This window comes from Talpa occidentalis, unplaced genomic scaffold (genome assembly GCF_014898055.3).
Source record: "Talpa occidentalis isolate TD23 unplaced genomic scaffold, MPIMG_talOcc4v2.1 talOcc4.11, whole genome shotgun sequence".
Classification (NCBI taxonomy): Eukaryota; Metazoa; Chordata; class Mammalia; order Eulipotyphla; family Talpidae; genus Talpa; species Talpa occidentalis.
In genome coordinates, this window is record NW_023601104.1 from 101,893,640 (window position 1) to 102,020,759 (window position 127,120).

General features: G+C 71.7%; 7 protein-coding genes across 16 annotated transcripts; 2 read left to right on the top strand and 5 right to left on the bottom strand.

Moving 5' to 3' along the window:
- The first annotated feature begins 13,508 nt into the window (after window positions 1-13,508).
- Window positions 13,509-29,120, top strand: CEP170B (centrosomal protein 170B). 4 transcript variants are annotated; one of them, XM_054692831.1, is made up of 19 exons: window positions 13,509-13,529; window positions 14,716-14,878; window positions 15,355-15,472; window positions 19,087-19,176; window positions 19,661-19,739; window positions 19,985-20,043; window positions 20,962-21,100; window positions 21,393-21,497; window positions 21,574-22,041; window positions 22,161-22,876; window positions 23,097-23,267; window positions 23,559-23,649; window positions 23,760-25,439; window positions 26,320-26,560; window positions 26,798-26,957; window positions 27,465-27,553; window positions 27,688-27,781; window positions 27,869-27,920; window positions 28,036-29,120. In XM_054692831.1, the coding sequence occupies exons 3-19, from the start codon at window positions 15,368-15,370 to the stop codon at window positions 28,284-28,286; spliced, it is 4,590 nt and encodes a 1,529-aa protein (XP_054548806.1). In that variant the 5' UTR covers window positions 13,509-13,529; window positions 14,716-14,878; window positions 15,355-15,367; the 3' UTR covers window positions 28,287-29,120. The 4 variants fall into 4 exon arrangements, with proteins under 4 accessions (XP_054548806.1, XP_037359991.1, XP_054548805.1 ...); XM_037504094.2 differs by lacking the exon at window positions 13,509-13,529 and adding an exon at window positions 27,073-27,228 and having other exon boundaries at window positions 14,781-14,878; XM_054692830.1 differs by lacking the exon at window positions 13,509-13,529 and having other exon boundaries at window positions 14,781-14,878; window positions 26,900-26,957.
- Window positions 28,972-36,921, top strand: PLD4 (phospholipase D family member 4). The gene is made up of 11 exons (XM_037501866.1): window positions 28,972-29,134; window positions 29,624-29,818; window positions 33,108-33,246; window positions 33,772-33,955; window positions 34,089-34,209; window positions 34,511-34,638; window positions 34,941-35,141; window positions 35,555-35,694; window positions 35,976-36,141; window positions 36,220-36,316; window positions 36,719-36,921. Exons 1-11 carry the CDS (start codon window positions 28,972-28,974, stop codon window positions 36,919-36,921), a joined length of 1,737 nt encoding a protein of 578 aa, XP_037357763.1.
- A 2,340-nt stretch (window positions 36,922-39,261) lies between these two features.
- Window positions 39,262-63,662, bottom strand: AHNAK2 (AHNAK nucleoprotein 2). The gene is made up of 10 exons (XM_037501867.1): window positions 63,608-63,662; window positions 63,266-63,436; window positions 54,308-54,625; window positions 54,111-54,218; window positions 53,659-53,717; window positions 53,495-53,584; window positions 52,262-52,403; window positions 51,849-52,033; window positions 51,507-51,752; window positions 39,262-51,093 (listed from the first exon to the last, which is right to left on the bottom strand). The coding sequence occupies exons 1-10, from the start codon at window positions 63,660-63,662 to the stop codon at window positions 39,262-39,264; spliced, it is 13,206 nt and encodes a 4,401-aa protein (XP_037357764.1).
- Window positions 63,663-68,189: 4,527 nt separating this feature from the next.
- Window positions 68,190-74,031, bottom strand: CDCA4 (cell division cycle associated 4). 7 transcript variants are annotated; one of them, XM_054692833.1, is made up of 3 exons: window positions 73,899-74,031; window positions 69,794-69,877; window positions 68,190-69,288 (listed from the first exon to the last, which is right to left on the bottom strand). In XM_054692833.1, the coding sequence occupies exons 2-3, from the start codon at window positions 69,811-69,813 to the stop codon at window positions 68,640-68,642; spliced, it is 669 nt and encodes a 222-aa protein (XP_054548808.1). In that variant the 5' UTR covers window positions 69,814-69,877; window positions 73,899-74,031; the 3' UTR covers window positions 68,190-68,639. The 7 variants fall into 7 exon arrangements, with proteins under 7 accessions (XP_054548808.1, XP_037357933.1, XP_037357934.1 ...); XM_037502036.2 differs by lacking the exon at window positions 73,899-74,031 and adding an exon at window positions 73,271-73,295; XM_037502037.2 differs by lacking the exon at window positions 73,899-74,031 and adding an exon at window positions 71,396-71,418.
- Window positions 74,032-76,943: 2,912 nt separating this feature from the next.
- GPR132 (G protein-coupled receptor 132) lies at window positions 76,944-78,072 on the bottom strand. The gene has a single exon (XM_037501869.1). It carries the CDS (start codon window positions 77,988-77,990, stop codon window positions 76,944-76,946), a length of 1,047 nt encoding a protein of 348 aa, XP_037357766.1. The 5' UTR covers window positions 77,991-78,072.
- Window positions 78,073-97,924: 19,852 nt separating this feature from the next.
- On the bottom strand, window positions 97,925-115,114 carry JAG2 (jagged canonical Notch ligand 2). Its single transcript, XM_037501870.2, has 28 exons — window positions 115,051-115,114; window positions 114,403-114,527; window positions 113,689-113,885; window positions 111,516-111,894; window positions 106,962-107,019; window positions 106,467-106,718; window positions 106,289-106,349; window positions 104,348-104,478; window positions 104,158-104,277; window positions 103,961-104,074; window positions 103,711-103,824; window positions 103,483-103,596; window positions 103,368-103,414; window positions 103,125-103,298; window positions 102,643-102,793; window positions 102,424-102,564; window positions 102,234-102,347; window positions 102,040-102,153; window positions 101,677-101,790; window positions 101,470-101,586; window positions 101,093-101,120; window positions 100,935-101,020; window positions 100,576-100,689; window positions 100,363-100,478; window positions 99,837-100,085; window positions 99,364-99,495; window positions 98,719-98,875; window positions 97,925-98,644 (listed from the first exon to the last, which is right to left on the bottom strand). The coding sequence occupies exons 1-28, from the start codon at window positions 115,112-115,114 to the stop codon at window positions 98,169-98,171; spliced, it is 4,059 nt and encodes a 1,352-aa protein (XP_037357767.1). The 3' UTR covers window positions 97,925-98,168.
- A 935-nt stretch (window positions 115,115-116,049) lies between these two features.
- Window positions 116,050-121,468, bottom strand: NUDT14 (nudix hydrolase 14). Its single transcript, XM_037502040.2, has 5 exons — window positions 121,376-121,468; window positions 118,967-119,010; window positions 118,540-118,604; window positions 118,145-118,382; window positions 116,050-116,372 (listed from the first exon to the last, which is right to left on the bottom strand). The coding sequence occupies exons 1-5, from the start codon at window positions 121,454-121,456 to the stop codon at window positions 116,132-116,134; spliced, it is 669 nt and encodes a 222-aa protein (XP_037357937.1). The 5' UTR covers window positions 121,457-121,468; the 3' UTR covers window positions 116,050-116,131.
- Between the last annotated feature and the right edge of the window lie 5,652 nt (window positions 121,469-127,120).

Sequence of the window (127,120 nt, forward strand, 5' to 3'; positions counted from 1 at the left end):
GGACATCCCAAGGGTTCTCAGATGGACACCCTTGCAGGTGAGGCTGCAGCTGGACCTGGGGATGGGGGGGGGCAAGGGGTGCGGGTCTCCGCCCGCCAGCATCCGCCTTGGCCCCAGCACCTCCCTCCTAAAAGCCCAGGCGGTTCCTTGTCATGGTCATGGGGCCCGACCCCCCCCCACCTCCCTTGCTCTCCGTCCCCACGCGGCTCCACCCAGTCACCTGCTGCGGCACCTCCATCACCCCCATCACCCCCCACCCCCGCTCTCCCACCCCCCCCACCCCAGCTCCACCACCTGTGTCACCGGCTCCATCACCCCCAGCTCCTCCGCCCGCATCACCCCAGCTCCAGCTCCACCACCTTCACCCCCAGCTCCTCCACTGCCCCTCGTCCCCGCCAATGTCCATCTCCACCCCCATCTTCACCACCATGACCCTCACGGCAGGTTCCCCAGACACCGACCCCTGAATCTCATCTGTCCCGGGAGGACCGCCGTTTGCTGTCAGGTGAGGAGTGCGGGGGAGGGGTCCACTCCTCGGGGCTCCCCCCCGCCCCCGTTCCTGTCTGGCCAAGGGTGTCTCCTTGGTGCTGTGGCCCTTTGTCCTCCCCCCGCCCCCAGCAGGAGAAAAGGGTCTGTGCCCTCCGGCCATGCCCGCCCACCTGTCAGTCGGTGCCAGGGAGGACGCCTTGCTTTGCCACAGGGGAGGGGGCTACGGGCCCCACCCCACTTGCCCTGTCCCCCGGCCACTGCCTTTGCTCTGCAGGCAGGGATGGGGGCAGCGGCAGCAGGGGGCACAGGGCAGTGCTGCTGCGGCCATGCCCACCACTCTGCAGCTGCGCTGGGCGGAGGCGCTGGGATGCGGGCGGCCATGGCAGGGGGCCGCCAGAGTGAGGGGCACCAGGGCGGGGGGCAGTGAGTGGTACCAGGCTGAGGGGGTCACCAGGCAGAGGTTTTGGCAGCAGAGTGGGCACCTGCTGGGGGCGCGGGCTGCGGTGGGGCTGGGGTGACAGCATCAGTCCCCGGGAGCCCCTACCTCCTCGTCCTGCTCCTGCCTGGACTCCCACAGGGCGTGAGGGGGCAGCAGCCGAGGGGAGCCCACACAGCTGGAGAAGGCGGTCCCCCAAGGCGCAACATGGTGTCCAGGTCGCTGCAGGCTCCAGCCCGCCGGAGCGGTCAGTGGATCTGGGGGCCCAGGAGCCAGGTTGAGGCTCTGCGCGAGCGGGTGTCAAATCTGCAATGGGCCCCGAGGTGGCCTGCACCGAGACCGGGATGCATGGAGTGCGTGTGCGGCAGCAATGCGGTGGGGCTTACACCATGGAGGTCCAGCCCCAGGCTCTGGAGGCAGGAGCCCGGGGTTGAAGGGGACTCTCGACCACCCCCAAGGTGGCCTGCTGTCCCCTTGGGGCGTCCGGCGTGAGCTAGGCTGTCCTCGGGGACACCAGGCATGTCGGGGCCCCTTCCAACTTGACTTTGTGAAGGTCTGTTTCCAAAGGCAGCCGTGCTCCGGGTGCTGGGATGCTCCAGCCTGGATACGCTCTGCCTGGGGCGGTGGCCACGGCCACGCCTGCCCTGCTGGCCAGGGCCACGGTGGACCCGGCCCCCTGCCCGCCCCCCGCCTTCCTCAGCCAGCAGCCCCTCCCATGCCTGAGGTCCTCGGCCTCCTTTTCTGTCACAGCCCTTGGCCAGCACCCGGCACCCGGCAGGGGCTGCCCGCAGCCAGGGGTGAAGGGCGGGGCCCAGAGGGTCTGTCCAGCCAGTCTCGAGGGTGGGAGCACAGCCTGCAGCCCAGCAGAGCAGCCTGGCCGGCTGGCCCCGGCCCCGCAAATGAACATTCCGGGGGGGAAAAAAGATGTTTTTAAAGATGCCCGGAGGCGCAGGCGGGACTGCGGCATGTGAGGCGTGTCTTCGGCTGGCCGGCTGGGCTTGGTGGGGGCCGATCCCGAGGGAGGGGCCTTCACGGAGCGGGGACTTGGGAACCCAGTAGGGGCAGCGCCGCCACCGTCCTGCGAGGGTGGCCCAGCACCCACATGTGACTGGCAGCCCAACCGAGGCGAGCTGGTTCCCAGAGCACCTGCCCTCCCGGGGTCGCGTTCTGCCCTTGCCAGAGCCAGGCGCGCCAGCTTCCCATGCGAGGCGAGTGTGGCAGATGCAGGCGACCCACAACGGACACCAGAGCCATGGCGGCCTCCGGGGGACAGCGGGGGTGACTTTCGGAAACCTCGGGCGTGTGCACTGCATAGGCGTGGCCTGTGTCTAACTGGGCTAGGGTCTGTGCGCGCCCCATGCAAGTGGCCAGCAGGGCCCAGATGCTACAGGGGCGGCCGCTGGAACCAGCCCGGCTACTGTGCATTCAGAAATCTCATGTTTGAAACTCCACAGTAACAGGTCTAGGGCCTCCCAGGTGGCCCAGGGGTCAGCCTCAGGCGGTCACTGCTGCGGCCTGAGTTTGATCTCCAGCCAGGGAGCTGCCCTACAGGGAGCAGCAGGCCTCTCCTGTCTCCCCGCTGCTCCCCTCAGCAATGTGTTTCAGTGGATCCACCTGTTCTGCTCCCCACTCCCCATCTCTGGCCTGTACCCCAGTTCTTCTACAAGAGAAAAAATTAAATGTTTAGAGAAAGAAAACAGCAGCGTCTGGCAAAGAGAACCACTTTATGACCCCTCTGTGGGCGCAGTGGGGACACACCAGAGCAGGCCGCACTGGCCCACACCTGGCTCAGGGGTCCTTGCCGTCCAGAGCCCCACCCGGCCCCTGGAATCAGCCCGCAGTCCTCGGAACACGCGTCAGGTGACGAAGGTAACGGTGCAGCTCGCCACAGCGACACCCTGGATGGGCCAAGACGCCAGCCCCGGCCCCCGGCTGGCCCTGCACGGCCCATGGCTGCGAACCCACCCTGAGGGCAGGCACCAGGTATGGGGGCAGCCTCCCCCCTGGCCACAAGGGGACAGAGGACACGCCGGCCTGCGCACCTTTGGGTTTCTGGGAGGATATTAGAGAGTAGACAGCTGGCGTCTGGGCTGCTCCTGGGACAGGCCCTGGTGGCTGCCGGGTGGGGAAGGTTTCGAGTCCTCAGCTCATCTGCGTGACCGGCTCCTGTGGGCGGGCGGAGACCGAAGGCTGAGCCGCCTCCTTCACCGGTGTCCTCCACTTCCCTGCTCTTTCGCAGGGCGACCCCAGGACAGGCCCCCTCTGTGCTTCCCCCAAGTGTTGTTTTGACCTTTGCTCTGTCATTAAAGCTATATAGGACTTGAAGGCCCCTCAGGTGTGTTCCTGTGCCGCCCCCTGCCCCCAGCCCCTCCAGCCGGTTACTGTCAGTCCTGCCGACGCTCGCTTTCTGAACACAGCAGCGGCCTGTCTCCGCGCCGCCCAGGGCACACCAGGCGCTCACCCGCTGCTTCCCCGCAGTCCTCCCTGCAGCACCGCAAGGTCCGTGGCCTCTTCTTTCCCAGCAGTGCCCGCCCAAGCGCGGCTGTGCCACCGGGATCTATGGGCCCCTGGGTGGCCCCGGGGGCTGTTACGGGCTTGCCCGAGGCACCTCCTTGCTCGCTGGTGCCCATCTCCCCTAGCATGTCCTCCTGGCCTCACCAGGCTCAGACCCTGCCCAGCGTGTCTGTGCTGGCGGGTCCGTCTTCCCTGTGCTCAGGGCCCCTGGCGGCTCGGGGTGACTCGGCTCACAGCCCTCTCCTCCAGCATTGAGGAATTCCCCAGTATTTTCTTCTAGCATTTCTGTGGCGTCACTTCTTTTATGTTTATGTCTTAGATCCTTGTAGTTTTAACTGGCAGGTGGTCAAAGCTGGGCAAGGCCACCCTCCGGCTGGGCCAGCGCCCTCCGCCTGCCTGTGGCTGCCCGTCGCCCCGCGGCGCCACAGCTGTGCCTCGGGCCTGGGCACCGCCGGCCTCCGGCAGGGCCAGTCGCTGCCATTCCGCTTCCTTCTCACAGTTCAGGGTTTCTGTGACCCGCAAACACCGACTTTACTGACGCGGCCCCGCGCTACACGCAGCGCGACGCGCACCGCTTCCAGCCGGCTGCTGGGCGCGCTTCACCCGCAGCGTCGCCCGGCCGCCAGCGACTGCTCGGGAGGCCGCGGGCGGCGCCGGGCCGGGGGTCTGGGGTCTCACAGCCGGCGCGACGCCCCGGCCCGGCCCCGCGCCTCCCCGGCCGCCCTTCGCCCCGCCGGGCCTGCCCCCGGCGCCTCCTGCCGGCCCGACGGGGCTGCTGCACCGCCCGCCGCCACACCCCGCGCCCCGCGCCCCCTCCGCGGCCCCGCCCGCAGGCTCCGCGCCCGCGGCGCCGGGAACCCGGGGTCCGGCCCTCGCCTCGCCGACCCCAACCGGGGGGCGCCGGCGCCACGCGCATGCGCGCCCGCTCCTGCCGCCGCTCACACGTCACCGGGGCCGCGAGCGCGCCGCTCCTGGGCGTCCCCCGGAAACGGGAGTCGCGGGCCTCAGGTTCCGCGCGCCGCGCCCGCCCTGCCGCGCCTGCGCACTGGGCCGCGCGGGCGGCGGGTCCTCGGCGCCCGCACGTGCTCGGGCCGCGGGGCGGCCCTGGGATGGGGAGACCCCGCCGCGTCTCCGAACCCCGGGGTGCGCGCTCGGAGCCCGCGGTGCAGGCGCGTCCTCGCGGGGCGGGGTTCGTGGACCCCGGACACCCCTGCCCCGCGCCTCCGCGCCGTTCTGGAGGAGGCCGCGGCCCATCCCGCTCCGCCTTCCCGGGCGCCGCCGCGCTCCCGCCCGCCAGCCCGGCTGGAAGGAGCGGGGCTGGAGCAGTGCAGGGAGTGTCATCGTTGCTTGCAGCCCCGGCAGCTCTGGCGTGACGGGCGGGGCGGGGGTGGGGGTGGCGGCCGTGGTGGCGCTGGCTCCAGCGGGCTCAGCGCTGCCGACCTCCAGTTGCAGTAATTCTGGCCAAAGCAGTGGTTTGCACCCACTTATTATTTGTCTCTCATAATAAGAAACCTGGGACAGGCCGGCTCTCTGCTGTGCGGCCCAGTGGCCTGGGGCCTGGCCCGGAGCTCCTCCTGCTGATGCTCCAGGGCCCGGAGGGGAGGGGAGGGGAGAGCAGCGAGGGGCTGGGCCGGGACTCCAGGGGCGCGAGGTTGTGCCGAGTCGGGGGCTGGCTCAGAGATGGGCCAGCTGGCCTGGGAGGGGGTAGGGCCACAGGGTGGGGGAGTTTGAGCTCTGAGCCCCCAGCCTGGGACCCCAGGAGGAAGCTGTCACGTTTCTTTCATTTATTTATTTATTTTAAGATTTATTTATTCATGCATACAAGAACCGGGGTACAGACCAGAGGCGCGGGAGGGTGAGAGGACTCACCAGAGACAGAGTGGGGAGCACAACAGGCGGATCCGCTGAAACCCACTGCTGAGGGGAGCAGCAGGGAGACAGGAGGGTCGGCTGCGCCCTGTGGGTAGCTCCCTGGCCGGGGGTCACACTCAGGCCACAGTGGCTGCAATGGCTTCATAGCGCTGAGACTTAACCCCTGCGCCACCAGGGAGGCCCCTGTCACGTTTCTTTAGAAGAATTGACTGGAACATGTACTAAGACTCATGCTTCCATCTTTCACATGTTTTGTGGGGTGATGCAGGCTCAGCCTCAGCACACAGGCAGGGTTGACCTGTGCACACCTTGTAGACCCCCCTGTGGCACAGCTGTGTTTGCTGCCCCAGGCCCCACCTCTGACCGTTGCCCCGCCCCCCACTTGGCTTTGCCCACCACCGACCTTCATGGGAATGGACTCTCAGGCAGCAGGTGCCGCGGCCTGTGGACGTGGGGTGGACCCCACAAGTGCGCCCAGCGTCGTGAGTGCATTTCTCTACCTTCTGATTGTTTCGATGGCGTCTTCTGTCCTCCAGCTCCCTGGGCATAAGAACACCGGTCCTCAGCGCCCTGCAGGCTGTGTCTGAACCCCTGGCTGTGCTGTCGGCGAGGCTTCTGGTGGATAGCAGCCTGCAGCAGTGAAGCTTTGGGGGTCGTTCAAGGGCCAGTGTCCAGGCCCTGTCCTGTGCACAGGGCCTGTGTCGGCCCAGAGGTAGGGCTGTGGTGGCTTCGGGAAGCCAGGCTGGCCTGGTGATGCCAGGTGGTTTCCACCCTCTGCGTTTTGGGGGTAGAGCCCTCTGTTGTTCTAGCATGTTCTTTTGGTGGCAATAAGTATGTGTGGACTGTCTCTCCCTTTATATCCTCTTGCCGAAGCACAATATGCAGACCACAGGTCCCTGCTGGAAAGGGCACTGCTCATGAACAGTCCACATGCGTCCGATTCCGGTTCTCAAAACATTAGCAATCACGGTGTCCTTCTCACACCATGGGTTTGCCCTGTTAAAGTGTGCGGCTCAGTAGGTTGAGTATATTCAGGGAGTTGCAGAACTATCAACCCAGCATCACAGTCCAATTCCAGAATATTCCATCGCCTTGAAAGGACCCTAGGCTTCACTGCTCCCTTGCGCCAGCCCTGATGAGCTTTTGCTTCCTTGGCTTTGCCTCTTCTGGAATTTTCATGAAAATAAGCAAACACTGGCATCCAGCTGCCCCGCCCAGCAGCATGCTGCCAGCCCTGCACAGCCTGGGCCTGGCCTCACTCCTTTTCACAGCTGAGTAGTGCTCCACGCAGGGATGCACTCGGTCCACTCAGCCTCTGAGGGCACGTGTCTCTCTCTCAGGCGGCCTGTGGGGGGCTGTGCCAAGCTCCCACGCCCGTGGATGGCGCCCCTGTCCTAGGCCCTGTGTCTCCACCTGGAAGCAAGCCTCCAGGTCGCGTGGTCCTTCTGCGGTTAATCTGTGCAGGGGACGATAGGCTCTTGTGCCAAGCGCCCCCCCAGGGGGCCTGAGTGAGGCTCTTGTCCCCTGACCACAGAGCCGCTGAGCCATCTGGGCTGACTGGGCATCTGTCCTCGCGGGGCAGGGCCGGGCCTGTCGTGTGCGTGTTTGATTGGGTCCCTTGTCTTTTTATCGTCACCAGTTTGAAGAGTTGTGTGTCCCTGTGGTGACACACAGTTGTCTTTTCACCTTCTTGATAGTGTCTTTTGAAAATCACATTTTTTAATTTTTTGGAAGTGAAATTTTTCTTCTGCTTATGCTCTTGGTGTCATGGTTAAGGGAACATTCCTGATCAAGGCCACGGACTCTCCTGAGAGTTTCTTTATGGCTCTAGCTCCCCACGTGGGTCTTCGATGCATTTTGAGTTTGCTCTTGGACTTGACGTGACGGTGCAGCTTCATCCTCTTGCACAGAGGGCCCAGCGCCCCGGTGCCACTTGCCAGAAAGTGGCTTTTCCCCCTGACGGCCCTGGCCTGGGTAAGGGAGCACCACGAGGGCTTGTTCCTGGACGCGGCCCGCGCCCGTCCCCTGTCTCTCCTGCTCAGCCTTGGTCGCTGCCGCTTGTGTGAAGCTCAACGTCGTGCGAGGTCTCTGGCTGCGTCTCCCAGTCAAGGATTGTTTTCGTTATTTTGGTCCTGCACATTTCTTTTTTTTCCCCAAAGATTTATTTATTTATTTATTTATTTATTTATACAAGCACTGGGTACAGTCAGAAGCACGAGAGGGTGAGAGAATTCACCAGAGCCAGAGCGGGGAGCAGAGCAGGCAGAAGGACCGAAGGACACTGCTGAGGGGAGCAGCGGGCGGCAGGAGGGGTCTGCGCGCCATGTGGGACCCTCCTCCGGTGGCCGGGGAGCAGCCGGGGATGGAACCGGCGCTGCAGAGGCTGCGGGCAGCTTCGCAACCCAGTGCTCAACCGCTGCGCCACCGGGGAGGCCCTCTCCAGCGTTATTCTTTTCCAAGACTGTTTTGGGCATGTGGGGCCCCCCACAATGCCTTCTGCATCTGGGGACTGGCCTGTTTCTGTGGGGAAAGCCGCTGGAATTTTCTCGTAGGTCATGTTCGATGGTCTTGCTTTGGGGAGGATGACACCCTTGCAGGACTGAGTTTCCTCCCTGGGAACAGGGACCTCACCCCATTTGTCCCCTGCGTGACCGGCTGTAGTTCCAGAAGCAAGGCTTCCCGTGGGATCAGAGCTTGAGCTCCGACACGCACAGGCGGCGCGGTTCCTGCTCTCCCCTGGGTTGTTTCTGCCTCTGGTGCTTGGCCCTCCCACCCGCTTCACATGTGCTCACCTCCTCGCTCCAGCGCCCCTTTCCTGGAGCAGAGCCCCCACCAGGGCTGAGCTTTGGCTTGTCTGCTGCACGGTCTTGGCGCTCAAGGCAGCGCCCGGCCCGCAGCCCGGCCTGAGTGCCGCGCCCCAAGAACGGGGCTTGTCCGCGCGACGCCCACTCTGCGGCCAGCGAGCCTCCTCCTGCCCCTGCCGGCGCTAGAGTTCCCGCGACGGGCTGGACTTCGTGGCAGGAGCCCTGGTCGGGAGGGGATGTCCGTCTGGGCTCTTCGGTGCGTGCAGCTGACCTACGGCTTCCCGGCCACACGGGCGGCACCTCTCCCTTGCCCGCCCAGCCCCGGGCGTCCGCTGAGGCGGGGCCTGTCAGGGCCGCTCCCCCTCCCGAGGGTGCGGGGTGGCCAGCATCCGGCGCCACCTGGCCTGCCTGCTCATACCTGCCGTTGCCGCGGTGTCCAGCACCGCCTCATCCGCTCCCCCGTGCCTGCTCTGGCCTGGGCGCCCGCCCGGGCCGCCTGCTGCACAGCCTGCCCTCGGCCGTCCTTCCCTGGGGCCTGTCAGTGGCTGTTCCCTGCAGAGGCGTCTCCGCCCACCTCCTCACCGGCTTGGGGTGCCCAGCAGGGGGTACACAGCTGCTGTGGTCTCCAGGCTTCCGCTGCAGAGCCTCCCCAGCCCTCCGGCTGGGCCCTGCCGTTTGCGCTGCCCTCAGTGGCCGCGCTTCCCCCCCAGAAGCCCCGCGCAGCGGTGTCCGCCGTTGGAGTTCCTGCCCCATGCAGGGCCCTCTGTGTGCTTCCAAGGCCGGGGCCGCCGGGGGCAGCTGCCTCCTCTCTCCTTGCCTGCTCTGGGCCGTTCTCCCCGGGGGCTTGTTGGCCCTCGTGGCTTTCGCTCCCCACCCCCGCGACCGAGACCGTCCAGTTCCGTGGCTGGGCGCTCCTTGCTGGGCAGAGGAATGATTCGCTGTCCTCTTGACGACCCGCCAGGCCCCTCCGTCCATGCCATAGGGGGCGTCAGCCCTGACAGCTGGCGAGCCAGGCCATGGTCCTGGGGGGCGGGTCTCGTCCACCTGGCTCAGGGGTGGCGCCCCTGCCCCTGCCCCTGCCTGCCTGGCCCGACCAGAGCCCTGCTGGCCACCGCTCATGGGCCCTGCCCACCTGGGTGACAGCAGCCCTTGCGCCGGGTGACCCCTCAGTCGGTGACCAGTGTGAGCCCCGCTTTGTAGGCCTGGCCCCGCAGGGGTGTGTGGAGGAGCCCGGCCAGCCACTGCTGGGCCGCCGCCTGCCGTCAGAGGCCTCCCCCCGAGTGGCCGTGGGACGTGAGGCGGCGCATGGCCAGGCTGGGGTTCCGCCAGCAGGCACAGGGCCGCCCCCGCCCTGCCCCTCCTCCCTGGGAACCCCACTGAGCCCCGCCTCGCCCCTCCTGGCCTGGTCCTCAGTGGGGTCGCGGGCAGTCCAGAGACAGGCAGCGTCCGTGACTTTGGAGGCAGGGACCCCGCGCTCCAGCCCCACCACCACCCCCAGCGTCTCCCGCCATGGAGGCCCCCGGCCACACCGAGGTTGGGGAGAAGCGTGACAGGTGCCTGATCACAGCGTGAGTCCAGGGCCCGGCCAGGGGTGGCCAGTGAGGCCTCCTGAGGAAGGCTCGCGGAAGCTGGGAGAGAAGGCGGCAGTGGACGCGGGGCAGCTCAGGACCACTGTGCAGCTGGGCAGCACCGCGGGGCCAGGGGGCGGGGAGGCGGGGTGAGGCGCTGGGGCAGGTGGCCCTGCCAGCGTGGCTTGGGGTGCATCTGGGGCAGAGCTGGGCCCCAGCCCACTGCCCCTCTGGCTCCCTGGAGCTGCACTGGACCTCAGGAGGGGGCGGCGTCCCGGGGGCAGCGCCCACGCGGCAGGCTGTCAGGCCCTCTGCTCAGGCCCCGCACCCTCCCCCGGAGCCAGGACTCCCTGCTCCGGGGAGGGGCGCTGCGCGGGCCGAGGGGGCGCCTGGAGCCTCCAGGGGTCCCGCCAGGCGGGTGAGCGTCCCCAGCCCCAGCCCCGCGCGGAGGAGGCGCCGGCGGGGCGCGGGGCTCGGCCCGGCTCTCGGGCGCCGCCCAGCGGCGGGGGCGCGGCTGCTCGGCCCGGCCTGGGCTGCGGTCGGCAGCTCGAGGCCCGCTGGGCGTGGGGTTCGCCCCCAGTGGACGCTGGACGGGCTGAGCCCCGAGAGCGCCGCGGCGCCGCTGGGTGGACGGCGGGCGTGGCCGCCGGAGCCCGAGGGCCGTCTCCGGGGCCGCGGGCCGGTCTCGCCCTGGGGGCTGGACGCGCCGTCCTGGAGGCCGCGCCTGCCCGCCCGACGCGCCTGGGGTTTCCAACCCCGCTCCGGAGCCCAGCGCCTCCCCGAGGACCCCGGCGCTCCCCGCACCCGCCCGGGTTTACACTCGGCTTCGCCGGCTCTGGCCGCTCCTCGGCCGCCAAGGTGGCTTCTGTGCAAAATGCCCCAACCTGTAACTCGGTAAAAGGGGCAGAACCGCCTCCCCGGGGGCGCAGGGGGAGCCCAGCGCGGTGGGGCTGACCGCAGCCCCTGCAGCACCAGTCCCAGCCCAGGGAGCGGCCCTCCTGTCTCCCCACTGCTCCCCTCAGCCGTGGGTTTCAGTAGATCCGCCTTTTCTGCTCCCTGCTGTCTCTGGGGTGTCCTCTCACCCCCCAACTCTGGCCTGCACCCTAGTTTTTTTTTTAAATGTGGCAGAAGGGCCTCCCCGGTGGCGCAGCGGTTGAGCGCTGGGTTGCGAAGCTGCCCGCAGCCTCTGAGGCGCCGGTTCGATCCCCGGCTGCTCCCCGGCCACCGGAGGAGGGTCCCACATGGCGCGCAGACCTCTCCCGCCACCCGCTGCCCCCCTCAGCAGTGTACCTTGGTCCTTCTGCCTGCTCTGCTCCCCACTCTGGCTCTGGTGAATTCTCTCACCCTCCCGTGCTTCTGACTGTACCCAGTGCTTGTATAAATAAATAAATAAATCTTAAAAAAAAAAAAATGTGACAGAAGCTGGGCCGCCCCGCACTGTGGCTGCAGTGGCTCCTTGCGTCTGACCTGCTGTTCACCGCGTGAGGTCCAGGGTGGGCCTTGCCTCGCCCCTGTGTCTAGACAGCCCCCACATAGCCAGCAACTGCAGGTCAGTGACCGTTGGAGGCCTCAGACCGCCCCAGTGGGCCCTCCAGCACCTGCCCCCAGGGCGGCCTAGAGTGACCTCCTTAGGACCTTACCAGCTCGTCCTGCTTTTTTGAACTTTTTTTTAATTATTGTGGCAAAATGTAAGCCCCACCACAGTCACCCCGAGGCAGGCCGATGCGCATCGCACGCCCGTCTCCCCACCCAGACTCAGCCCCCGCTGCCCTGTCCCTGCCCCGCCTGCCTCCCCGGGCCTCATGTGGGGGCCCAGCCCCGCTGGCCTGGCGTGCAGCAGGGGTGCTCGCTGCCCTAGCCCTCCTGGATGGCCCCGTGGTGACCCGCCTTGCGTGGCAGGTGCCTGCCGTGTCCCTGCCTTGTGGCCACTGGGGCACCTGCTGGGAGCGGCTCACTGGCCCAGGGTGGCCTCACCTGAGCCCCGGAGGAGCCCCTGACCCCAGGCCCTTGTCCTCCCAGCCCGGCTGCTCCACTGGGCTGTCCTGCTCATCAGTGGGATAGCAGCCCCACGTGCCCCGCCGCGCTCCCGGTTAGCACCTCCCTGCAGGGACGGGGCTCGGCCACTGCTGGTCCCCTGCTGGCCCCCAGGCTCCCCTCCCTGTGGCTTCCCTCCCCCATGGGCCCGCTGTCTCTGGGCCTAGGAGGGCCTCTGCGGGGGTCAGTTTGGGCCCCTCTCCAGGTCTCCTGGCTCCCTCTGTCCTTCCCTAGGTCCCTCCATATGGAAGGACCACAGCCATGACAGCTGCTCCCCTAGCTCCACCTGCACCCCAGATTCCACAGGCAGCTCAGGGTCCTCGGGTCTCTCCACCTCTGTGCCCAGCTCACCTGTTCCCCAGACCAGCCAGCAGGGGTTCCAGGTGGACCTCTGGGCATGGCCTTGCCTCCCCGTCCCTTGCCTCGGAGGAAGTCAAGTCCGGGAGGAAGAGGCGCAGAGAAGAAAGACCTCATGGAGCGCCACCTGCCCAGGTGGGGGCCGGAGGTGGTGACGCCGGCAGGACGCTGAGTCTGAGGGTGGGGCTGCCCATCCAGGGAGGGCCGGGCGGGGCCTCGGTGAGCAGCCAGGTCTGCGCCAGGCCAGGAGGTTGCAGGGCAAATTCCCGACCTCTGGGCTGGAAGCCAGCGGCACCCGGAAGCCAGGGCCGGGGTGGGGCCGGGGCTTCCAGGCGCAGGTGCTGGCGGAACAGGCGCCGCCCAACCTGCATGCCCACCTCTCCCTCCCCGCCCCATCTCTCCCGGGCCAGGGCCTCAGGGTGGACACGGGCCTGGCCCGCCTCTTCTCCCCCCCAGGGAGCTCAGAAACCCCTCCCAGCCCCGGCGCAGCAGCCCTCCTCTGGCACCACCGCGGCGGGCGACCTCCGGCCAGGTCCAAACTCCTGGGTGAGCCGCGCAGGTCCCAGCCCCCGCCTGCCTCCCCCACCGCCCCCGACAGCCGGGGCTCCCGTCAGGGGCCTCGGCCCGGGCGTCGCCGTCCGACCCCCCGCGGAGCGCGCGTGGACGTGGGGGCTCGGCCCCGACCCCAGGGCCAGCCCAGCCGCCAGGGCTCGGCAGGCGGCGGCGCGAGGGCGGGGCGCGGGCCCGGGCCGTCCCGCCGTGGTCGCCCCGCGGCCCGGCCCCGCCGGCGCCGTCCTCACCCCACTCCCAGGGCGCCGTCCACTGCGGCGCGGGCCGGCCCCCCCCCCGGCGCTGATCCCCGCCCCGCCCCGCCCCGCCCGCCGCCCGGACACCCGCCGCCCCTCCGCGGCGCCCGCTCTGGGAACGGCCCGCGGCGCGGCCCGGGCCGGCGGGCACCTGGGACCCCGACTCCAGCCCGCGCCCGCCGGCCGGCCCGGAGGGCGGGAGGGCGGCTGGGACTCGGCCCCCCGGTCGCCCCCGCCCGCCCCGGGGCGCAGGGCGAGGCGCGGGCTGGGGGCGCGGCGGGGCCGCCGACCCCCGGGGCGGCCTGCACGGCCCGCGGGGCCCGGGGCGGGGCGGCCGGCCGCGGGGCCGGGGCGCGCACCTGGCGCCCTAACCTGGTTTCCGGCGCGGGCGGGCGGGGCGCGCGGGGCGGGCCGGGGGCGGGGCCGGGCGGGGCCGGGCGGGGGGCGGGCGGGGCCGGGCGGGGGGCGGGCGGGGCCGGCCGCAGACGTCAGGGACCCGCCGCGCGAGGCCGCCGGCGGCCGCTCTCCGTGCGCTCGGCCGGGGCTGCCGCGAGCGTGCGGGCCGCGCCGGGCTGGTCCTCGGCGGCGGCCCCGCCCAGCGCTCGCCGGCCGGGCGGGAGGGCCGGGCCGCGCGGGGATCGAGCCGCAGGTAAGGCCGCCGGCCCGCGCCGCGGCGCCCGGGGCTCCCCGCCCGCACCTGCGCGCCCGCGGCCCGGGGGGCAGCGCGGAGGCCGGGGCGGCGCGGCCGGCGGGGCCGCACAAAGGCGCGGGGGCGGCGCGCACCTGGCCGGGCCGGTCCCCCGCGGAGGCGGCCGGGGCTGCGCGGGGCCGGGGGCGCGGGGCCGGGGGGCGCCGGGCCGGGGGGCGCGGGGCCGGGGGGCGCGGGGCCGGGGGGCGCGTCTGCGCGGCCCGGCCAGGGGCATCGCGGCCCCCGCGCCCCGGCCGGCTGCGGCCCGGCCCGGCCCGCCCGGCAGCGCCGACCCGGGAGGAGGCGCCGCTCCCCGCCCGCCGGCCTCTGCCCGCGCGTCTCCCCAGCCCGCGCCGCCCCCCCGCCGGCCCCTCCGCGCGCCCCGGCCGCCGCCGCCCCCCGCCCCTGCCCCCCCAGCCGCGGGGCGCCGCGGGCGCCCCCCCCGCACCCCGCGGCGGCGCTCCTGGCGCGGCGGCCGAGGCCGCAAGTTCGGGCGTTCGTTCTCCTCCTTCCTCGCGACGCGCCGGCGGCGGCGGGAGCGGCGGGCCCGGGCCTGGGCCTGCTCCGGAGGCGGCCGGGCGGCGCCGCATCCAAGGGCTGCGGCCTCCCTGGGCGGGTCCGGCCCGCCGCGCTGGGCGCCGGGGACCCGGCGCGGGGTGGGCAGGCGCTCGGCCGGCCAGCGGGCCCTCCCCGGCTGCCTGCGCCGGCCTCCCGGGGTCCCTGCGGCCGCTGCAGGTCCAGCCCCTCCTGGCCTCCGGGGCCCGCGCCTCTGGCTGGACAGGGCAGCAGGGCAGGAGCCCTGGGCACGCGAGGGGCCTTCTGGCTGGGCCCTTGCTTGGGCCTGCAGTGGGCCCCGCCCACTGCCACTGGCGACTCTGGGCGCGGCGCGCCAGGCCTGGGGGCAGCCCCTCTCCCGGCAGGGTCCTCAAGCCTTCACCCCTCTGCCCCCCACACTGCCCCAGGCCCTCGCTCGCCGGGGCCCCCGGGCCCCCTCCCAGGGTGGGGCTGCGCTGGGCTGCCCTTGACTGTTTCGAAGCCCCTCGCGGTTTCTGGACACCCCCAGCATCTCGCTGGCCAGAGACTGCTGTCGTGGGTCCCCCCAGGACGCGCACCACCCCTCGCTCACTCCCGCCCTCTGCCCTCACAGGCCCTTCCTGCGGAATCTCCCGACCGCCTTGTGGACACTCCACTCCCGGGTCCTGGCCGCCGCCCGGGCTGCGGGGAGGTGGTCGCGCCCTGTGCGCCCGCGGCTGCAGCGCCCAGACCCCGGCCTCCCTCGGGACACGCCTCACCTGCCGTGCGCGGGTCAGGTGCGCTGGGTGGGGTCCGTTCTGCGTGGACACAGCTGGGCTCACAGTTCAGCATGCTGACCCGGGGCCTGGGCTCTGGGGGCCCCCACATGCTCCCCTGCCCATACCTGCTGCTCCTGGGGCCTCCTCCTCCTGACCACAGGGGCACTGGGACAGTGGCCGGCGGGCTGATGACTCGGCCCTTCTTGACTGCCCCGGCCTGGGCAGCCCTGAGTCACCGGTGGGAGGCGGCTGGTCCTCTGGTTCTGGGCGCATGCCCCTGGCATCACGGGGCCCCAGTGGGCCACGCCGTGTCCCACGTGCAGCTCTGGTCAGGGTACAGGGCCACATGTGGGGCCACCCCCACCGGTAGGAGAGAGAAGTGGGGTGTGGATGGAGAGGCTGACGGGGCCAGGCCACTGTGGCTGGGGAGGTCTGGGTGACAGGCGGGCGGGGTGGGGGGCGGCCCTGAGGCCCCTGACAACCCCACCCCTCAGGGCCAGTGCCAAGATGAGCGCCACCTCCTGGTTCCTGGTGAGCAGCAGTGGCACCCGCCACCGCCTCCCGCGAGAGCTCATCTTCGTGGGGCGTGATGAGTGTGAGCTCATGCTGCAGGTGAGTGTGCCGGGATGGGGAGTGCGGGCCTGAGTGTGCGGGTCTGAGTGCATGGGCCTGGCTATGTGGGCCTGGGCATGTGGGCCTGGGTGTGCGGGCCTGAGAGTGTGTGGGCCTGGGCATATGGGATTGGGTGTTTGGGCCTGGGCGTGTGTGGGCCTGGGTGTGCGGGCCTGGGCTTGCAGGCCTGGGCGTGTGCGGGCCTGGGTGTGCGGGCCTGAGAGTGTGTGGGCCTGGGCATATGGGATTGGTGTTTGGGCCTGGGCGTGTGTGGGCCTGGGCGTGCAGGCCTGGGCGTGTGCGGGCCTGGGTGTGTGGGCCTGGGCGTGCTGGCCTGAGAGCGTGAGGCCTGGCTGTGTGCGCTTGGGTATGCGGGCCTGAGAGTGTGTGAGCCTGAGCATATAGGCCTGGGTGTGCGGGCCTGGGGGTATGGATCTGGGCGTGCGGGCCTGGGCGTGTGTGGGCCTGGGTGTGCGGGCCTGAGAGTGTGCGAGTCTGGGCATGTGAGGGTCTGGGCATGTGGGCCTGGGTGTGTAGGCCTGAGAGTGTACGGGCCTAGGTGTGCAGGCCTGAGAGTATGTGGGCCTGGGTGTGCGGGCCCGGGCATGGGGGCCTGAGATTGTGTGGGCCTGGGTGTAGAGGCCTGGGCGTGCGGGCCTGGGCATGAGGGCCCAGGTGTGTGGGCCTGGGTGTGTGGGCGGGCCTGGCTGCAGCAGGTGCTGGCCTCTGCAGGCCCACGGTGGGCCCTTTGGAAGGTGCTGGAAGGAGACGCAGACCCACTGGGCCAGGTCTGCTCAACATGGTGGGCCTGGCTCAGCCCTGCTGCCACCCCTACCTGGGGCCCGCCTGGGGCTGCGGGAGTGCTGGGCTGGTATCAGCACCGCTCCTGGCCCCAGCGGGCGCCGTGTGCCCCCAGGAGCCTGTGCAGCCCTGCCCTTCAACCAGTGCAGCCAGGAGGGGTCTTCGAGGGGATGCTGCTTGATAGGAGTGGGGTGCAGGGCAGGGTGCTGCCCTGGCCAGCCCCTGGCCAGCCTCTGCTAGTTGCCCGGCCCTGGGGGAGGGGCTGGCAGGCCCAGGGCAGGCGGGGCTCTGAGTCCAGTCTCTGGACCTTGGGATGCTGGAGCCTGGGCTGGGCACTCCCACCCCTTGCTGGCTCTGGCCTAGGCGGGCCTGCCTGTCCAGCCCTGGCTGGCCTAGGCGCTCGACCCGTCTCCTTGGGGACCAAGGCCTGGAGGCGGGGCGGGTGTGGAGGAGTGTGAGGGAGCGTGGGAACACTGCCGCAGGTGCTGCAGCCCCGGGGCCGGTCCTGGCAGAGGGAGGGGTTGTCCAGCAGCTTTGGTGTGATCTGGGCAGGGCCGCAGCCTGGCCCACACAGCCCCATTCACTGGCTCAGCCTGCTTGGCACCCAGGACGCCGGGCTCAGGCCTCGAGTCCTGCCCCGGTAATCTGCAGGGCTCACTTGTACCCCCAGCTGTGTGGCCGCGTGTGTCTGGGGGTCCCTGCAGCCGCCCCAGAGGGTGACAGCTAGATTCACCTGCCCGCGCCCGACGTCCAGTGGCAGGCCTGGCACTGGGGCCCACTCGGCCATTCCGGCTGCAGCCCAGCTGTGCGCGCCGTGGCCTCCCAGATGACGCGGGCGAGCCCAGGCCCTGGGCTGGGGCCGCTGCGGGGCCAGCACAGCCAGGCAGGGCTTCGCCAAAGAGGAGTCGCACCACTGTGAGCCCGTGTCGTCTGTCTTGGGGTATGGACCACCAGGACCTGCTCCTGTGCTTGTCCCAGGCTGTGCCCGCCGGGGGCCAGGACAGCTGGCATTGGGGACTCGCGGGGCCACCTCAGTGACAGTGCTGGCCGGGAGCAGAGGGCTGGCCAGGGCAGCCCAGGGTCCAGCTGCCTGTGGGGGGCGCTATACACCAGTGTCTGGCTGGGAAGCCAGGGGTAGGCAGGGGCCGGCCAGGTGAGGGCCAGTGCTGGAGAGGGGTCAGCCTGAGGTCCAGCTGCTGGTGGGGAGAGGAAGGTGTGAAGGGCCAGGGTCCGGATGAGGCTGCCTCTCCCCCACCCCAGCCATGAGCCTCGGGGATTTCCCTGCGAGCGCGGGGTGGGCGGGAGGGAGAGGGGTGGCCTCAGGTTGGAGGCGCTGACTGGTTGAGGGGCGCTGGGAGGAAGGCCCCTGGGCTGTGGTGCTGAGGGTCGCGGGGACTGGCAGGCAGGATGGGGCGGCCCGCGGGTTTGGCCGGACTGGGCTGGAAGTGCCAGAGGAGGCCGGGGTATGCCCAGGGTGGTGGCTGGGGCTGGAAAGGGGCGGCTCGGCAAAGGTGCTTCTGTACCTGGAGGCCGCTGTCAACCCTGGGCTGCCCCCGGGGGTCTGGGGCCAGCTGGGAAGGGCAGAGACGCCCAAGTGTGCCCCTCTGACCCAAGGGCTTCTGCCGCTTTGGGCTGAGGCGGCGGCCAGGAGGAGCAGCGGGCTGGGCTGGAGCGTGGGTGGCCGACCGCAGGGCCACCGGAGGCAGCTCCTGGCGGAGGACAGCGGCGGACTGGGGGCCTGCTGAGTGCGGGCAGCCTGCTTGGGGCGAAGCAGGCGTCCAACGGAGGGAGGCAGTGCTGGCCAACGGGGCGCTGCAATGGGGTGCCCCGGACTGTGAGGCCGAGGGAAGCCTGGGGGTGGGGCGGTCAGGGTCAGACGCCCCTTGCTTGGGGCCACAGGTGAGGGCCCCGGGAGCCCCGGCCGGATCAGTGCAAGGGCTCCCCCGGCTCCAGCGGCAGGCGGCCGGGGCCCCACTGGCCTGGCGTCCTCTGGAAGACCCCGCATGGCGCAGGCCCGGCTCGGAGCCCTGCCTCCCCTCACTCTCCTCCGCCCCGGCCGGCCTCTGCAGCCTCCGGTGGGCACGGAGATGGCACTCAGGTGGCGGTCCCCGGGCAGCGTCGTGCCTCTGCCGAGCTGGGGCCCTGGGTGGGGAGAGCGGCCGCAGGGCCGGGAGGATCTGGGGGGTGTCCCGGGTGGGGCCCGGGGTGGGGGCAGACGCCTGTCTGTGGGCAGGCCCCGCGGCCATCCTCTTGCCTGTGCTCCGGGGCGGACCCAGCCAATGTGGGTGCCTCGGGGAGGCTGGCTCTGTCCCCGCCGTGTCCCCCAGCCCAGTGGCGGGAGGCTGGGCCCAGCTGACCTGTGAGGGGTCCTGGGGGGCTGCGGAGGGTCTGACATGTCCCAAGCGGAGGAGCCGTGTGCACAGTGTGTGTGCGAGGGCTCCTGCCTGTGTGCACACGTGTGTGAAGAGAGGTTGTGTGTGCTCCTGCAGCCGGGCTGGGGGCTCTGTAGGGGCAGCTTCTTCCTGACCTCCCATCCACCCTGTCTGCCCTTGGGGGGCGCCCATGCCTGCAGCAGGGCTGGGGGGTCGTGAGGGCAGGGGGCGCCAGTGAGGAACCCCCTCGGCGTCTTCCGCAGCCACAGGCCTGTCTTGGCAGTGGGGCCAGCTGGCCGGCCGGGCCTGGGAGGGCTTCCTGGGGTGCACACACAGGTGTGGGGGTGGGGCCAGCACTGGTGCCGACTGCGGTAGGGGCTTCTGCAGCGGGCCCTGTCCCGGCCGGCTGGGAGGGCCTCTGAGGCCTCTGTGTCTGCCCAGTCCCGCAGCGTGGACAAGCAGCACGCCGTCATCAACTACGACCAGGGCCGGGACGAGCACTGGGTGAAGGACCTGGGCAGCCTGAACGGGGTGAGTGTCCGCCCGCCCGCTGCAGCACAGCACCCCCAGCCAGGGCCCTCCTCGGTGTCGGGCCACCGTACCCCTCTCCCCACCCAGCCCCTCCGACCCGGAGACCCTTCCCTGCTGGGCCCCAGACCCCGTGCTGGACCGCGAGGGGATCCTGGGAAACCCCCTGCAGGGGCCCGCGGCTGCCCTCCGGGTCCCCAGGCTTGAGCCAGGCCCCGCGCCACTGGCCCCTGTTCTTGCCAGCGCCCCGGGACCCTGCCCCGCGCGCTCCACCTGCGCCGTGCCCAGGGTCCCGCCGGCCAGCTTGGGCCTGCAGGGCTGCTGAGGGCGCGGCCGGGTGCACTGCCGGGCCGGGCCTGGCCGCCAGGGGCGTGGGGCGTGGGGCCAGCGCGGGTGGGCGCGCCCTGCAGGGACGTGCTCGCCCTTCCCGCGAGGCCGGACACAGGAGGCCGCGGCCCGCGGGCTTCCTCCAGCACTTCCTCCGCAGACCTTCGTCAATGACGTGCGCATCCCCGACCAGAAGTACGTCACGCTGAAGCTCAATGACGTCATCCGCTTCGGCTACGATATCCTTCCGTCCCTGCCCTCCCCGGGCTGGCGGGTGGGCCCCTCGCTGTGGGGGCGCCTCGGGCTCCCCGCCTGAGCCTGGGGAGACAGGCCGGGCCCGGACGGCCGGGCAGCTGGGCCCGTCCTCCCTGCAGCGAGGGCAGAGCCGGGGCAGGCCCGAGCGAGCGCGCAGGCGCCCTGGTCCTGACCTGCTTGCGCGGGGCGCGTCCTTCCCGGGGCCGCCGCTTCTCCTTAACTCGGCCACATGCCAACATGTACGTGCTGGAGCGCGTGCAGCACCGCGTCCCTGAGGAGGCGCTACGGGTCAGTGCCCGCGCCCGCCCGCCCGCCTACGGCCTGCCCCGGGGAGGGGCCGCTGGCAACCCTGGCTGGAGGGCGCACCTTGGGCCCCAGAGAGGATGGTGACCAGGCCCCTTGCCGCCATCGGGCAGGCAGGGCATGGTGACAGCCTGGTGGGGGCCCTGGGGGCCCTGCCACCGGGGGGTGCCTCTCCCCGTGCTTGTCGGTGCGCGGGGCGGGGGGCAGCGGCCGGGGGTGCGCGTCCAGAGCCTGCCCTAGCACAGGGGGCGCGGGTGGCTGCCCGGAGACACAGGGCTGGGAGGGACAGGCCAGCCCCAGCCAGGCCCTGCCCACCTCAGCTCCAGCAGGTGGGCCACCCAGCTGGCCACACCCATGCATGCGCCCAACACTGCACGCACCCAAGGCTGCACACACTCCTGGCATGCATTTGTGCATGCACCAGCACATGTGTGTGCACACGCACACCTGTGCGCGACACAAAGGTATTTTTGTGTGTGCACAAAGGCAAGTGTGTGCACGAATTTACACGCATGTGCACACCCGTGTGACACGCAGACACGCATACACTACGCACACACCCATGTGCACATGTGTGCTCCCATCCATGCACACGCCTACACACGCACACCCATGACACCCACACACACCATGCCTGTACACATGTACCTACCTGCGTGCCCACACACATCCACATGTGCACACACCCGTGGGTGCGCTGCTCGGAGGGGCCTGGCTCCCCCTGCCCTCAACCCGTGCCCTGAACCCCTGCCTGGGGCGCCCCCCTCAGTGATTGGGGTCCCCTTCCTGGCTTCTGCCCCACACCAGCCCAGCTCCCTATAGGAAGCTTTGTGGCTGAAGGGAGGTGCAGAGGGGGCCGCGGGGGGCCCTCCCACCTGCCCCCCTCACCCCGGCCGCCCACAGCACGAGAAGTACACCAGCCAGCTGCAGGTGAGCGTCCAGGGCACGGCACCCACGCGCGGCGAGACCCCCCCAGAGCATGCCCCGTACTGCGAGTCCTCGAACCCCAGGCCCGAGCGAGGGGACCGCCGGCCCGCAGCAGGTAGCGCAGTGCCCCGAGGCTGGGGTCCGGCAGAAGGCACGCGTGTCCCTGGAGAGGGCTGCTGAGGGTGCAGCTCCCCAGCAAAGCACCCAGCAGCCAATCCTGGGGGTGGGGTTCTTGACACTCACCACGCCCTGTGGGCTTGATGGGGGGGCTGGGCGTGGTCACTGGCTGGGGCCCTGGGCGCCGCGTGGGGAAGCTGGGATGTTGTGCGGCCTCCCTGGGGTGCAGCGTCTCCGCGGCCCTCCCACCACGCTGGGCCACAGTGACCAGGGCGGGGTCTTCCGGGCAGAGACCACGGCCTACCGCACGCCCCTGTACGGGCAGCCCTCCTGGTGGGGCGAGGACGACGGCGGTACCCCACCCGAGGAGCAGCGCCCCGAGGACCTCTACCCAGGTGGGTGCTGGAGGTGGCCCTGGCAGAGGTGGGCGGGGAGGGGCACCACCCTGGCCTGAGGCGGTCTCTCCCACAGAGCGCCCCAAGGAGCTGGACCAGCTGGCTGGGGAGCTGGGCGGCCCCCGGACCCCCGCCGGGCCGCTGGGCTGCTCCTTCAGGCGGGAGCCCAGCTACTTCGAGATCCCCACAAAGGAGGCCCCGCCCAAGCCCCGGGCCCCCGAGGCGCCGGCACACGAGGCCCCCACCAAGGATGAGCCCCCCGGCGCGGGCGGGGGCCCCGTGGTGCAGAGCCACGCCTCCTTCACCATCGAGTTTGACGAGGGCAGCCCCGGCAAGGTGAAGATCAAGGACCACGTCACCAAGTTCTCCCTGCGCCCGCGGCGGCCCTGCCGGGAGGCCACACCCGGGGACGTGGTCTCAGCCGAGACCAAGGTGGCCGACTGGCTGGTGCAGAACGACCCGAGCCTGCTGTGCCGGGCCTGCCCCGGGGACGACCGGCACAGCACCAAGAGCGACCTGCCCACTCATAGCCGCACGCTGCGCGGTGAGTGCGCGGGGCTCCCGCTCAGCCTGGCGCGGGCAGCGCGTGCCCAGGCGCACCACGGCCGCTGGGACGCAGCGCGGACCCTGCGAGGCTGACGGCCGGGTCCCCTGCCTGCCCAGGTCACAAGCACCAGGACGGCACGCAGAGCGACTCGGAGGACCCCTTGGCCAAGGCGGCCGCGGCGGCGGGGGTGCCCGCGGACGGCGGCGGGGAGCAGGTCCGGCTTCAGCGGCAGCTCAAGCGGGACCCCCAGGAGCTGCTGCACAACCAGCAGGCCTTTGTCATCGAGTTCTTCGACGAGGACACGCCGCGCAAGAAGCGCTCCCAGTCCTTCACGCACACCCCGCCGGGGGACCCCAGGGCCGACAGGCGGCGCGCCCCCGGGCCGGCCGACAGGGACCGCCCAGGCGCACCAGCCCCCGCCCGGGCGGCGGGCAGCTCCGGGCCGCAGCGGGCCAGCTCCCTCAAGCGCGAGAAGACCGAGGAGCGTCTGGGCAGCACCTCGCCCGCCCCCCGCGCGGCCGCCCGCGCCTTCGGCAGCGTGGGGCGCCGCTCGCGCCTGGCCCAGGACTTCATGGCGCAGTGTCTGCGGGAGGGCTCCCCCGGGGCCCGGCCTGGCGCGGAGAAGGTGCCCCCGGTGCTGCCCGCCCCCCTGACGCCCCGTGGGGCCAGCCCCGTGGCTCCCTCGACCCCGCCGCCAGCCCCTGCGGACCCCCTGCTCAGCAAGGCTCCCCGGCAGGAGGAGGACGACAGCCTCAGCGACGCGGGCACCTACACCATCGAGACGGAGGCGCAGGACCCGGAGGTGGAGGAGGCCCGCCAGATGATCGACCAGGTGGGCGGCCCTGCGCTGGGTCCGGGCCTGGGGCCCGGGGGTGGGGCCTGTGCCCGGGGTGGGGCCTGTGCCAGGGGTGGGGCGTGTGCCAGCCGGGGAGGGCCTTGTGCCCGGGGTAGGGCCTGTGCTGGGGGTGAGGCCTGTGCTGGGGATGGGGCTTGTGTGGGGGTGCGGCCTGTTGCCAGCGTCAGAATCAAGGGCCTGCCCTGCCTCCCTACAGGTCTTTGGGGTCCTGGAGTCCCCTGAGCTCTCCAGGGCATCCTCAGCCACCTTCCGCCCAGTCATCGGCGGGGACAGAGATGAGACTGCTGATAGCACGGCCCAGCGGCTGGCCCTGCTGCAGGAGCTGGCCTCCCGGCCTGGGGGCATGGCGCCCCAGGGGGATCTCCAGGTGTGGAGCGGTGGGCCACCCTGGGGGCCCTTCTGTGTCCAGAGGCCTTGTCTGTGCAGGGCAGACCCCTTTGTGCCCTGGGCGGGCGGCTGCCTCGGGCAGGGAGGGCATGCTGTGGCCCTCCAGCCGAGCCCAGGCAGGTGTGGCCATGTGTCAGGCTGCTGGGGCCAGGGGCGGCGCCGGGGAGCACCCGCAGCCCAGAGGAGGCGGGTGGGGCCAGGCAGTGGCGGGTGTTGCCAGGTCCGCCCATCAGGTTCTGGCTGCAGACCGCTCCTGTCCTCCTCTCTGCAGGGCCTTCCGGGACCGGGCTCTCCTGGGGCTCAGAAGTGGGCGTCCCGCTGGGCCAGCCTGGCGGACAGCTACTCTGACCCTGGCCAGTCAGGTAAGCAGCGCCGTGCTGCATCGGGACCCAGCGGGCTGAGTGAGTTCGCGTGGCCTTCCTGGCGGAGGGCCTGCCAGCGGCCACACTGACCGGCAGTCCTTACTCCGTAGAGGACGGCACTGGACGCAGGGGCGCGGAACTGGATGGGGTCCTGCCGGTGCGCCAGCGGCGCCTGCTCCCCCCGCTCCCCAGCGAGAGAACTGACAGCCCTGCCGGCTCTGAGGCCTCCAGGAGGAGCGGGTTGGGGCCCCCAGAGCCGGTCAGCCAGCAGGCCGGCCACCCCGTGGGCCAGGAGGACCTGGAGCCCGACAGCCTCAGTGACGCCAGCGGCTCAGACGGCGGGCGAGGGCCCGAGCTGGGAGGGGGCCCGCAAGAGGAGCGACACAAGAGCCCCCAGCAGGGCCCTGCGTGGACCAGGGGCCAGCACTCCCCGAGGGGTTCTGGGGAGCCCGACCCCACCTCCTTCTTCATTGGAGAGCAGAACGGGGAAGCGGCCTGCGCTGTGAAGCCCACTGTGGCCCCAGGGGACGTGCAGGGCCCACCTGCTCGGGACAGCATCTACGTGAGCACCAGCGGGAGGATGGTCATCCAGCTTCGCACGGCTCGGTCCCCAGAGCCTGAGGCCCCGGCCCCACCCAGGGAGGCCCTGGCCTTCGTCCGGCAGGAGAGCTTCACCAAGGACCCCGGCAGCGGCCCCCCGGCTCCCGGCCAGCTCCCACACATTTCCAGCCACCCACTCCTACAGGACCTGGCTGCGGCCCGGGCAGCTCGCATGGACCTGCACTCCCAGGACACCCACCTGATCCTGAAAGACACAGAGACAGCCCTGGCGGCCCTGGAGGCCCGACTGCTCTCCAGGTCGGCGGGGGAGGCGGAGGGCGAGCTGGACAGCACCCTGCGGCGGCCAGAGGACTCTCTGTCTGGGGACTCCGATGTGGACACGGCCAGCACTGTCAGCCTGCTCAGCGGCAAGAATGGGCCCAGCCCCACAACCCCCCAGCCTGGGGGGCTGCTGAAGGACATGCGGTCAGCCCTACCCGCGGCGCCGTCCCCCGGGGGCACTGCCCCCAACTGCACCCAGGAGCGGCTCTCGGAGAAACAGCACTGCCCGCCGGACGCGGTCCGTGGGGAGCCTGGACGGCGCCCACCTGGGCGGCGTGGCCTTGGGCCCCGGGGTTCCCTAGACTGGCCTGACGAGGAACGTGGCAGTGGCCCGACCCACCCCTCGGGCTCAGACCTGGTCACCTCTGACCCCGAGGCCCCCGGGGCAGGGCGGCCAGGGCCTCGCCGAAAACCAGCGGCTCCACCGCCGTCTCCGGCCGCCCGGGAGGAACAGGGCCGCGGCTCTGCCAGCAGCCAGAAGGTGCAGCAGCTGCTGACCCGCTCCAACAGCCTGTCAACCCCCCGGCCCACGCGGGCGTCCCGGCTGAGGCGAGCCCGACTGGGGGACACCTCGGACACAGAGGCCGCGGATGGCGAGCGGGGGCCCCTGGCCCCTCCTGAGCCGGCAGGCCGGCCGGCCGCCGAGCAGACCAAGAAGCTCTCGCGCCTGGACATCCTGGCCATGCCCCGGAAGCGGGCCGGCTCCTTCACAGGGCCCAGCGACTCGGAGCCGCTGCCTGCACGCACTGGCTTCTCTGGCCGCAGCGTGGAGCTATGCTGCCCCGGCCGGAGGCCCAATGTAGCCGAGGCCCGGGCCACCGCCAGGAAGACCACCGGCACCACGGCCCCGGCCGCCCGCCAGCCCTTCAGCAGGGCCCGCCCGGGCAGTGCCCGGTACTCTTCCTCCAGTGAGTGCCGGGAGTGGGGCGGGGGGCTGCAGTTGCCTGTGTCAGCCAGGAGCCGGCTAGGGGCCTGCGGGGCCCCGTTCCCGAAGCGGGGGGCACTCTGTGGGGCCACTAGGCTCCCGGCTGTCCCGGCGAGGAGGCAGAAGCCCCACTGCCTCCAGGCCAGGCACAGACTCCATCTCTGGGGCCAGGGTGGCTGTGGGCACTGGGTGGCCGCCCCTCCTCCCTGGGTCCTGCTCTCTGGGCGGGGCCCAACCGCTGGCGGGTCAGGTCCAGGTCCAGCCGTCCACCATGGGGCTGGGGGCCTGGCCCTGTGCTGCTCCACGAGGGACTCGGGCCCTACAGTGGGGTCTGTGCCAGCCTCTGCAGGGTGGAAACCCTGTGCGGCCAAGCTCTGTGTCGCGCTGGAGCTGGCCTTTGCCCGGGGTGGCTGCCCTCCCCTGGGGCCAACCCATCATCCAAGTGAATTGGTTTGAGGTGTAGGGGCTGCTGGCCCAGCCTGAGCAGCTGCTCTTGCCAACCTCCCCAACCCTGCCTGCACCCCACTGGGCCCCCAGTGCCACAGGCTCCTCCTGCCTGCCGGTGCGGGGCCCCTGGGTGGATGGGGGCAAGGCTACTGGGCCCATTCACGCCGGTGCAGCCCCGGGAGGCTCTCTCTCTAGGGCAGCTGCTGGGCACCACTGGCCGCCGTGAAGGGGGGTGCCGGTGTCCATCCGAGGCGTGGACCCCTTGGACCCCAACCCTGGCTACCCCCCTCCCACATGTGCCCCAGCTGGGCACAAGGACACCTGAGGAGGGGCGTCCACTGCGTGTGGCCAGCCCCGGGGCCTGACCACTGGGCCCTGAGCGCTGCTGTTGTCCCCCCCGCCTTTCCGTGGCCCAGGTGCGCGTCGCCGGCAGCAGGGCTCCGACTGCACGTCCACCTCCGAGGAGGAGTACGGCTCCCGCCACGGCTCCCCCAAACACGGCCGTGCCCGGGCCTCAGCAGCCACGCAGACACCCCGCGTGGGCAGCTGCGGGCGGCCCTGTGCCCGTGGCCCTGGCCCCCGCGACACGGACGACGAGGAGGAGGCCGACCCCTACGGCTTCATCGTGCAGACAGCGGAGATCGCCGAGATTGCCCGGTGAGCACGGGCCGAGTCCCCTGGACCAGCCCAGCTTGGGGGCTCTTCGGGGGCTCCCGAAGGCGTGCTGGCTCAGAGGGCAGGCGGTGGGGGGCGGGGCGGGGCTGGCTGGGCAGTCTGGGCCAGGCCCCTGGGCTGCCCCTCGGGCGGCTGCCCTGGGGGCGTGGGGGAGGGGCGGCCAGCGGTGCTGCCCCCCACCCGGCGGGGCTTGGACTGCTTCCTCCCCGCGGGCGGCAGGCTGAGCCAGACGCTGGTGAAGGACGTGGCCATCCTGGCCCGGGAGATCCACGATGTGGCTGGAGACGGGGACTCACTGGGCTCCCCGCGGCCCTCCCGCAGCCCCTCCCTCAGCACCGTGCCCAGCACCCCCGCCTCGACCATCTCAGCCCGCGAGGAGGTGAGCGGGCCCGGACACGCGGGCGGGCGCGGGCGGCGGGCGGCGGGGTCCCGCCCGCGCTGCTCCCTGGGCGCGGGCGGCGGCCAGCAGGTGGACCAGCCCGCCCGCCCCACAGCTGGTGCAGCGCATCCCGGAGGCCAGCCTCAACTTCCAGAAGGTGCCGCCCGGCGCCCTGTGCTCGCGGGGCCTGGACCAGAACATGAACAGCAGCCAGGAGGACGGCGCGGCCCCCAGGACGCGGCCCGGAGCCGCGAGGAGGCAGGAGCCCGGGGCGCGGGGCGGGGCCTGGGGTGGGGCCTGGAGGCGTGGGGCGGGGCCCGGGGCGGGGCCTGGACACGGGCGGGGCTTGTTTTGGGGCGGGCGTTGGGGGCGGGGCTCACGCAGGGCGGGGCTCGGGTTGGGGCGGGGCTCGCACGGGGCGGGGCTCGGGTTGGGGCGGGGCTCGGGTTGGGGCGGGGCTTGCGCGGGGCGGGGCTGCGGCCCCTGCGCTGACGCCCGCCTCCCCAGGTGATCTTCGACAACCTGATGCTGAACCCCGTGTCCCAGCTGTCCCAGGCCATCCGCGAGAACACGGAGCACCTGGCGGAGAAGATGAAGTGAGTGGGCCGCGCAGCGGGCGGCGCGGGGGCCGATGGCCAGCCAGCCCGGCCGGCGAGCTCCGGCCTCAGCTCGCGCGGGCGTGGGGTCTGCCCGGCGCCCCTGACCGTCCTCTGGCCGCCCCGGCCGGCAGGGTCCTCTTCCAGAACTCGGGGCGGGCATGGGAGGACCTGGAGGCCAGGATCAACGCCGAGAACGAGGTGCCCATCCTGAAGACATCCAACAAGGTGGGCAGCGGCTCTGCGGGGGCGGGGGGGGGGGCGGGGACGGGGCCCCCCCGCGGTCCGCTCCACGCGCCCCTCCCGCCCCTCCAGGAGATCAGCTCCATCCTGAAGGAACTGAGGCGGGTGCAGAAGCAGCTGGAAGGTGGGTGCCACTGGGTGCGTGCCACCGGGCGGCAGGGCGAGCGGGGCTGGGGGGCTCAGCCCGTGACCAGCAGGGCCGGGGAAGGCCTCGGAGTCACTGGCCCCCTGCCCCCCAGTCATCAACGCCATCGTGGACCCCAGTGGGAACCTGGACCTGCTGACCGGAAACCAGGGCCGCCTGAGCTCAGCCCAGGCGGGGAAGGGCAGGCCCGCAGCCCAAAGCCCATCCTCGCCCGCCGTGGCCGACACCCTGCTGCCCACCCTGGCCCTCAGGGGCTATCCGCGGGCCAACTGCGGGTCCCCTGGTCTCCCGGACCCCGCCTTCCTCCCTGACTTCCTTCCAGACGCAGAGAGATTCCTGATCTAGGCGGCCCTGGCGGCTCCGCACACCCTCTGCTGCCACCCTCCCTCTGGCTCACCCCCCCAGACCCCGCGTGCCATGACCTGGGGCCACACCGCCACCCAGCCCCTCCTCAGCCCCCGCCAGCACCCACCAGGGTCCAGCCCCCACCCTGCCCCCAGTCCTGCTGGCCCAGCTCCTGCTGTGGCCATCCCCAAGGGCCCAGGGGTGGGCCTGCGCCCCGCCCCTCCATCTGCCCCCAGGGCCACCCCTTCCATCCCCCCCTTTCCATCTCTGTTATTTTTGTTGTTAGCTTTAAAGGAAAGAGTCGGTGCCATCACAGCCTCCCTGGGGGGCGCTCTGCCCGGAGGCCCCAGGCACTGGCCTGACCTGCCCCGTCAGCAGGTGGGCTGGGCCTGGGGTTGTTCAGTGCCAAACCCCCCCTAGACCCAGCGACCGGCCAAGAAGTGACCGTGTGGACATTGGGGCGGGACCTGCAGCCTCGCGCTCTGGGGTGTCCTGCGAGGCCCCCACTGAGCTTGGGGCACACTGGTCAGTAGCCCATTCCTGTGAAGCCTCGTGGGGTTGGGCAGGTGGCCCCGTCCCGGTCCTGGGTGGCCCCAGGGACTGGGAGGCGAGGGCTACGCCAAAGCGGCTGGAAAGCAGCTTCTGGAAGCTCCGGCCACGGTCTCTGCTGCTCTGTCCCGGCACCATGGCCTTGAGCCTGGGCAGCCACGGGAGGGGGGACAGTCCCAATTTCTCAGGATCCGTCTGTGGGGACCTACCAGGGGAGCTGAGCGGGGCCTCGCGGCCAAACGCAGGGGCCCAGAAGCCAAAGAGCTGGTTGGCCGTGGGCCGGGGGCCGCCTGTGGCGGGTGGGCGCTGCCCCTCCGGTCCAGCGCCCTGCGTCCCGCGGGGGCGGCGGTGTTTACATGGAGGCGCCGGGTGCAGGCTCGTGCCGTGTGCGCGTGGGGGTGGCGGTGCCGGCCCCGCCTGGGGCTCCCGCGTCACCCGCAGGCCTCACCACGTCTTTCAGAAAATGGTTATTTTATATGATTTATCATAGATTTGTTCTAATAAATCACTCTTCTATCACGTCGCAACCTGGCGCCTGGCGTGTCCTCTCTGCTCCGCCGGGCGAGAGCAGGGGCTGTGGGGACTCGCGGGAGCCCCGTCCATTAGACCCCGAAACTGGGCGTTGCAGGGCACAGGCGTGGCCGCCAGGGGGCAGCCGTGCAGACACGCCAGGGACAAACTTCCAGAAAGGACAAGGCAGACCTCGGCCCTCGGGAGCGGCCGTGGGAGCCAAGGCCCGCCGCCCGGCCTGCTGCCTCTCAGGGGCACGCCACCCCCGGCTGCCCCAGCTCTGCGCCACCCCTGCTCTGTCCCTGGGCCGGCCCGGGGAGAGGCGGCGGCTGCCCTGTGCGCCTCTGCCCAGCCCCCTGCCCCGAGTGGCAGGCATCAGACCCCGCAGTCCGGGAATCGCTCTGAACTGGGGGCCCCACCGGGCAGGGTGGCCCTCGCAGCCATGTCTCGTCTGGAGAGCTGGGGGCCCGGAGGTGAGGGGGGTCTGCTCCTGCCCCTCTTAGCTCTCTGTCAACCTAAAACTGCTCTGAAAGTGCAAAATCTTCACGACAATTTTAAATAAATTGTGAAGCTGCTTTCTGCTCCGAGAACAGAGGAGAGGACTGTGGACACTGGTCATGGTGGGGGGACCATGGCTTTTCCAGGGGGGCACTGTGTGGCTGGACCCCCAGCCCCCTGGCTGCACCTGAATTCAGGGCTGGGCTGAGACCCACGGTGGCCACAAGCCAGGAGAATAGGAGGGGCTTGTGGGTGGGAGGTGGCCACCGCCAAGTGCTCAGGAAGGGCCCCCCACCGCATTGGGAGTGCAAGCTGGCTGCATGGCGGGGCCTGCAGCGCCCTGAGGTGAGGGCCCGTGTGGGCTGCGTGTGGCCCGGGCTGAACAGGCCAAGGAGAGGGGCAGGGACAGACTAACAGAGCAACTGTCTGCATGCTGGTCATCCCTAAGAGCAGAGGTGGTCAGGACGAGCACCCCCAGACAGGGGAGGGCATCCAGGGTGATGAAGGGTTCTCGGGACACTCACCCCCACTCCCTTCCCAGGCCACCACACTGGCCCCAGGGCCCTCATCAGGCTCAGTGGGTGGACCCGGCTCACTGTGTGAGCCCTGACCCATGGCCCCTGAGGTCAGAACCCTGGACGGTGTCCTGGCAGGCCACAAGGGAAGTGAGGACCTGTTGTAGGAGTCCCAGTCTGGGGGCAGTAGGCCCCATATATGGGGGGTCCACTTGGAGTGAGGCAGAGCCCCTTTCAGGGAACTGGAGCTGTGCACCTGCAAACTTTAGTCCCTCCTGCGTCTTCAGGCCCACGAGGGCCTGCGTGTGAGTCCAGGATGAGGTCCCAGCACTTCCCACCCTCCCTGGCAGCTCGGAGCTGTCATAAGACTGAGTTCCCCAGCAGCGCACGTGCTGGTGGGGCCCCCAGGGTGTCTCTGGGATGCTCCTTGCTTGCAGCTAGGAACATGGAGGTGATGGCTGCGTGCCAGCAGCCACCTTGGGGCCACGAGGCTGCCAGTCAACTTGAGGAGTTGGGAGCTGAGCGCGGGCCAGACTGCCCCAGTGCCTCCCCCAGACTGCAACGTGGCAGAGTCTCCCTCAAACCCTGCTGGCGGGAGGCCTGGCACACACCAGCCTAACTCCACCACCTAGGCCTGCGGCGGGGGGGGTGGGGGGTAGGGGAGGGGGGAGGGAAGGAACTTCCTCTGGAAGTGAAAGTTGTCAGCCACACCCCTTGCTGGCCCCCCACCTCCAGATGTCTGTGGCTGGGAGGGTGGAGCTGGGGCAGAGAGGAGGTGGCCCGAGGGAAGGCGGCAGGCTGCAGGGTGGGCGCCCGCTGCCGGGGCCCATGAACCGAGGGCCAGTCCGTGGCTGGGTCAGGATGGGCACTAACACTGGATCCCCAGAGGTAAGTGCCAGGGAACCTGGGAGAGTGGAAGCCAGGAAAGTGGGGGTCCCTTTCCCGGGGCCGGGGACTGCAGCACCCCTCTACCCGAGGGCACCACCCCTGCAGCCGGAAGCTGCTCTGCTTCTTCCCAGCACTGGCAGCTGGGAGTTGGCACCTCTCGTCTCCCGGTGAGCTGACAGCAGCCCCTTGGCCCAGCCTGGGACTCCCCAGAGCAGGAGCGTGCCCCTCAGCCCTGGAGCTGGGGCTCCAGACTGTCGCTGCCTGGGTGTGGCCCTGGAGGGGCGTCCTGGCCAGGCAGCCCCCAGGCTCGGGTTGCAGGGGTGTGCAGGGTGAACAGGTGAGCGCCAGGGCTGGGCGCCCACCTGCTGCACAGTGTCCCACCTGTCCACCCAGACTTGTGGGGTGAGGTCCTTCCCAGGTGGTCAGCCCCCAAGGGTGCCCCAGGCCCTCCTGGCCCTGCCCAGGACTCCCCGCTGAGCAGCCTCCACGGCCCCTAGTGAGGGTCTGGGAGGTCCGTTCACTGTGGGCCTGAGCCTGGCCCAGGTCCCCTCCCGGGGTGGTGGGGAGGGGGCAGTCCCCGCCCAGGTGGGCTTTGAGGGGGCACGGGAGCTCTTCAACGGTCTGAGCTGGATCTGTGGGGGCGGGGGTCCTCCTTGAGACCCTGACCCCCTCTGTGGGGTGGGGTGGGGAGGTACCCTGACCCCCTCTGGGGGAACCCCCCAGCAGGGAGGGGGTGGCTCTGAGGGGGCACAGCCCCAGGCCCTGCTTCTGGGGCACCCCCCCCCCCATGCCGAGGCAGGCTGCAGTGCCAGGATGAGCACAGAGCGGCTCTGCATGGCGCGAGCAGAGCAGGGTAGAGGAGGTCCCGGGGCCCTCCGTGCCTTTCTCGGGTTTCGTCGCGCTTTTACACGCGGTGCAGCGAGCAGGCGCGCGGCGGCCGGGCGTGGGGGGGCGGGGAGGCCGGCAGGCCCCCCAGCCCCGGCAAGTCTTCACTCTGGGCTTCTCTGGCTTCCCTCTCCCCGTCTCTCCCCGTCTCTCCCCGTCTCTCTCCGCCTCTGCTTCTCTTGGCGACTGTCTCCACCCTGAGCGCGGCCCCCAAGGCGCGCAGCACAGCGCCCCGCAGCGTGACTCCTGCAGGTGCCCGCCGGGCGGGGCAGCCCTGTGGCCCATAGGACACCCCAGGGCTTCCACTTGGGAGTGAGCCCTGAGGATGTCTCCCCAGAGGCGGGGTCCCCTCCCCAGGAAGGGCCACCGAGCTGGGGAGCACCTGGCTCGTGCTGCACCCCGGGGCTGCCCAGCACCCCCACTCCCCGTGTGAGTGAGCCGCGGGCAGGCGGCAGGGCCAGCTCAGGCGGGGGCAGCTGTGCCAGGCGGAACCAGACCCAGGGGAGGAGGCGGGTGGGGCGGGCGCCTGCGGTGCGGCCGAAACAGGAACTGGGCCGGGAGAGCCACCTGCCCCTGATGGTGGAGGGGGCACACGAGCTCACACACACGCGTGCAAGACACCAGCACACGCGCACACCCAAGCGGGCACACACGCCTCCATAGGCACGTGCACGCGCGCTCGCCAGGGGCGCCGGGGTCAGGCTGCCCGCCCACCCGTGTCCAGGGCCGTCCTCGGCGCCACCCGCGGCCCACGCGTGGACAGAGCCGCAGGGCCGGGGCCGCAGCGCGGCAGCCTCGCGGGCCTGGTCAGAGTGGCCAGGACACCACCAGCTGGGAGGCCGGGGCTCCCCTGCCCGCACCCCTCCGTCTTGGGGGCCTGGGAGGACCGCCAGGCAGGCGTGGCCGCAGCAGCGCAGGGGCGGCCCGGGGCCCCGGCCCCCTCCCCTGAGCGCGGCCGGCCGGGGCCTCTGTCCAGCTGCAGGTGCTGAGGGCGCTGGCCGTGCTGTGGCTGGGCGCCCTGACTCTCACCTGCTTCCTGCGGCGAGCGCCCCTGCTCCCCCTGGGGGCCAGACGCGCCCTGACCTCAGCCCGCCGGGGAGCCCGGACGCCTGCAGGTGAGTGCCCCTGGCCGGCGGGGGTCCCTGGCCCGTCTGATGCTCGCTCCCCGCCCTGGGGTGGGGGCGGGGAGCCTGGGCGTGGGGCCCTCGACTCCCTTGCGGGGCTGGGCAGGAACGGAGCCGCCAGGTGCTCTTTGCCTGGAGCGCAGGCTGCCCCGGGGCCGGGATGGGGGGTGGGGGCGGGGGGGGCGGGAGCGGGGTGCCCGTCACAGCCCCTGCGCCCGGCTGTGGAACCCAGCAGGAGGCCGTACTTTGCCTCCGTCCGCCCTGGGACCCTAGCGCGGCCCAGGGGTGTCCAGCTCCCCCAGCCTGTTCCTGGTTGGCGCCACTGCAGACAGCCCCAGGGGCAGGGCGGGTGGGGCCTCCCCGGGCTTCAGCCAGGCCATCCGGCCCGCCTGGGGACCCGACCCTCCGCGTGTCCTCCTGGGCTCAGCCTGGGACCACATGAGCAGCGGCGCCCCATCCGCCCCCCGCCCCCAGAGGGGGTGGCTCGGGCTCTCACAGCGGCCACACCCCTTGCAGGCTGGTGCTCGTGGAAAGCACCCCCCAGGGCCTGCCGCCCATTGCCGGCCGCCCGGCCGCCCAGCCCCTGGCCCAGGCCTGGCTGCAGCTGCTGGACGCCGCCCAGGAGCACATCCATGTGGCCTCCTTCTACTGGTCCCTCACGGGGCGGGACGTCGGCGTCAACGACTCGTCCTCACAGCTGGTTCGGCCTGGGCCCCTGAGGCTGCCGCCCCCCACCCTGCCCTGGGCGCCGCTGCCCGACTGAACTGTGGGCGGGGGAGGGGGTTGGGGGCCCTCTGGGGCCCGCCCATCGCTCACGGCTGCCCCGGCCACAGGGAGAGGGACTCCTGCAGAGGCTGGAGCAGCTGCTGGCCAGGAACGTGTCTCTGGCCGTGGTCACCAGCAAGCCTGCGCTGGTCAGGGACTCCACGGACCTGCAGGTGCTGGCAGCCCAAGGTGGGTGCCCGCGGGCCAAGGCCCCTGCTCCCCCGGGACACCAAGGTGGCCTCTGTGCCATGAGCCCCCCGAAGGGGCAGACCGGGCTGCTTCCACGGGCGGAGCAGAGGGGCCTGGGGACAAGCCCGGCTGCCCTGACCTGCAGGGGAGGCCCAGGGAGCCCCCCCAGCAGCCAGCTGGTGGCACGCATTGGCAGTGGCCGCCTAGCAGGCAGTCACCATGCCGGCTCTCCCTGGCAGGTGGGTCTGGGGACCGCCCGTCTGGGGTCAGATGGGGCTCAGCCGGGCTCTGCCCTCCCCAGGGGCCCAGGTGCGGCAGGTGCCCATGAGGCAGCTCACAGGGGGCGTCCTGCACTCCAAGTTCTGGGTCGTGGATGGCCGGCATGTCTACGTGGGCAGCGCCAACATGGACTGGCGGTCCCTGACACAGGTGGGTCAGGCCTGCGCCCGAGGCCCCGCAGCTGTGGCACGCGGGCAGGCGCCGCCCCAGGAGGCCTGGAGAAGGCCGCACGCTGAGCTGCGGCTGGCCGCGCCGGGCCGTCCTGCTCCCGTGCGCGTTTCCACATTCTGAACGGCTCTTGGTGATAAGCCTGTTCTGAGCTTTGGGATGCGATGTTGGGGGAACAGGGGCCACCCGGGCACCCGATGCCCTGCCCCCGTCAGCCCCAGCAGGGTGACACTGCAGGCTGGCCGCCAGCGCCGGCCCTCGGTGCCCGCCGACCTGTCCCGCAGGTGAAGGAGCTGGGCGCCGTGCTGCACAACTGCAGCAGCCTGGCCCAGGACCTGGAGAAGACCTTCCAGACCTACTGGGCGCTGGGGGCGCCGCAGGCCCGGCTCCCCACACGCTGGCCTCAGAGCTTCTCCTCCCACATCAACCGCTCCCACCCGCTCCGGGGCCGCTTCGACGGGGTGCCCACCACTGCCTACTTCTCGGTAAGGGCGGGCGGCGCGGAGCGCGGCGCGCCGCAGGGCCTCCGGGAGCCGCCTCGGAGCCTGCAAGGGGCCAGCCCGGCTCTAGGACGAGCACCGGCCATCGCCTGCCCGGAGGCAGGCTGCCCGGGAGGCAGGGCTGTGCAGCACACTGGGTGGGTCAGGGCTCCCTCTGGCCCAGGAAGCCATCTCTGTGGGCAAAAGGCCCAGGCAGGCGGCCCCCGCGGCCCCCAGTGGCTGGCCAGGAGACCTGGCATCGAGCCAGGGGCGCTGGGCCGCACGAAGCCCAGAACTCTCCCTCAGGACACTGGCCACCCAGGCCAACGCTTAGCTCCCCTCCTTGGGTGGGTGCTCGGTGGGGTCTCTGGTCCAGCCCCCCAATGCGGCAGTGCGCCTCAGGGGCCTCTGCCCCACAGGCGTCGCCGCCCGCTCTCTGCCCCGGCGGCCGCACCCGCGACCTGGACGCTCTGCTGGCCGTGATGGGGCGCGCCCGGGAGTTCCTCTACGCCTCGGTCATGGAGTATTTCCCCACCTCACAATTCAGCCACCCCAGCAGGTGGGTCTGCACGGAGCAGAGGCCTGGGGGCTGCCGGGGCCTGGGGAGGGCCCTGGAGGCCTGGCGGTGGGGCCTGAGCCTGGGGTCCGGCCCCTGGTGGTGGGGCCTGGGAGGGGGTGGGGATGGGCGGGGCCTGGAGGATGCTGCCCCCTGGGGTCTTCAAGGGCGCTCGGGGGTCCTGGCACGCAGAGGCGGATCTGCCGGCGGGCGGCTCGCGGGCGACGCCCGTCTCCTCCCAGGACCTCTGCTCACCCCAAGGGCCCTGATCCGCTCTCCCCAAGGTACTGGCCGGTGCTGGACACCGCACTGCGGACAGCGGCCGTCAGCCGGGGCGTGCGCGTGCGTCTGCTGGTCAGCTGCTGGCTCCACACCGACCCCCGCATGTTCCCTTTCCTGCGGTCCCTGCAGGCCCTCAGCAACCCGGCCGCCGGCGTCTCGGTGGACGTGGTGAGGCCCGGCTCCCCGGCGCGGGCGGGGCCGTGGGCCGCGGGCCGCCCGCCTCACTGCCCGCTCTGTTTCCCAAAGAAAATCTTCATCGTGCCGGTGGGGAATCACTCCAGCATCCCGTTCAGCAGGGTGAACCACAGCAAGTTCCTGGTCACCGAGCAGACGGCCTACATAGGTGCGCGCCAGCCTCCTGGCGCCCTCCATCTGCTGCGGGGCCCAGGCGTGGGCACATAGGCCACAGACCCGCGGGAGGCAGCGTCCAGGCCTGGGCGCTGACAGGCACTGCTCCGTGGCCAGCGTGGACTGCTCAGAGCAGAGGGGTTGCTGGGGAGGGGCAGGGGCTCCCCCGGGCTCTGAGGCGCAGGCACCGGCCCAGCTGGCACTGGCCCCACAGGAGCAAGGGGGCCGGAGCTCGGGGCCGCCAGACCACTGAGTCAGGACACCTGCCCCAGGTGCCGCGGGGTGCACGGGGCGGGGGGGCACAACTGGGTGTGGCGAGGCCAAGGGACTGGCAGAGCTGCTGGGGGCCTTGGCGAGCCCCATGTCCCAGCACCTCCTTCCCACCCCCTTCCCACAGGCACCTCCAACTGGTCAGAAGAGTATTTCAGCAGCACCGCGGGCGTGGGCCTGGTGGTCAGCCAGGAGGCCTCCCACACCCCGCCAGGGGTGGCCACCGTGCAGGAGCAGCTGCGCCAGCTCTTCGAGAGGGACTGGAGCTCCCCCTACGCCGTGGGCCTGGACAGCCAAGCCCGGGGCCAGGACTGTGTCTGGCACGCCTGAGGGCCAACCTCCCCGGCTCGCGCTGGACACGACTCCCCACAGACCTCCCCGGCGCTGTTGAGCCCACCCGCCGCTGTCCCCGCGCCCAGGAGCCCAGCCCTTCTCAAGCCCCGCCTCCCGGAGCCTCCGGGCCTGCCCGCCCCGCCCCACAGGCCCCGTTCCCAGCCCCACAGCCCGCCCCGTCTACAGCCCCGCCCCTGGCCCCGCCCCAGCTACAGCCCCGCCCGTCTACAGCCCCGCCCCTGGCCCCACCCTGGCTACAGCCCCGCCCCCGCCCAGGATACCGCCCCGCCCAGTCCCGCCCCAGCTACAGCCCCGCCCCTGGCCCCGCCCCAGCTGCAGCCCCGCCCCTGGCCCGCCCCGGCTACAGCCCCGCCCCTGCCCCACCAGTCTACAGCTCCGCCCCTGGCCCCGCCCAGGATACAGCTCCGCCCGGCCCCGCCCAGGATACAGCCCCACCCCGGCCCCGCCCCGGCTACAGCCCCGCCCCGCCCCACCCCCGCTACAGCCCCGCCTCTGGCCCCGCCCCACCCACAGCCCGCCCCTTGTCCCACAGCCCCGCCCAGCCACAGCCCCGCCCCTGAGCCTGGCCCCGCCCCGCCCACAGCCCCGCCCTTGTCCCACCCCATAACCCCGCTCCCGGCCCCAAGGCCCCCCCAGCCCCACCCCGTCCTGAATGCGCTCTGCCTCCCAGTCTCGGGAGTCCTGCCGGCCTCTCCATGGGTCCCGCCCCTGCGAGGGCCCCAGGGCCAAGACCACCGAGCTCGCCACGAAGCCTGAGCCCAGGGAGCCTGACACCGGCAGGGACCGCCTCCCCAGCGGGCCTGCGTGTGCGGCTGGTCTCGCGGAGGCCGCCCCGGCCCTCAGCCCCCAGAGGTGCTCCACGCGCCCTGGTGTGGCCGCCTCCCCGCAGGGGCAGCTTCACAGGCCCTCTCGGAAGCAGCCCGGGGTGGGGTGGGGACCCCTGGATGCAGCCCCTGCCGTTCTTGAAGGACCTGTGACCCCTGCCACCAGGACGTCATGCCCTGTGACCCCCTCCCCGGGAGTGCGGACAAGCCGGCCTGGGCAGCTGGACGCGCGTGGGCACAGGTTATGCGGGCACCTGGCGGGCAGCCGGCCCCTGGCTGGCGGCCCTCCCCTGGCCAGTCTGAACAGCAGCCCCACAGGACGCTGAGTGAGGCCAGCTCAGCTGTGCCGGCCCCTGACCTGAGGCCCTGGGCGGTCATCAGCGTGCGGCTGCGATGACTGTTCCTGCGGACATAACTGGCGGCGGGGGAGGGGCTGGCCCGGCGCTGGGCGGCTCCCCGCAATGGGCCCCCCTCCAGCACCCTGTCCCCCGCCAGGCCCCCGACTCCACACCAGGCCCCTGGCCTGCCAGGGGAGGGCCATGCCCAAGCCTGCACCCCCTCACTTGCCAGCCAGCGACCCCACAGCTTCCCCTTTGCCGCCCCCACCGGGGAGCCCTCCAGAGAGCTCCAGAGCCCTAGTTTGGGCCCGTCCGTCCCACCAGACACACGAGGGCCATGCCGTGTGGGGAGGGCAGGTGAAGGGGAGGCGGGGGCGGTGGTGAGGGTGGTGGGCGCCTGGCGGTGCGGTGGGCCCTGTGTGTTGGCATCCTGTACTGAGTCCTGACCCAAGCTTACCTAATAAAGAAAAATCACAGGCCCTTTGCAGAGACACAGCCGGCGCCTGGCTGCCTCCTCCCAGGCCCCTCGCTCCCCGAGGGCGCGGGCAGTGGAGGTGCCTCTGTCCCCAGGAGAGAGCCCCTCGGAGCACAGGCACCCCCTGGGAGGCCCGTGGCCCCATCCACCACCCCGCCCGCAGCCGGGCAGGGGCCCATCACGGCCTGGGCCCTAACCGGCCTCGTGCCCTCTCCCGGGCCCGCGAGGAGCACAGGGCCCACGGGACAGGCCCCTCGAAGCCCCTGGGCCGGGAACAAAAGACGCGGCTCTGTGGGAGGTCATGTCCTTTATTGCCCATCGGGGACAGCCAAGCGGGTCGCAGGTGTGCCCCTGCAGCGGGCGTGCAGGCCGCAGAGGCGCTGCGGACACTGGCGCTCAGCGGGCGGGGGAGAGCCGGGAAGCCGTGAGTAGGCCGGAGGGCGGCCTGCGGGAGGGGCGGCACAGCTGAGCCTCATCTGTACCTGTGGCCACAGGCCCCCCAGAGATCCCCCCTCCATGAGGGCGCCCCGGCTCAGGGCAGGGGGAGCGGCCAGGGCGCCCCACCGGAGACCCGGCCTTGCAGCGGGGTGCTGGGGCTGTGCAGGGTGCAGGCGCGGGCAGCCCCGCCCTCATGGGCCTGCAGGCCTGGCCTTCCGGGCGCAGGGCCCCTCCAGCAGGATCAGCTCCGCTCTGGCTGCGGAGGCCACCACGGGCGCCCCACTCTCGCCCCCCCTCCCCCTCCTCCTCCTCGGGAGAAGCACTCTCGGGCGTCAAAGAAGGCGACCGTCTCCTCCGGGGGCTTGGCCCGGCCGCGTCCCCTGGGGCGCTCTTGCTCTTCCTGCTCGGCGTGGAGGAGAAGCCCAGCCTGGGAGCCTGAACCAGCTCCCCCGCTCCTGCCTTTCGGGTGGCCCCGGCGGTGCCTGTGCTGCAGGGCCCCCCGGCCAGCGCCCCGGAGGCGGCACCGGACTCCTCCGTAGAGCTGAAGCCCAAGCTGGGGAACCAGAGCCTGAGCAGGCCGGCAGGTCTCCCACTCGCCGCCAGCCCCCGCGGGGCCCGGCCCCCCCGGCCCCCCGGCCCCCACGCTGTCCCCCGCGGGGGTCGCCAGGACCTCGGCCGGCTCCTCCTCAGAGCAGCTGTCTGCGCCCGGCAGGCCGGGGCGGAACTCGGGCCTGGGCGGCGGGAGCGCCGGTTCCTCGGGGCCGCAGGCGATGACCTCCAAGGGCTCCCCCGGGTCCGGCCTGACCGCAGCGGGGCCGGAGGAGGCGTCCTGCACAGCCGCCCCGGGCCCCGCGTCGGGAGGGCCTACGCCCAGGCCAGCCCGCGGCGGGGGCTCCGGGATCTTCCCCTTGAGCAGGGAAAACCCGTAGGAAGGCGTCTGAAGCGGGGAGGCGGGGATCAGGGCCCCCCGCACCACGCAGGGGCCGGCGGCAGGGGGGCTGTGGTCCGGCGAGGGGAGCGCGGGGCTCCACCCCCAGGCAGCCCGGACCTGCGCTCTGACGGAGGACCCGGAGGACCCGGAGGCGTCGGAGGGCAGGTCCGGGTCCACAGGCTGCTGGGCGGGGAACCCCGCGCCTGCCTTCGGGGGGCTGGCACCCCGGCCCCCAGGGCTGTCCTGCCACAGGGTGACGTCCACATGGCCGTCCGGGCCCCTCGTGGGCCTCACCTCGGGGACGGAGACCACAGATCTGGGGCGGGGGGCGGGGCAGGTGAGCCCCGGTGCCCTCAGCTGGGGGAACGGGACCCCCTCCCCAGGCTCTCCCCGAGGGCCAGGGCTTCCTGCACAGCACGGGATGGGCGGCAGCTGCAGGATGGGGCCCTCGCCCTCGCCCGCCCTGACCTCAGCAGCGGACACCCCTGCAGGGGGGAGGCGCTCGGGCGGGCCGGTGCTGTCCGCGGGCCGCCGCAGGACGTCGGCGTAGGAGGCCTTCTCAGCAGCGGCCTCAGGCGCCGGCCGACGCCCCACAGCGCAGATGCCCTGGCTCCCGGCTGCGGCGCCGGCGGGGGCGTCCCCTGCTCTGGCTGCAACCTCTGCGGGCAGCGGCCCCTGAGCCTCTCCCTGGGCCCCGGACCCAGCAGGCCCCGTGGAGGACCCCCGGCGGAGGCCTGGCAGACGGAAGCTGGGCATTTGAAACCAGCTGTCCCGCGAGTCTGCCCGGCTCTCTTCCACCGGGACAGGCCTCTCTGGGCTGTCCATGGGGGTGGTCACAGCGTCTCCAGGCCAGCCACAGGGCAGCAGGGGGTCAGCGGAAGAGCGGCGCCCACCCACAGCCTTGGAGGCAGAGGACACTTCCCTGAGTCCAGTTGATGGGCGGGTCTGGAGCAAAGGAAGGTCTGGACCCGCAGCGCCTGAGCCACAGATATCAGGGGCGGGCAGGTCCTCCCCCGTTGGAGGGACGGCCTCTCTGGCAGTGCTGCCCACATCACCCAGCCCGCCTGCCCCTGTGGGCAGCCTCAAGCCAACCTGTACAGTCGGGAGGTCCACCTCAGCCAATGGCAGCTGAAAGCTAACATCCGGGGCCTTGACGTCTCCCTTAATGGACGTCAATGAGACGTCTGCCTGGCCCTGGGGCAGGGACGCGTCCATCTCGACCAAGGGCTTCGCGGACTTGCCTAGGCCTGACACCCCGAAGGAGGGCATCTTGAGCTTGGGCATTTTGAACTTGCTGTCTCTGGAGGTCACCTCCGTGTCTCCCAGGCCCAGGTCCCCTTCCAGCGAGACTCCTGGTGCCTGGATGTCCACCCTTGAGCTGGCCATAGACATGTCCATGTCAGGGCCACTGACTGTCACCTTGGAACACTCCAAGTCCACACTAGCGCCCTTGATGTCCAACTGGGGTGATTTGAAGTCCACCTTGGGCATCTTGAAGCTGTCTGTCTTCACCTTGGGGAGGTGGCCCTTGAGTCCACCCCGCGTTTTGGGCTGGGTGAAGTCGCCTTCAGGCACATGGCCTTCGGGCAGCTTCATGGCGACCTGGACAGTCGGGACATACACCTCGGCCGAGGAGAGCGAAATGCTGATGTCTCCCTGCATCGATGGCAACGAGACTTCTGCCTGGCCATGGGGCAGGGACGTGTCCACCTCGACTGAGGCTTTTCCGGTCTTACCCGGGCCCGAAACCCCGAAGGAGGGCATCTTGAACTTGGGCATTTTGAACTTGCTGTCTCTGGAGGTCACCTCCATGTCTCCCAGGCCCATGTCCCCCTCCAATGAGATTCCTGGTGCCTGGATGTCCACCTGTGAGCTGGCCATGGACACGTCCATGTTGGGGTAACTGACCGTCACTTTGGGACCCTCCAGGTCCACACTAGGGTCCTTGATGTCTAACTGACCTGCCTTGAAGTCCACCTTGGGCATCTTGAGGCTGCCTGTCTTCACCTCGGGGAGGTGACCCTTGAGTCCAGCGCCCATTTCAGGCTGGGTGACGTCTCCTTCGGGGACGTGGCCCTCAGGCAGCTTCACGGCGACCTGGACAGTCAGGACGTCCACCTTGGACGACGGCAGCTTAATGCTGAGGTCTGGGGCCTTGATGTCTCCCTTAAAGGATGGCAATGATATGTCTGCATGGCCCTGGGGCAGGGACGCGTCCACCTGAACCGAAGCCTTCCTGGACTTGCCCGAGGAGGACACGCCGAAGGAGGGCATCTTGAGCTTGGGCATTTTGAACTTGCTGTCTCTGGAGGTCACCTCCGCGTCTCCCAGGCCCACGTCTCCCTCCAGTGAGACTCCTGGGGCCTGGATGTCCACCTCTGTACTGGCCATAGACACGTCCACATCAGGACAACTGACCATCACCTTGGGACCCTCCAGGTCCACACTGGGGCCCTTGATGTCTGACTGAGGTACCTGAAAGTCCACCTTGGGCATCTTGAGGCTGCCTGTCTTCACCTTGGGGAGGTGACCCTTGAGTCCAGTGCCCATTTCGGGCTGGGCGAAGTCTCCTTCAGGCACCGGGCCCTCGGACAGCTTGCCGGCAACCTGGACAGTCGGGACGTCCACCTTGGCCGACGGCAGCTTTATGCTGACGTCTCCCTGCATCGATGGCAATGAGACGTCTGCCTGGCCAAGGGGGAGGGATGCGTCCACCTCGCCCGATGCTTTCCCAGTCTTGCCCGGGGCAGACACGCCGAAGGAGGGCATCTTGAACTTGGGCATTTTGAACTTGCTGTCTCTGGAGGTCCCCTCGGTGATTCCCAGGCCCACGTCCCCCTCCAGTGAGACTCCCGGTGCCTGGATGTCCACCTGTGAGCTGGCCACGGACATGTCCACCTCGGGGAAACTGACCATCACCTTGGGACCCTCCAGGTCCACACTCACGCCCTTGATGTCCAACTCGGGTGCCTTGAGGTCCACTTTGGGCATTTTGAGGCTGCTTGTCTTCACCTTGGGGAGGTGGCCCTTTAACCCTGCGCCCATTTCAGGCTGGGCAAAGTCTCCTTCGGGCACATGGCCCTCGGGTAGCTTCACGGCGACCTGGACAGTCGGGACATCCACCTCGGCCGAAGGCGGCTTAATGCTGAGGTCTGGGGCCTTGACATCTCCCTTAAAGGACAGCAATGATATGTCTGCCTGGACCTTGGGCAAGGATGTGTCTACCTCGACTGAGGCCTTCCCGGACTTGCCTGGGGTGGACACGCCGAAGGAGGGCATCTTGAACTTGGGCATTTTGAACTTGCTGTCTCTGGGGGTCACCTCCGCGTCTCCCAGGCCCACGTCCCCCTCCAGTGAGACTCCCGGTGCCTGGATGTCCACCTCTGTACTGGCCATGGACACGTCCACCTCAGGGCAACTGACCGTCACCTTGGGACCCTCCAGGTCCACACTGGGGCCCTTGATGTCTGACTGAGGTAACTGAAAGTCCACCTTGGGCATCTTGAGGCTGCCTGTCTTCACCTTGGGGAGGTGGCCTTTTAGCCCGGCACCCATTTCAGGCTGGGCGAAGTCTCCTTCGGGCACGTGGCCCTCGGGTAGCTTCACGGCGACCTGGACAGTCGGGACGTCCACCTCGGCTGAAGGCAGCTTAATGCTGAGGTCTGGGGCCTTGACGTCTCCCTTGAAGGAAGGCAATGATATGTCTGCCTGGACCTTGGGCAAGGATGTGTCCACCTCAACTGAGGCCTTCCCGGACTTGCCCGGGGTGGACACGCCGAAGGAGGGCATCTTGAACTTGGGCATTTTGAACTTGCTGTCTCTGGGGGTCACCTCTGCGTCTCCCAAGCCCACGTCCCCCTCCAGTGAGACTCCCGGTGCCTGGATGTCCACCTCTGAACTGGCCATGGACACGTCCACCTCGGGACAACTGACCGTCACCTTGGGACCCTCCAGGTCCACACTCGCGCCCTTGATGTCCAACTCGGGTGCCTTGAGGTCCACCTTGGGCATCTTGAGGCTGCCTGTCTTCACCTTGGGGAGGTGGCCCTTGAGTCCAGCGCCCATTTCCAGCTGGGAGAAGTCTCCTTCGGGCCCCTGGACCTCGGGTAGCTTAACATCCACCTGGACAGTTGGGTTGTCCATCTCAGCTTCAGGCAGCTTAATGCTGAGATCAGGGGCCTTGACTTCTCCCTTAATAGATGGCAACAAAACGTCTCTTTGCACCTTAGGCAGGGATGCGTCCACCTCGACCGAGGCCTTCCCGGACTTGCCCAGGCCTGACACGCCAAAGGAGGGCATCTTAAACTTGGGCATTTTGAACTTGCTGTCTCTGAGGGTCACCTCCGCATCTCCCAGGCCCACATCCCCCTCCAGCGAGACTCCCGGTGCCTGGATGTCCACCTGTGTGCTGGCCATGGATACGTCGGAGCAAATGACCGTCATCTTGGGACCCTCCAGATCCACACTGGGGCTCTTGACGTCCAACTGGGGTGCCCTGAGGTCCATCTTGGGCATCTTGAGGCTGCCTGTCTTCACCTTGGGGAGGTGGCCCTTGAGTCCGGTGCCCATTTCGGGCTGGGTGAAGTCTCCTTCAGGCACCGGGACCTCGGGCAGCTTCACATCGACCTGGACCGTCAAGATGTCCACTTCAGCCGAGGGCAGCTTATTGCTGATGTCTCCCTGCGTTGACGGCAACGAGACGTCTGCCTGGCCATGGGGCAGGGACGCATCCACCTTAACCAAGGCCTTCCTGGACTTGCCTGGGGCGGAAACGCTGAAGGAGGGCATCTTGAACTTGGGCATTTTGAACTTACTGTCTCTGGAGGTCACCTCCGTGTCTCCCAGGCCCAGGTCCCGCTCTAGCGAGACTCCCGGTGCCTGGATGTCCCCCTGTGAGCTGGCCATGGACACGTCCTCTTCGGGGCCACTGACTGTCACCTTGGGACCCTCCAGGTCCACACTGGGGCCGTTGATGTCTGACTGACCTGCTTTGAAGTCCACCTTGGGAATCTTGAGGCTGCCTGTCTTCACCTTCAGGAGGTGGCCCTTGAGTCCAGCGCCCATTTCAGGCTGGGTGAAGTCTCCTTCTGGCACCTGACCCTTTGGCTGCTTCGCATCGACCTGCACACTCAGGACGTCCATCTCGGCCGAAGGCAGCTTAATGCTGAAGTCTGGGGCTTTGACCTCTCCCTTAAGGGACGGCAACAATATGTCTGCATGGCCCTGGGGCAGGGACGCGTCCACCTCAACCGAGGCCTTCCCGGACTTGCCCGGGGTGGACACGCCAAATGAGGGCATCTTGAACTTGGGCATTTTGAACTTGCTGTCTCTGGAGGTCACCTCCGCGTCTCCCAGGCCCACGTCCGCCTCCAGTGAGACTCCAGGTGCCTGGATGTCCACCTGTGAGCTGGCCATGGACACGTCCACCTCGGGGCAACTGACTGTCACCTTGGGACCCTCCAGGTCCACACTTGCGCCCTTGATGTCCAACTCGGGTGCCTTGAGGTCCATCTTGGGCATCTTGAGGCTTCCTGTCTTCACCTTTGGCAGGTGGCCCTTGAGTCCAGCACCCATTACAGGCTGGGCAAAGTCTCCTTCAGGCACATGGCCTTCGGGTAGCTTCATGGTGACCTGGATCGTCGGGATATCAACCTCGGCCGAAGGCAGCTTAATGCTGAGGTCCTGGGCCTTCACGCCTTCCTGTATGGATGGCCAAGAGACGTCTGCCTGACCTTGGGGCAGGGACGCGTCCACCTCGATGGAGGCCTTACCAGTCTTGCCCGGGCCCGACAAGCTGAAGGAGGGCGTCTTGAGCTTGGGCATTTTGAACTTGCTGTCTCTGGACGTCACCTCCGCGTCTCCCAGGCCCACTTTCCCCTCCAGTGAGACACCCAGAGCCTGGGTGTCCACCTGTGTACTGGTCATGGGCACGTCCACCTCGGGGCAACTGACTGTCACCTTGGGTCTCTCCAGATCCACACTGAGGCCCTTGATGCCTGACTGAGGTACCTGAAAGTCCACCTTGGGCATCTTGAGGCTGCCTGTCTTTACCTTGGGGAGGTGGCCCTTGAGTCCAGTGCCCATTTCGGGCTGGGCGAAGTCTCCTTCAGGCACCGGGCCCTCGGACAGCTTGCCGGCGACCTGGACAGTCGCGACATCCACCTCGGCTGAGGGCAGCTTAATGCTGACGTCTCCCTGCATCGATGGCAACGAGACATTTCCCTGGCCGTGGGGCAGGGATGCATCCACCTTGACTGAGGCTTTCCCAGTCTTGCCCGGGGTGGACACCTCGAAGGAGGGCATCTTGAACTTGGGCATTGTGAACTTGCTGTCTCTGGAGGTCACCTCCGTGACTCCCAGGCCCAGGTCCCGCTCTAGCAAGACTCCCATTGCCTGGATGTCCTCCTGTGAGCTGGCCATGGACACGTCCACGTCAGGGCAACTGACCGTCACCTTGGGACCCTCCAGGTCCACACTCATGCCCTTGATGTCCAACTTGGGTGCCTTGAGGTCCACTTTGGGCATCTTGAGGCTACCTGTCTTCACCTTGGGGAGGTGGCCCTTTAGCCCTGCGTCCATTTCAGGCTGGGCAAAGTCTCCTTTGGGCACGTGGCCCTCGGGCAGCTTCACGGCGACCTGGACAGTCGGGACGTCCACCTCGGTCGAAGGCGGCTTAATGCTGAGGTCTGGGGCTTGGACATCTCCCTTAAAGGATGGCAACGATATGTCTGCCTGGAACTTAGGCAAGGATGTGTCCACCTTGACCGAGTCCTTCTCGAACATGCCCGGGGTGGACACCCCAAAGGAGGGCATCTTGAGCTTGGGCATTTTGAACTTGCTGTCTCTGGAGGTCACCTCTGCATCTACCAGTCCCACGTCCCCCTCCAGTGAGACTCCTGGTGCCTGGATGTCCACCTGTGAGCTGGCCACGGACACATCCACCTCGGGGAAACAGACCATCACCTTGGGACCCTCCAGGTCCACACTCACGCCCTTGATGTCCAACTTGGGTGCCTTGAGGTCCACTTTGGGCATCTTGAGGCTACCCGTCTTCACCTTGGGGAGGTGGCCCTTTAACTCTGCGCCCATTTCAGGCTGGGCAAAGTCTCCTTTGGGCACATGGCCCTCGGGCAGCTTCACGGCGACCTGGACAGTCGGGACATTCATCTCGGCCAAAGGCGGCTTAATGTTGAGGTCTGGGGCCTTGACATCTCCCTTAAAGGACGGCAATGATATGTCTGCCTGGACCTTGGGCAAGGATGTGTCCACCTCAACTGAGGCCTTCCCGGACTTGCCCGGGGTGGACACGCCAAAGGAGGGCATCTTGAACTTGGGCATTTTGAACTTGCTGTCTCTGGGGGTCACCTCCGCGTCTCCCAGGCCCACGTCCCCCTCCAGTGAGACTCCCGGTGCCTGGATGTCCACCAGTGAGCTGGCCAAGGACACGTCCACTTCGGGGCAACTGACTGTCACCTTGGGACCCTCCATGTCAACACTCGTGCCCTTGATGTCCAACTCCGGTGCCTTGAGGTCCACTTTGGGCATCTTGAGGCTGCCTGTCTTCACCTTGGGGAGGTGGCCCTTGAGTCCAGCGCCCATTTCAGGCTGGGCGACGTCTCCTTCGGGCACGTGGCCCTCGGGCAGCTTCACGGCGACCTGGACAGTCGGGACGTCCACCTTGTCCGAGGGCTGCTTAATGCTGAGATCTGGGGCCTTGATGTCTCCCTTAAAGGACGGCAACGATATGTCTGCCTGGTCCTTGGGCAGGGACACGTCCACCTCGACGGAGGCCTTACCAGTCTTTTCCGGGCCTGACACGCTGAAGGAAGGCATCTTGAACTTGGGCATTTTGAACTTGCTGTCTCTGGAGGTCACCTCCGCATCTACCAGTCCCATGTCCCCCTCCAGTGAGACTCCTGGTGCTTGGATGTCCACCTCTGAGCTGGCCACGGACACGTCCACCTCAGGGAAACTGACCATCACCTTGGGACTCTCCAGATCCACACTCGTGCCCTTGATGTCCAACTCGGGTGCCTTGAGGTCCACTTTGGGCATCTTGAGGCTGCTTGTCTTTACCTTGGGGAGGTGGCCCTTTAACCCTGCGCCCATTTCAGGCTGGGCAAAGTCTCCTTCGGGCACGTGGCCCTCGGGTAGCTTCACGGCGACCTGGACAGTCGGGACATCCACCTCGGCCAAAGGCGGCTTAATGCTGAGGTCTGGGGCCTTGACATCTCCCTTGAAGGAAGGCAATGATATGTCTGCCTGGACCTTGGGCAAGGATGTGTCCACCTCAACTGAGGCCTTCCCGGACTTGCCCGGGATGGACACGCCGAAGGAGGGCATCTTGAACCTGGGCATTTTGAACTTGCTGTCTCTGGGGGTCACCTCCGCGTCTCCCAGGCTCACGTCCCCCTCCAGTGAGACTCCCGGTGCCTGGATGTCCACCTGTGAGCTGGCCATGGACACGTCCTCCGTGGGGCAACTGATCATTACCTTGGGACTCTCCAGGTCCACACTCGCGCCCTTGATGTCCAACTCGGGTGCCTTGAGGTCCACCTTGGGCATCTTGAGGCTGCCTGTCTTCACCTTGGGGAGGTGGCCCTTTAGCCCTGTGCCCATTTCAGGCTGGGCAAAGTCTCCTTCGGGCACGTGGCCCTCGGGTAGCTTCACGGCGACCTGGACAGTCGGGACGTCCACCTCGGCTGAAGGCGGCTTAATGCTGAGGTCTGGGGCCCTGACGTCTCCCTTGAAGGAAGGCAATGATATGTCTGCCTGGACCTTGGGCAAGGATGTGTCCACCTCGACCGAGGCCTTCCCGGACTTGCCTGGGGTGGATACGCCAAAGGAGGGCATCTTGAACTTGGGCATTTTGAACTTGCTGTCTCTAGGGGTCACCTCCGCGTCTCCCAGGCCCACGTCCCCCTCCAGTGAGACTCCTGGTTCCTGGATGTCCACCTCTGAACTGGCCATGGACAAGTCCACCTCAGGGCAACTGACCGTCACCTTGGGACCCTCCAGGTCCACACTCGTGCCCTTGATGTCCAACTCAGGTGCCTTGAGGTCCACCTTGGGCATCTTGAGGCTGCCTGTCTTCACCTTGGGGAGGTGGCCCTCGAGTCCAGCGCCCATTTCCAGCTGGGAGAAGTCTCCTTCGGGCACCTGGCCCTTGGGTAACTTAACATCGACCTGGATAGTTTGGTTGTCCATCTTGGCTGAAGGCAGCTTAATGCTGAGGTCGGGGGCCTTGTTGCCTCCCTGCCACGAGATGTCTGCCTGGCCCTGGGGCAGGGACACGTCTACCTCGACCGAGGCCTTCCCGGACTTGCCCGGGGTGGACACGCCGAAGGAGGGCACCTTGAACTTGGGCATTTTGAACTTGCTGTCTCTGGAGGTCACCTCCATGTCTCCCAGGCCCAGGTCTCCCCGTAGCGAGACTCTCGGTGCCTGGATGTCCACCTGTGAGCTGGCCATGGACACGTCCATGTCAGGGCAACTGCTCATCACCTTGGGACTCTCCAGGTCCACACTGGCACCTTGGACGTCCAACTTGGGTGCCTTGAGGTCCACCTTGGCTATCTTGAGGCTGTCTGTCTTCACCTTGGGGAGGTGGCCCTTGAGTCCAGCGCCCATTTCAGGCTGAGTGAAGTCTCCTTTGGGCACGTAGCCCTCGGGCAGCTTCACGGTGACCTGCACAGTTGAGTCCTCCATCTCGGCCGAGGGCAGCTTAATGGTGAGGTCGGGGTTTGTGACGACTCCCTTTATGGACGGCAATGAGATGTCTGTCTGGACCTTGGGCAGGGACGTGTCCACCTCAACCGATGCTTTCCCAGTCTTGCCTGAGGCTGACATCCCGAAGGAGGGCATCTTGAACTTGGGCATTTTGAACTTGCTGTCTCTGGAGATCCCCTCCTTGTCTCCCAGGCCCACGTCCCCCTCCAGTGAGACTCCTGGTGCCTGGATGTCCACCTCTGTACTGGCCATGGACACGTCCACCTTGGGACAACTGACTGTCACCTTGGGACCCTCCAGGTCCACACTGGGGACCTTGATGTCCACCTGGGGCACCTTGAAGTCCACCTTGGGCATCTTGAGGCTGCCTGTCTTCACCTTGGGCAGGTGGCCCTTGTGTCCAGCACCCATTTCAGGCTGGGTGAAGTTTCCTTTGGGCACGTGGCCCTCGGGCTGCTTCATGGCTTCCTGGACAGTCGGGTCGTCCACCTTAGCTGAAAGCAGCTTAATATTGACGTCCGGGGCATTGATGCCTCCCTGCATGGGCGGCCACGAGACGTCTGCCTGGCCCTGGGGCAGGGATGCGTCCACCTCGACAGAGGCCTTCTCAGTCTTGCCGGGGGCCGACACGCCGAAGGAGGGCATCTTGAACTTAGGCATTTTGAACTTACTATCTCTGGAGGTCACCTCCGTGTCTCCCAGTCCCAGGTCCCCCTCCAGCAAGTTTCCCCGTGCCTGGATGTCCACCTGTGTCCTGGCCATGGACATGTCCACGTCGGGGCAACTGACCGTCATCTTGGGACCCTCTAGATCCATACTGGGACCCTTGACATCCAACTGGGGTGCCTTGAGCTCCACCTTCGGCATCTTGAGGCGGCCCGTCTTCACCTTGGGGAGGTGGCCCTTGAGTCCAGCGGTCATTTCAGCCTGGGCGAAGTCTCCTTCGGGCACGTGCCCCTCAGGCAGCTTCACAGCGACCTGGACAGTCGGGTCTTCCACCTCGGCCAATGGTGGCTGAATGCTGAGGTCCTGGGCGGTTTGTTTTTTGTGCCTGTGTTGGTGCCCATGCTCTGCCCGCTCACCGTGGCTGGACTTGTGCTCCTCCTCGGCTCCCTCCCTGGACTGCTGCTCTGTCCACACCCCAAAGGAGGGCATCTTCAGCCTGATGATGCTGACCTTGCTGTCTGTGGAAGCCTCGTCCGCCAGTCCCCGGACCACGTGCCCCCACTCCCTGGCGCCCACCTGTGCTGCGCCTTCACTCTGCGGCATCTTTCCCGCCGCCGGTGCTGCCCACCCTCCCTCAGCCTCTCCGGCCCCGTCTTTTGCCTCCTTGATCTTTGGTGCCTCTGACTGGGGCCGGTCGGGGTGTGAGCCCCGCATGTGCCCTGTGGCGTCCACCTGTGGGTGTGTGTCCTGCAGGGACAGCCGGGCTATCCCAGCCTCCAGCTCGCACACCCCCTCACTCGCGCTCACCCCCCCACACCCTAGGGCCTGGGCTCCCCCAGTTTTCCCGCCTGGCATGGGGTCCCCCTGGCCTGTCTCTCCTCTGTCTGTGCCGAGGCCGCCAGGTGCCACCTGCTGCTGTGGGCCTGGCAGGGCCGTGGCCCGGGGTGCCCCTGGGGTCTCGCCCTCACCCCAGCCTCCCGAGTCTATCCTGGGGTCCCCCCAGCCCTCATCCCAGAGCCCTGCGTCCTCCAGGAGCTGGGCGCGGGCCCCCTCCTCCCCGCCCCGGGCTGCCTTGCCTGCTGCCCCGCCGGGCGCATAGCTCCTCCCCATGCCCAGCCTGAGCCTCAGGCTCTGCAGCCGGCCCCCGGGGGCCTCCCCACCGGGAGCGGAGCCTCTGAGCAGGGGTGCGTGGGCGACAGCTCCTGGGCCTCCGAGGAGCTGCGTGAGCGCCGGGGCCCCAGCTGGCGACTGCCCTTCCCGGGCTGGAACTTCGGCCAGGAGAGCCGCTCCTTCTGGGGCTGCCGGCCCCTGGCCCGATCCGGGCGCCCCAGCAGTCTGTCCTGGTCTGAGTCTGCCTCCAGCGTCTTCGCGGGCGTGCCTGGGGGGCCGTCAGGGGCCACCTGGAGCTGCAACGCAAGGGCAGGGGTCGGTCCACCGCAGGGCGGCGAGAGGCCGCTGGGGGCGGCAGGGGTGCAGGGGCCTCCAGAGCCAGGGCCCCTCACCTGCTTCTTGGTGCCTGCTGGGCCCTGCTGGGTGCCTCTGGACAGCTGGGCCTCGTCCTGTCTGGCCGGAAGTTTCCGTCTAATCTGGAACTGGACCCTGTAGGGCTCCGAGTACTGCAGGATCTTGAGCGCATCTTCATATTTGATGTCGTCGAAGAATATGGTGGCGCTGAGCAGCTGGTCCCCTGGCGTGGAGGGACCCTGGTTTAGCCCCCAGGGGGAGCACGAGGAAAGGGCCCGGCTCCTAGAGCCACCCCCAGGACGTCGTGGGGGGCAGGGTCGCCCGGGGTCACGTGAGATATTTTTCATTTGTTCCCAGAGCCTCAAGGGTCACCCAGAGGTCGTGTGTGCCCAGACCCCTCCCGGCCTCCCTTCCCGGTGGGCCCAGGGCCCGGGACTGGGGTGTCTGGCACCTTCTCTCAGGTTGAAGAGCTTGGCTGCCGAGGACCCCTTCAACACGTGCTTGACGAAGACGCCCCGGCTCCCGCCGCCGGCCACGCTGTAGCCGCTGGCCCCCGCCTCCGCCTTGGTCTCCAGCGTCACCTCCGGGGCGTCCTGCGCGGCCGCAGAGCACGAGGCCGTGGCGGCAGAACGTCCCCCACAGAGGACAGTCCCGGCTGCCCACCGCCCGCCACGCGGAGCCACGGGTTCCCGGCCGTGTGCCGCTCGGGGACGAGCCAGCCGCAGGCAGCTCTGGGGGAGCTGCGCTTGGTGCCCCCCCGGGGTGACCCCTGCGCAACCAGGCCCCGTCCAGGACCAGCAGGCACGGGGAGCGGCCGGGGCAGGCCCGGCCCTCGTGCTGCTCCCCGCCCCGCCCCGCCCCAGTGTGGGCCCGGGGCAGCCGGCCAGACGCTGCGGAAATGCTGGGGCCGGGGCCTGGATCTGGCGGGGCCTCCAAGCGCCCGTCCTGCCACCACAGACCCGGCAGCCTGGGGCAGGGACCCTCTGGCAGGCGGCCGCGCCATCTAAAGGCTTCCGCGGCCTGAGCGGACGTGAGCGGCCAGCCCCACACAGCTGAGGAGCAGCTCCCCGCCCGGCCGGGCTCCTGGGCACAGGGTGGAGAGTGCGGTGGCCGGCCGGGCGGCCCTGCACTCTGGGCCCTGGCCCGGGGCCTGCGCGGGGCCCACTCTGCTGCCCGCGCTGCCCAAACCCACCTCTGGGCTGCTCATCCTGGGAAATGCCCGAGACGCCCCTGACTCCCGTCGCCACCAGGACCTCCGTCTCCCCGAGGAGGCTGGCCCGCCCGGCGCGTCGCCCTGCAGCCACGGACAGAGGGGTCACTCACCTGCCCCCGGCGCAGGGGACCCTGGGAGGCCCGGAGACCTCGGCTCAGGCCCGGGCACCGCCGGCCCCTGCTGTGCAGGCGGGAGCGGAGCCGCAGGGGAACGGCTCAGCCCTGCCCAGCACTGGCCGCTGCACAAGGCCAGGGCGCGGCGCCGGCGGGCGGGAGAGGGTAGCGGACAGCTGGGGAGCAGCAGGCCCCAGGGACCCCGTCTCTCGCGGGACCCGCCTGTCACGCGCACCCCCGCCACAGTGTTCCGGCCTGGCCGGCGGGGCCCCAAGGGGAGGGGTCGGCGAGGAGGCCGGTGGCCCGGCTGCAGGGGCTCCTCGCCCGGCCCCCCGCGGCCTCCATCGGGCGGGCTTACCGGGAGTCCAGAGCCGGCGCCCTCGGCCACGCACTCGTACACAGGAGAGGACCCCTGGGGCTGCGGCCGCACCAGCTCGCGCGCGGTCACCTGCCGGGAGGAGAGGACGGCGCTCAGCCCTCGGCCCTGCCCAGGCCTGGCCAGGAGGGCGGTCCCCCACTTACGGAGCGGTCCTCCTCCGCCTCCACGTCCGGCTCTTCCGGCTGCAGCTGCCGGCCAGTCCCTGCGGAGACAGGTGTCAGCAGAGCGCGGCGGGCAGCCGGGGCAGGGCCGCGGGGGGCTCCATCAGACGGACACCAGGGCGTGCGGAGTGTTGCGGGGACACAGGCGGCCGCACCCCGAGGCCAGCAGCCCTGGGTGGCCCCGAGGACCTGAGACGCCTGGCGCGCGACGGGAAATGACTCGCCCTGACCCTGACCCCGGCCCGGGCAGCCCTGGGCAGCTGCATCCCGCCCTCGCACAGGGGCACCGCGGCCGCTCCGGCTCGAGCCAGGCCCCGACGTCCCCGCCACGCCTGCCGCCTGGACTGGGCTGTGCGAACCCCCGACCTCAGCCGTCAGCTGTGGACCCGTGCGGGCCGCCCTGCGGCCACCCTGGCGGAGCGTGCGCCCCATACCGCCCGGGCGGCTCTGTCCCCGGTGGCTGTGCCCCAGGCCACCGGGCAGCCCTTTAAGGCCCCGGCTGGTGCCGTAAGGGGCGCAGCTGGGCCCCTGCCTGGGCCGGGCTGTTGGGGGAGGGGCCGAGGGGCAGAGAAGCCTTTAAAGGCGGAGCCGGGACCCCCGTCCGCGACAAGCGGTGCTTGACCGGGCCGACCTGCGGCCTCACCCCCCGTCCCCGCGTCCAGCCCGGCACCACGGCTGGGCAGCACCCCTTTCTCCACGCCGCCCCGGCCACCCAGGCTGGGATCCCCCGAGGCTTCTGGGGCAGGCTCGGCTCTGAGGAGCCGCGCTCCGCCGAGGGGAGCGGAGCCCGACACCACCCAAGCGCCCGCAGTGTCCACGCGTCCTTTGCTCCCCGAGGCCAGGAGCGTCCACTCGGGGAGCCCCGGGGCAAGGCCGGGAGGCGACGGAGGCGGTGAAGCCAACCGCTCACGTTCAGCATAAAGGGGCTTGACATTCCACAAAACCTTGGCTGGAAGAAGGGAGACGGGGCCTGCCTGGGGCTCAGGGGCAGGCTCGGCCCCGGGAGGCTGTTTGCAGCCGCTGCGGCCTGAGCTCCACCCCCGCCAGGGAGCTGCCCGCAGGCGCGGTCGACCCTCCCGTCCCCCGTGGCTCCCCCAGCAGCGGGCGTCATCAGTCCGCCTGTCCTGCTCCCCGCTCTGCCTCTGGTGGGTGCTCCCACCCCCGCACCTCCGGCCTGCACCCAGCCCTTGTGCGCATAAATAAATAAAATAAATCTTTGGGAAAAAAAAGGAAAAGGAAGAGAGCGGGGTTAGATCTGAAAGGAAAAGCAGGAAGGGTGGGCGCGCCCACTCAGGAGTCGGCGGTCACCGGGGAGAGAGGGCGGAGGGGACGGCCAGGGACGGACGCGGGACAGACGGCTGCCGGCGCAGAGCTGCGGGGACGCCCGAGGACGCCGCGTCACAGCCGACCAGCTGGCGCCAGAGGTCACGCTCGAGGCCCGGCCACCCAGAAAGGACGCCGGGCCCCAGCCGCTCCGGCCGCCAGCACGCGGGCGCCTTCCTCCCGCCCGGGCGCGGAGCTGAAGGCGGACGGGGAGGGCCGCTGCCCCGGGACCAGCGCGTCCACCTGGGAAGGGCGTCCAGCCACTCTCAGGACTTGTACCTTTTCCGAGGGAAAAAGTCCCGCGGCCACCCGACATCCAAAGGCTGCCAAACTGTGACTTGGATGGCTCCCAAGTCCCTGAGGAGCCCCGGAGGGGGCGCCCGTCGCCGCAGCGGGGAGCGGGGCCGAGCGGCTCTGGAGCTGGCGATGAAGCAGAGTCGCCAGCGCCCGGGGACGCAGCGGATCTCACAGCCTCCCCCGCCCCGGCAGCTGGGGCGCCGGCCCGGGCTGGCCATCGGGCCTGGCTTCCCTGGACGGGGAGGACAGCCCCTCGCTGCCCAGGCGGGCCGCCTCCGGCGAAGGCCAGTGCTCGCCGCCCGCTCTGGTGTCTGGCCCGGAGGAGCCGCGGGCAGGGCCGGGAGGGGCGGGTCCCGCTGCGGCGGGGTGGGGAGCCCGGGGGCCTGTCCGGGAGCCTGCCCTCACACCAGCCGGGGCAGCGCAGCTGAGCCCACTCTCCTGGGCCTCGGGTTCCCGCCCTGTTCTGCCCATTCCCTCGCTCCCCATCCCGAGCGAGTGCCCCGCGGTCACCCATGAGGAATCGGAGGCTGGAAGGAGGGTAAGTCCCGGGGGTGCCCCGCCCCCTGAGCAGAGGCCCAGCCAGGCAGGGAGGACCTGGACCAAAGCCACTGGGGCGAGAGAAGCCCAGGAAGAGGGTACAGGCTGGCCCTGGGGCAGCGCCCACGGGGGCACATGGGGGCTGCCTCCCTTGACCCGGGGGCGGGGCAGAGGGGGGCCCTGCGGGGCGCTCACGCTTCCCCCGAGTCGGGGTGGGCATCCTGAGAAACTCCACCAGCCCAGAGGCCCAGCACCCCCCACCCCCAGAACCAGCCTCCGCCCCTGAGTCACAAGGCACCGGGCGCTGCTCTGGCAGGGCTGGGCGTTCCCCGCACTGGGCGGAGGCCCCGCCAGACAGGCCTGGGGAGGGCCTGGACCACAGCCACTGGGACGAGGGACCCCGAGGAAGAGGGTACAGGCTGGACACAGCATTCTGGGAGGGCCCTGAGTTGAAGGTCCACCTGGTAGGGCAGGAACCCCCATATTTAAGAAACAGTACCCCAAATCTGTTCCAGGGCAGCCTTGTGGGTGTAAAGGGCTACACCCCAAATCTGTTCCAGGGAAGCCTCGTGGGTGTCAAGAACCAGGGAGGACAGGCTGACAACTGGGAGAGCAGACACACCCCAGGCTGGGAACTGAGGCGGGGCCCAGGCAGCCCGGGAGGCCAGCCCCAGCCTCAGGACCCCCGGGGCGGGCACCTGCAGGGCGGAGATGGGGGCAGGAGGGGGGCAGGCCGCGGCCTGGGCAGGCAGCTGGGTGCTGCCGGGTGGTAGCAGACCCATGTCTCTTGCACCCCTCACACAGATCGGGGCTGCGCAGATAGCAGGAGGGCCCTGGGGCAGGAGGTGAGGGTGCCGGCCCCCCGCCAGCCTCAGGCTGCACCATCCCGTGGGGGCCCTGAGGGTCCTGAGGGTCTCAGCTCGGCCCAAGTGCTGGGGAGGGGGCCATGGCCAGGCTGGCCAGTCCTCGGCGTGACAGTGCCGGTGGAGGGAAGCCACAGAGCCCACTCCACAGGGGGGCTGTCCCGCGCCCCCAGCCCTCCCCGCTTACACCAGAGCGCCCCACCCGGCGGTGCCGGTGGGAGGACCAGGAGAGGCTGGTACTGCGGGGGTGGCCTGGGCGGTGGCGGCCGGGGCCGAGGCGGGCAGAGGCCCCTGGTCCACACCGGTTGCGCCTACAGGACATGGACTATCCAGAGCGAGCGGGGACTGCGTGATCGAGGGGTGATGGCCCAGGGCAACCCCCACTCTCCCTGCCCACAGGGCCTGCGGCTGGCACCAAGGGGGCTCTGGGAGAGTCCAGAGGAGGCCCCGGGGCTGACTGTGCTTAAACAAGCTGGCTGTCGGGGCAGGTCAGCGAGGTCTGGAGGGCAGGAGGGCCTGTCCCAGGACTCGGCCGTGCCGGGGCTCCGCAGAGGGGCCTGAGGGGCCCGGCACTGCCTGCCAGGGGTGTGCTCCGGTGTCCGCGGGGCAAGGGTAGCACATGGGTCCCTCCCGCTCTAGCGCACGGCCTGGGAGGGGGCAGGAGCGGGTGCAGGCTGGCCCTGGGGCAGCGCCCACGGGGGCACACGGGGCGGCCTCGCCCCATCCTGGAACTTCACCGGTCTTGGGACTGGCAGACTCTCCAGAGCAACACCCGCAGCCAAGGGCCCAGCTCCCCAGGGGGCTCCGGGCGGCCCTCGCCTGCCCCTGCCCCGAGGCAGGGGACCTCCTGTCTGCCTGGGCCTGGGGCGGCGGCTCTGCCACCGGGGATTCCCATCACCCACCCTTCTCCTCGCCCCCCACAGTCCCCGGCACAAACAGCCCAGAAGCCTCTCAGAGTCTGGCGGGGCCCCCCAGCTCCTCAGCTGCTGCCAGGCCAGGCCTCCTGCCCATGAGTGAGCTCAGCCAGGCTCCTCCACTTCCCTCCCCTGCCCGCCAGCCCTGCCAGCCCGGCCCCTGGCCCAGACACTGGCTCATGCCTCTGCGCACCAGGCGACCGTACACAGCGGGCACAGTCAATGCCCGTGCAGGGAGTAGAGGGGCAGGGCAGAGCTGCAGGGGAGACTGGACTCTCCCGAGGGCGACTGGCCTCTGTGCTGGGAGGGCAGCAGGTGTGTCCCCTGGGCCCTGTGCACCCACCACGGGCCCAGCCTAGCCCACCCACCCGGCCTAGCCCTGGGCTGCAGCAGCCCCTGCGCCCGCCTGAGGCCCTGCGGTGGGCAGCCCTCCCAGCCGCACGCACCCCCACGGGGGGCCCTCCAGGCCGCGGGCTCTGGTCTCGAGGGTCTGCCTGGCCCGGGACTGCGATGGCGCTTGTGCCCTGGCCATGGTGGATGGCTCGGCAGGCCGGGCAGCGCGGGGTCCAGGAGATGCCTCCACTCTGTGCCCCATCTGCCCCTGCTGCCCACCCCAGCCCCACAGACCTGCTGGGAGGGGAGGTGGGCAGCCGCCAGGCTGGGCCAGCGGGGCTCTGGCGCGGTGGGCACAGGGCGGGCAGCCTGCTCACCCAGCTCTCCAGGCGATGTGATCCCCAGAGTGAAGAGCCCTCAGCTTAGCAGGGTGGGCGGGGCCCGGACCCCGCCCCCTCAGCTTCTTGGCACTGGGGACCCGGCCCCACCCCAAGTGCCCCAGGCAGGGCTGTGACAGGATGAGGGAGGAACCGTCCCTGGCTGACACTGTTCCCCGCCCGCCCCGCCCTGGGAAAGCACAGGTGGTCCACACCCCACAGGCCCTGCTGGGGTCCCTGCAGATATCCCAGGCACCCACCGGACACATCTGCTCCATCTGGGACCCCTGCGCCCCGGCAATGCGGCCCCTCAACACAGAGTCAGCTGCCCTGTGCAGCTGCCCACAGCATGAGGAGGCCCCAGGGCCAGGGCGGGCCGGCCAGGGGTTCAAAACCCCCAAGCCACCTGGTCCCAGAGCTCCGGCTGGCCACCTCTGCTGACCCTCACCCTGGACTGCCCCCCGCAGGACGGAGGGGGTGGACACAGCTCTGCAGGTGCGCAGGCCAGGGCAGGCCCTCTGGTGTGAGCCCAGCTAACTGCAGATCTCCCGCCCCACCCTGCACCCCACAGCTGATGGGGCGAGGCCCAGCTGGCTGTGGGCACCTGCACCCCACAAGCAGGCCTGAGCAGGCCCTGGGTGGGGGCAGGGAGGCCTGCCCTTTTTCCAGGGCGCGATGGGTGTCTGGGGGTCACTCCAGGTGGGGCCGGGGACTGTGGCCCAGTGGGGACTCCTGGGGCAGCCAAGGGCAGAAGGCACAGAAGGAGTCATGGGGGGCCGCCCCCATTCAAGAAGCCAGAAGTGGCCTAAGGTGGGGGCAGCAGGAGGATCCCAGTGGGTTGAGGCTCAGGGTGGGAGGCGGCCCCAGCACCCATACCCCTGCCTGCCCAGAGTAAGAGGCCAGAGGTCTTGGGGGACCACCAGTCCGGCAGGACCACCAGTCCAGGACGGGGGCATCACCTTGGCCCCGCTGCCCCCCAACCTGAGGAGGATGCTAGCGGGAGCAGGGCTGCCACACCCCACCCCTCCAGAGTTTGGGGGCCCCAGCTGACCACTCTGCTGAGTGCTGCCCTCCACCTGCCAGCTCCCTGGCGCCCTGGCCCTTGGTCGGCCCCACCTCTCCAGCCAGAGGAAGGGGCACAGCCAGACCCCGCCCCGCCGCCCCGCACTGCCCTGCTCCCCCCAGGGATGCTGCCCCACACCCTGCCCCCAGGCCTCTGGGACTCCGAGCCCCTACACTGGCTGCTGGGCCCACCCCAGCCGGACCCCGCTTTCTCCCACACTGCCCAGCCAGTGCCACAGCCATCCCGGGGGAGGGACACTCTGGTCCCTGCCCAAGGGGGTGCTGCAGGCAGGGGGAGGCCGGGCTGTGGCACTGGGGCCTGGGGGGTGCCCCTGAAGGGATCCAGTCCTCCAGGGGCAGCCTGACTCCCCTCAGGGAGGGGCTCCGGCCCCAAGTGCGCCCCCTCCCCGTGCCCAGCCCAGGCTGGGGGCCGAGGGCAGCAGGACTGTGGTAGCTGGGCCAGGGCCCTGCTGGGCACCTCCGTGGGCCCGGCCGGCCGCCAGTGACTGAGCTGCGAGGAGCGTTCCCAGGAGATGTGTCACCCGCGCCTCCCAAGCAGGCCTGGCGGGGACGGGCCGCCGCGGGGCCCACCGAGGGCCAGGGAGCAAGGGCATCCCGGGAGCCTGGAGCGTCCAGGGGCAGGAGGAACAGGGAGCCCCACCAGGGGTCCAGCCGCACGGCCGATCCCTCTCCTAGGTCCGCACCCAGCCCACAGCCGGCCAGCCCCACCTTGCTGGGCCTTGCTGCCCCCGGAGGACTGGAGAGCCCGCCCTGACCCTGCCTCCAGCCTGGCGCCCTGGTGTGATGTGCCTGCAGGAGTCCCCAAAACCTCTCTGGAGAGGGGCCGGGGCCTCCTACTCTCTCCCACCCTTGGGGCGAGCGCCTCCCCCAGTGGCCGTGGGGGGCGGGCAGAGAGCCCCTAGGCCCGCCCACACCAGACCCCCGGCCTCCTGGGCCCAGCTCCATCTTTCCATTTTAGAAAGTGCTTCTGATTATTAAATATTTATCCCGCCAGGGCGGGCCTTAGGCTCCTGGCTGCTCTGGCTTCCAAAAAAAGAAAAACAGCACCTGGAGAATCCGCGGGCGGCTCAGGGCAACCGCACCCCAAGGCGGTGGCCCTAACCTGGGGAGGGCAGCCTCGGGCACGCAGCTGAGGTGCCCTGCACCCCTCAGACCTCAGCCCCACCGCCGGCCTCGTCCCCTCTGGGGGGCTGCCCTAGCCCCTTAGGAGCCCCTCCCCATGCCCTTGGAACACAGCCCTCCTCCCACCTGGCCTCCGCCCCAGCCCCTCCCCCACGGCACCGCCACCCCACTAGCGCCTTCCTACACCCCAGGCACAGCGACACCCCATCCCACCCCAAGATGCCCCCACCCGACAAGCCCACCCCAGGCCCCTTGCTAAGCTGTGCGCAGGCCAGACCCCCCAGGTCTCTTGGCTGTACTCTTTTCCCCGCGGAGTGGCCCTTCCTCCAGGAAGCCCTCCCTGCCCGCCTGCTCCCTAGGTTTTGCCGATGACAGGAGTGACCTGAGTCTGCCCTGTCCCCGCTGAGTGGATGGTGGTGGCCCCCGCTCTGTGGATGCACGGCCTCCCACGTCTCGGGCCCGGGACAGACAGAGGGTGGACAGATACCCCACGTCCGGGTCGGCCTGCTCCTGCCCCCACCCTGGCAGAGGACCCAGCTGGGGAGAGCGTGGCTTCTCACTCCTGCAGTGGGGGACAGGGCCCCAGTAGCCGGTGTCCCCCAACGGCCGGGGGTCCTCCTGCCCGGTGCCCCACCCCTAGGCAAGCCAACCCAGGGTCCCCCTGAAATACCCAGTCTGAGAAGTCAGAGTGGGCCCCCATCCAGGGGCTTCCTGGAAGAGGAGTCCGGCAACCTGCCGGACTGAGGTGGAGACGCTGCACGGGCATCGCTGCCCAGCACAGCCCCACGAGCCCCAAGCCTGAGGGCCCAGCCACGGGCTTGGCACAGCCCCCCATGCACTCCGCCCGCCCCTGCCCGCCCGGGGCCGGTGGGGCAGGGCCCATCTGTCTAGCAGGAAAGGAAGCAGGATACTGGCCACGGCCTGCGAATCGGCCCCAGGAAAGCGCTTGGGGCACCAGGCCCAGGAGCCCGACTGCCCCTTGCATGCCGCGGGGCTGGGCCTGAGGAGCCGCCTGGGAGCCTGGGAGACCCCGGGCAGCACAGCGGCGGCTCCCAGGTCTGCTGTGTGCAGGCCCCGGCCGGGCGGCGCCCGACCGCAGGGCAGCTGTGCTCCTGCCGCCGGATGTCAGCCCGGTCCACGGCCCCATGCTGCCCCAAGCTCACAGAAGGGGCGCCACCCCGTCCCGTTGGGAAAGGGGCCTGGGCCCCCACTGAGGAGCCCCAAACTCCCTTCATGGTGTGCTCCACACCTGGGATCTCCCTGGATCTGGGGGGCATCGGGGAAGGGGTGGGGCGCTCTGGTCAAGCCGGGGGCTCGTAGCGGCGAAGGTGGAGTGCACCCCACAGCCCAACCGCGGGCCCGTGTGGCTCTGGGAAGGGATCTACTGTCTGCGGCTGGCCGGGTGGGGGGAGCTGCGGCCCGTCCAGCGAACCTGTTGGTCCAGCTTGGGGGGAGTGCTCGTCGAGCTCCCGTCCCTCGCTGGGTCGCGCCTGAGGCGTGGGGCCCGGTGCAGGGAGGCTGGTGGCGGGGGTCTGTTTCCAGACAGCTGTGGGGGGCGGGCTCCCTGCTGGGGCCACCGAGGGGCTGTCAGGAGGCTGGCGCCGGAGGATGGGTTTGGACTGGGTGGGGGTCTGCCCACCCCGGGTCTGCTCGGAGGGGACAGGCTGGAGAGCTAGGACCGGGCACTGGGGCGCCCCTGTCTGCCAGTGGGGTTTGGAGCCTGTGTCAGAACCCCAGAGGCTCTGATCCAGCAGGCCTCCCACGCAAGCCCAGGAGCCCTGGAGCCTGATTCCTGAGTGCAGCTGGTGGCCCCAGGGCTGGAAGCAGCCCCAGAAGTTGGGCGGGGGGGGGGGGGGTCGGGGTGGGGGTGGGCGTGGGCTCTGCAGGCAGGGTGAGAAGGCCCTGGGCCCTGCAGTTGGGGAGTCTGGGTGGGTGGCACTGAGCCAGGAAGGCGTCACTCATGGAGCTGGAGGCAGAGTAAGGCGCCCCAAGTCCTGCGGCCCCACTTTGGCCCTGTGGTGCGGCAGATGGGATGTGGGCTGGCCCCGGTGAGGAAGGGCTGGGCCCCCGACACGTGCGGCCACCATTCTCCCACCTGCTGCCCAGGGCAGGGCAGGGCGCCTGGGCTCCCAACTGGGTGAGGGCGGCCACTGGGCAGTGGGGCCTTCACACCACACCTTTGGCCTCGGTCTTGGCGCTGGATGGACAAACGGGCCACAGGAGGGCCTGGGGGCTCCTGCTGAGGCAGGGGCGTGCCCAGGCCTGGCCACTCAACCTGCTGCATCAGGGTGGCCCCTCACCATCGATCACTCCTCCCCAAGGAGTAGGGTCCAGCCGCGCCAATGCAGCAAGGCCCCGCCCCCTGCGGGCAGCTGGCCTGGTGTCCAGGGTGTGGCCAGGCTGCGGCATTACTGACCTGCTGCAAAGTCTGCCCCTCCCCACCCACCCTCCCCCAGGCTGAGACAGTCCCCAGGCTCACCGCAGGGAGGGGCGCCGGAGAGGGCCTGCTGCCACCTATGGTCAGAGCTGAGGGAGGGGCACTGATGCCCCTGGGGTCCCACCCACGGACAACACCCACCTTGCCCTCCTGGGCCTGAGGTCTGACCCCAGTCCAGTTCCTGATCAAGCCAGAGACCTGAGGTCCAGCCCCGCCCCAGCCAGCACCAAGCCAGAGGCCGGCCATGCCATGGGCTCAGCCCAGCCCAGCCGGGCAGTCTCCCGCCAAGGCCAATAGCCCTACCTCCTGGTCCAGTCAGCCACTGGCCCCCAAGCAGGTCGGAGGCCAGGCCATGCGGCAGGCCCCCAGGGTCCAGCCACACGTGCTGACCTCCCCGGTGGCCGCCTCCAGGGCCAAGACAAGCCCCGCGTCCCAAAGCAGGAGGCGGTGACAAGGGGGACGGGCGGGAGCGACCTGCGAGGCGGGGACAGGAGCGGGTGGCGGGGACAGGTGCAGGCGAGCGTGGGGAGGGAGGCGGGAGGGAGGCGGCAGACCCTCAGCAGCCGAGGCGCCCCGAGCGCGGCCCCGGCCCCCCGCGGCCCCCCGGCCCCCGAGGCGAGGGAGGGCTGCAGGCGGGGAGCGCACCGCTGCCGGGGGCTCCGGCCCAGGCGGGCAGCACCACGTGGAAACAGTCGCACATCGCGGCGGCCGCGTCGCGTCCCGGCGTCCCGGCCCGGCGGCCCCGCGGGCGCGCGCTCCCCCTCCGCTGCCGCCGGCGGCCGGGCTCGGACTGCGGGGCGTCCGCACCCCGACCCGCCGGGGCCCGCCCCGCCTCTGCGGTCGCCGCGCGGCGCTGCGGCCTCAGTCAGCCCATTGGCCGCGCCCGCAGGCCCCGCCCCGCCCCGCCCCGCAGGCCCCGCCCCGGTCACCCCGCCCCTCAGGCCCCTCCCCGCCCCTCAGGCCCCGCCCTGCCCCGGTCACCCCGCCCCGCCCCGCAGGCCCCGCCCCGCCCCGGTCACCCCGCTCCGCAGGCCCCGCCAGCCCCCAGGCCCCGCCCCGCCGGCCCCAGGCCCCGCCCCTCAGGCCCCGCCCCGGGCCAACCGCCCCGCCCCACAGGCCCCGCCGCGCCCCGCCGGCCTCGCCCCTGGTCACCCGCCCCGCCCCGCCCCTCCCCACCGGCCCCGGTCACCCCGCCCCGCAGGCCCCACCCCCGGTCACCCCGCCCCGCCGGCCCCGCCCCTGGTCACCCCGCCCCGCCCCGCCGGCCCCGCCCCCGCCTCACACCTCGGCGCGACCCCCAACCCCAGGCCCCAAGCTTGGCCTCGCCCCGTCCGTGCCTCCAGTTGGCCTTTCTGGGTCCAAAGAGCAGACTTTGGGCCCCCCAATAAGGGGCCTCCCGGGGTCCCCAGCTCGACCCGCGCGCCCGCCTCCACCTCCGCAGCGGGGCTGCGGGCACAGCCAGCGCGGCGCGCCGGGGAGACCCCGCTCTGCCGGGCTCCGGGCCCGCGGCCCGACTGGCGGGGAGCAAGGAAGGACCCGGGATGGCGGCGCGGACCCCGGGCGCCTGGCTGGGCGGGGTGGGGCCGCCGCGGGGAGACAGTGGCGCCCCAGGGAGCCAAGCCGGCGTGGACGCGGAGGCGCGGGGGGCCTGCTACCCGGAACCCCAAGACCCAGGGGCACGCGCGCCCGGGAGCGTCGTTCCCCGGGCTGCGGCACGCGCACACGCCACCACACACGGGCGCCCTGCCCGGCGGCCCGGCCCAGGCGCGCACGCACACTCGGGCACACGCGGACGCGGACGCGGACGCGGCGCCCCCGGGACCTGCAGGCGCCGCGCCCCCCCGCCCCCCCGCCCGCACAGCGGGGTGACGCAGCCTCCGGGAAGCGCAGGTCAGCCCGGCGCTCGCCACTGCCCGGAAGGGCCCCGCGCAGCAGCGGGCAGCCTGTGCTGGGGGCACCCCGGGGCGCGGCCGCCGCGCCCCCTCCCTGTGGGGGGCTCTGACACAGACCCAGCTGTGCCCCACCCCGCCGAGTGGGCGACCTTGGTGAGGCGGTGTAGACCCCCGGCGGCAAAGAGCCCGATTGCCCCCCCTCGCCCCCCCCACGCAGAGCGGCGGGGTCCAGGGGCGTGGGGAGGAGCAGGAGGGGTCCAGGGCAGGGGCTCTCCTGGCCGCCCCTGTGCAGGTGGGGTCCCTGGTGGCTAGGGCGGGGAGGCTGGGGGAATGCTTCCCGCCACCACCGCCCCTGGCCCTGCGGGGAGGTCTGGGTGGGCGGACGCTGTCCCACTGGGGTCTTGCGCCGTCCGCAGCAGCCCCCTGCCGCCCTGCCGGAGCCGATGGGGGCTGTCAGGGCAGTCGAGGACCCTGCCCACTGCCCCCACCTCCCGGAAGCCCCCCTGTAGATAGGGGTGAGCCTGAGTGTCTGATGTCTGTGGAGAGCTCTGCAGCTCACCCTGCAGTCGTAACTGGGGGGCTGGCCCCAGAGAGCCGGCTCCTGACTTCACCTCTGGGGCCAGCCGGCAGCCCTGCCTTCCAGCCTAATCCTTCCTGAGCCCAACCTGGCCCCCAGGCCCCGGGGGAGGGAGTGGAGGTGTCCAGGGGCTGGGGAGCCCATGCGCGCCTGCCCGTCTCTCTAGTGGAGTCCAGGTGGCACACACAGGCTGGGACGCCTCCCTGGATGGCCCTCAGCCCTGGCCCCTCCATACTCAGGGGTCTCAAGCTTGCTGGCAGTCTCCCTGAGCTGGAAGCTGGGTACTGGGGTTCAGGGTGCAGGCAGTAATGGGCCCAAAACTGCAGGCCCAGACCTCCCCTAGCCTTTCCAGCAAGTGGGGAAGCCCAGCCCCCAAGGATCAGGCTCCCTGCCAGAGGGCATGAAAAAGGGGGTCGCCATGGCTCCTCGGCTGCCACTGCCCTCCATCCCCTAGCCCTTTGCATGGAGATGGAGGGGGGGAGACCCCAGGACTACTCTCCCCCAGCAGAACCTGAGCCAGGCCCAGGGGCTGGTGCTCTCCCCAGAGAAGCAGAAGACCTGGGTGCCTCTTGGGGCCGGGGCCCTCCCTGCCACTCTTCAGACGTGTGGGGGTGCCAGGCTGCTCTGTGCAGGGTGGAGGCCAGGGGAGCAGCACCCAGCCCTGTATGGATGGGGCTGGGCACGGTGGCCCAAGAGGCGGCTGGGTAGGCAGCGGGCGCTGTCTCCTGACCACACTGGACCCAGCCCTCTGCAGCTCCTGGAGGGCTGTGGCTGGCGGCGCCACACACCCCGCTTCAACAGGGACTGGCCCCCCTGGTCAGTCTGCCCAGCAGGTGAACCTCCCTGTGTGCAGCCTGCCCTGCCCACCTGGAGGCCAGCCCTCGGCAGCTGCCCGTCCTGTCCAGCATGCCGCTGCTGGCCCTGGCTGCCCCCCACCCCCATGTGCCAGTCCCCGCAGCCCTGGGCAGGGGCGCCTGCCTCTGGGGGTTTCGGGAGATGCTTTCCTTACTTTGTCTGTGTCCAGAGACAACGCCATACCTGGCTCGTGGCCCCCCCTTAAGGACCCCCAAAACCACACCAGGCCGACAGCAGAAGCCGGGACCCTCTCCCCAGCTCAAGAGCCGTAACTGCAGCAGGATGGGCCAGTCCAGCACTCGGGCAGCGCAGCCCCTGGGGGGCCCAGGCGGCCTGCAGGTGGCGCCCTCGGCACAGAGGCCTGGCCCCGGTCCACACCCCAGCCCAGCCGGGCCAGGGGAGCCAGTTCCACCCAGCAACACACCTCACTTTGGCCTTGGGGCCTGGGCCTCACCCTCCTGCGCCCGTCTAGCTCCTGTGTGGGGGCTCCGCGGTGAGGTGGCATTGGGTCAGAGGGGCCATGCCAGGGCTCCCTGCATATCCCCATGCACGGCCCCGAACCCGGTGAGCACAGAGGCGCCCAGAGGGCTCCCAGGAGGCTGTGTCCCAGCTGGCCAGCTGGCCCAGGAACCACCCCTGGGCATTCCTAGAGCCCATCTTCCGGTCATGGTGGGGGCGACCGGTCTAGTGGCCGAGCAGCCCTTTCTGTCCCTTTGGCTGTCAGGGACACCTGGTGGCAGCAGGGCCTAACCTCAGACAGCCTCTCCCCCAAGGCCCCCCCAGGGAAGTGGGAGGCTCCCCACAGTCTGAGAAAGAAGGGGGTCCGCAGGCCCGGGGCTCCACGCTTGTCAGAAGGCACAGGACGCTGCACCCTGATGGGGGCCAGCACGTTTCCAGGTTGGCTCCAGGCCTGGAAGACTGCTGTGTGGAGCTTTGGGGCCCTCAGTGGGGTGCCCCTGCGAGGACCCTGGGGCTCCCTGCGGTCCTAAGGGCCCCTCAGAGCGGCCCAGGAGGTGGCAGCGGCTGAGAAGCCCCCTGGCTGGCAGAGCCCCAGTTCTGATCCGGGCTTCCCTACCCAGGCATGGGGAGGCCTGGAGACCATGTGGGCCCGGACGGGGGCTGCAAGGAAACCCCATCCTAACCCCCAGCAGGGGCCTGCAGGCAGCTGAGGGCTGGCGGCCCTGGGTGGGCGTCCACAGGCTCGGTGGCGGCGGCAGCCAGGCAGCCCGCCCAGCACACAGCACGGGCCCCACCAGAGCGCGGGCAGCAGAGGCCCAGTCAGGACTGAAAGCCACATCAAGAGAAACGTCCCGACGGGGGAGGGAAGGCAGGCGGGCCCACAGCCTCCCGGCCGGCCAGCAGAGCTCAGGCCGAGCAGACTGCACAAGAAGCTGAAATGCTGAAGCGGAGAACGGAGGGCAAGTCCAGCGTGTCTCTGGCCACTGGTCCAGCTCTGCTGCCCCCTCCAGGCAGGTCGGCTCACTGCCACTTCAGAAGCCCCAAGGCAGGAACCCCTACCGCTGCTCTGTTCCCCAGGGGCTCCCCAGGGGCGGGGCCGGCTATGGGCTGCCGGCAGCCGCAGAGGCCCCGGGGGGCTTCCTGGAGGGAGAGGCAGGACTCGGCAGCCGCTCAGAAGCCTCTGCCTCCGTCCAGACCCAGACCCTGGGGGTGCCTGTGGGGCCCGGTCTACCTGTGACGTGAGCACACCGGCCTGGGGGCCTGGGGCCGGACACCAGCCAGCAGCCGCAGTCCCCTCAGGAGCTCAGCTGAGACCCAGCCTTGTTCTGCCTGGGACTTCAGGCCCCCACCTGCCAAGGGGCCCCCAAATCAAGGTGGGCAGCCTGGCGCAGCATGTGCTTGGGGTGGGGAGCCCCGGGCGCCCGCCCCGACCCGCCTGGCAGAGCCTGTGCACCCCGGCTCCCATGGAGGCGGCCTGGGGTGCGTGAGCCACGTCCACGGGAGAGGTCCCCTCGGAGGGCAGTGTGGGGGCTGTGACGGAGACGAGGACCACACGCCCCGCCCTTCAGGGACAGTTTAACAAAGCGGGTGACGTCGTGCAAAGCGGGTGACGTCGTGGGTGCCCGGGGGAGGCCCCCCAGCGCACAGTGGCCCTCGGAGACCACGCCAGACCTGGAGCCAGAAGAGCCACAGGCCGAGCGGGCGCTGGCAGCCACCGTGGCGCAGACCGTCCGCGAGGACAGCTCAGACTCTAGAGACCCGAGTACAAAACATTTAAAAAATATCGCTGAGACATAGCAGGGCCCCAGCACACCAGCGTCCGACGTGGACCCGGGGACACGACGCGGGACACGCGGGTGCCAAGCCAGTGGGGCGCCCGGCGGGAGCTGGAGGCTCAGGCCCCCACCAGGACGCCAGCCACGTGCTCCAGCTCCCCCAGGTCCGGCTGGCAGCCGCAGCCGGGAGGCGAGGGGGTGACAGCGGCGAAGGCCTCCAGCCCTTCACCGAGCCCCGCGGTGCCGCCGGCCACCCCCGTCAGCACGGCGTCCAGGCCATAGTAGGCAGCGTCCACGTCTGAGAACAGCTCCCCCACTGAGCTGGGGCTTTTACTCCCCAGGGTTTCCAATATCTGGTCCAGCGACTTCTGGAAGCTTCCTCTGCTTTCTCGAGGGCTGTCCACCTCCTGGAGGCTGCTGGGCAGGTCCCTCGGAGCCAGGTCCTGCTCGTGGCCGGGTCCTTCCCGCCCCGGGCGACACAGGAGGTCTGTGGACAACAGGCGGTCGGGGAGCGCTCGACCGGTGCTGGGGGGAGCCCCCGGCCACCCCATGCCGTCGCGGGCCATCTCCTCCCGAATCTGCCGGACCGTGTTGGCGATGAGAACGGAGCGGCACAGACTCGGCTCCGCCAGCATGTGGCACAGCTGAAGCTTGACCAGAGACATGTCCAGGAGCGACTGCCGTTGCAGGCCATAGGCCAGGGCGCCTCCCGCCTCGCCCTCGCGGTCCCGGTACTTCCTCTTCAGCCCTCGTGCCAGCATCGCGTCGCTGGAACCCAGGAAGACGCCGTTAGTGCCCGGCCCGGCGGACACCCCCATGCCACCTCCCTCCGCCCACTGTTGGCTCGATGGGAGTAGCCGACAGCCAGGCGACGGAGGTCCCGCCGGGCCCCAGGCACTTGGCCCCCGTCGCCCCGCCAGGCTCAGCGCGGGTGATGGAGGGGAGGGACCAAGCCTAGCCTCACCCGCACCGGGCTGACCCCTGCCCCATACAGCCGGTCCCCACGGCATTCCCGGGGCACCTCCCATCCCAGCCGGGGCACCGTCCCACGTGCCAGCACAGCCTCAGTCCAGAGGCCTGCCAGGTGGCGGGCGCCCTCCGGCAAGGCCCGCAGGAGACCCCCGGGGGAGGGAGAGCACACGCGCCCGCCAGGGTCTCAGCCCCGGAGTGCTCTGCGCCTTCACGGCACCGTCTCCGCTTGTAAACAAACCCGAGGCCAGGGCAACCGAGCCGGGCACTGCGGGCCTCCTGGGGGCCCAGTCCCACTGCTCACCTTGCTCCAGCGGACGCCATGGCGGCACCACCGGGCGTGGGCAAGTCCACACAGACTGTGGTCCCGAAGTGGCCCTGAGGGCCGCTGAGCAGAGGGGGACACAGACCCATTAGGAGGCCTGGTCTGAGGCGGTGCCCTGCAGCCCGTGACCCCCAGCACAGGCCTAGCGGGGCCCCAGATGGGCTCTCAATAAGTTTTTGGGTCTTGGGGCCCTGCTGTCCACAGAGGACAGGGGTCCATCCCACACCCAGGCCGACCCTCTGATGCCTACTTGGCACAGCGCCAACTTGGGGGGCCAAGGCAGTGCAGGTACCGCCTGGTCCCAGCAGTCCCCGGTCTGGACAGTGGGACCAGCACAGACCCGGCACTGCCCAGACCTGACCACCACGTGAGACCACTGCCAAGCACCCCAGCACCTTGCCGGCGGCCACCCTGGGCCCGCTGCACCAGGCCCCAGTGAGTGGCCACGGCCAGCAGGCCCGAGCTGCAGCTGAGGGGCAGCCACTGCCCGCCCCCACTGCCCGAAGCAGGCTGCAGCCCACCCGGTCCCCAGACCAACCGCGCTGTCTAGAAAAAGGCCACGGCTGGCCGAGCTTTCTTCTCAACTTTGGTTGTAAAGGGAGGGAGGCTGAGCGCGGGAGCAGCCTCTGTAGGAAGGTGCAGGCCCCGTCCGCACACGCAGGGGTGCCTGGCTCCTGCGGGCTTGAAAGGGCCTTCCCTCTGCCCCGCCGTCCTGGCGCCATCCCGGGTGCACCGCCCTCCCGGTGCCTGGCGCCAGGAGAGGGAGGCAGGAGGCCTCTCCCGGGAAACTGTCCCACAGCACGCTTCCCTGCTGGTCCTATTGGGGACAGTCGGCTTCAGGAACGTCCAGCTCAGGGGTCCCTGGCAGCTTGTGTCTGCCACTCGCCCACACCTGCACCGGCCGGCTCCCCCTCTTGCCCACGCCTACCCTGATGTCAGCCTCCACTGGCCAGGGCGCTGGGCCAGACGGCACGCCAGCTTCGGTGCCCAGGTGGGCACCTGCTCCCCGCCAAGCCGACGGAGAAGCAGGCCACCGAGCGGGCAGGGAAGGCGCAGCGAGAGGGACTTCGCGCTCCTCAAAGCAATTCAAACCAGGACACAGGGACGGCGGCGCGCCCCATGGCTGGGGGCAGCTGCTGCGGCGCCGGGCGCCCCAAGCCAGGGCTGCAGGCGGTGTCCTGCCGGCGCCGGTCTTGCGAGGCGGCCCCGCGACCCCAGCGGCCCGGCAGCGCGCCCCGCGCGGCGAGGAGCAGAGGTGGGGAGGGCGACGCCCGCCCGGGCCCGGACAGCCGGGCGCGGGCGCGGGCGCGGGGGCGGGGGCGGGGGCCGGCCGGGGCTCCCCGCCGAGGGCCGCCCGGGGCGGCTGCGCGGACCTGTTCTAGCCACAGGCTCGGGAGACCCGACGCCCCGAGAAGCGGCCTCGCCACGCGGGGGGCGGCAGGAAGCGTTTCCCCGCGCGCGGGAGCGGCGGCGGGACCCCGGCCCGGGCCGCAGAGCGGGGGTCCCCCGGCCGCCCCCCCAGCCCGGCCCCCCGCCCCGGCCCGCGCCCACAACCCCCCGCCGGCCGCGGGCGCCGCTCACCTGGCCGCCGCCCCCGGGCCCACCTGGCCGCCCGCGCCGCCGCCGTGGGAGGGGCCGCGGGCGGGCGGGGCCTCCGGGCGCCCACAAAGGGTCTCCGGGCGCCGCCGCGGGTTGGCCGAGCGCGGGGGGCGGGGCCTCCGATTCAAACCGGGGGCGGGGCCTCTGCGCGGTTCCCGCGCCGCCGCGCGGGCCGTTGGAGACGCGCTCGCCCAGCTCCCAGGGCTCCCCGCGCGGCCCCAGCGCGCCTGCGCCAGCCGCCCGGAGCCGGGCCGTGGGCGGGGCCAGGCCGTGGGCGGGCCCGGGCCGAGTAGTGGGCGGGGCGGGGCCGTGGCGGGGCCGGGCCGCGGGCGGGGCGGGCGAGAGGTGAAGATGATCCGTTTTCATCGGAGAGTCTCAAAGAGCGTCCCGGCGCCGTTTCGCGCGCCTGCGGCCCGCGCACCCCGGCCGGGTGGGGACGGCCCGGCGCGCAGGGGCACGCGTGGCGGCGGCGGCCGCAGGGGCGGGCGGGGAGCCCGCGACGACCGCGGGGCTGGCGGGGGCGGGGCCGGCGGGGCGGGGCCGAGGGCCGGCGGGGGCGGGGCGGGGCCGGCGGGGCGGGGCGGGGGCGGGGCCGAGGGCCGCCCGCTGTCCGGGAGGGGAGGCCCGGGAAGGCCCGCGCCGAGCGCCAGGTCCCGGGCGGCGGCCCCCGGGCGGGCAGCGCCCAGCGAGGGCGGGAGAGCGCCGCCCGCGGACGGAGGCCGGCCAGGCCGCGGCGGGCGGGGCCGCCAGGGCGGCGGGGGGCGGGGCGGCCGTGGAGACCCGCCCGGCCGTCAGGGCTCCAGACGACCGCGCGGTCGGAGAGCCCCGGGCCGGGCCCGCGGAGAAGCCGCCGGAGAGGCGCCGACCCCGCGGTCCCCGGGCGCGGCCTCTGCGGCGCCTCCGGGCTCCCGCCACCCGCCAGCAGGCAGCGCCGGGCGAGCCGCGACCCGCCTACCCCGGGAGGGCGGGCGGGGAGACGAGGCTCGCGGGCTCCAGAGGGGCAGCAGCGACGTCCACGAGCGCAGCGGCCAGGCCGGCGCGGTCTCTCGCGGGCACCCGGCCTCCTCTGCGGGCCCACCCCTGCGCCGCGCCAGGGGGCTCCCTCGGCCCGGGGGGCGCGGAGGGGGCGTGGGGGGCTCGCCGAGCGGGGGCACCCGTCCTCTCGCCCACTGTCCGCGCCCACGTGCCCCCTGGCTTCCCCGGGGGACCCTCTGCCCCGCGGCCCAGCAACTGCTCCACCGGCGGGCCCCGCCGGCCCGCCCCTCCGCCTGCCTACCAGGGGCTGCGCCGGCCTCCCGTGCCCGAGCCGCCCCACAGCGGCCCACGGCCCCTGCCGCGCTGGACGCGGCTCGTCGGCGCTGCCCCGGGGGATGGCGAAGGCGGAACCCGAACGCGTCCCCCTGGGTCAGGCGCGAGGAGGCCGCGGCCTCGGGCCAGAGGCCGGGCAAGTGGACGGGCAGCGCGCGGAGGCGGCGCGCAGGCACAGCGGCAGCCGGGACCCCGGGGCTGCTCGCGCTCCGGAGGCCCGTGGGCGCGCGAGGCGGGCAAGGAGGCGGCACCCCGGCCAGCCTCGCAGGAGCCGGCCTGAGGGTGGCCGCTGGGGCCGGAGGCGGCGGGAGCCCTCGCTGCGCCGAGCAGACGCCACGCGGCCTCCGAGATCACGCTTTCCGCAGAAAAGTTCTACTTGGGGGGCAGGTTTCTGCTTCCCTACAGCGGCTCCCCAAGGCCAAGGTGCGCCCCCGCCGGTTTCCCTGGCGGCCCCTCTCCGGGGACGCGCGCTCCTGCCACGGCCCCTCCCAGGGCCGGCGCCCTCCAGAGGCTTTCACCCCCAGTTCGCAGAAAAGCCCCAGCACTAACCCCACACTGAGGGCTCCAGCTCGGGCTTAATCCCAGGGGGGCCTCCCGGGAGGCGCAGCGGGTTGCGGCAGCGTGTGGAGCGTCCGCAGCCTCTGCAGCGCGGGTTCGATCCCGGCCAGGGAGATGCCACAGGGCGCAGCAGTGGGTTTCAGTGGATCCGCCTGTTCTGCTCCCCACTCTGCCTCTGGGGAGAGGCACCCCCGCGGCTCCGGCCTGCACCCTGTTCTTGTATAAATAAATCTTAAAAAAAAAAAGAAAAAAAAAGAACTGCAGGGGCCACAGCTCGGTCCATCTGAAGCCCCAGATTGAGCAAGGTCACTGTGTACTGACCATGGGAGTCACCCCAAGAGGGAGTGAACGAAAGTTACTGCCGAACCCCAAAAGCAGCAGCACGGAGGACACGCCCAGGGACCCGCAGGCGCGCCGGGAAGGATCGGGTCGGGCAGGCGTCCCGGTCGGCGACGGCAGGCCTATGGGAAGGGCAGCGGAGCCCAGGCGGGCAGCGGAGGGCCAGGCAGGGGTGGTCAGCGCCCTGGGGTGGCGCCTGGGCTCGGGCCCGCCGTTCCACACCCCCCCGCCCCCGGGGAAGCTCGGTCACCCCGGCCCCTTCTTGCACTTCCAGACTCACCGCCACGGGCCGACCAGCTCTTTCCGGAGGCGCCGCCGGAGGCGCGCGGGCCCGCGGAAGGCGGGGAGCGGCCCCTCTTGGCTCCTGCTCTGACTTTCTGCGACGGGTTCGCAGCGGCGGGAGCAGGGGCGTTTTCACCCTTGGTTGTGGCAGTTGCGCCTCAGAGTCCTTTTATATAACAGTGCACTTCCGGGATTGTGGAAGGGACCAATCAGGGGCTGTGGGCTGATGGGCAACTGGTCCAATCAGCCCCAGGATTGAAAAATGGTCCAATCAGGCTTGTGAGCGGGACACCCTGCGAGCGGATATAAGCCAGACCAGGCGGGCGTTGAGGCAGATGCCGCCCGCCGAGAAAAGCCGCGCGCGGCGTCCAGCCGCGCCCCGGGGGAGGGGAGGCGCCGGGGGACTTGGCCACAGCCCCGGCCGGGGTCTCTGGCGTTGCCTGAGAGGAGCCCAGCCGGGCCTGGCGCCCCGAAGAGCTGCTGCTGGTGCCGCCCAGCGACCCCCGGGAGCTGCGGCCACTGGGTGTCCAGACGCCGCCCCTGGGGACCAGGGGAGGCCGCCACACTGGCCAGTGCTGCCCAGCGCTCCTGGGGGCCAGCGGCGACCGCCCCTACGCTGCCCGGGTGAGGCCGCCGCCGCCCGGTGTGGCCGCGCGGGCCCTCTGCCGCCCGGCCTGCAGGCGCGCCCCAGGGTGCTGGGCCTGGCCGCCGCCGGCGGCTCTGTCCCCGGCGTCGACCCTCCCGGCCGTGGCCTCGCGCGGCCTCCCCGCGGCTTCGTTTCCTCCTCCCGCCCCAGGCCTGCCCGGCGCCCGAGCTCGGCCTTCCCCGCAGGCGCCGCGGGGGCCCTGGGGCGGGCGCTCGGCCGGCGGGGCCTGCGGGTGGAGCCAGCCGCCTCCGGGGCCGCCACTGCGGCCCGACTCACCGGTCGGCGCCCGGGAGCTGCCCCAGTTACTCACCGGCCGCCGCAAGCGTCGTCGCCCGAGCGGGGCCTCGGCAGGGCCGGCCTCCCCGTGTCCGCCGCCCGGCGGTTGCGGCAGTTTCTCCTCAGAGCCCCTTTATGTAGCCGCGCACTTCCGGCATCGTGGAACGGACCAATCCTCTGCGAGCTGTGAGCTGATAGGTGCTCAATGGTCCAATCAGCCGCAGGATTGAAACGCGGTCCAATCAAGCCAACGTGGGGGGGCACCTGAGAGGGGATATAAGCCCCGGGGGCGGGGTGGGGGGACCCTGCTCCTGGCCCCCACGAAGAAAGCAGCAGCCCTGGGGCCCGGGCCTCCGTCCTGTCTCGGCCCCACGGGCCCGCAGCCGGCGGGGCGCACAGCGCGGCTGCTGCCGGCGGCGCCCGCGGGTGTCCCGACACGGCCCGGGGCGCGGGCGTCCCTGCCGGCCGGCGGCATCGCCGAGGCTCCCGGGGCAGCGGCCGCGCGGGCTCGCGGGCTCGGGCCTCCTGCTGGGAGACACCGGGAGGCCGGCCCTGGAGCCCGCGGCCCGGCATGCTGGGGGCCCGCCCGTGCTGGCTCGGCCTCAGGCCCGCTCGGCGCCGCGCCCCGCGGCCCTCGGTGCTGGCGTCGGGCCTCTCGGGCTCCTGGCGGCTCTCGGGCGGGCGGGGGCGGCCGCCGCGTCCCATCCGCCTCCTGCCCCGACCGCACCGCCCGCCTCAGAAGCCGGCCCTGCCCAGGCGGCCGCCGCGAGCGCCTGAGGTGCGCTGGGCGCCCAGGCGGGAGCGCGGGCCCGCGGGCTGGGCGTCGGCCGGACGGCTGAGCCCGGTGTGCCCCGCGGGCGCCCCCCGCGCCCCCCGCGCCCCTGCCTGTCCTGCCTCGGCCCTTAGCGCGGGGCGAGGGCGGCGCCCCTCCCCGCCCTGCGGCCTGCCCCCAGCACCCCACCCCCGAGGGGCTCCCTGGCCCCGCGCCCTGATGCCGCCGCTGTCCCTGCCCCAGGTTTCCCGGCGCTGCGGCCGCCCGTCCCCGCTGCGGGGACAGGCCTGGGCCCTCCTGTCCGCCAGGCCCAGCGTGCTGCCGGGGGAAGATGCTGGGTGGCCCCGACAGCTGGGGCGCCGCGGGGCAGCGGGTCCTGCGCAGGGGCAGGCACGGGCCCCTGCAGGGCTGCCCCTCCCACCAGCGGCGGAACCAGACGCCCAGGCCGGGTGGGCCCGGTGCGGGGGCCGCGGTGCTGAGGCCACACTGGCCGTCGGGGAGAAGAGTGGGGAGGGGGCACCGGCCCCAGGCACCCGCACCCCCTCCCTGCCAGCCCCGGGCAGCATCCCTGGTGTCCCTCGTGCTGGCCGGGCCCCGGCCCCTCGGCAGCCCTCTGCCAGGGGAAACATCAAGCGTCCCCCCTGCCCCCCGAAAGCCCCACACTGTCCCCAGAACCCCTGCCCTTCACTTCCCCACCCAGGACACCGTTCCGGCGAGAAGGCTCACCCCGGCCGGGCCCTCCAGGACGTGGCGGGGACGCCGGGAAAGGCAAAGCCTCTCTCCGGGAGGGAAGGTGGGGCTGGCGCCTGCGTCTGTGCTTTTATTTCTTACTCATGAGCTTGTCCCGCGCGCGCCTTCTCAGCGGCTCGCTGAGCAAAACCCTGCAGAAGGGAGCACGTCGTTCAGCGCGGCGGGGCAAGGCGCACACGCCAAGGGGGCTCCCCGGGGCCCCACGGCCTGGGAGGGCCAGGGAAGCACTGGGGTGCAGGGTCAGCTCCCCACCCACCTGCTCAGGGAGGTGTCTCTGGCCCTGGGGGAGGGGGTGGGGAGCGGCCCGGAGCTGCCTTCACAGGGTCGAGGGTCTCTGGGGGCCCTTCCCCTCGGCCACCAGGCCGCCCAGGGTGGTCTCTGTCCTCCTCGGCGAGGGCTGAAGGCCGAGGGGCTGCCCAGTCCAGGCCGTGCTGGAGGAACAAGCTGTGGTCCGGGCTCCTCAGCAAATCCAGCGTGGGCGTGGGGCCTCGTGGGCAGAGGGCACCTGCAGACCTGCTTGGCCCAGGGCGCCCCTCCCGGCCGGGCTCCCCCAGGTCCTGCAGCCACACACACGCTCCCGGGCCCAGGGGTGTGGCTCATCAGGGCTCCTCGTGCAGGGCGCTCAGGGAGGGCCCCATGCCCTGCTGGGCCCCCGGGGGGTGCACGGCCGTGGGGAAGGTGCCACTGTTGGTGGGCAGCGTGGGCAACCGCGGTTCCTCTGAGTCCCTGGAAGCCGCGAGCCAGGTGGAGTCAGCCCTGATGTGCCAGTGGCTCCAGCTGAGGTGTCTGAGGTCCTCCCGCAGCCTGAGGTCCATGGCCAGCAAGTAGATGATGGGGTCGGCCACACTGTGGACCGTGCACAGGCACAGGAAGACCACGGAGGGTGTGTAGAAGAAGTCACGCTCCAGCAGGCACAGGGCAGTCGTGTTGCCCTTGTGGCTGGAGAAGGCGGCCGCCCTGATCAGCAGCACCAGGTGGTAGGGCGTGAAGCAGGCCAGGAAGATGGCCACGACGGCCGTGAGCAGGCGCTTTATCCGGGCCTTCTGGGCGGCGCTCAAGCCCATGCACTGCCTGATGCTCTTGAAGACCTGCCAGTTGGCGTAGGCGATGATGAACAGCGGCACAACGAAGCCGCAGGTGAAGCGCGAGTAGTAGTAGATGGCGGTCGTTTCGTTGACCAGCACCGGCTCGAAGCAGGTCGTGTTCGTTGTGACCTTGAACACCGGCGAGAAAACGGCACCGACCGAGACGAAGACCCCGGCAGAGACGAGGATGGCCACCTTCGGGTGGCGGCGTGCGCGGCTCTGCAGCGGGTACACCACTGCCACGAAGCGGTCGCAGGAGATGCAGCACAGGAAGAGGATGCTGATGTAGATGTTGCAGAAGAAGATGTAGGCGGTAACCTTGCAGGCCCTGTCGCCCAGGCCCCAGCGGTGGTTGTCCCGGATGTACATGATCCAGAGCGGCAGGGTGCTGGCGTACAGCAGCTCGCACAGCGCCAGGCAGAACAGGTAGATGGCCAGCACGTTGCCCTGCAGCGCCTGCAGCAGCGTCAGCCACGCCGTCACGCAGTTGGCTGGCAGCGCCAGCGTGCACACGGAGCTGTACAAGACCATCAGGATCACCTTGCTGCTGTTGTAGGGCATCTGGCACGGCTCCCCGTTGGCGGTCTCGAGCCCTGCAGGACAGAGTGAGGACGAGAGCGAGGTCCCTGGAACCGCCGGCCTGGAAGAGACTGGACGGTGCTAGGAAGGGATACGGCTTGCGGTAACCAGCCAGGACACACCCGCCACTGGGTTTCTAAAAGCGACCCCGAGATGGCTGCCCTCTAGCCCGCTGGTGGCCCTGTGGACGCAGGACACCAGCTGTGCCACCCGGAGCACCCGTGACGCGCTGACGTCTTCGGACGCATCCCGCTTTGCTGCAAGCGCGGCCTCCCTGCAGGTGGGGCGGGCACTCTCCTGTGCGCCTTCAACACGCAGGGCCGGCGGCCGCCTCCCCCGCGGGGCACAGCCGCAGCCTGACCCCAACCAGCAATTACTGAGGAACACAGTCACCAGCCCCAGTGGCGGTGGACTGTCCACCTCTTGTCATTTTCTCGAGGTTTGCTTCATACGTTTGAAGCTACTGTTGATTGACACATACGAGTTTAAAACCGCTATTTTCCAGTGAAACGCCCTTGCGTCCTGCCGTCTGAGGCAACATCCGCGCCCCCCCCAGAGCACAACCTGCCCCAGACGCTGTTAACACAGGAGGTCACGCATGAGGGGAGCTCAGGCCGCAGGAGAGCGACTGGCGCCATTGACGAGCGGACAGCAGGACGCAGAGGAGACCACGGCTCGTCCAGGCTGACTCCGCAATGACCAGGGTCCTGACGGGTGGGGGGAGGAGGCTGAAGGGCCGGGCCGGGGCTTGCTGGGGGCTGGACAAGACACCGGGCTGCGGGGCGGGGCAGGGCAGGGGCCGGGCGGCCTGTCACTCCTGTTCTTCCACCCCAGTCACGGGGCCGTCTGGACCTGCGGCTGCTCCACGGGTTTCTTTTGGGTTTTTCCCAACTCATTTGTGTCAAGACACCGCCGCTCCTTCAGGCCCGCCTGCGTCGCCCGCACTTGTGACGCTGCCCCCCAGGGCACCGCGACCACCCACGCCTGCTGTCCCGGGAGCCCCGGGGGAGGGCTCGGCCGCGCTGAGGGAGGGGGCGGGAGGTGGCGAGGGTCTCGGGCCACTGGGGTGCCTCCGGGGGCCCTGAGCCCCGCGGTCCCCTCGGCCTGGGCCTGGGCTTCCCAGCGTGCCAGGACCTGGAGCCGGCTCTGCCCAGGCTCTCGCCGGAGCCCCTGGGGGTTGTCTCCGGGTCTGTTTTTATTTTGAGAATTATGCTTTTGGACACTCGGTTTTGGGGGGATCGTGAGGCAAAGTGCATTGGCAAAGCGCCCAGGCTCCCTCGCGAAGGGCAACGCCACGAGGCGGGCTCACCTTCCATGCCGTGGCGTGTCAGGGCCTCCCGGTTCCGCGAGTCTGTCCCCGGGTCCAGAGCCACCTGCGGGAAGAGCGAGATGAGCTGTTTTGGGGAGCTGGAGCAGGACGGCGGCGAGTGCCGGTAGGGGGAGCCCCAGCTGGTCAGGCTGAGCCTCCGTCCTGTGGACACAGCAGGCCCGGACTAGGCCGGGGCGCGGCTCTTGCTTTGAGGGGAACAGGCGCCACCGTCCGGGCTGCCCATCCAGGCTTCTGGGGGTGGCTGAGCCTCGACGGGGGTGACAAAGGAGGGACAGCTGCAGCCCGGCCCGGGGGACCCCAGGCAGCCTCTGCCTCCAGCATCAGACAGACGGGCGGACTTAGGAACCCCCCAAAGTCCCCCAGCTGACTGGATGCCCCCCCCACGCCCCCACCTCGCCCTGGCCCGGGGAGCTCGCCTTCCTGGGCCACAGCTGGCTCCTTGCTCCCTCGCACGCCCAGAGCTCAGGGGCGCTGTGTGCCCTGCTCACACGCGGGGAGCCCCAGCAGTGCCCGCCCCGCCCCTGGCCTGGCCGAGGGGTCCTAACCAGGCGCTTCCCGGGGTGAAGCAGCCGCCAACGTCCTGGCCTGCGAGCGCCCCCCGCTCTCTACCCGGAGACGCCCCCGCAGACAGCACGACCCGCCGGGTGCTGGCTCTGCCCCTTCCCTCCGCCCCCTCCGCCCTGACCCCTGGGAGGCCTGGGGCAGGCCTGGAGGTGCCCGGAGCAGAACCTGCGCCCACTCTCCTGCAGGCAGGCCTGCGTCTGGGCAGAGGGACCCCGCCACCCGTGCCCCTCCTTGGCAGGCAGAGAACCTGGGGCTGTGGGCTGCCCGGCCCCACCCCGAGCCGCCAGCCGCCTCTCCCAGCACTGCGTGCCCCTGCAGAAGGGCCTTCAGGGACCACCGCGCTGCCCTCCCGTCCCGGGCCGGGCCCTGCAAGCGGGGCGGGCGGCCCCTGGGGCGAGGAGAAGGCCCGGGCCTGGCCGCCAGGGGGAAGCTGCCGGGACCCTGACATGGGCGGGCCCAGCATGAGATCCAGACCCAACACCCCGGGTGGGGCGAGGGAGCCCCTGTGCAGGGCCCTGGGGGGCAGGCTGCGGGGATGCCCCTACCGGGAGCGTGGAGGGCCCCCTGGCCTCCCCTGCTGCTTTCCAACATCAGCGGTCACCTTGGCTTTTGGAAAGATGGGGGGATGACCCCTCCCGGGGGTACAACCTGCTCCCCCAGAGCCACGGGCGCGGGGTGTCTGGAGAGCACTTCAGCAAGAGCGGGGGACGCGGGGCTGCCAGGCTGGTGGCTGCACCCATGGGCCCGGGGGCTGAGGCCCAGAGGCGGCCGCACAGAGGGGAGGCAGGTGGGGGCTGGGGCCCCGAGAGAACCTGCAGCCACCCCCGGCCCAGGACCAAACTGCCCAGCTGGGGGCCCAGGCGGGGGCCCATGACCTCCAGGAGGACCCGGCAGCCCTGGTCCTGTGTCATGGCAGCCGCAGGCCAGACGCCGCCCCACCCACTCACAGCCGCAGACCCGCTCCCCACCCTACCGCCCCACTTCTGCTTCCTCCAGGCCCCCCTCCCTGCTCCCTCCCAGCCTGCCCCTGCCCCCGGCACCGGCCCACGTTCCCAGTCCCCGAGTACCCTAGGGTGCCGTTCCCAGTCCCCGAGTACCCTAGGGTGCCGGCGAGGACGCGTGGGGCAGCGCGTGAGCCTCCCGTCAGGCCAGGCGGCCGCCCGTGAGCCTGGGGCCCCATGGCCTGTCCTGGGGGGCTGCGCACCCAGGGAAGGCTGTGCCGGGCGGTGCAGGCGGGCCCGGGTCCTCTCTGGCTCCCAGGGAGGGGGGTCGGAGGGCGGGCGCCTGACGAGGGCTGCCAGTCCCGTCCCGTGGGGGTCTGGGCCCGGAAGCGCCAGGTGCTGGCACTGGACTCTGGCAGCAGCCGCCCCAGGCAGTCTGGGCCTCTGCTCAGGACCTGCGGGGATGGGGGGGGCAGGCGTGCTCAGCATGCGGTTCTGAGGGCCCCACCCGCCCGCAGGGAGCACTGCGCCTCCCGCCGCCTCACTGACCCTCAAGGCTGCCCCACGCGCCAGACGCTCTGGGCAGGGGGCCGCTGCGCCCTCTCACCCACGTGGAGCCCCGGATCCTGGGGGCATCGAGGGGAGGCGCGGGGTGGGTGCGGCTGAGCGGCTCTGTGCCCTGCAGGTGGGGGCTGGCGGTCCAGCGCCAGGGAGTCAAGGCCCAGGCCCCGTGTGTGCTTTCTCTGCCGTCCACGTGCGCCGCACGCCCGCCGAGGGTGCATCCCCCCGTCCTGCAGGTGCAGGGAGTCTGCCGAGCACAGACCCCTGAGGGAGCCCCTGCCCACAGCCCTGCTCCCCACACCCTCTGTCCACCTGGCCCTGCTCAGGCCCCAGCCACCCACTGCCCAGACAGGCCCTGGAGAGCGGCACCGGGGCCTCGGCACCCTGACACCCCGAGATCAGCCACAGCACGGGGCAGCTGGGGTCCCGATCAGTCCAGGCTGGACTCTCCAGTCCCTGGGGCCAGCAGCCAGGCCAGAGAACTTTCCAGAAGTCTCAGGGTGGTCGCGCCTCCAGGGGAACAGCAGAAGCCTGGTGTCCACCACCAGCCCCGGCCCCCCAGTGGACACCCAGCAGCCCGCGCACCGGCCACACTCACAGTCGCAGCCACCGGCTTCCCCTCCGCAGGCCTGCAGCGCCTTCAGGAAGTGGCTGGGTCCACGCGCTTCTCGACAACCCCCACCCCCGCCCCAGGCCGACAGAGGGGAGGAGCCCGGAAGGCCAGGGCGGCTGTCACCTGTGACTCTGCATCGAGAGTCTAGTGCTGTTGCCCAACCGCAGGAGGTGGGGGCCGGGCACCAGGAGAAGCAGGACCCCCGGTGGGGCAACCGGCTCCTCCCTGGGGCCTGGCCCGGCTGCCTCCGGGCAGGATGGCACAGAGCAGGGGTGCCCAGGTGCTGCCAGGGAGCTGAGCCCCCCACCCTGCACCCTGCAGCCCCTGCCCTGTGCCTGATACCCCTGGGGTGGGCCCCCCACCTCCTCCTGGGGGTTGTGCCCTGCTGGGGACACAGGCTCCACCCCCGCCTCTGAGCTGGGGCATGTGTGGGGATCCCCCTCAGGGTCTCCACAGTCCTCAGCCTGGGCGCAGGTGCCCTCCTGGGTTGCTGGCCCCGGCTGGACTAGCCTGGATCCAAGGGGGAGAGGCCACCGGCTCGCAGCCCCACCTCACCCAGCCCTGTCCAACAGCTGGTCCTGGGCTTGGGGTGAGCCAGAGGAACCATGGGGGCTCCCACAGCTCCCCACATGGCCTGACCGGCCCTGGTTCTTTCAGCCCAGGGACAGGGAGGGGCCCCAACACCTCTGGGGGGACAGTGCCTGGCACTGAGCAGGGGCAGGAGCGACGGGAGCCAGGCCGCTACGGTCCTGGGTGTCCCCCCAGCCTGCGGAGGGCCTCACTGTCCCGGACACCCGCCCCCCAGCTCCACTGGAGCCCGCCGCACTGGCTGCCTCCCCTAGCACCTGCCAAGCACTGCCACGGCATCCCCGCCTCCAGGGCCAGGCTGGCTCCGGTGAGCGAGGCTGCAGGGCTGGTCCTCACCCTCTGGGGCAGCGGCTCTGTGGCTTCAGGCCCAGGCCAGGCTGCCCGGCCGGCCCCAGCTCTGCCAGTCACCCCCTGCTCTCCACTGCTGCCCGGGCCAGCAGGCCCCTCCCCACCCAGCCTCCGGCAGGGGTGGAGCTGAGGGAGTGGGTCTGCCTCCCCCTCCTGGGCATCCCTGCCCCCCAGAGACGGTCCTGGAAGGGGGTGGGGCTGCAGGCCTGGGGTCCTGGAAACCCCTATGACAAGGTCCAGGGACCCTCAGAGGTGGTGGCTTGTCTGTGGTCCCCCGCTTCCTAGGGCAGGTGCCGTGACCCCAAAAGTCTTCCGCATCGCCCCAGGCCACGCTCACCGCTTCTTGACGGAAACTGCTCATCACTTAAACATCCAGCATTGAGGCTCCCCTGCTTTCAGGTGGGGCATGTGCTCCTGGATCCTGGGGTGAAGGCCGGGCACCTGCTGCAGGGCCCATGCACAGCCAGGCCGGCTGCTCCCGGCCCCAGCCCTTCCAGAACCCCACCTCCACCCCCGGCACCCCCCACCCCACCCTCCTCCCCACCCTGCACACGGGGGCCTGGCGGGCCACAGCCACGTGCCGGCCACGGCCACAGGCTCCGGGCCTCGGAGCCCGCGGTCTGCGTGTGGCCAAGTCCCAGGGCCACCCCGCCCCAGGGCTCTCAGTGCTGCCTGGCGGCCAGGTGCGCCCAGCCCTGTGCCCGTCCTGCCAAGCAGACCCCGCAGCCTCACCCCTCGCCGTGACCTGTCCCCCCTGGCCCATGTCCGGCGTGTGTCCTCGGGTTCGCCGCACCTTAGGGGTGTCGGGTGTCCCTCCTCCCGGCTGGGTGGTCACACACACGTGGACGGCCCCGCGCTGCCGCCCCCCCGCCCAGCGGGAGGGTGGACACTGCTGTGAGCCGTCAGCCAGCGGGCTGGGACGGGACGCGGGGGCCCAGCGCAGAGCAGCCCAGTGACGTGGCCCTCGTGTATTCTCGAGGCCACTCCAGTGGGCCCCTGCTCCGTGGGGGTGTCCATGTGGCCTGGCTCTTTACACGGTGACCAGGGAGGCCGTGTCTTGGATCACGGATGCTGGGCCTGGCGGCCTGGGACGCGGTCTCCCGCCGGCCCTGCCCCCTCCCGCGACCCACTGCGGGGCCGTGAGCACAGCCGGCCGGGGGAGGGGAGGCAGGACCTCCCCGCAGGCAGGGCGCTGTCGAGAAGTCCCGGGTGCCTCCAGAAGGGGACTTTTGGGGCAGTTTTGAGAGAGGAGGGGGCGGAATTTCGAGAAGTGTCGTCCCGGATTGCGGTGATTCTGAAACCGGGCCCCTGCCCTCGAGTTCCTCTGACACCCTGAGTGGAGTCAGGTACCGTCTGGCCAGGACTCCCAGGGCCGCCCAGCGTGGGCCTGTGCCCAGGGGAGGGCACCACATGGCGCCGTGTGTGCACCTGGGGCCGGTGGGTGAGGGCCACAGACGGGCCAGGACGAAATGGGCCCCCATGATGAGAAGGGGCCCCAGGGGTTGGTCTGGGAAGAGGAGGGAGAACTCCGGGGGCCTGAGTAGGAGGCTGGACTCGGGAGGAGTGACCGGCAGGAACGGGCACCTGGGCCTCGGGGCGGAAGAGTGGGGGCTCCCGGCCCCTGACTGGCCCTGGACACACCCTGCCCTTCCTTGGCAGAAGGTGCCCCCCAGGTACAGCAGGTGCGCACTGGCCTTCCAGGAGACCCACAGCACTTCCAGGGATGCCAGGGCCCTGGGGTGCTTGGGGCCCCATGTTCAGCTGCCCCTGGTGGGGCACTGGAGGGTGAGGGTCGCCCTGGCCCTGCCCCAGAGAGTCCTGACCCGGTGGGCACTGGCCCCCATGGGCCTTGGTGCCAAAGGGCCCCGGAAGCTGGCCCATGGAGGACACCAGGGGCCTCCTCGGCCAGGCGCCACGGGGGCAGAGCCGCCTGGGAAGGGCCACAACGGAGCGGCCGGCCTGGGCTGCGCACCCAGACGGGACGCGTCCCAGAAGCAGGGGTGCCACCTCGGGTCCAGCGCGGGTCCCCAGACCAGCCACCTGCGCTGAGACGAGGCCTGGGCCACCGGCCTAGCCCCCGTGGGCGCGGCCGCATGGGGAGCCCTGTCTGCGCTTGTCGGGGTGGGGGCGGCCCAAAAGGACGCTGGGCAGCAGGCCCCTGGCCGCTGGATGGCCATTCGCCACGTGGCCAGAAGGTCCGCAGAGGGCGACAAGGGAACAGGAGGACGGTGTCGGGGATGCGGGATAGGCAGAGACCTGCGATCCCGAAAGCACCCCCGGAGACAGGTCGGGGACCCATGGCTTTGTCTGGGGGTCACAGCCGGAGGCTACAGGTTCATGTCCCCCGAGGCCACGGCCCGGCTGAAGGCCAAAGCTCCTGCCGCAGAGACAGGAGACAGGCGGCTCCGAGAGGCGCTGGGGAGGGTTGGCTGCCCGTGTGGTCTCCCCCGGACCGTCCCTGGCCTCCCCCGAGGGACACCAGCAGCTGACCTGCAGCCCGGGGCACGTGCACACCCGCCGTGGGAGGGAGGAGGCGAGGCCAGGTCAGGCCCCCGCTGTCCTGCTCCTGGGGGCCCCGCCCTCCCGAGTGTGGACCTGCGCCCTGTGCCCCCCCCGCGGCTCCTCAGCACCCGCTCGCGCCTGGAGGGCCCTTGGCGGCAGGACAGGGGCTACGGCCAGGCCACCAGACCTCCCCCAGGGACGCCGCCGCCCGCCGCGAGGTGGAGCCTGAAGCCAGGGACCCCAGGGCTGCTCCCCTTCTCCTTTTCCAGTTTTACCATCGACAGAGGTCGCGCACCCCGCCCTTCCGCCTCTGGGAACCCCATGACCCGCCCACAGTGACTCTTCAAGGAGTGGGGCTCCAGGCCAGGTCCCCGCCCCGGGCGTCGCCCCAGGGGACATGCAGCACCTCAGAAGACCTGGGCTTTGCCGTGAGGGCGGACAGCAGGCCAGTGCAGGCCCCTCGGCCCGCGGGCGCCCGTCCTGCCACAGAGCCTGGCAGGCCCCGCTGCCCTCACAGCGAGGGGTGAACAGTGGCCAGAGAAGGGGCTGGCCCTGCGGCAGCAGCCCCCCTCTAGCCGCTGGTGGCCAGGGCGGGAGAGCTCCGGGGGTGCCTGCGGGCGGCACCTGCCCCTCGCCTGTGTGTGAAAGCAGAAGTGACGAGGGAACGTGGCGCTGGGGGTTCGCTTCGCCCCAACCCCCGTGGAACCGGAGACCATGGCCGCGTGGAAAAACACCGGCTGACATGGCCCTGACAGGAAACCAGAGGCTTCCTCTGCAGGTTGTGGGGCTCCAGCTCCGCTCACTCAGCAGTGGGGCGCGGCCTGGGCCAGGCGACAGAGGGTGTGCGGTCAGCGCCGGGGCCACCGCCCAGGGCAGGGCAGGGCGCGGGCACGGGAGCCAGGGGACTTGGAGGCCGGCCAGAGCAGGCGGGCGGACAGGCCGGGGACGGCACATGAGGGGTGCGTGCACGGGACCTGTGCATGCGAGGCCGCCCACAGTTTGGACCAGGCAGCAGCTGCCCACTTCCTGCCCAAGCTGTTACCTCCTGGGTTGGGGCGCCCCCCCCCCATGGAGGGTGCAGCCCACACCTGCCCGGACGCGCCACGTGCCTCCAGCCCCTGGAGGCCCCTCACAGGGCATGACCAGCAGGGCTGCACGCACAGCTCACACGCGTGTGCGAGGGGCAGGGAGCCCGGCACACATGCACACACGCAGACACTGGCCCTCGGGCGCCGCACGCCTGCTCCCGGCTTGGAGCCCTGGGCCACCTTCTGCATGTGGCCCGTGCAGGCCGCCTGGCCCCTCTGGGCAGGCCTGGGGCAGGTGGGCTGAGGGCAGGAACAGAGGTGGATACCTGAGGGCACCGGGTAGCCAGCCGGGAAGAGTGCGGAGGGGCCTGGCACCCTGGGTGATAGAGAGGGGGCTGCATGCAGCGGGGACCCCACTCGGAGCCTCAGCCTGTCTTAGTCTGGGGCTTCCTCCCCCCAGAGCCCACCCGGGCCTGGCCCTCGTCCCTCCCCCGGCCGGCCTGGCTGGGAGGAGGGGGTGTAACTCCCTCAGCCGCTGGGGCGCTTGAGCTCCCCGTGAGTGTTAGGTGGGGCTTCTGCCTCTGCAAGGCCATGGGAGGAGTCCAGGGTGGGGGGTTCCCCGCCTGTCTCTGCCCCGACTGTGACCTCGGTTCTGGCTTCCCGAGCCCAAGCAGAGCCGCTCCCTCCCCGGATTTCATGGCCTCCAGGCTCAACAGCGGCGCCGACTCTGTCACGCACCCTCCGAGCCTGGAGACACGGCCGGGCGGGCGGGGCCAGCCCCGGGCAGGCTCCGGTGTGTGTTCTTACAGGGCCTTGGGCAGCCGCTGGTTTGCTACATGTAAGTTCCCGTCATCTGCAGACAGATCCTTGCGCTTCTTCCTTCCAGGTTTGGCAAAATAATCCTGCAGGGTGTGGGGCTGGAGGCTGAGGAGAGACTGGCCAGCACTCCACACCTGCCCCCCGCAGGGGGGCCAGTTGCCCGGCCGCCCCTAGGGAGCCATGAGCAAGGGCTGGGCTTCCGGGTGCAGGGGCCGCCCCCCAATCGCAGCCCCCCCTCCGCCGTGGCTGCCTGGCGGTGGGTCTCTGGTGGAGCCTCGCACCCTGGGTCCGGCTCAGCGGCCCATTGCCGCCCATGGGAGCTGAGCGTGGCCGTCCAGAAGGGCAGGGAGCCTGCCCTGGTAGGTGACCGAGGCCGCTGCCATAGGGGACCGGGTCATCACCGATTATTCAAGTTCATTCCTTCTTCCAAGCGCTGTCCCTGCCCGTGTGCGGGTACGTCGCCTCACAACTGTGGCTCCCACCCATCTTTGGGGGATTTTGGGCCCTTAAGAGCGTCCTGGTTTGCACAGCGGCGTTCCCGCGTGGTGTCTGGCTTGGCAAGGGCGGAGGGGCATCGCGCTCAGGACCCGGGCAGGCACCGGCGTGCCCTCCCTGCCCAGCTCGCCTGTGGGGTCTGGCTGCTTTCCCACGGGGAAGAGCGTGGGACCAGGGCCGGTTTGCAGGGCTCCCTGGGACAGGGCGGGCCTGGGCTGGCTGCAGCTGCACAGCAGGGCCCAGCGCCCGAGGCCGTGCCGGCGGAGGACAGGCCCTGTGGCTCTGCCCGCACAAGCGCCGGCCCCTCGGCTCAGGGAGCAACCACTGCGGGGGCGATTCAGCTAAGGAGAAAGCAGAGTTACTGAGGCTCTGAGTGACCGGCTGTCTCACCCGATCGTGTCCAGTGTTCAGATGTAGGCAGAGGGCCAGTCACCTGTCAACACCACTGGACAGCGCTGGCCAGTAGTGACCACCAGTCACTGGTGCCAGAGACACCAAGTCTTTGTGGGGGGCTGGACGACACCAGCGGCAGCCGCTCTCTGGGACGCCAGGCTCAGAAAGGTCCTTGCTCCTCTTCCCGGAGGTCAGCAGCTGGGCCGTCCTGTCTCGTCCGTGCACACAGCTCCCGGGGCCCTGGCTGAGCTCCTCTTTCAGGGTCCCCACCCATAAATCTGATTGGGCCATTTTTAGTCCTGGGGCTGATTGGACCATTTAGCACCAGTCAGCTCAGAGCTCGCACCTGATTGGCCCATCCTATGACCAGGCAATACCTATAAAAGGGAACTTGTGCCCGCCCTGCCCGCCCCCACCTCTGGCAGGTCTCGGAGGAGCCGCAGCCAGAGTGGCCCGTGTGCAGCGGCAGGGAAGGCTGCCCCCGCCCCATCTACACGTTACGCTTTCAGACAGCAGAGCATGTTGTGAGGCCCGGCTGCCCCCCACGTTAATATGGCACTGCCTGTCCCTTCACCCCCCAGCCCCACCTCTATCCACCCACCTGACATCCACTCTACCCTGTGTGTTTTCCCCACATCCTCATCTTGGGGGGCTGACTCCGGTTGGGGGCACTGCTTCCAGGTCATGACCTGATGAAGGGAGACCACAGGAAAGGCCTGATCGCCAGGTCCTGGCTGGTGCCCACCCACTGACACTCACGGTCTTGTGAGGCACATCCCAGGACTCAGAGGTCAGCTGTCGGGCCCCCGGGTCCACACGGGCGCCCCCCACGCACGGGCTCAGAGCGCTCCCTGCTTAGGGAGAGTGGAGCCTCAGGGAAGACACTGTGGGCCTGGGTGTCTAAGTCACCCCGTAGGGCGTGTCCCCACACAGGGCCTGGGGCAGCTCGTGTCTGCCGTCCGTGTCTTCCCAGGATGTGAGGACAGCAGTGTCCGCCTGCACCGTGGCGTGATGCTGAGACCGGTCACCAAGCCTGGGCGTAGGCCGGCAGCCCTTTTGCGTCTGTCCAAGGCCAGGGGGTTGGGAGCTCACTCGGCCCCTTGCCTGGCAAGCAGGGGCTGGGGGCCCGGGGCAGCAGGACTCCCCAGAGACACAGGCCTGCCCCGTCCACTCACTGCCCACACCCCATAGCAGCCGAGCCGGCTGTGCTCTGGCCTGGCCTCATCTCCCACACCCTTAGCCCCCACCTGCCCTGGACACCCCCTCCAAGGACGCCAGCAGGAGAGCGGGGGGCCAGTGAGGAGGTGCCCCAGAGAGGCCCCCTCCCCTCTGGGTACCCTGCCTGGCACTGCCCTGCAGACAGGAGGGAGCTGGCCGGTGAGCTGACCCATCCTGGAGCTGGGCCTGGGGCAGGCTTCCGGAGGGCTCTCCCGCCTGAGTGGCCTCGGGGCCTTGATGCTCCCCCCACTGCCACAACTGGGCCCAGCTGCCCTCAGGCAGAATGTCTCCAGGTGACCGATGCTCCCACAAGGCAGGGGGTGTGGGGCTGGGGCTCTTGGGCTCACCTGCGTCACTGGCCAGTCAGGTCAGTCCCCGCCCAGGCTCCCCCCCAGCCCGTCCTCCAGCGGCCTGGGAATGCTCCCCCCCCCGCCCCCCCCCACTTCTCTGGCCAGCAAAGCACAGGGGGCGGAGGCAGGGGCCGGCTGAGCAGAGCCGGGGGAGCCCAGGTTTCTCCTCAGGATGCCCCTTAGCGCCCCCTGCCCAGGGTGTTGGTTAGGGAAGGAGGCCCGGGGCGCCCAGCACAGCTCGGCCCTGCCGCCCGCTGGCCACTGCTGGCACTGCGGCCTGGGGCTTGGGGGCACCCTGGGCCTGAGACCCCAGGCTGGCCAGGGATGGGGGGCAGGAGGCTCAGCCCCTGGTGCCTGCTTCTCTCCCCAGCCATCACCCCATCCCTCCAGCTCCGGGCCCTCGCGCCCCAGGCCCTGGTGCGGCTCCCTCGGACCCAATAGTCCAGTCGGCCCCCACCCCGCAGATGCCTCTGCAACCCAAGCTGGTTCCCCAGAGGCTGAGCCGGGCACCCCGCTCCCACCAGACCCGTGTCCCTGGCCCTCCACACCCGTCTGCGAGGCCAGGGGTCATTTTCCCGGCCCCTCTTAGTTGGGTGGAGCTGGGGCGACTGCAGGAGGGAGCGCTCTGGGCTCCTGCTGCCCCGGCTTCCCAGGGAGGGCGGCAGAGCAGGGAGGGAGCGGGGCTGTCCGGGCCAGCGCTGGGCCTCTCCTTTGCGCCTCTGCCCCCCTCGCCCCCCAGACTGGCTGTCCAGCCTCAGTGGCCCTGATGGGCAGGACATTTGCCCTCGCCAGGGCAGGGGCGGGGTCAGGGGAGGTTGGGGTGTCTCTGGAGACTGTCCCCGGGAATGCCCTCTCTTAAGACCTGTCCCGCCGCGCGGGCTTCCTTTCTGTGCACTCAAGGCCGGCCCCTCAGCGCGAGACCCCTTCACAGTTTGGGGTCCCTGGGTGCCCCACAGCTGCGCACCAATGGTGGAGGCCCCGCCCCCGGCCCGTCAGGGAGCTTCTGGAATCTACCTGTCCCACCCCCTTCCTTCCCGTTCTCCCCTTCTCCCCAGGTCCCTGTGCCTGGGCTCCAAGGGGTTCCGAGGGGCAGGGGGGCTGCCTGGTGCGCCGGCCCCCCACGGGGCCTGCTGGGGTGGCGGCCACGAGAGCCTGGCAGGCTGGGGCTGCGGGAAGGCTCAGCCTGTGAGCCCGGAGGGGCCTCAGTTCAGCCCACGGTGCCCAAGAGGCCTCCCTGGGCCGGCGCAGCGGGTCGGCACGGCGGGGGGGCCGGCAGGGACCCCCCCAGCACAAGCGGCGCCCACCCCGTCTTCTGCGCACCAGGTGGGCTCCTCCTGGGACCCATTTTCCAGATCCAAAGTCGTGGCATGCTGGGCTCGGCGCCCAGGTCTCTAGGGCTGCACCCCAACCCGGGTCTCAGGCCACCGCAAGAAGCTGGCTTGGGGGAGGGGAGGAGGGGGGCAGAGGGGGGTAGGGGAGGGCAGGCCCCGCCCGCCCCCGCCCGCCCTGGGGCATCCACTCTCCGTGCCAGACAGGACGCAGGGAGCGAGGCAGGCGGCGCTGACACAGCCCTCTGGAATTCCGGGGGAGCCCGGCAGGTGACCCCTCCACCCTGGGGATGACTTCCCCCCCTGCAGTCCCTACCTCCCCTCCCCAACGCCCCACCCCTCCACCTGTCCCAGGTGCTGCTACTGCCCTCCGTGCCCTGCAGGTGTGGCCCCTCCACCGCTGCCGGGGCCCCAGGCCCATCCCTGCTCCCAGAGCCCGGCGCTCTGCCAGAGGGCCGCACCTCGGCGGGAGGGGTTCGGGGGCTCTGCGCGTTCCCTTTGACAGGGCCTGGCTGGGGAACACCCCGGCCCAGGCCCACCGCCCAGCACGGGCGCGCCCTCACGGGTGTGAGCATGTACTCACTCCTGGGGAGACGTGTCACACACGGGTGTCCGCTCAGCCCAGGGTGCCTTTCCCCACAGCCCCCCAGGTGCCCAGCACCAGCGTCCAGCCGGCCCCACCTGTGGCCGAGTGAAGCTCAGAGGGGGTCACCTCTGACAGCCCCGGCCCCCAGGACTGGCACCCCGAAAAGCCCACGATTGGTTGGTCCTGGGGAGGACGGGCTCTGCTGGGTAGACTCTAGGGACGGGGGTTCAGGGTCCACCCCGCCAGGGTGTCAGACCAATGTCTGAGCCAGGTGTGAGGCAGCCCCCAGGCCTGAGTCCCCTGGTGCTCACCCTGGCCCTGCCCTCACAGCAGCCCCGCAGGCCAGTGCTTGCCCATGGCCCGGCCCTCCTGAGCCCCGCGCCTGGAGGCCAGCAGGCCCCACTCCGGCCCCCATGAGGTAACCTCCACTCCCTGCCAGCTCCTGCCCTGCCTGTGGCCCCCCCAGGGCCTAGCCCCCCAGGTTCCGGGGCGCTGGTTGGCTCTGAACAGGAGGGTACAGCATCTGCTGGCCCGGCCTGTGCTGCTCCTGGAGGGGAGCCTTAGGGAAGGGAGTGGCGGGGAGACCCCAGGAAGATAGCACCCCCCAGCCGGAAAGGGAGGGCTGCCAAGATCTCAGGGTGGCCTCTGCCTCCCTGCCTGGCCCCACAGCACTCCTGGCTGACCAGACCCACATCCCAGCCTTCCCTGCCCAGGCCACCTGTCCAGGGCACAGGGCCCTGGGCATCAGGCCTACAGCTCCCGCCTGGCATGGCAGCCTGCTCCGTGGACACCCCAGCAGGACCCCAGTGTGCCCCAGGTCCCTGCTCCAGGCCAGCTGCTGCCCGCCCCACCCCCACCCAGGCCACTCACTGCTGAAGAGGCGGCGCCATCGGCCTCCCGGCCCGAGCATGCCACTGCTGGCCACCAGGGGGCGCCATGCTTCAGATGTGGTCTTGGGGTGCTGGGGGCTGGCCTGGCCCATGCACTTGGCGGGGGGGCTCCCGTGAGCCAGCTCCCCAGGTGAGGACACGCCAGAGGAGGAGGTGCCCATCTGGTCTCGGGAGACGGGTCTGTGTCCACCTCCCACGCCCCGCTGTGCGGCCCTGGGCAGGCTGCCGGCCTCTCTGGTCCGTTTCCCCAGCTGGGGCGTGGGAGGGCGGGAGGCCTGGGCCGGCAGGGACCCCGACAGGACCCAGCACGGAGCCTGTGGGGTGGGCGCAGCCAGCAGGGACCAGGCCTCCAGGGAGCCCCAGGCGCTTCCTGCCCAGGGGCAGAGCGGGTGCGCGTGCACGGGTGTGCTCCAGTGTGTGTGCGTGTGTGTACCTGTGCGAGTATACGTGTGTGCGCGTGAATGTGTGTGCGCGTGTGCATGCGTGTGTGCTCGCGCCATCGGAGTGAACTGGAGCCTGCAGCTGGCTGGATCCCCAGGTGCTCACCAGCGGCGCCCCCCACCCTGGCCCGCGGGGTGGGGGGCGTACGTCCCCAGCGGGGTGACGGCTTCTCAGGAGCCCCACTGCAGCCTCCGAGGGGCAGAGGCGGCAGGAGGTTCCCACACTCCCTGCCAGGCTGGCACCCCGCCCTGCCCGGCCCTCGCCTGTGGGGCCAGGCACGGAATGCGGCTGTGGATTCCGTCCCCCGGGCCCGGATTCCTGTGTCAGTGGGCGAGGGCGGAGGATGCTTTCCGCCCTTTGATCTGCAGCTCCCGGCCCGGCCTCGCCACCACCAGCTCCTTGCGGGGTCCCCACTGCTGGGGCTTCACCTGCGAGCAGCCCCCAGCCCCTCCCTGCCGGCCGGCTCCCCGCCACCAGCGCCCAGTCACCGCAGACCCAGCGGGAGGCCAGGAGCCTGGGGTGGTCGGGGAGCTGCACCCAGTGCCGGGAGGGCCCTGGTGTCCTGGGCCTCGCCACGGGGCGCAGACCTGCCCAGGACCCCCCCAGCCCACTGACAGCTGCCCCTCACTCGGGGCCCTGGTGGGCACCTTCAGTGCCTGAGCACCCCGGACCCCAGCACAGGGGCTCACCCTCTGAGCCTGGGTTGGGGGACAGTCCCAAGGACCCCAAGTGAGAGGGGTCCCAAGGGCGCTTCTAGGAGACGGGATGACCAGGGGACCCCGCTCTGGGTTCCTCCTGTGCAGAGGCAGGCGGGCTGAGGCCTGGGGTGCACCTGGCAGCTGGTGGCCCCCAGCCTCCCAGCCTCCCCCACCCGCCTCTGGAGACCCTTGGCTGCGGCCACCAAGGATCCCCCGCCAGCCAGCCAGCCAGTCCTCACCCCCAGGTGACCTGCCAGTGGCCGGGGGCCCTTCCCCAGGGGTCCCCTCTCTCCCAGGACGCAGGAGGGAGGGACTGAGGCCCTGGGGTGGGCCGGCCGTGCGAGAGGCGGAGCTGCATTCCAGCCGCAGCGGCCTCCAGGTGGAAGGACAGGCGGGCCACAGCCTCCCGGCCCCAGTGCCCTGCCCACTGGCCTGGGACTCCTGGGCCTGCAGGTGGCCACGTGGGGTGCGGGACGGGGAACCCCTGCCGCCGGCAGGATGGGGGCCAGGCGCCCGGCGTGAGAAGTCCCAGCGTGTGGCGGCCACCGCCCTGCCCGGAGAGCGGCGCGGGGGACGGGCTCTGGCCAGGCTGTGCAGGGGGCCCAGGTGTGACTGTGGCCCCGGGCCCAGCGGAGCTGCAGAGCGGTCGGGAGCCCTGGGCGGGCCAGAGCAGGAGAGTGGCTTGGTCACCTGGACAGGCCACCGTGGGGCGAGGACCGCCCACCCCAGCTCAGGGCGTGCTGCCTGGTGACCCCGGGCCTGGCCACTGGGCACTTCCAGGTCTCTGCCCGGCGGTGGTCGCCCTGAGGACGCCAGGGCCCGTCTGCTGGGGAGCGGTGGAGGGGCTCCTGGCCGCTGCCGGCCCCCTACCACACACGCCGCGCCCGCCGGAGCCGCCCGCGCCGCACCCACAGGCCTGCCGCAGCACGCCCGCATTCCTGGCCCGGCGCTGGGGAGCCCGGGCAGGCCTGGCCAGCCGCTGGGTCCCGGCCCCGGGGCCTGCTCTCTGCAGCACCTGGTGGGGCCGGGGGCACCTGGAGCAGGCCAGGCCCGCACAGGGATGGGGCGCGGGGGCCAGGGCCGGAGCCTGCCGCGGGCAGCTGGGGTCAGCGGCGGGGTCAGCGGGCACAAGGGGGCCACCCCACCCCCCACCGCTGCAAACCCCGCCTCCGGGCTGGGCGGTGCCGGGCGGGACAGCCTCGCCAGCCTCGCCAGCCTCGCCGGCCGCGTGCAAGGCCTGTGAGGACAGGCCAGGGCTCCCCCACAGCTGCGCGGGGTCCGGGGTCAGCTCCTGAAGAGTCTGTCGTTTTTCTTCATGTGGAAGCGCGCGTTTCCTGCCCAGTCCCTCCAGCCCTCGGGCAGGACCAGGCTGGGCCTCCCGCTGGGCGTCAGCGCCTGGCCCCCTACCCCCCCCCCCCCCCCCCGCACTCCCAGTTCTGGGGACCCGCCCTGTGCCTGGGGAGGGGCTGCCGCGGTCTGCATGGAGAGGGGCCGCGGCGGGGTGAGGGGGCCCCGCTCTCCTCTCACCCGCTGGGGGGTTCGGGAGCCTTTCCTCCCCAGGTGAGGGGAGGATGATTGACCCCGCTTTCACTTCAGCAGGCCCGGCCCTTGCCCTCCCGAGGGATTCCCTTCAAGGACGAGGGTCCCTGTCGGGAGCGGGCGTTTTCGAGCGCCGCGGGGAAGGGTCTGCACGCAGCCGCGCTGCTGTGGTGGCCGCGGGGGTCGCCCGGGCGGCGGCGGGCCGTGAGGGGCGGCGGAGGGGCGCGGGGGGCGCGGGCGGGGCGCAGGAGGGGGTGTCCTGGGCGTCGCGGGGCAGCCCGGCGTCTCGCGGGCCGGGGTCCGCTCGCCTCTGCCCAGGACTCCCCTGGCTCCGGCGCTGCAGGTCCAAGGACGCCGCGGGCCCCCTCTGGGAGCTGCTGCACTTCCTTCCACTCTTTCTAGAGCCTCCAGAATCGGAGCGGCCGGTGGCAGGCCCCCGCTGAGCTCTTCGCCTCAGAGGTGGAGGCGGCGCCTTGCTGCTGGCTGGGGCCCGGCCCGTGGGCCGCCCAGGGGCACCTCCCTGGGCACCTCCCTCGTGCTTCACCCGGCCCCTCCGCTGGGGACTGGCCCCTCCTCCCCTTCCAGCTCCCCGCTGGCCACCCTCCCCGGTCCGGGCCGCCCCAGGCTCACAGCGTCCGCGCGGGCCGCGTCTCCCTGTCCCTGTGCTCGGGCGGCTGCCCCCTGGTCGCCCGGCAGCCTCCTCCGGCCCCCCGGCTGGGGTCTGCTTTCCTCCCGAGCCGGGCCGTCTCCCCTGCACCCACGTTTATTTTCCTGAGCATTGCAGGAGCCCGTCTTGGGGTGTCGTCATCGGTTTCCAATTGGCTGAAGTGCCTCCCGCAGCTCGTCTGGTGTGGCCTTGGCTGGAGGGTGGGCACCGCGGCCCCTCGCTCAGCTGCCCGCGGTGGGGGCGCCTGGGCTGCAGGGTGGGGGCTGCTTGGCGGGGTGCCCCCGGGGTGCTGCCTGCACTGGTGCTGAAAGCCGCCCGGTCTTCCTGGCAGTCCAGGGGCCCCAGGTCTGTGGGAGTGGTGGGCACCACAGCCCCCCAGGCCTGGCTGTGGCCACCAGGAAGGACGCAGGGGCAGGGGTGTGGGCGAGGACTCGCTGTCCGTCCCGGCACCGCTGTACGTCCAGACTCGGGGGCGGGGGGTTCTGATCAGAGAGCAATGCTGGCCGTGAGCAGCCATGAGTATCCCTGCAGGACCCGCCACCCCACCCTGCCCCAGGAGCTGACCCCCCTGCACACACCACCCCAAGCCCCTGGGGTTCACAGCCCCAACCTCTAGAGCCTCGGGCCGTCCCCTGCAGCAAGAAACCACAGCGCCCGCCTGCAGGGGCTCTGGGCCCTGCTGTCCTGAGCCGGGTCTCACCATGCAGCTAGTGCTCCTGCCCACTCGGCACCAGGGTGAAAATACCACAACTGAGCCCAGGAGGCCCTGAGCCCTGTCCCCGCCAAACCGCCAGACCCTCTGTGGCCCTCTGCCCCAGGAGTGCCCGCCGCCCCGGCCTCTTGGCATCCAGGGCACCTGGGGCAGCTCCTGCCTGCTGCCCAACAGGGCCACCTCCTCTCTCATTCCCCAGGCCCCCAGCTCCGGGCCACAAGCCTGACGGGGCGGATCCTGTCCCCAGGCCTCAGTTTCCCCTCTGAGAGTGTCTCCAAGCCCCTGTCCTGCCAGCCGACTCCGGCCTCCCTGGGCCCAGGTCTGTGAGGACGGCCGGCGGTCACCCCACACCAACGCCAGCCCCGCAGGCCCGGCCCGCAGGGGATAAGGCCGGGCCCCCGAGACCTGCACCTCCTCCTGCTCCCCAGAGCCCGGTTTCTTCGGAGACTTGGCAGACACAACTGTCGCCAGGCAGAGGCGGTGGCGCGGTCCCGGGGGCCGGCCCTGAGGAAGCAGCGGGCAGGCTCAGGCTCCGGGAGCTGCTCGGGCTTGTGACACCCGAGCGGGCGGCCGCCAGGTCACTGGGTCAGCCCTGTGGGGCTGCCCCGCCACGGCAGGCGCGGCATGGTCTGACCCCCACCCTCAGAGCGTGCCGGATGCGGGTGCAGTGATGGCCACCGTGAGTAGGCCAGCCTCCCGCAGGACACCAGCTCCCGGCCTCGGGGCGGGCACGGCTGCATGGGCCGCAGCACCCTGGCCGAGGACCCCAGGCCCCTCCTCAAGGCCTCCCTGGTGCCGCCTCCACGCTGCTCCCCGCACGGCCCCCCGGGCCCAGCCCCAGCACGGCCTGCAGCCCCCACGGCCTCGTCTGCCCTGTCCGCGCCATGCTCCCCTCCCCAGGGCCTTCCCGGTGGCTCTGGGGCCCCCGGCAGACCCCACCGCACAGTGACCGCGCCCCACCCCCGGCCCGGGGGGACCACACGAGCACCCCGCGCGCTCGCCCCCCACCCCGCGCTCACTGTGTGGGCGGCGACCCCAACCAAGAACAGAGCCAAAGAACAGGTCGGCCGCGGGGCTCGAGTTCCCAAGGCAGATGCACAGGGTGGTCCGTTTAATACACATGTACAGAAATGCACTTGCACGGCGGGCGGGCGCGGGGCTGGGGAAGGCACTTGTCGGGCTCCGCCCCCGCCCCGGGACAGGGCAGCCGGGCACTTCTGGGAGCGCCTGCGGCCGGGCGGCCACCTCCCTGCACCGCCGCGCCCTGGCCCGGAGCCCCGGCCCGGAGCCCGAGGACCCCGCGGGGCAGGAAGGTTCTGTAAACAGCGCGCGGCTCCGGGACGGACGCCGGACAAGCGGGAGGTGGCCCCTGCCCGCCGGGCCAGGGCACGGTACAAAAATAGCAACTGTCCGAGAACAGCCCCGTGCTCCGCCTGACAGTCGTCAAATAATTTATACAAGGTTAAAGAAACGTAGAAAATAAACATTTGTTTTTTGTTTTTGGTGTTTTTTTACACAAAATAAAGGAACTATGCACACGGCCTCGGCCTCACTCCTTGCCGGCGCGGCTCACGCTCCTGACCGCCCGGTTGTCCACTTTGGGGCCCGCGGCCCAGCACGCCGGCCTCCTGGGCGAGCCGCCGGGGTCTTTGGTGAATTTGTGCGCGAGGAACTCCTCCTCCTCCGCCTCCGCCTCCAGGGAGGCCTCCCCAGGGCCCAGCTCCTCGTCCTCCGCGTCCTCCCCTCGCCCGCGGCCCGCAGGTCCGGGCAGCGCCTCCCCGGCCCGGCGCAGCGGCGGCGTGAAGTTCTTGCAGGGGTAGAGCAGGTCCTTGTGCGCGCCGCCCGGCCGCTCGATGGGGTTGCGGATGGGGTTGAGCGGCGCCCACTGGTTGTTGGCGCCGTCCTCCCGCGGCAGCCGGCTCCGCTCCCGCGCTTTCCTGCGCTTGCGCGTCCACCACACGCACACGGCCACGCAGGCCAGGCACAGCACGCCCAGCACGCTGCACGCCACGGGCACCAGCAGACCTGTGGGGCGCGCCGTCAGCCGACGGGGGCCGCGCGGCCAGGGATGCCCGCCCGGGGCAGGCAGACCCACTCACCTCCGGAGGAGCCGCCCACGACGACCGTCTCCACCTTGACCTCGGTGACGGCCAGCAGCAAGGAGCCGTTCCCACGCTGCGTGATGGCGGCCACGATGGCGTGGGCCGCGCCCTGGATCAGGCTGCTGTCCGGCAGGTCCCGCGCGGGGCTGAAGGACTGTGCAAAGGAGGGGCTGCCAGACGCCCCAGCGGCGGGCCAGAGGGTGCACAGGCAAGGCGCCCCCCAGCAAGATCTTGGGAGAAGGGCCACGGGCTCTGGAGCGCAGGGTTTCCAGGGTGCGTGGGGACTTGCGGGAAGAGACCCCTGGGCCTGCAGGGGGTGCTGCAGCCCTCCCTGCCCTCCGGCTCTCAGCGCAGGCCCAGGGGCTGTGCCCAAGGCCCCAGGCACACTGAGCCCAGACCAGGCCGAACGCCCAGGCCTTTAACCTGCCCCCACTTCCGCTCCCCCCGCTGGCCCGCAGCAGGCCCCTGAGGAGCTCCCGTCCACCCTTCTCCTTTCTCTGCGCCCACAAGAGTGTCCCCGCAGCCTGCCAGCACTAGTGTCCCCAGCCCCCTGACCATAGGAGAGCATGGAAGAGGGGGCCCATCATGGCCCGGCCCCCTGCGCCCCCGGAGCCTGCAGTGGTGGGCCCACCCAGTACTCACCATGGCCACCTCCACGGCGCTGGCCCCAGAGGCCGGCCGGTCACAGAGCAGCACCAGCAGGCGGTCCCGGGCCACGGCCCTTGTGGCCGGCAGGGCACGGATGCCTGAGCAGATGGCGCCCACAGTGGTGCCCTGGGCAGGGCAGCAGCAGGTGAGCGGCCACCCAGCCCCGAGGGCACAGCTGGCCCCACCTGCCCGCACTCCACCTGGGAGACGGACTTGCCAAGGCCCAGTGGGGCTGGCTGACCCGCTGCCTCCTCGGGCAGAAGCCGCCCTGCACATCCAGGGACACAGGGCCCCACCCAGCTAGAGCCCTCCTGGGCCCAGTGGACAAGTGAGATCTGCCCACGGAGTGGCCTGCCCCACAGGGATGGGGGTGGGGGTGGGGCCACCCTCCATCCAGGACACACACAGGACCAGCGATCAGGGCGCCTCCTACCTGACCCCACGGCCCCTGGGCCGCCTGCACTCACCTGCGGCACCTGCTCATGGTTGAAGCGCAAGGTGAGGCGCGCACAGTTGTTGTCCAAGTGGCCAGAGCGTGGCCGGCAGGGGGTGCTGGGCAGTGGGGGCTCCTGGGTGCCACACTCCCCCCAGGCGGCGCAGGGCGGCTGCAGGCACTGGCCCGAGGCCTTCTCCAGGCACCGCTGCCCCGGTGGGCACTGGGCACTCACGGCGGAGGACCGGCCGGTCAGCAGGCACGGTTTCCGCCCACACCACACCTGAAGGACACATGTGTGTACAGAGAGAGAAGGGGTCAGCCCCAGTGGCCCTGCCCTGCCTGCCACCCAGGGCTGCAGCTAAACTCAGCACCAGAGAGGCCTCCCCACCAGGACGGGTCAGACCCAGCCTCAGTGTCCCCAGTGCACAGGTGGGTGGGCCCGGCGGTGCCTGAGGCTCCTCTTCCCAGGTGCTCCCTCCCACTCCGCCCCACTCCTGCTGTCCCGATGGGGTCCTGACAGAGGGGGCGGCCCAGGCCTGGGCGGGCAGCGGGAGCACCTTGCTGCAGTCCCGGTGGCCGTCCAGGCAGCGGCAGCTGTTGCAGTCCTCCACCCAGGCACTCCCGTGCGGGACGGGCACGCCCCGCGACCAGCAGGGCCGCCCCAACACCAGCACTGCGGGCAGAGGCAGGGTCAGCGCGGGCAGGGTGCACCCCGAAGCCAGGCCTTGCCTGGTCCCACCTGGCACGGCCCGCCCGGTGCCCCCGCCTACCATCCTGGCACCGTGGGCCGGTCCGGCCTGGCGGGCAGCTACAGCGGTACCCGTTGATCTCATCCACACAGGTGGCTCCGTAGGCACAGGGGGAGGACTGGCACTCATCGATGTCTGTGGGGACAGCGGCGGCTCAGTGGGGCCGCAGGTGGGGCTGGGCAGGAGCAAGTCCCCTGTGAGGACAGGAGCCACCCGGGCAGCTCGGCCAGCAACGTGCCCAGCAGCTGCCGCAGCTGGCCTGGCACCACGGTAGCCCGGGGCTGTGCGGAGGACCAGCACCGCCACGGCCTGGGGGACACGGGAGAGGGAGGAGCAGGAGCTGGGACCAGACGCCCCCCGCCCCGCCCGGCCCGCCTCACTTATGCGGCAGTCAGGGCCCGCGAAGCCGGCCGCACACTCGCAGCGGAACCAGTTGACGCCATCCACACAGACGCCGCCGTTGTAGCTGCGGGGAGAGGGGGGTCAGGGGCTGGGCAGGGTGCGTGGGCCCACTCGGCCGCACCTCAGGGTCACTCACCAGGGCAGGGGGTTGCAGTCGTTGGTGTCTGCGTGGGAGGAAAGATGCGTCAGCACAGGGCCCACGCCCAGCACCCAGCCCGGTCTGGGGTATCCCCACACTCGTAGCAGCAGGCGGCCGTGCCAGGCGGGACTGGGGTGGCCTGGGCACCGTCCAGAGGGGATACCCAAGCGTGCTGCTGCGGGCGTCCACTCGGCAGGCAGAAGGACAGGGAGGGTGGAGGCTGCGCTGCCCGCGGGGTCAGAGGACAGCACTGTTTCGGGCACCACGGGATTTGTGCGAACAGGTGCTGGGCAGAGCCTGGGGCTGGGGGCCGGGGGCCGGGGCCCCACCACACTGCCTGCCCGCCCACCCGCCCGCCCGCCACAGCCGCTCACTGTGTGTGCAGGTGCGGCCCTCCCAGCCGTCGCGGCAGATGCAGGAGAAGGAGTCGCCGCTGCCCACGCAGGTGCCCCCGTTCACACACGGGTTGGGCAGACAGCTGCTGTTCTTGGCTGCAAGGGGGACGAGCCGCCTTTTCACCCAGCCTGGCCAGCCAGGGTGCCCAGGCCACCTGCCGCCGGCCCTGGGCACGAGCCCCTCACCGATCGTACAGGTGCTGCCCTTCCAGCCGGGGGGGCAGGCGCAGCGGAAAGAGTCCCCGCTGTCGTAGCAGGTGCCGCCGTTGCTGCAGGTGTAGGCGTCGCACTGGAACTCGCCTGCAGGGAGGCGGGCGCTCAGCAGAGGGGTCCCGGCCCCGCCCCCGCGGCCCCGGCCCCGCCCCTCCCCGGCCCCGCCCCACGAGCCCCACCCTCAGAGGCCCCGCCCCCGGCGCAGCCCCGCCCAGGCCCTGCCCCTCACGCAGCCCGGGCCCGCCCCCACGCGGCCCCGCCCCGCCGGCCCCAGGCCCCGCCCCCGCCGGCCCCAGGCCCCGCCCCCGCCCCGCCCCCGCCCGCGCCCGCGCTCACGCGAGTGGCAGGTCTTGCCCTTCCAGCCGTCGTCGCAGGCGCAGTAGAAGTCGTTGACCAGGTCGTAGCAGCGGCCGCGGCTGTGGCAGGGATCGGGGAGGCAGTCGTTGGGATCTGGGGGCGAGGACGCCGGTCAGCGGGGTCACCGGCGGCAGGGGCTGGGGGGAGGCCGGGCGGGCGGGCGGGGCACTCACTGGTGTCGCACAGCTCGCCCTCCCAGCCGCTGGGGCAGAAGCAGCGGAAGGCGCCCACCTCGTCGATGCACGTGCCCCCGTTGCGGCAGGGCTGGCCCAGGCAGTCGTCGATGTCTGCGGGAGGCCGCGGTGAGCGCGGGGCCCCCTCGCCCCCGCCCCGCCCGCCCGCCCGCCCGCCCGCGGCGCTCACTCTCGTGGCAGTAGGCGCCGGTGAAGCCGCCGTCGCAGGCGCAGGAGAAGTTGCCCCCGGGCAGGCTGACGCAGCGTCCGTGCGGGCCGCACACGCCGGGCGCCCCGGGCCCGGCCTCCAGCCCGCCGCAGCCGTCGATCACTGGGGGACAGGGGCGTCAGGCGGCCTCGCGCGCCCCCCGCCCCGCCGCCCCCCGCGCCCCCGCCCCGCCGCGCCCACCTTCGCAGCCGCCCCCGGGGCACGGCTCCCGCGGCTCCGAGCAGTTCTTGCCGCCCACGTCCTCGGGGCAGGCGCAGTAGTAGTCGCCGTCCAGGTTGTAGCAGCGCGCGCCGTTCTGGCAGGGGCTGGGCTCGCAGAGGTCCACGTCCACCTGCCGGGCGCCGGGCACCGTGACGCCGCGCCCCGCCGCGCAGGGGGCCCGGCCCGGCCCGCGCCACCCGCCGCCGCGAGCCGTCCTGGCCAGCGGCGGGACGCGAACCCGCGGCCACCGGGCGGCGCGCACCCTCGCCTCCCGCCAGCGGGGCCGCCCGGCCCAGGCTCGCCAGGTGCGCGGCCCTCCCGGGGTCACCACCACCACCGCGCCCCCAGCGGGGAGGCCCCTCCCTGCCCCCGACGGCCAGAGCAGCCCCGCTGGGCGCGGGCCAGGGAGGGGGGCGGCACCGCGTGCCCCGCCTCGGGGGTCTTCGGGGAGGGGCCCTCACCTCGCAGAGCGGCCCCGAGAAGCCCTTGGGGCAGTGGCAGCGGAAGCCGCCCTCCAGGTCCTCGCACAGGCCGCCGGCCCGGCAGGGGCTGCTGGCGCACTCGTCCGCCTCCAGCTCGCAGTGCCGGCCGCCGAAGCCCCGCGGACACACGCACTGGTAGCCGCCGACCAGGTCCTGCGGGCGGGCGGCGGGTGAGCCTCGCCGCGGCCCCGCGGCCCGCGCCCCCGCGGCGGCCCCGCCTACCTTGCAGGTGCCTCCGTGCTGGCACTGCCCGCGACAGTCGTCCGCGTCTGCAGACAGAGGGGCGGTCACGCCGGCCCGCGCGCGCCCCGCCCGCCGCCCCGCCGCCCGTACTGACTGATCTGGCAGTTGACGCCCGTCCAGCCCGGCACGCAATCACAGTAATAGCCACCAATCAGGTTTTTGCAAGAAAAAGCATTAAGGCACGGCTGCCCGTCACACTCATTGGCGTCTGTGAAGGAGACAAGGGAGCGCTGGGGCCGGCCCGCCCGCGCCCGGCGCCCGCAGCCCAGCGCAGCCACAGCCGCATGCACAGCGCCGGCCACGCTCGCCGCGCGGCCCTTACCCAGCTGGCAGGTGGCCCCCGCCCACTGCTCGGGGCAGATGCACTCGAAGCCGTCCACCTGGTCCACGCAGGTGCCCCCTGCCGCGCACGGGTTCGAGGCGCACTCGTCAATGTCTGCGGGCGGGACGCGCGGGCCTGAGCGCGGGCCGGGCCGCGGGGTCGGGGAGGGGCGTGGCCACTTGCGGGGCGCGGCGGGGGGGGGGGGGGGGGCTGGGTCGGAGGGGTCTCGGCGCGCGCGCGCGGGGCTCACCCAGCGCGCAGGTGGGCCCACTCCAGCCCGCGGGGCAGTGGCACTCGAATCCGGAGGGCACCTCGTGGCACGAACCGCCGCTGGCACAGGGGTTGGAGGCGCAGGCGTGCTCGGCTGCAAGGAGGGGGCGCGTGGGTGGCCGGGGCCGGCGGGCTCCTCCGGCCCCTGCTCGGCGAGCCCAGAGCGGCCGCACCTACCGCGCTCGCAGTTCTGGCCCGAGTAGCCGTCGGGGCAGGCGCAGTGGTACTGGTCCGGCTCCGCGTTGATGCACGTGCCCCCGTTGACGCAGGGGCGGTGGCTGCCGCAGTAGTTCAGGTCTGCGGGCAGGTGGGCGCTCAGGGCCCGGCTCCGCCCCCAGCGCCGCCCCCCCCTCCCCCCGCGCCGCACCTTTGTTGCAGAGCAGGCCGCCCCAGTTGGTCTCGCAGTTGCACTGCCAGGGCTGCACGCAGCTGCCGTGGACGCAGCCCGGGTACGGGACACACTCGTCGCAGAATCTCCCCTGCCAGCCGTAGCTGCACCTGGGGGGGGCGCGGGGCCGGGGGTCAGAGGCCTCCCCGCCAAGAGGGTGGCCCGGGAGGTGGCCCTCTGGGGCGGCCAGGCTCGGCCTTTGAACTAACCGGCCGGCCGGGCGGGGCTGACGGCCCTGCGGCCAGCACGGTCACGGGCACTGCCCGGGCGCTGGCTGGGGTGGCCGCGCAGCTGTCCAGTCACTCCTACGGGGGCTATTTTGGGACTCACCCGAGCAGGGCCCCAGGAGCCGGCACCGGAAGGGGAGGCCCTGCCGGGACCCCAGGAACAAGAGCCGTGGCTCAGACAGGTGCTGCGGGGCGGGCGGGGCTGGACAGCGGGGTGCTGGCCGCCCGCCCGGGCCACCTGGGGCACGGCCTGACCTCGCCTGTAACTCAAGGACAGGAAGTTCTCTCCCTGCCTCACAGGTGGGGAGACGGAGGCCGGGCAGCCGCGGGCCAGGCTGGTGAGGGGCCAGACGCAGCAGCTCCTGTGCCAGGAGGAGCCGCCACACCCGGCGGACAACCTGAGTGGCTTCTTGGCTGCAAAACCACGGCCCAGAGGCCCGGCCCTGCCTGGCGCAGCGGCAGCGTCCCCCAGGGGGCAGGGCCGGCAGCCAGGACAGCGAGGGGGCTGGGCAGACGTTAACACCAGGCCCCTGGGCTGCTCCCGGGAGGCAGGCCCAGCCTGGCTGGATGGCCCTCAGGGGCCAGCACCCAGCGGACCCCGCCCAGGTCCATGCCACACCACTGCCCGAGTTGCTTTCTGTCGAAAGGGAGAGTGACGGCTCCACGAGACCCAGCCCCACTGCCGCCCACACGGGACACTGGGGCAGCTCGCAGACCCAGGGAAACTGAGGCAGGAGAGATGCAGCACCGGCCGGCCCCTGTGCACAGGGGCCCAGCGTCCCCGCCCAGCACCCAAGGTTCAGGGGGGCACTGGGGACACAACAGGCTTGACACCCAGACCCCCGGTGCCTAGGGCATCCTCTCTGCCCCAGGCCCCCCCTACTCCCAGCGGGGTGCGGTGCGAGCCCACACCGGAGGGGCTGAAACCTGAGCTACAGCGGCTGCAGCTGGGCCTGGGCCCGCGGGGGGGCGGGGGGGGGTCACCCACTACTGTGCTCCTCACTTCCTGCAGCCTGGGGATAGTCCTCCCCGCCCCCACCCGCTGCAGTCCTGCCACCAGGCCTGGCACAGGGCAAGGGTGCAGGGCCCCTTGGGGGTGCCTTGCTGTCCCCAGACCCCCCCTCACACAGGTCAGACAACCCCTGCTACCCAGGACCTGGTTCCAGGCTCCTGCGCCCCAAGACACAGGCCCACCCCTGCCCGGGGTCCCCGCCCACAACCATGCTCCCCACCACCTGGGCTGGGCTCCACGTGCCTGTGGGGGGGCCTGCTGGGTAGCCCTGCCCCCACCCCGGCCTTGTCCACCCCCCAGCTCCTCTTAGCCCCATGAGACCCACACCCCAGAGAGGGCCCTGGGTGGGAAGACCCCCCCCGGGCTGCACCCGCCCCCCCCCGTCCCTTCACCCCTCAACTCCCAGGCGTCCCTCAGCACCCCAAGCTCGGCCCTGTGCCCGTTCTGCACAGCCCTGGTGCCCAGCACCCACTCCCCTCTGCCCACAGTGGCCTCTCCCCTCCCAGGTCGCAGGGCCTCTGGGCCCCTCTGACCCCTGCCCTGTCTGCCCCGTGTCACCTGCCCCAGTGGCCACTGGGCCCCACGGGCAGGGCCCCTTGGCCAGCCCTCCACCCCGAGTGTGAGCTGTGGGAACAGCGGCTCGAGGCCAGCCTGGCGCCGCCGCAGGCAGCGGGGACTCACCTGCACTCCCCCGGCGCCGCGCAGCCCCCGTGCAGCAGGTTGCAGCCTTGTTTACACACGGCTGTGGGCGAGGGGTGCGGAGGGGTGAGGCAGGCGCCCAGGGGACCCCCTCGCCGGCCCGGCCCCGCCCCCAGTTCTCCCCCCACCACCCTGCTGCTTCCCGCCGCGCCCTGCTCACCCTCCTTGCACTCGCGGCCCATCCAGCCGCTCAGGCAGGCCTTGTTCCCATACTGGTCGCAGGTGTAGTGGCCGAAGAAGTCGTCGCGCGGCCGGCAGAACTTGTTGCAGGCGGCGCTGTAGTAGTTGTCGTCGCAGCGCACGCGGATCTGCAGCTCCAGGTGCGCCACGTGGCCGCTGAAGCGCAGGCTCTTCCAGCGGTCCTCGGGGTTGATCATGCCCGCGTGCGACACGCGCTCGATCAGCAGCTCCTCTGGGGGGCGGCCCGGTCAGCGCCGCCCGCAGGGCCCCAGCGCCCGCCCCGCCGCCCGCCCCGCCGCCCCATGCCCGCCCCCGGGCAAGAAGGGAAACAGCGCAGAGCTCCTCCGATAAAGACAGCTGTCCAGACACATGGGTCTCTGTCCCCAGCGGGACCCTGGCCTCAGGCACCCCTGCGCTCAGGACTCAGGGCCCAAGGGGTCCCCAATCGCAGCAGCGCCCGGCCCGGGCCACTCACCATCCGGGGTGGTGTCGTTGTCCCAGTCCCAGGCCTCCACGACGAGCGTGAAGGATCGCTGTGGGCACGGCGGGGGGGGCTGTGTCAGGAGCAGCGGCCCCCGCATCACTCACGTCCCCGCCTCCCCCACTCGCCCCCTGACCCGAGAGCCGGGGCTCCCGGCTCTTCTGACCCCCGCCTGCCGTCAGCAGAGAGGAGCGAGGGGCCGGGCAGAGCCTGGCACCAGAGCGCCCCGGGACCAGGATGTCCAGCGGGAGCCCTCAGTACCTCGCTGCGGCCCAGGGCACACAGGGAGGGGCCTGCCCCGTGCACCCAAGAGGGCCAGGGTCCAGCGCCCCAGCTGCCCGCCCCCCAGGGCACCCCGCGCAGCACCCAGAACAGAGCGAGCACCCAGCAAACAGCCACCCGCCTGGCCGCCCCTGCCCAGGGCGGAAAAGGCCACCCTGCAGCTCAGCCTGGACACTGGCCCCAAAGGCCCAGAACCCCTGGTACCCACCTGCCCGCTCGAGGGTGGCCAGCCCTGCAGCCTGCCCCTCGGGGGTGCCCCCCACGCTCCTGGACACTCCATGGGCCTGCCATGAGCACGCCCCTCCTGCCCCTGGCTGTAGCCGTGGCCACTGCCAGAAGCCACCAGGCGCCTGCCCGTGGCACCCAAGCCTCACCCCAAGACCCCCACGCACCCTGGCCTGACCCCAGGGACCCTCTCCTCCCGCCCCAGCCCCTGAGTAGCCTGACGCCCAGAACACGCCCAGCTTCGCGCTCCCCTCGCGGCCCCCACAGGGCCTGCCTCAAGACACCACCGCCCTTCTGGGCGCTCCCTACCCGGGGCGGTCCCTCCTGCCCACCACTGGACCACAGGCCACCAACACCTCCAAGGCCCCTGCAGCCCCTGGGACGCCCCTCCTGCCCACAGGAGCCCCCACCCCAAGCTGTCCGCGTCTCCCCTCCTGGGACTCCGGGGGCCCGTCCGCCTCGCAGTCCCTGCCTGCCCCCACCCCGCCCAGCCCTGTGACGGACGGCCAGGCCGCCCACGCCCACCCCGCTCTGCCCTGCAGGCCGAAGGAAGGGACCCTGGAGGGCCAGCACGGAGGCCCGGGCGGGGGAAGGGTCAGGCACGGGCCACGGACCCTGGGGCCCCCTGGGGCCAGCGCTGAGCAGCGCCGGGCCGGAGCAGGGGCTCTGAGGCGAGCACGCCAGCGGGTGGGCAGGAGGCCCCCAGCCTGCAGGCCGTGTGGCCGGCACCCAGCTGGGCTCCCCGCTGCAGGGACGCCCCCGAGCCAGCGCTCAGGTCGGGTTACACCTCCTCGCCCGCGCCAGGGCTCCGGTGACGGCTCCCACGGGACGGCGCTCACCTCCTGCCGCCCGCCAGCTGGGCCCCCACACCTGGGCAGCAGGAGAACCTGAGCCGGGCCCGCGCCCCAGCCCACCAGCGCCTCTGCCCACCCTACTCTCCGCCTCGCCCACCGCAGCAGGCCAGAGGTCGCCCAGCCCAGGGCCCGGACGGGGCAGCGATCTGGCCGGGGTTGGGGCCGGGACGGGCAGGGAGGGTGCCTGGCGGGTGGGCCCGGCAGGCTGCAGAGACCCGGCCCGGCACTGGCCACCTCCCGGCAGCCCTGGGGCCCGGCCCCACCCTCTCTGCCGGCCCCGTCGGGCCTGAAGCCCGGGTCTGCCTTCGGGAGACCGCGGAGCCGACGCAGGTGCTTCCGGAACCCTGGCTGGGGAGGTCCCGGCCTCCTGCCCCACCTGCCCGGAGAGGGGAGAGGCAGCTGTGCCCACCTGCCCAGGGCCACCCCACCCAGGAGCCCACACGCCACACCAGAGCCCACACGCCACGCCAGGGACATGCTGGGGCCCCAACTCCCAGCCCAGCCCCACAACCAGTCGATCCCTCCTGGTGGGAGACCATTGTCCAGGTCAGGGTCTCTAGCGCCCTGCCCCCAGTCCAGGCACACCTGCTCACCTGAGCTCTGCAGAGGGGGACCCCAGTTCACCTGCGGACTAGAAATGGCTCACTTGGGCCTGGGGACCCCACTCACCTGGGGTACAGCTGGGGTCCCCAGTTCACTGGGGATCAGAAATGCCGTCTCCCCACCATTATCTCCAGCTCAAGTCCCTGCTGGCTTCCCCCCAGACCGCAAGCTGCCCCAGACAGTCCGGCCCGCTCTTCCCTGGCTATGGCCAGCACCCCCAATCCACCCCTCCAGGCCTGGGTACGGTCCCCCACCGGCTAGTGCCACCGTCCAGGCCCTGCTAGCCCTGCCCCGCCCCAAGCCTTGGGCTGTCCCCAGCCTGTGGCCCCACAGGGAGGAGCCGGCAGTGCCAGGCCGGCCACCGGGCCTGTCCTCCAGCTGCGCCCCGTGAGGGTAGCCCCCGCCAAGGGGCCGGCTCCTCCCGGTCTGGGCCTGCAGACACAGGATGTGGCCACTGCAGGCCATGGGTGGTCCTCCAAGCCCACTGCCCACCAGGTCCTGGGAAGGCTCCGCCCCTCCGGGGCCTCCCCAGCCAGCAGCGGCTCCAGAGGACGCCTGCACACACGCGCACACGCTCACACATGCACACGCGCGCCGGCCCACGGCAAACACGGGAGGTGTCCCCAAGGAGAGCCGGCGAGGGGGCGGTTCCTGACAGGTTCCCCACCTCCAAGGCCTGGGCCCGCCCCTCCTGGGCAGCCAGAGGCCGAGACCAAGCACCTCAGGCCTCACTCGAATGCCGGCCCGAGTGACCAGGCCAGCACCAGGGTGGCCCCGGCCGAGCCGGTTCCCGGCAGAGGCCAGGGCAGGGGTCGGGGCTGGCGAGGGCGTTCAAGGGGTGGGGGGTCCGGGCCGGGTCAGTCCCGGGCCCCCTCCACCCGCCGCCCTCCTCAAACCCTGGCTCCTGGAGCGGAGCAGGTGCTGGGCAGGCAGGAGCCCAGCTCTCCCACCCAAAGCCCCTCCTTGATGCCCAGGCAGTCTGCTTCCCCAGCCTGTCGAACGCCCGGTGGGCACCCCGCGTTCCAAACACGCCCCAACTCATGGGACAGAGCTGGACTTGCAGCAGGGGAGCCACGTGGCCGCAGGGCTGAGCCGGCCGAACGGAAATACCAGGGTGCTAGCATCACTGCCCCCCACACGCCCGGCGCACCGATGGCGGGCAGGACCCGCTGCCCACCACCGTGGCCCCAGACCCGGGGGCCCTGCCCCCCCCCAAGCATCCGAGGACCCCCAGCAGCTGAGGGGGAGGGCCCATGCCGGGTGCCCAGCCTGGCTCCCGGGGCCGGGCCCAGGCCCATTTTGCTGCTGGCCAGCCGGCGGGCGGAGAGCCGCGAGGGACACGCGTTGGCCCGCCACATTCCTGCGGCGCTCCCTGCCCCCACGCGGCGGCTGCCAACTCCAGCAGAAAACACGTCCTCAGGTAGCGATTTGGAGCCCGCTGGCTGGGGCCCAGCCCAGATGACAGGCTGCGGCCCTGCTCGGGCCTGCCGCGCCGCGGGCCCCTCCCACGCCTGCCCTGCACGCCGTCCCGGGCACATTCCCACCTGAGGCCCCGTCCGGAGCCCCGAGGCCGGCCAGGCCGGAGGGGGGCATTGGGCCCTGCGGGAGGGGCCTCAGGAGCGCAAGGGTGGCGGTGGTGAGGCCTCCTGGCCACCCCATGGAGAGGATGCCAGGCCGGGAGCCAGGGCGGGACCAGGGCCAGACACGGGTGGGCACGTCCCCGGTGCCCCTGGCAGGCCGGTCTCAACCAGAGGTTGGCCAGGGCCCCTGCTCCGGCCAGGCACCGGCTCCCGGGCTCCCAGCACCTTGGACACCTCCCTGGCCCTTCCCAGGCCCCCAGCCTTCCTCCAAGTCCTCCTGCACACGGGGTCTCCTCGCCTCCGGTCTCACCCGCCGCCCACCCTGCTGCAGGCCCGCGGGCGCTCAGGGTCCTCCAGGCCCAGAGAACACCAAGTGGGCACCAGAGGCCTGGCACGCGCCAGGAGGGTCACACCCGACCCCCGCCCAGGGCGGCCAGGCGGCGGCTCCCACCTCCTGCCAGGAGGGCCCCAGCCGGCCCGCGCCCGCGGTGCCACCCCCGCCTCCCCGCTGCGGCTGCCCGCGGCCACGCGGGCGCTGGGGGCCACGGAGCCGCCCGCCCCGCCCCCGCCGCCCCCGGGCATCCAGGAAACGGCAGCGGGGCGGGCACGGGCTGGCCCGGGGCCCGCGGCGGCTCCGCCGGGGCCTGCCCCGACCCGCCCCAGCACGCGCGGCGCACATGCCTCGGCGTCCGCGCCCCGCCGCGCCCCCGCCCCGACAGACGCGCGCGGCGGCGCAGGCACACGCCGGGCCCGCCGCCCCCCGGCCCCCCGGCCGCCCCCCGCCCCCGCCCCCGCCGGCCCACGGCCCCGCGCGCCCACGTGGCGGGGGCGCCCCGGCCCGGAGCACGCGCCCCGCCCGCGCCGCGCGGCGCCCCCTGCCGGCGCCCTCCCGCCCCACCCCCGGGGGCGCGGGGCGGGCCGGGCGGGGGGCCGGGGGGCGGGGGGCGCGGGCGGGGCGGGGCGGGGCGGGGCGGGGGGCGCGGGCCGGGGCGGGGCGCACCTACCGGCCAGGCGAACTGGAACGGGATGACGACGAGGCCCGGGTCCGGGGCGCCGCCCGCCCGCGCCCGCGCCCGCGCCCGGTCCCCCGCGGCGCGCGGCGGCGGCAGGTAGAAGGAGTTGCCGCCCAGCACGGGCGTGGCGCCGTGGCCGTAGCTGCAGGGCCCGGTGGGCGCCACGCGCGCCTGGTACTCCTTGAGGCACACGCGCACGTACGTGTCGCACTCGTCGCGGCCGCAGCCCCCCGCGCGCGTCGTCCGGCCGTCGGCGTCGCAGCAGGCGCCGCTCCGCAGCTCGCCGTGCGCGTTCCGCAGCGCGCTCAGCCGCAGCTCGAAGTGGCCCGCGGGCCGCGCCGCCTGCAAACACGGCAGCGCCAGGGCGGCGGGTCGGCGCCCGCCCCGCCCCGCCCCGCCCGCCCGCCCGCCCGCGCCCCGCGCCCCGCGCCGCCGCCGCTCACCTGCACGCACAGCGCCAGCAGCAGCAGCAGCAGCCGCCGCGCCGGGCGCCCCCGGGCCCGCGCCCGCATCGCCGCGGCCCGGCCCGGCCCGGCCCGGCCCGGCCCGGCCCGGCCTCCGGCGCCCGCCGCCCCGGCCCGGCCCGGCCCGGCCCGGCCCCGAGCGCGGCGCGGCGCGGGCGGCGGCGCGGGCGGCTCGCGGCGGTCGGGCGGGCGGCGCTCCTCGGCCGGTCCGGCCCGGCTCGGCGGGCTCCGCTCGGCGGCGCGGCGGGTCGCTCGGCTCCGCGCCCGCGCCCGGCGCCCGCAGCCGCGATCGGCGAGACTGACAGCGCGCGCGCCCCCTCGCCGCCCGCGCACCTGCATATGCATGAGGGGGCGGGGCCGGCGCGCCGAGGGCCCGAGGGCGCCGCCCGCCCGCCCGCCCGCCCGCCCGGCCCCGCGCCCGCCGGGGGCCCCGCGCGGCCGGCCGCGGGGGGGGCGCGGGCCGCGGGGTCCCGCCGCGCGTCGGGGCCGCGGGGCGGGGCGGGGCGGGGCGGGGCGCCGCCCGAGGGCGCCGCCGAGGTCCCCTCCCCTCGGGGCGCCGCCGCGCTCCCGGCGGGCCCGAGGCGGTGCCGCCTCCGGCACCGTCAGGGCCCGGCCCCGCCGCGCGCCCCTGCCCGGGGAGGGCCCCGCCGCGCCGCGCCCGCCGCCTCCCGCCGGCCGCAGGGGGCGCTGCGCCCCGCCGCCCCCCGCCCCCCAGCCCCGGCGCCGCCGCCCAGCCAGCCTCTCGGCGGGCGCTGCGCCCCGCTCGGCGGGGACGGCGGGGCCGGGGCCGGGGCCGGGGTCCGGCAGGAAGGCCCGCGGGGCGCGCCCACAGAGGCTCCCTGCGCCGTCCCGGCGGCCGCGGCCCCGCACCCCGCCCCGCGCCCGGCCGACGACCTGGGCGCCCCGGCCCCCTGCAGGGCGCGCCAGGGGCGCCTGCCGGGCCGGTGGTCACCTTGGCAGTCAGGGAACGAACAGGAGCGCGTCCGCGGGGGCTTCCCGCCCCCCCAGCCCCCCAAGGGCTCCCCCACTGCGGCCCTCTCCGCTCAGGCTGGGCGCTGGGCTTGCAGCCCCTGCCCGCGCTCAAAACCGCCCCCTGGGGTGGCCGGTTCCGGGCGGCTTTTCTGGAAAAGGAGCTTGGGCCAGGCCCAAGGGCTGGGGGTGTGGCACTGCCCTCTGCGGCCAGAATGTGCCCAGCTGGCCCTCCGGCCCACAGGCCGCTGCCCGGAGCAGCCCCTCAGCAGGGACAGCGCAGCTGAAGGACCGCGGCTCCCGCGCTGCAGCTGCCCACCCTCCCTGGACAGCCACCCTCCCGGGCCCCTCTGGGCAGGAGGGGCGGGACACAGGCCCAGCCACACACCACAGCGGGGGAGAGCCCCCCATCCCCCCGCCACTGGTCCTTCCAGGGGGCGGGCAGCGGCTGCTGCCTGCGGGGAGGAGGGCCACGGTGCAGATGCCCCTCACCTCCTCCCCCCTCAGACGCAGGCGCGGACCCCAAGAGGGCACGGGAGCCCCCAGCCCGAGTCCAGGGCCCATCCCTGCCCGGCCCACTGCCCCACAACCAGGGAGCCGGCCTCTCCCTGCCCGACACCCCTGCCCAGCGCTCAGCCAAAGCAGTGAGCGGACGGTCCCCGTCCACCCTCGGGGCCCCCAGCCGGGTGGACAGAGGACAGGCAGAGGGACCGGCGTCAGGGTGCACAAACGCGGTCTGCTCAGACCCAGAGGACAGCCGTCTGTCGCCCCGGGGCGAGGAGCCGGGCCGGGAGGCCAGGGCGTAGGTGAGCTGGGCGCTGGGCCTCCGGGGCCGCGTCTTCCCGCTCAGGGAAGCCGGCCGGAAGCCCCAGGAAGCAGCGGAGCTGGGCTGCTCGGTGGCCGCCTGCGTGGGCGCGGGGCGCCCTGCCTGTGCGGGAGGCCCCGGGTGGGCTGCAGTGCCCGGAGAGGGGCCGGCGGGGCTGTGGAGGCCTGAGGAGGGGGAATTCCAGGCAGGAGGGGCGGAATCGTAGAACAATCCCGAGGGCCCCTCCCTCGTCCACCTCTGAGGCTTCCTGCCGTGGCCGCGGCGTGGGAGGGAAGGGTGGCCAGGCCAGCTCCGGCCCAGGGCTGAGGCAGGCCGGGCTCACAGGGCGCTTCCGGAAGTCTCAGACCAGGCTCTGCCCTGCCGGCGTGGCCTTGGTGAGGGATGCGCACCCCTTTCCAGGCTGAAGCCCGCTCCCCAGGGCCCTCCCCACTGGCCTGGCCCCCTGGGGCGCAGAGCCCCTCCGTCCTGCACAGCTGGGGAGACAGTGGCCTGGCCCCACCTGTCTCCTGCCAGGCCTGTGGGGGCTGACTTGGGCACAGCCAGGGGGTCACAGAGCCGGGAGGGGGGGGTCGCACAGCCGGGGGTCACACAGCCAGGGAGTCACTCAAGCCCCCCTCACCCCCCGCAGGCCCCCGGCCCTCCCGCAGCCGGAGCCCAGGCAGAGTGCTGGTTGGGCCGTCAGGAAGGCGGCCGCAGGGGAGAGGGCCGGGGGCTCCTCACTGCTGGGGACCACAGCAGGGGTATCTGCAGCCCTTGGGCCCAGGGGTGAGAGCCAACGGGAAAGGGCTCCCCCTCTTCCAGGAAGGCTTCCGGCTCTGTCCTGGGGGCCACCAGGCTCAACCCCGTCAGGCTCCCAGCTCCCCAGCCCAGGAGCTCTCTCCGGCAGCTTTGAGGGGCGCTCGCTGACACAGGCCCCGGCACAGCTGGGTGGGGCCCCTCGGCCTGGCCACAGGGCCTCGGCCCCAGGCCTCCCGCGCAGGCTGTGGGGCTGGGACAGGCCAGCCGCGCTCAGGACGGGGCTGAGCTTCCGCTGGTGCTCTGCGCTGCTAAATATAGCGGACAGCAGGGGGTTTCCGGTTACAGCCCCCCCAGTGCTGGGAAATCGATGCCAGCTCCATTAGGCCAGCCATGCCTGCTGACCGGCCCGTGGACTGCCTAGCAGGGGGGCCGCCCACCCCTTGTGGAGCCGGCACGCTCCCCAGGGCTCCATGCAGCCGCCATCCGCTCAGTCTGCCCAGAGCCCTCCCAGGCGGCGGGCGGAGCCCACAGGCCGGCAGGGCCACGCCACGAGGCGAGGCGGGCTGCGGGGCTCCGGGCAGAGGCCCCGACATCTCCGGCCACACGGACCCCAGGGCAGGCTAGAGCTGCAGCCCCTCCGACGCCGGACACGCCCCTGGCTCACCTGGCCCTCCGGGCAGCACAGCACGCATTTGCATACAGGTGCTGTCGCTGCTGAGGCCCTGCCTGGCCTCCCGGCAGCCAGGACCCCGCCCGCCCAGCGGCGGGGAGGCAGGGCTCCGCTGGAGTGCCTGCCTGGGGTCAAGGTGGGGTCAGCCTGGCGCAGGACGGGCATCCTCCACATCCAGCCAGGGCCCCGAGCCTTGAGTCAGTTTCCAGCAAAGCTCCTGGTCCCTCCGGCTCCCCCATCCCCACCTGCAGCCCCCCGTGGGGACATGTCCCTGGTCGCCTTGCCCCCCCCCACCCCCCGCCCCGGGCCTGGGGTCGAGGACCTGATGGCCCCCAGCCTGTTCCCAAGGGCACCGGCCAGAGGGCTGGGCTCTGGTGGGGGGGGGGGCAGCCTTCCCTTCCTCCGGGACACCTCCTGTCCTCCAGGCCGGACCCGGCCCGAGTGGTGTCAGCGGGCCCACGAGTGCCCGTGAGGGCTCTGGCCGCTGTGATGCGGCCCGGCGGGGGCCGGCGCACCCCCAGGCCCTGGTGCTCCGAAGCCCGCCCTCCAGACAGGCCCTGCCTGGAAGTGCACCCCTGGGGCTCGCAGGCCGTCCGGCACACGGCGGTCAGGCAGGGCAGCTGGGGGCTGGGGGGCTCCCGGCCTCCCAAGGGGATCCCGCATGCCCAGGGCGGGGCACGCCATCCTCCCTGTGGCCGCGTGGCCGGCAAGCACCCTCCCTGCCCGAGGCGCGACCGGGGTCTGTCCTCAGCCCGCTGCTGGGCACAGCTCCTCAGTGGCCTGCAGCAGAGGCTCCAGCCGGCGCAGGGGCTCTCCCAGGAGGAGGCAGGGCCAGGCCCGCCCACCACCCGTCACAGGCACAGCGAGGACACGGGCCAGGGCTGGGGGCTTTATTGGGTGTGCAGGACGGGAGGCCGGGCAGCCCTGACCGCGCCAAGGGTCACTGGGGATCCAGGTCAGGGGCCACGTGGCTGAAGAACCACGTGATGCCGAAAATGACTCCGAGCGTCTTGGGCACCTCCGGGTCGTCGGAGAAGGCCTGGGCGGCGCCCAGGGGCAGGTGCAGGACCTCAATGAGCTCGCCCTCCTGCGCCAGGCCCCCACCCGGGCCGCCCCGCTGGGCGTCCGTCACCTCTGCATAGAACAGGGTCTGGCTGGAGCCCGTCAGTCCCACGCCGGCCCTGTGGGCGGAGACGGCCCTGCTGAGCTCCGGGGACGCCCACCTCAGGGCCCGCCCGCCCCCGCCTCGGCCCTCGAAGCAGGCCCAGGACCCCGGGCCACACCCTCCGGGGCAGTCAGGGCCCCTGAGGAAGGTGGACGCTCCTGAAGGCGAGAAGCCTGTGTTTCAGGGAGGGGCTCCAGGGCCTGAGCTCAGGGGCTGCAGTCTGGGGGTGAGCTGCCCCGAGGGCCCGGCCTGCCGTGATAGCGGCCAGTGGTCCAGGGCGGCGAGAGGCTGGGCCCACCACAGCCCCTCCTGCTCACAGGGCCTCCGGCCTGCCTCCTGCTCCCAGGGGCCAGCTCAGGTCCTGCGGCTGCTGAGTGCTGACCAGGAGAGGGCCCCGGGCAGCCTGGGCAGCACCCACACCGCCTCCTGCAGGACGCACGTCCCAGGCTGGGGACAGCAGTGCTGTAGGCCCGAGGGGGCCGGGGCGTGCGGGGCGGGGGCAGGGACGTCCCAGAGTTTGTCCAAGGCTGCAAAGGTGGGCCAGGCTGGGGGAGGCTGGAGCGGAGCACAGGCCCACTGCCGTGAGACCCCAGAACGGGAGGGGCAGGGACTGCGGCCGAGGGCACTGGGGACGCAAGCGGGCGGGGGAGCCACAGGGGGCCCTGGGGGCGCAGGGCAGGTGCCGGCCTCATCCGCCCAGGCCGGGCCACCCAGACACCGCCACGGACTCTTCGCGGCCCTGGCTCCTGGGCCCTTCCTGACGGCCGTTTCCGCGCGGCCTGGCAGGCGCCTTTGATGCAGCGGCCGCCTGCGGCTCCCGGACCACTTCCGCGGCTGCGGGAGGATGAGCTCGGCCCCTGGCAGCCAAGAGGAGCGCCCCCCAGCCGCCCCGGGGCCACCAGGGTCCGGCCTGCCTGGCCTCATCCCCATGAGCCGGGACAAGTGGGAGCCGCCGCGGGGCCCGGCCAGGAGCAGACGCTCTGCCGTCGCCCCAGGACGTGCCTGACCTCTCCCAGCCCCCGGCCACCCCCTGGCCTCCAGGCCGCCCGCTGCCCAGGCTCAGGCTGTAGCCAGAAGCCCTGCACATCCCCCAAGGGGAGCAGACCTGCTAAGGTGTCTCCCCAGGCCTCCCGTCCTTGCCCCCAGCCCCTGCCCCAACCCCAGGGCTGGGGTTCTCCCGGCCCCCCGCACGACAGCAGCGGAGGCTGGAGGCGCCGGTAGCCAGGTCCTGCTCACTCCTGCCAGAGGCCGCTCCCCACCCCAGGCCGGGGCTGCCGAGGCCCAATAGGTGCGGTCCCGGCCGGGCTGAGCAGCGGCTGGGGTCCCCAAGCAGAGCAGGCCCCCGCACAGCACGTGGGGGACACCGAGAGTCCTCCTTCCGCCCCCTTCATTCCCCAGGCCGGAGACCCTCGGAGTCCCTGGAGCAGGGAGGGTGGCGCCCAGCACCCTGTGCCGTGGGGAGGGCGAGCGGCAGGGGCGTGGGCGTCGAGGTCGGCCGGCCCCCGTCCCGCCTGGGCTGCTGGTTCCCGAGCGCTGTCTGGCGTCGCCCCACCCCGGAGCCTAATCCCACAGGAAGCAGCGGTGTCTGCCTCAGCAGCTGCCACCGAGCCCGCCCCCAGCCGGGGCCGCAGGGGTGGCGGAAGGCGAGCTGGCCAGCACCAGCCCAGCGCCTACTTCCGGCCCGGGTCACCGTTCGAGGCACAGACGTCCAACCTTTCCCCGGCCCCATGACTGACGGGGCCCAGCCCGCCGGCCTGTGGGGTGCCGCGGGGGGCCCGGCCCGCTCACCTGTAGGAGGCCACCCGGCGCAGCTCCGCGGGGGCCAGGCGGTAGCCACACTCCTCCCACGCCTCCTTGCAGGCCACCTCCTCCAGCGACAGCCCCGGCTGGTCCACGAGGCCGGCACACAGCTCGTACGTCACTCCCGCCGCCCCGGGCAGCACCGCCGGCAGCACCCGGGGCCCGTCCTGGTCCGCGGCCTCCAGGGAGCCGGGGAAGCGGCGTTCCACCTCGCTGGCGTACACGGCTGGGGGCGGCCACAGCCCCTCAGCGGCCACCCTGGGGCCACGGCTTCCCTGGGAGCCTCCCCCCTCGTCTGCCGCCCAACCCGGGGCCCGCAGATCCGTCCCCGTGCCCCCAGGACCCAGCGCCCGCAGCGCCCCCCAGCACCCCCAGGGCCTCACCCGGCCGGAACTGCTTGACCAGCACCAGGCTCCTCTGGGACAAGTTGAACAGGAGAATGGACACGCTGTGGGGCAGACCAGCGCTCACCACAGGCGCCCCGGCCGGCCCGCCGCCCCCGGCACCCGGAAAGTGGGGGCCCGTGCTCAGAGGGGAGAGGGGCCCGGGCTGCTTTGCCCCGCTGGCAGGCCGCCGAGCAGCCCGCACCCCGCCGCGGCCGCTCTCGGGCACGGGCCCCCCGGGTGCAGACTGGCCGCCCCGCTCAGCCGCAGGCTGACCCCTTGCAGAGAGGAAGGCCACGGCCGGCTGGGGACACTGGGACCACGGGGGCGCAGACATGCGGAGACAGGGCGGGGCCCGGCCCTGGGTCCTATGCTCCAGGGACGCCTCTCGGGGCTTGCGCCGAGGCGGGTCCAGCCCGGGCCTCACCTGTCATGGGTCCTCATGAAGTCCCAGGACTTCCGGACGCCGTTCTGGAAGAGGCAGGGCGGCCGTCAGCAGGCCCAGGGGCCGAAGCAGGGCTGGGGGTCCTCTGGCCGAGCGGGAAGGCCAGGCGGGAAGACCCCGGGCCCGGCCCACAGGGCGTGGGTGCTGCAGCCAGTGGGCGAGGGAGTGGCCTGGGCCGGCGGGAGTGGGGGGTGGCGGGGGAGGGGGGCTCGACGGCCCTGGGCTCTCCGGGGCAGAAACCCCAGGCAGGGGTGAAAGGCACGTCCGAGCAGCCGCGTCCTGTCACCGAGCGTGGGGAGGGTCGTGTGGGGCCTGGGAAGACCATGGTGGGCCCTTGGCGGGCAGGGAAGGTCGGGGCGGCGCACGGGGCTGTCGCGGACAAGGCTCCTTCGGGTGCGGACGCCGGGAGGCAGGAGGGACAGGCGGCTGGTGGCGCGGCAGGGCGCGGAGATGGTGCGAGCAAGGGGGCTGGACAGCAGCGTAGCCCCGGCCTGGCCCCGTGTCTGCGGTCCTGCTGTTCCGCTGCCTCCCCCAGCGTCGGCCCCCCGCCCAGACGCCTCCCATGACCAGTGGTCCTCAGCGGAGGAAAGAGGCCGCGCGGGGGAGCGGGGGGCTGGGGCCGGCCGCTGAGGCCACCGGAGTCGGCGGTGACAGGTTCTGGCAGGTGGGGACAGGAGGGGCCCGGAACCCGGCCAGGCGAGGCGGATCCGGTCCTCCGGGCTCTAGGGCACGGCGGCCACCACCTGGCGGGCACAGGGCAGGTGCCCCATGTCGCGGGCGGAGCAAGCCGGGGCCCCACCTGCGGCTCCCCACCACCAGCACGCTCGCCCCCGTGCAGGCCGTGAGGTGGACAGAGCTGAGCGCCCGAGACAAGGCGCAGCAGAGAAGGGGAACCCCGAGGGCCCGCCTGTCCCTGAGCCTCCTGGAGGGGGTGGTGGGCAGCAGGCCCCACAGCGGGCGCCAGGCCTGTGGGACAGGGGGCAGAGCCGCATCTGGGCAGGGGGCGGAGAGGCAGCAGCGTCCAGCCGGAGTGGCAGCCGTCTCGGTTTCCAAGGGGAGGGAGACCAGCGTCCTGTGTGTGGGTCAGGCTGCCAGGGAGGCCGTTGTGAGGCACGCCCCCAGCGGCAGGCCCAGGCCTGCCTGAGATCAGCCTCGGGGCGGCCACCCACCCAGGGCGCTCCCCCGCCCCTGCTGGCCACGTGCCCTGTGCCCCGGCGGGGTCCAGGAGAGCCCCCTGTGCAGGTGATTCTTGGACCCAAGGTCGAAAGGTTCTCAGCCCCTTAGAGACAGCCCAGGGGGCGCAGGGAGCCGGAGGCCAGCCTGCCCCTCCGAGACCCCCGCCCACCTAGCTGGGCCCCAGCATGGCTCCTCTCTGGGGGCCTGGGAGGGAGCGACAGGGTGGGGGCGGAGTCAGGCCGGGAACGCTGCCTTCGGTCTACCTGCCCACCAGACGGCCCCAGCCAGGGGTGGCTGATGACCGGCCCGCGGAGGGCCCTCAGAGGCACACACGCCTGGTCCAGCCAGCCCCACCCCACCCACAGTCCTGGAGGTGGGAGGCCCCCAAGCTGCGGCTCCCCAAGAAGCGGAGGGAGGGGCTGCATCCTGGCCCTGGCAGCCCCCGGGCCCAGCCCAGGGCTGTGTGGCCAGCACCGAAGAAGGTGGTGACCTCTGGCCTCCACTCTCCACCTGCTGACCCCACCGCTGGCCGGACGCCGCGCTGCCAACCTGGTCTCCGGGGACATGGGAATCCCCCGTCCTCGAGCTGGCAGAGTGGCGGCAGCAGCAGGACGACAGGAGGGTGAGGCGCGGGGGCCTCGGTTGGTGGGTGGAGGGGCCTGGAGAGCACCAGCGGCACAGGCGCTGCCCCGGGGGCCAGGCAAGGGACCCAGACCTGGCCCTGGAGTCCTGGCCGGCGGGCGGGCGGGCAAGCGAGGGGGGGGTGGGGGTGGGCGCGACGGGACAGCCGTCGGGCAGGGTCAGGGAGCTGCAGGGCACCAGCACATCCTGGAGGCTGCCGCGTGCCAGGCACAGAGGTCCCGCTGCAAAGCCTGGTCCAGGGATGCGCGTCCCACACCGGGACAGAGCCGGCGGGCGGGGCCTCTGGTGCGGGCGGGGCTGGGAGGCTGGGGGCGGGGCCTGGGGCGGGGGGGGGCCTGGCGCGGGGCGGGGCCTGGCGTGGGTGGGAAGGCGGGGCCTGACGCGGGCGTGGGGCGGGCCTGGCACGGGCGGGGCGGGGCGGGGCGCGGGCGGCGGGGCCCGGCGCGGGCGGGCGGGGCGCGGGCGGGGCGGGGCCCGGCGCGGGCGGGGCGGGGCCCGGCGCGGGCGGGGCGGGGCCCGGCGCGGGCGGGGGGCGGGGCCCGGCGCGGGCGGGGGCGGCGGCGCGCGGCTCACCTGGCGGTAGTGCAGCGTGAGCGGCCGCAGGTAGGGCGAGGCTGCGCAGCGGCTCACGGCCGCCCCCTCGATGCGCTCCATGGCGGCGGCGCGGCGGGGCGGCGCTGGACTCGGCCGGCGCGTGCGTGACCGGCGCGGGCATGCCCAGTGCGCCGGGGCGGGCGGGGCCGGCGGGGAGGGCGGGGCGCCGGGGCGGGCGGGGCCGGCGGGGCCGGCGGGGCGCCCCGGGAGGGCGGGGGCGGGCGGGGCGCCCTGGCGGGAGTGCGCCCGGGCACGCGCCCGCGGCGGGGCCGGCGCAGGGAAGGCCTCGGAAGGGACGGGGCGGGCGGCCGCGGCTGCCCCCCTGGGAGGCGGGAAGAGCTGGGGGCGCCGAGGCGGGGCGGGGCGCGGCGGGGCGGGCGCCTCTGGGGTGTCGGCTGGGGAGAGAAGGCTCTGGAAGGCTGCGGGCAGAGGGAAGGGGGCGTCGCCAGCACCAGGCAGAGCCGGGCCTCCCCCGCGGCTCTGGGGCCCGGCCCGGGGCACCTGCCGGCCCCGAAGCCGCCCAGGCTCAGCCCTCCCCGGCCCCGCGCGCTGCTGTTCCCTGCTGGGTGCCCATGCTGGCCGGGCAGGGGCCTCTTGCTCCCCCGAGCACCCGAAGGACCGGTCAGGGCCTCGGGGGTGAGGTTGGGGAGCGCAGGGTGGGGGGCTGTGGGGCAGAACCAGGTGCGGGTGCAGCCCCCCAGGTGTGGCCGGGCGGCTTGGCAGCTGACTCCCAAGTTGCTGTTACTTATTGCGGTGTGACGCCCGTGGCCCCGGAGGGTCCTGGCTCTGCTGGGCCCCTCCCTTGGGCCTCCCTGCAGGGCAGCTGGACTGGAATCTCGGGAGCTAAATGGGCCCGTGGCGCTTGCTGGCCCTGCCCGGCGATCGGGTGGAAGAGCATCCCCAGTGTGCGTGGCAGTCTCAGGGTGCTCGGGCCCTTTCTCAGCAGCCAGCTCCCCCACCGCACCCCGCCTCAGGGTGTTGAAAGTGTCCTGTCCTTTGGCCCTGTGGCCAGAGTCCTGGGCCCGCCTGACTCCAGGACAGACGGCACCGGGGCAGGAGCTGTCCTTGGAGACTGGCTGCGTCGGCCTTGACCTGGCCGCCAGCTTTCCCACGGTCCTTGGGGTGCTCTGCCCTGAGACCCCTGGAGGCCCAGGGCTGTCCCTGCCCCCCACGCCCACTGCTGGGCACCTCCTCCTCAGCAGCGGGCCCGGGGGGCGCTTCCTTCCTGGCAGCGGACAGGGCAGTGACGGCCCGCAGTGCGAGCCCTGCTCCTCCAGCACAGGGCAAGGCCAGCGTGCCCGGGGGGCGGGGTGGGGGCAGAGGCAGCAGGGGGGCTGGTGAAGAAACCCCCACCAGGCCACCTGGCTCATGCCCCAGGCACCCCCCGCTGCACAGCCCTCCAGCCCTGGATGTTCTGGGCGCCCCAGACCCCTCCACTTGGGCCAGGGGTGCTGGTGCTTCAGTGGGAGGGTGGCCCTTGGGTAGGTTTGGAGCCTTAGCCGATTTTTTTTAAAGATTTATTTCTGCATGCCGCAAGAGCTGGGGTACAGCCCAGAGGTGCGGGGGTGAGAGGACTCCCCAGAGACAGAGTGGGGAGCAGAGCAGGCGGGTCCACTGAAGCCCACTGCTGAGGGGGCAGCGGGGAGACGGGAGGGTCTGCTGCGCCCTGCGGGCAGCTCCCGGGCCGGAGTCACACTCAGGCCGCAGCAGCCGTGGACAGCTTCATGGCGCTGAGACTGACCCGGGAGCCCCCAGGGAGGCCCCGATTTAAATTTTGTCGAAGTGACACAGCCAAAGAAACGATGGCCATTAGGGGGAGCCCCACACACTGCCCCTCCCTGCCCAGGCGCCAGAAGCCTCTGAGGGCACCCTGCCCCGCGCGGCGTCCCCCTCCCAACCCGAAGGTGGGGGCCGCCACCCACCTCGCACTTGGCCCCCGCGGCCACCCAGGCCGTCCAGGCGTCTGCAGAGGGGAAGGTGTTGCCCATGGTTCGGAGCAGACCCTTGCCCAGAGCCCCCATCCTGGGCACAACGATGTCCGGGGGGGCAGGGCAAGGGCAGCCCCCATGTGCCCTACGAAAGGCCCCGCGGAGCGTCCAGCTTCCCTCCCGTGCACAGGGACACGCCCGCGCCACGTGCCCACGTGGACACAGCTCTGGCCTCAGTGCCGCTGCCTGGCGCGTCTTCCGTGGACGTCATGTGGGCCTGGCCTGGGAATTTGAGGGAACCTGCCCTGGGGGTGTCAGCATCTCTGCAGAGACGACCATCCAACCTCAGGGCCCAGCAAAGCAGCCCGGGGGGCGTGGTGGGGAGAGGGTGGGCCCCGTGGCGTCCCCTCTGAGGGCCAGGCCCGCATCCCTCAGGCGCGCGGCAGCCTGGCCTCCTCATCCACTCGCGGCCGTCGTGGCTGCCTCCCTGTTCCCGCTGTCCAAAAGCCTCCTCTGGGTCCCGCCGGCGTCCTGGGCGCTGCCCATCATCATGGCCTGAGCCAAGGTGGCCCGAGCGGAGCGGCCAGCAGAGCGCTGGTGGCCCCCAGTGCTCGTCAGCCTCGCCTGGACCAACTGAGCGGCGGGAGACGAGGGCCGGGACCACCGTCCTTCACCCCGTGCGGGGTCAGTGACGCTGCCCCGCGTGCATGCGCTGGGTGTGCCAGCTTCCCGGGCCACAGGCGCCACAGCCCTGCGGCGAGCCCCTGCTGCGGACTGGAGACGAGCCGTCGGGCCGGCACCAGCGGCTCTCGTGGAGAGGGACGTGGCGGACACGACGCGATGGACAGCCTGTCGCCGCAGCTGCTCCGCCCCAGTGTGGGGCGGGTTCGCACCGATTTTCCTTAAATTACCCTGAAATCAAGTTGTTCTTCCCTATAAAGCCACACACCTGCAAAACAGGAGGGTTGACTATTTGTTCTGTAAAGATTTATTTATTTATACAAGAACCGGGGTACAGGCCAGATGCTCGGGAGGGTGAGAGAATTCACCAGAGCCAGAGCGGGGAGCAGAGCAGGCAGAAGGACCGAAGCACACTGCTGAGGGGAGCGGCGGGCGGCCGGAGAGGTCTGCGCGCCGTGTGGGATTCTCCCTGGCCGGGGATGGAACGCGCGCTGCAGTGGCTGTGACGGGCTTCCTAGGCTGCGTCTTCATCTCTTGCGCCACCAGGGAAGCCCGGAGGGTTGACATTTTGAAGCAAAATCAGTGGAAGTAATTCAGTGTTTGGGCGTGAAGACGGACGTCACACTGGACAGTTGGAGACGCGTCCAGCGCCCGCTTCGGCCTGTCCTTGCAGGAATTACCTGGGCAGCGTGTCTTCAAGGCAACCGGCTCCAGCTGCTCCAGAAGTCGGGGTGCGGGCCCCCACACGTCCCGGTCACCCTCACTCGTGTGCGTGTTTAAACGTCTCGATGCCTTTGAAAGATGTTTCCCCAAACCACACCCCGCTCCTCCCCCAGCCTCGACACCCCGTTTATCAGCACCCACTCCTGCTTACGAGTGTCTCTCTTTGTCCATCCGTCCCCCCAGCGAGTGTCCGGCACTTGCCTCCGTTCTCCCGGCTCCAAGGCACGTCCCCCTCCAGCTCCCTCCGCTCTTTGAAGCACTTCCGAGTCCTGCCGCACGCGCCCCACCCCGGCGTGGATGCCCCTGCCCGCCGGCCCCGGGGCGCCCCACACCCTCGCCGGTGGATGCCCCCTGCGGGCCATGCCCCGCCCGCCACGCACTCCCCCCTGAAGCGGACGCCCCCTTAGGGGCCTGGCCGGGCGCTGTCCCTGCACCCCTGGTGGTGCGCGGCGCCTGGGGGCATTGCTTCCGCGCGGACGCCGAGGCGGGTGGGGTGGCCGGGGCGATTCCGTGATTCGGGTGAACCCGGGTCACTTTCCAGGGCGGCCGCGGCAGCTCCCGCAGGCGGGGGTCCCTCTTGCCACCACGGAAAACACCCGGGCGGTCGTGCCCCTGCGGGGGCGGAGCCCAGCCACGGGTCCAGGCCCCGGAGACCGGTCGGCAGCCTGGCCGGACACTCCCAGCTCCAGGCGCCCCCCTTTAGACCACGCTGGGCCGGGGTTACTCTGGACACGGCCGGAGCTGGCAGGGGGGCGCGGCCGGGCGGCAGGGGTGCAGGGGTGCAGGGGCTGCCTGGCCTGAGCCCGGGCCGACCCTGGACTCTGCGCGCTGGGCTCTTGCTCCTGGAGCTCCTCCCTGCGCCTCCTCCCGCCCCGGGGGCGCCCCTCCCGCCCCCAGCCTGGCCCTGGCACCCCGAGGCTCCTGCTGCGCGGGCCGTCTCCGCGCCTCCTTCCTCCTGTCCCCGCGCGGCCGAGCAGGGGTGCTGCGTCTGCCTCTGGGAGGTGGGGGCGCAGCTGCCCCATGTGCTCCGCGGGGTGGGAGCCGCGTTGGCTGCCCTGGACGCGTGGCCTCTGGGCCTGGCCGTGGCTGTGGGCGGGGGCGATGGCGGGAGGCCACGTAGGTGTCGCGTGCGGCCTCCTTGCTGATCTGGAAGCCCAGCTCCACCGCCACGGGGGCCGGGCAGGGGGGCAGCCATCCCCACCTGCCCGGCGCCTCAGCCCAGCCCGCAAGCCAGCCCCGGGGTGCCCCGGGGGCCCGCCCGGGCTCCACTCTGGGTGACCCAGCCCACCAGGATCCCCACCTGCTCCCCCGCAGGCTGCCCGGCACCCATCACACACCGGTGACGCCCTCCCGGCCCCTGGGTGGGGCTTGAGGCTCGGCCGGGCCGGGCAGAGCAGGGCCACGTGAGGGCCGGCGTGGCCCCGGCCCACAGGGGTCCCCAGGACAGAGGTCCCACCCCGCGGCGTGCGCTCGGAGGCCCTCGGGAATGGGCAGGGGTGAGTGCGGTCGGGGCCAGGCCCGGGGACCCCCAGCCGGGGAGGGCGGCAGCGTGTCCCCCGGCCCAGCGGGAGCCCGGAACGCACAGGCCCCGTCGCCCAGGGTGGGGCCCCGGAGAGTGCCGTGGGGCTGCCTGGAGGAGGGGCGGGCAGGGGCCGGCGGAGACGGCGGGGGCCGCGGGGCAGAGCAGCGGGCAGGGCCGGCGCGTGGAGCGATGCTGGCTGCCTCCTCAGCGGGCCTGGCCCGTCCCCTCCCGCCTTCCAGGGGGCTCCAGGGGAAGCCCCTGCCCCTCTGGCTCTGCTGCGCCCTCAGGGGCCTGGCCCGGCGGCTGTCCCCGGCCTCGGCCTGTCCGCCGCCCACCGCCCTCTGCACCGCTCCTTCTCCTTCCTGGGCGAGGCTCCAGCGACCGCCACCCGCCTCGTGCCAAGCCCTGTGCCAAGCCCGCCGCCCGGGCCCTCACCCGCCCGCTCCGGGCTCCTTGGCCCACCCTGTCCTTCCGGGGCCAAGCCCTGCCCCCTGCCCCCTGCCCCCCTCCACTCTGGCACACCCTGGTTCTTCTCAAGTGTTGCCCCCAAGTCTCTCCTGTGCCCACAGGCCTGCCTCCGTGATGTCCAGGCACAGACCTTAGCCACGACCGGGGACCGCAGAGGCCCTGGCCTGCCCCTTCTCCAGAGGGCCAGGCCCTGTAGAGTGGGGGGTGGGGAGGGGCTTCTGGGGACCAGCCAAGGGAGGTGCTGCCGCACGGGGGGACGGGCAGAGGCTGGCAGGTCTGGTGGGGTCTGGGGACTCCCCTCCTTCCCGCGTCCCCACAGACCCCAGTCCCAAGCCTGGCCACGTGGAGGCTGCCCCCAGGGCCTGGCGAGTGGCAGCTCTGAGCAGAGGGGCGGGGGATGGG

Excerpts from the sequence above, each read along its gene's own strand:
- PLD4 (XM_037501866.1), top strand. The coding sequence starts at position 28,972 with ATGGCCTTGAGCCTGGGCAGCCACGGGAGGGGGGACAGTCCCAATTTC. Across the intron at positions 34,639-34,940 it reads ACTGGCGGTCCCTGACACAG|GTGAAGGAGCTGGGCGCCGT; the intron begins GTGGGTCAGGCC and ends CCTGTCCCGCAG. Across the intron at positions 36,317-36,718 it reads CGAGCAGACGGCCTACATAG|GCACCTCCAACTGGTCAGAA; the intron begins GTGCGCGCCAGC and ends CCCTTCCCACAG.
- NUDT14 (XM_037502040.2), bottom strand. The coding sequence starts at position 121,456 with ATGGAGCGCATCGAGGGGGCGGCCGTGAGCCGCTGCGCAGCCTCGCCC. Across the intron at positions 118,605-118,966 it reads TTCATGAGGACCCATGACAG|CGTGTCCATTCTCCTGTTCA; the intron begins GTGAGGCCCGGG and ends TCTGCCCCACAG. Across the intron at positions 118,383-118,539 it reads GGTCAAGCAGTTCCGGCCGG|CCGTGTACGCCAGCGAGGTG; the intron begins GTGAGGCCCTGG and ends GGCCGCCCCCAG.
- CDCA4 (XM_037502033.2), bottom strand. The coding sequence starts at position 70,536 with ATGGCGCCAGGACGGCGGGGCAGAGGGAAGGCCCTTTCAAGCCCGCAG. Across the intron at positions 69,289-69,793 it reads ATGGCGTCCGCTGGAGCAAG|CGACGCGATGCTGGCACGAG; the intron begins GTGAGCAGTGGG and ends CCTGGGTTCCAG.
- AHNAK2 (XM_037501867.1), bottom strand. The coding sequence starts at position 63,662 with ATGTGCGACTGTTTCCACGTGGTGCTGCCCGCCTGGGCCGGAGCCCCC. Across the intron at positions 54,219-54,307 it reads GACGGGGGGTGAGGCCGCAG|CCCGGCCCAGGCAGGGGCCC; the intron begins GTCGGCCCGGTC and ends CTCCCCCAACAG. Across the intron at positions 53,585-53,658 it reads AGGCGGAGGAGGACCGCTCC|GTGACCGCGCGCGAGCTGGT; the intron begins GTAAGTGGGGGA and ends TCCTCCCGGCAG.
- JAG2 (XM_037501870.2), bottom strand. The coding sequence starts at position 115,114 with ATGTCGGGGCCTCTGCCCGGAGCCCCGCAGCCCGCCTCGCCTCGTGGC. Across the intron at positions 102,565-102,642 it reads CCCCGGGGGCGGCTGCGAAG|TGATCGACGGCTGCGGCGGG; the intron begins GTGGGCGCGGCG and ends CCTGTCCCCCAG. Across the intron at positions 98,876-99,363 it reads GCGCCGTGGAGGTGGCCATG|TCCTTCAGCCCCGCGCGGGA; the intron begins GTGAGTACTGGG and ends TCCTTTGCACAG.
- CEP170B (XM_037504094.2), top strand. The coding sequence starts at position 15,368 with ATGAGCGCCACCTCCTGGTTCCTGGTGAGCAGCAGTGGCACCCGCCAC. Across the intron at positions 22,042-22,160 it reads TCATAGCCGCACGCTGCGCG|GTCACAAGCACCAGGACGGC; the intron begins GTGAGTGCGCGG and ends CTGCCTGCCCAG. Across the intron at positions 27,782-27,868 it reads TCCTGAAGACATCCAACAAG|GAGATCAGCTCCATCCTGAA; the intron begins GTGGGCAGCGGC and ends CCGCCCCTCCAG.
- GPR132 (XM_037501869.1), bottom strand. The coding sequence starts at position 77,990 with ATGCCCTACAACAGCAGCAAGGTGATCCTGATGGTCTTGTACAGCTCC.